The sequence below is a fragment of the Saccopteryx bilineata genome, chromosome X, assembly GCF_036850765.1.
Source record: "Saccopteryx bilineata isolate mSacBil1 chromosome X, mSacBil1_pri_phased_curated, whole genome shotgun sequence".
Taxonomy (NCBI): Eukaryota; Metazoa; Chordata; class Mammalia; order Chiroptera; family Emballonuridae; genus Saccopteryx; species Saccopteryx bilineata.
The window spans coordinates 58,484,234-58,628,412 of NC_089502.1; the positions used below are offsets into that span (position 1 = coordinate 58,484,234).

Genomic DNA, 144,179 nt, shown 5'->3' on the forward strand with positions numbered 1-144,179 from the left:
TTTTTATATTGTAGTCAGTTGGGCTAGGGAGATTGATAGCAATGAGATTAAGTTTATACTTTTATATTCACAGGCACACACACATGCACACATGCATGCGAAGCACTGGAAAATAAGTAGTTCTAATCCTTATTCAATGTAGACTTTTTCTCTCTTTTAAAGCCTCTAGAAGAATTTACTTTTAGTGCCAGGAAACTAGGGTACAGAAACTTTAAGTAACTTACTAAGCTGAAAAGAAGCAAGACTGCATTTGAACTCTAGGCTACATGAATCTGAAGATGACGTTTAGCCACTACACCATGCTGCTTCTTCACCCAAGCACACCACCTTTTTTGATATGCCATACAAAATACTACACAATAGCGAAGATCTGGAAACAGCCCAAGTGTCCGTCAGAGGACGAGTGGATTAAAAAGCTTTGGTACATATATACTATGGAATACTACTCAGCCATAAGAAATGATGGCATCAGATCATTTACAATAACATGGATGGACCTTGATAACATTATACGGAGTGAAATAAGTAAATCAGAAAAAAAACTAAGAACTATATGAATCCATACATAGAAGGGGCATAAAAATGAGACTCAGAGACATGAACAAGAATGTGATGGCAACAGGGGTGGGGGGTGGGGGGACGGGGGAGGGGGCGAAGAAGGAGAGAGGGGTTGGGAGAGGGGAAGGGCACAAAGAAAACCAGATAGAGGCCCTGGCCGGTTGGCTCAGTGGTAGAGTGTCGGCCTAGCGTGCGGAGGACCCGGGTTCGATTCCCGGCCAGGGCACACAGGAGAAGCGCCCATTTGCTTCTCCACCCCTCCACCGCGCTTTCCTCTCTGTCTCTCTCTTCCCCTTCCGCAGCCAAGGCTCCATTGGAGCAAAGATGGCCCGGGCGCTGGGGATGGCTCTGTGGCCTCTGCCTCAGGCGCTAGAGTGGCTCTGGTCGCAATATGGCGATGCCCAGGATGGGCAGAGCATCGCCCCCTGGTGGGCAGAGCGTCGCCCCCTGGTGGGCGTGCCGGGTGGATCCCGGTTGGGTGCATGCGGGAGTCTGTCTGACTGTCTCTCCCTGTTTCCAGCTTCAGAAAAATGAAAAAAAAAAAAAAAAAGAAAACCAGATAGAAGGTGACAGAAGACAATTTAACTTTGGGGGAGGGGTATACAGCACAATCAAATGTCAAAATAATCTAGAGATGTTTTCTCTCAACATATGTACCCTGATTTATCAATGTCACTGCATTAAATTTAATAAATAAATTTAAAAAAATACTATGGTAACAGCAGCCTGAAGCACCAACATAAACTTAATAGGCCTTCTAAATACATTAGACTGGCAATATCTCAGAAATCAAGCAGCTAACTTAGGTGGCCTTTCAGAGGTTCTCACAGAAAAAATATGTAACTCCTTTAGTATTGGACAAGGTATCAAAGATTGACATAATTGTATTAGTAATTTGAAAGTAAGTAATAACAAATAGTGAGGATGGGGAGGTCACAGTTTTCTTATTCTGTAAGCTGGGTTGTGGATAATATATTTAAATTCTTATTTGGAGACTACTATATTACAGTAGTTAAGGACATGGAATGTAAAGTCCAATGGTTGCTTTATGTGCAAAATGAGGTACATAAAGTTACCTATCCTCTGGTGTTGTTAAGAGGATGGACTAAAAAAAAATATGTCCAACCCTTAACATAAAGACTGGGAGAGAGTAAACACTGAACAAGTGTCAGCTACTACTATTGTGGTTGTTTTCCAGCTTTGAAAGGTTGTAGAATGCAATCATTAAAAGCAGTCTTAGGAACCATACAACCTGGGTATAAACCTGGCTCTGCTACTTCATGCCTGTAAGATTTTGAATAGGTTATTTCTCTGTGTCTCAGCTTCCTCATGTATAAAATGGGCCTAAAGATAGAATCAACCTTATAAATGTGTCATGAAATTAGAGTATAATTTCTATGATGACATATTTTCTCATCTGTTTTGTTCAACCACGTAACCTCAGCATGACTGTACTTGGGCACAATAAATGTTCAATACAAATATGCTGAATGGTTTTACATAAAAGTCTTAGAACAGATCCTGTACAGATATATGAAGGTTAGCTTCTATTCACATCTGCACCATTGGAGACTACTACAGTGCTTAGCACAGGTTAGGCTCTTAAGAAATATTAGTAAAGTAAATGAATGAATGTTGTTTCTTTAGTCTTGGCCAGCCTCCATCATGGACAACAGTGATGTTGTTGAAGTTTGACCTTTTATGCCCATTACTTCCCTCACCTGTATCATATATGTACCATGCAAATACCTTTGGTAAGTATAAAAAGTTTCTAAGAATCAAATAAATAGAATGTCAGAGATGTAAGACATCTCATCAACCCATAATACAAGACCTCTATTTTGCTAATTTATTCTATATTCATTCAATATTATTTTATTGGATATCTACCACAGTTGATCCTGTGATTAGTAATGTATCTTACAATGGTAATCAAAATAGTTATGATGCTGCCTGCCTTTATGGAACTTTAAATCTTATAGTGTAGTCATTTTCCTTATCTATGGTTTCTTTCCATCATCTGTAAAATTAAGGATTTGAATGACCACTAAATTGTCTTTTAGCAGAGAAATAAAATATAACATACTGGTTAAAATCATGAGTTTTCAGATAAGGTAGTTTGTATTTGAACCTCATTTCTGATACTTGTTGGCCATTTGAACCGAAATCAAATAAAGTTTCTCCAAATCAAATAAAGGTTCTCAGCTGCAAAATGGGAATAATGATAATGCAAGGTGTGGCAAAATTAGGTTTATAATTGTTCATACAGAAAATAATGCAATCATTAATAAATAATAAAAATAATAAACTCTGTGTTTCACATACAACTGTAAATCTACTTTTGCCCCACACTGTAGTAACTATCTGGTTATCATGTTAGGTGGACTAAATGAGAATATATTTATACATTTATTTTAGTTTGATGGTACTTAGCACATACTAAATGCTCAACAAATGGTAGCTAATATTATTCAAGATGTCATTATATGTTGTGCAATCTGTAAGGTCTCACATGGGAAGTTGCTCCCCATAAAGCCTACTGTGTTGCTGGATGTTAAATAGGGCCAATCTGCATATCAGACCTATTTTTTCCTGAAATTTCCTTGGATTTCATCTCTTTTTGACTGGACCTGAGTTGTCAAATAAAAGACCTCTGATCCTGCTAAGCTTTCTTATCTGTGTCTCATTGTTAGGCAACATCTGTATATTGTGTCAGATTGTGATAAAAGCTAAGGAGTCAAGAATAATTGAGCGGAGAAAGGGGATAGTAAGTATCCAATGGGGCTACTGAAACTTTACTTAGGATATTCAGGGAAGGTCTAACTAAGAAGTGCCACCACCACTAAGTGGCAATCCAAGATAATGTGTTAAATTCCTTGCGGTTTTAAAATGTACAATTCTTTTTCTTATGCTGTCCTAGAAAGAAAGCATTTTTGTTTTCATTGCCTTCTGATTAAAGTTGGAATTTTTTTTAGAAGCTGCTATTTTGATCACAGTACTCTGGTTTATCAAAGCCAGGTGCAGCTTCCTGACAAAGTGTTGGGAGGGATTTAAAACAACTTCATGGAATCCAAGGTGGCAGCAGAGTAGGTGAATGTTACACTCACTTCCTCCCAGGACAAGATTAGAATTACAACAAAATTTAAAAAATAATAATCCTGAATAACCAATTTAATACTAAATAAAGAGAAGTCCTACAACCAAGGATTCACAGCAGAAGCCACATCGATTATGGTAGAAAGGATGGAGATATAAAAAGTGTTGTCCCAACTCTCATGAACAGCAGTTAAGGTTCCAGAGGGATTTCTCAGCTGCTTAGGGTTCCCCCTGAGAAGGGTGAGGTCTAAACCCCAATCTGGGTTCTCCAGTCCAGCACCAGAGCCAGGAATAATAGGTGCCTATATACATTTGACTGTGAAAAGCAGCAAGTTTTCTATCTGCCAAAAAGAGAAAGGAGGCATCCTCTTAAAAGGCCAATGCAGAAAATCTCATTCACAGCCACTTACTCTGGGCTCTGTTACAGAGAGGGGTGAGCGGAAGAGAGTTGTGTGAGGACAGTCAAAGGTTTTCAGCTCTAGGAAGAGACATGTGGGGGACAGCCAACAAGATCTCTGTGTTGAGTCATTGTCCAACACTGCGTTCACCATCAATCTTGGTTGGAGTACCCCACTCCATGTGGCATCAGCATAGGGAAAAGCAATTACCCTACCCTTAGAACTCTCTCTTATTTTATTTTGTGTTGATTAGGTCTTACAAAGGAGTCAGTAGCTTTAGACAGGAAGTAGAAGTCTAGACAGGCTCAAAGGAGTGAAAGTGACTCAATTATTCAGCTTTGAGGCAGGGATCATTTTCGCTACTTTCCCCTTAATCTGAATGATCTTCTGCCTCATGAAAGATTCAAAAGAACTACATTCATGGCTGCCATCAGAGCCAAATTCCAGGCTCCATATATCCCATCCAACTGAACCTAAAAGGCTCTTCCTTGATGAGGTGTGGGAAAAATCTGGGACAAACTGAGACTTGAGGCTCCAAGGTAGGGGCCACATACACCAACTTTCTCAAAGCTGAACCAGCACCTCCTGCTCAAGGGAGATCCACCACCTCCACATTTTATCAGACCTAGAGATCAAATTAATTGTTGTACAAATGTTCTAGGAACAGGCCCTGGCCGGTTGGTTCAGTGGTAGAGCATCGGCCTGGTGTGCAGGGGTCCTGGGTTTGATTCCCAGCCAGGGCACACAGGAGAAGCACCCATCTGCTTCTCCACCCCTCCCCATCTCCTTCCTTTCTGTCTCTCTCTTCCCTTCTCGCAGCCAAGGCTCCATTGGAGCAAAGTTGGCCTGCGTGCTGGGGATGGCTCTATGGCCTCTGCCTCAGGTGCTAGAATGGCTCTGGTTGCAACAGAGCGATGCCCCAGATGGGCAGAGCATCACCACCTGGTGGGCGTGTTGGGTGGATCCCGGTCGGGTGCATGCGGGAGTCTGTCTGACTGCCTTCCCGTTTCCAAATTCAGAAAAAAAAAAAACCACAAAAAAACGAATGCTCTAGGAACAAAGTAAGAACATCAACCAAGAGAAAGCAAGCATAAAAATACATAGAAATCATAATAAAGAATAAATAAAAAACAAAGGCAAAAATATACAACATCAAAAATACACTGGAAAGAATGAAAGTAAGTTGAATAAAGCAGAGAATCAAACCAGTAATATGAAAGACAAGGTAGGAAAAAACACTCAATCAGAGCAGCAGAAAGAAAAAATAATTAAAAGAAAGGATATTTTAAGAGACTTTTGGGATTACACGAAGTAGAACAACATCCATATCACAGAGGTACCAGAAGGAAGAGGGAGAGAAAGGGATACAGAAACTATTTGAAGAAACAATAACCAAAAATTTTCCTATCCAGGTGAAGAAAAAGGACACAAAGTCCAGGAAGCATAGAGAGTCCTACATAAGATAAAACCAAAGAGGTTCATATTAAGACACATCATAATTAAAATGGCAAAGATTAAAGACAAAGAAATAATCTTAAAAGCAGCAAGAGAAAAGTGGTTAGTTACCTACAGAAGAGCTCTAATAAGACTTCCAGCTGATTTCTCAACAGAAACATTTTGGACCAGAAGGGATTGGCATAAAATATTAAAAGTGATGAAAGGAAGGAACTACAACCAAAACTACTTTACCTAGCAAGGCTATTATCTTTAAATTTGAAAGAGAAACAAAGAACTTCCCAGACAAGAAAAGGCTAATGGAGTTTATTACCACCACGCAAATATTACAAGATATGTAAATGGCCTGTCTTAAGAAGAAGATATCCCCCCAAAAAAACCCAGAGTAACTTAGATAAAACATATAATGGCAATATAATGCACCTATCAATAATGACTTTTAATGTAAATGGCTAAAATGATCCAATCAAAAGACATAGGGTAACTGAATAGATAAGAAAGCAAGACATATATATATATGTCTTGTGTACAAGACACTCACCTCAGAATGAAAGATACACACAGACTAAAACTAAAAAGATAGAAAAATATTCCAGCCCTGGCCAGTTGGCTCAGTGGTAGAGCTTTGGCCTGGAGTGTGGAAGTTCTGGGTTCAATTCTCAGCCAAGGCACACTGGAGAAGTGCCCATCTGCTTCTCCACCCTTCTCCCTCTCTTTTCTCTCTCTATCTCTCACTTCCCCTCCCACAGCCAAGGTTCCATTAGAGCAAAGTTGGCCCAGGTGTTGAGGATAGCTCCATGGCCTCAGCCTCAGACACTAGAATGGCCCCGGTTGCTATGGAGCAATGCCCCAGAGGTACTGAGCATTGCCCCCTGTTGGGCATGCCGGGTGGATTCCAGTCAGGCACATGTGGGAGTTTGTCTGTCTGCTCTGCCTCTTCCTAGCTTCTCACTTTGGAAAAATACAAAAATTAAAAAGAAAAGAAAAATATTCCAAACAAATGGAAAAAAACCTCTAACAACTGAGGTAGTAATACTTGTATCTGCCAAAATAAACTTTAAAATATAGGCTATTTTAAGAAACAAAGAAGAGTACTACATGATAATAAAAGGAGCAATCCAACAACAGGAGATAACTTTTATAAATATTTAAGCATGCAATGTGAGAGCACTTCAACATGTAAAACAATCTTGATAAACATAAAGGGAGAGATCAACAGCAATATAGTCATGGGGGATTTTAACATCTTATTTAGTGGATAAAGAAGTTGTGGTCCCTTTACAAAATAGAATACTTCTCAGCCATAAAAAGAGGAAACTCTTACCTTTCACAGCAGCATAAATGGACCTGGAGAGCATTATGCTAAGTAATATAAGCTAGTCAGAAAAAGACAAGTACTATATTATTTCACTCATATGTAGAATCTAATGAACAAAATGAACTAAAAGGCAAAATAGAAATAGACTCACAGATAGAGAGCAGAGTGATGGCTGTGATGGGGGTGCTGGATAATTAAGGTGGAGGGATTTAACAAAAAATAGGACAAAAAGAAAAAGGAAAAAACTCACAGACACCAACAACAGTGTGGTGATTGCCAACAAGGGGGAAGTTAAGGAGGGTATAAGGGAAATAAACAGTGATGGAAAAAAAATTGACTTGGGTGTTGAACACACAATATGGTATATACAGATGTGTTATAGAATTGAGCACCTGAAACCTGTCTAACTATGTTAATCAGTCATTCAATTAAATTCAATTAAAATTTAAATAAAGATAAACATCTTCAGCTGTTTTTGGAGACCTCGGATGTATTTGTCCAGGCTAAATATTTGACCTGCCACCTGAAAATAAGTGAAAAATTACTATATGCTCAACTCAAGCTCCACCCACATTCAGCTTTTTTCTTAATTTTTATTTAGATATTAAATTTAATGGATGACATTGATCAATAAGAGTACATAGGTTTCAGGTGAACATTTCTATAGCATTTGTACTGTTGATTATGTTGTATACCCATCGCCCAAACTCAAATCACTTTCCGTCACTGGTGTATTTGTCTCTTTTTACTCCCCTCTTCCAGCCCCCTCTCCCTGTTAACCAATGCAGTTTCTGAAGCTCCACCAAGGCCTCCACACCACTAACTCCCCGACCAGTCTATGTCAAATAAGTTTGAGCCTCCCGGATATAATAACCATATGGCACAGTTCTTTGTGTTAAACTAATTAATTTTTAAGTAAAATTATACCACTGTTTATCAGTTTGATCCCCTATTGGCAACAATTACTGACCAAATGAGTGGAAATATTTGTAAGCATTCCCCCTTCTTATTCACCCCAACTCCATAATCTCTGAAAGGCTTTGATACACACACACACACACACACACACACACACACACACCTTTTTGTCTCCAATGCAATCAAGGTTCAGGGATAAGAGTAGTGAAGATGGTGCAAAGTTAAGCTTGACATTTATTCTATGAGAAAATACTACAGTAAAACTGTAAAGATCTTTCCTCTTCCAAGAAACATAGAGCTTGAACTTTAAAAAGTCAATGCATTACAAAAGAAGAGGAAGAGGTGGAGGAGGAGGAAGAAGAAGAAAAAGGTGAAGAAGGAGGAGGAGGAGGAGAGGAAGAGGAAGAAGAAAAGGGAAGGAAGGAAAGAAGGAAAGAAGGAAAGAAGGAGGGAAGGAAAGAAGGAAGGAAGAAAGGAAGGAAGGAAGGAAGGAAGGAAAGAAGGAAGGAAGAAAGGAAGGAAGGAAAGAAGGAAGAGAGAGAGAGAGAGAGAAAAAACAAAAAACAAGTGAAGAACAATGTATTGGCAAATAGATTACTTTTTCCATGGATTTCAGTGCTGAAATATAACAGTGAATTAGCGTTTCATCAAAAGGAAAGAGGAAAAACCACAAGTCAAATAAACAAACTAAACTGAAAACTTTTGAGAGAAAGAAGTTAACCATACTACACTAACCCCATAACCTCTGAAGTGCTGGGTTCCACCAGCAGCTCAGGGTTTTCTACTTGTCCTTGGTAAGTTGTTCCTCTGCCATCTCCTGTTTTTCAGTCTACAAAACCTAGAAATGCTTCCTATTTCTAGACCAGACTATACTCTGAGTCATCTGATTGCAGGGATATCAAAATTTTAGAACTCCAAAAGACAGAGTCTAACCCAGGGTTCCCATTCCCTTTTATTCTCAATGAAATACAAAGCCCAATGGTACTGACAATTATTAAAGCTATCTGATGGGAACAGTTTATGACACTATTCTCAACTACTATGTATCTGACAATTTTTCATAATAAATTTGAAAACCTCAAAGCCAAAACAATTTCAAGATACAATTTACTCTACTTCCAGTCTTCTACCAACAGGGTGGAATTTTAAGTTGCCTATTTCATCCTGAGCTCCAGAAGTGGCATCACACACTTGATGATTGGAGAACAGACAAGAGAGGGGATTTTCCCTATTGTCCATCCATGCAGGGAGTACTGTTCAAAGAAAAAAATGGATGGAACTATTCTGACCCATTAATTACTTTTCCCAGAGTCAATCAAAATTTTCTTTTGTCTCATTTAGCTTAGAGAAGAACAAGTATCTTCCTAATCCATACATATAAGAATGAACAAGTTCATTATTACAAAATGCTTCAAATAATGTTACCTCACAAGAAAATAGACACTGAAAAAGGCATGATTATCATCCAGTCTATGTAATCAGAAACATCTGATACTAAAAACTAATTTTAAACATGTTATAATTACCTGCGTTTTCTCTCCCACATGGCCCTATCTTTGTTTCTCATAATTATCTCTCCTCCCTATTCTGTCTTACCTACCAGGACCTCATACATACCCAGCCTTTCACAATTGTTCTCACCACTCTTCAGGCTTAATTTTCTATTGATATCACTATGCCCTTTTTTGGCTGCAAAGAAGCAGTGAAAATAAATTCAGATTGAATTGCTTCTGACCTTCTCTATGGCCATCACCCTGGTTCAAACTACCATCTTTTCTAGCCTGAATTATTGCAGTATGCTCCTAATTGGTCTCCTTGCCTCTGCCTTTGATCCTCTACGTTCCATTGGTCAGACTGATACTGTTCAATGCTGAGTTAGAATATTGCTCTGCTCAAAAGCTAGACATGTTTCCTTTCTCTGGATCAGATATCTATGTGCCTAGTATTTCAGTTTCTTTAGGAATTACGGTGGTGACCACATAATACAATATACAGATGATGAATTATAGAATTGTGCACCTGAAACCTCTATAATTTTAGTGACCAAAGTCACCTTAATAATACATTAAACTTTTTAAAAGTAAAGTAAAAAACATATCTCCTCTGTGAGGCCTTCCCTGGCTGCCTTAACTAAAATTTTAGTACCACCTTAGACATTTACTATCCCCTTTCCCTTCTTGTTTTCTTTTTCTTAGCATTTATCACAATCTGACATAATAGTTATTGTACTCATTTATCTTATTTATTGTTTATCTTCCCCAGAGAATGTAAATTTCATGAGGACAAAAATTTTGTTTATTTTGTTCACTACTATATTCCAAGCACCTAGTAGACTATCTATATGGTAGTAAGTGCTCAATTAATATTTATTGAATCAACCAATTAAGAATTACAATAGGTGTGTGTGTGTGTGTGTGTGTGTGTGTGTGTGTGTGTTAGTGGGACTATAGATTGAGGGATAGGGATAGAAAATAGTATTATATGAGCATTTCCCTTTAACCAGGCTATTATAAATTCTCCTATATTCCAGATCTTTTCTCTCATTCTTGCCCTTTTATTTCTAATCATATAATAAAATCTAACTTTTCTTTGTAGTACCACCACCACTGTCCTAATTTATTTCCTCACAATTTGTGCCTAGCAAGTGTTTTCCACTTATTTTATCCAATGTCCACCCCCCTATCAATCCATACTTCAAAAATTCTGGTACTCAGCAAGCACTCAGAAGTGATGCTTTCCCAGACCACTCAAAGCTTGTGTCATGTTAATAGGCCCAAACTATAGAGATAGTTATGGTATATGAGTCTCCAAGTAGAAGGAGGGTGAACACAGATTTCTTGTAAAGTTTGGAGGTATATTAATGCTTGAAGATCGAAGAAAAAAAGAGTCACACAGAAGAAGATAATAGTTGTCCTGACATGATGGTAACACTAGAATGATAAGAGTTGGAAAAAAAACCAAACCTAGCTATAAGATTCCATCTTCAGCATTCTCCCTCAAAATTTGTAATGTGCATAGGTGACATAATCTGAAAATTCGACCTAGTGTACAAGAAACAAGGATATCTCTTTCTTCCTCAGAGTTGCAATCTTTGAAAAGATTTATTTTGTGAATTCGGATAAAGATTGATTTTCTTAAATTGTTATTTACTTGACATATATTCATGTACTTATTTACATTCATACATGTGAGCATTATATATAGAGAGAGAAAGAAAAAAGAGATAGAGCTTGTTTTGTGATTCATTGATATTTTTTTCTTTCTTTAGTGATTGTGAAAATTATGTTCTAGCTCATTGCTTGCTAATCAAGGTTAGATAAATACTTCATTTGTACTTCCAGGGGAAGAAATACAAAAAAATATATAAAATAAAATAAAAAGAAGTATGGCATATAAAGGGGAAGTTCATATGGAGCCACTCAAGATTTGGGCCGGTGAGTAAGGCATTGTGTGATACTGAAATGTTTATAGTTAGAGCATTTATTATTTGAGGTGGGGTGGGGGTGCTCTGCATCTGAAAACTGAGGGACTTTTGTCTGGGGGATGCACAAGTCCTGGAAATTGTAAACAAAAGTATTTGTGTAGACTGCTACAATGGTAAAGTTTAGTAGTGGCAACAGAGACCTTATGACCCTCAAAGCCTAAAATATTTGCCATCTATCCCTTTACAGATAGATTTTTGCTAACCATTGGCAGAGTCAAATAGAAAATCTCCAAGTGCATTGCAGGTAACAAGGATAAGTACTCTCTGTGAAATGTTTGTTTCAGTTATGTGTGTGAGATATTGAGTAGTAATGCAGAATGCATTTCTTACTATAGGGAGCAATCTGAAAAAAAACCTGGAAAACCTTCTTGTAGTCTATGTTACAGAGTTTGGACTTCATCTTAGGAGAAACAATTGACAAGTTTTAAGTAGAGTCATGATTTATCCAGCATTGCATTTTAGCAAGATCATTCTGGCTGGTGGTGTGGAGAATGTGATAAAGAGAGGCAGGATGAATGGGAGAAGGCAAAGTAAGAGACTAGTTCAGTCATCCAGACAAGAGATGTTTTGTCCTGGACCACTGTGGTGACAGTGGGAATGAGGAAAGATTATCAGACATTTTTGGGAAAGCATTTATGTGTTAATTTGGGAACATAAAATTTCTTTATCTTGGTCTCTGACACTCTATATATATTGCTAAAAGGAAAAAACAAATAAATTCTAAAATAGTATTTTCAAAGCATCTCAGTGCTTAGCATTGCATATACCTCAATTCTGACATCCAAAACCTTGAGAACTATACCCCAGACTGAGAAAGTCCTGGGCCACCAAGGCAAATTGGCCAAAAACATTTTGACAACAGGACTTTAAAAATGAATTGGTCTTTAATTTTTTTATATTGAGGTTTCCTTTGCAGCAGCTGGTATATTCATTACCAAAGACTTTATGCATGTAATTGAGGTCATTTCTTTCCCCCTTCCCAATTTTCTTTGTCTGACTTCACTTCTTAATTTACCTCCATGTCAGGGTCCTTGCCAACTGAGAAGGACCAGAGAAAGGGCCTTTGGGAGCTTATCAACACCTCTTCAACTCCACCTGAGCTATGAGGCAGGCATGAAAACCAATTCCTAGGCCTCTGATGATAAAGTGCTCACAACTGATTCAGCCATTTTCCCATCTTATTTTTATTATTATTATTCCTTGAGATCTTTCAGTGCAACAGCTTGGAGTTTCAATTTCATTTTTATATATGCCTCCCCTCCCCACTACCACTGCCACCCTTTTATCCGTCAACCTCCCTCACCCTCAACCAACTTTCTGGATCTGAATAAGTCACCAAGGCCTGTTATGAACATATATTGGGATCGACTCCAGCTGGACTGATCTGTGTTACACGTGAATACATCCATGGCAGATTGCTTGCAATCCAGAGGGACACATGAATATAGGGTTACCAGACCTTCATTTCAAGGACTGTTGACTAGCTAAAGTGAACAGACCCTAAAAGGAGTCATAGACCTGTCATGCATGACTAATGAAACTTGAAAGGCAGGAATTGGGTATAGAAGAAGTGGGAAGATGCTTATGAGAGTGATCAAAAGCCCCCTGGCCTAAAAATCCTATTGTCATAATCACTTCTTTGGGCCATGACATTGGGTTCTCAAAATTCTCAGTTAAAATGTTAATATGTTTCCAGTTGGAGAAACTTCTTAAGACATTAGCATTCACTTTTAATATGCTAGTCAGGAAGAACTTATCAGGTTGATTAACTCTCCCTTAAGAGTAGCTGAAAAGAGTAATAATTTCTAATTGGATAACATAATTTTACATCCTAGCTCTGCTATGTAGTAACAGTGTGACCTTGGGCAAGTCTTCTAAGCTCTGTAAGCCTCTGTTTGTATATAAAATGAAGATATCATCTACCACACAAGGTTACTGTGAGAGTGAAGTGGGATGATGTTTGTAAAGTGTCTGACATATAGTTGGTGTTCAATAACAGTTTGGCTCCCCCTAAACTATAACAGAGAAAAAAACTTAGAGGAAATGGGATACAGCTAAATGTTATAGATAATTTAGAGTGCAAAGGGAAGTAGGGGAGACACAAGAGAAGGGAGAGCTCTGTTTGTGGAGTTAGAGTCATATAAGAGAACCTAGATAGCTAAGGGAAATTGAGAATTTGGGCACATGGGGAAAATCAAGAGACTAAAACATGAAAAGAAGGAAAGGTGGGAAGTGTTGGGACCATTAGCACAGATTTCTTCTCACCTCCAAGCAGAAATAGCAGGGATTCCCAACAGGAGTCTGTGGACTCCTTGCAGTGTACTGATCATTGAGAGGGTGTGGTGGGGCTAAATGCAGTGAGTGAGGAATTTCATATAACTGAGAGAATCTTGTGCCACTTCCCATTGGACCTCTTTCTTGACATCAAAAGCCAGCTGTAGTGCGTGAATGGATTTATCAGACAAATGAAAGTAGGCTATTTGCCAACATGCAGGAAGATTAAAACCTAAAACTCTCAGAGAACAATTTTCTGCTTCTATCCTGGAGAATTTTGTTTGGGTTGGGGGGAGAAGGGTCCCATCCCCTTACAAATGACCTTCTTATCTGTCTCTCTAGAGCTTATCTGTACCCCTAAACCAGAATAATAAAAACAATTTAGTCCCTGAAGCTACTGTCACCTCTTATCAGAAACTGCCCTCTCAGTTATCAATTACCACACACAGCAAATCAGTGATACACATAAGGTAAGTCACAAGCAGATTGTTACCAAAATGAGGTATTGAATCATTTTAGTAATTTGGTGTTTTGTTTTATAAATTTGAATGGATTTGAGTTAATACTCCTTTTTTTAGAGAGAGAAAGAGAGAGAGAGAGAGAGAGACAAGAAGGGAGAGAGATGAGAAGCATCAACTTATAGTTGCATCACTTCAGCTGTCAGCTGTTTATTGATTGCTTCTCATATGTGCCTTGACTGGGGGGCTCAAGCCGAGCTTGGGCTTCTTGCCCAAGCCAGTCACTTTGGGATCAAGCAAATGATTTTGGGCTCAAGCCAGTGACCTTGGGATCATGTTGATGATCACACACTCACGTCCGCAACCCAGTGTTCAAGCTAGCAAGCCTGCACTCAAGCTGGCAACCTCAAAGTCTTGAACCTGGAATTCCAGGTCGATGCTCTATCAACTGCACCACTAGTAGTCAGGCGAGGTTATTCTAATGTGATTATTCTTGCACTTTAGGCAGAGTTACAATACTTGCCCATGACCTTGGATATACCTATGTTGCATATATGAATGCCTCTAATCATGTGAGAATTGATTTTCTCTTTCCTGTCCCTTGAAGGATTCCATTTTAAGGAAGACTTGCCCTTCTCTTTGAGTACCAAAAATTCTTGTTTTTGCACTTTGGTGTGAGCTAACCAGAAGCACTTATAATGGCCAATGACATAATGGCCTTCAAACCAGTGATAGACCAGCCTCCTTGCTATACATTTTTATGAAAAATTTTGACTTTGTGTGAACATCTGCACATACATCAGTGTATGTGACTTCATATATCCTAGCATGTTTGTGTTTACATTCTGTTATAACACCTGCTAAACTACAGTACTAAAGAGCTGTCTGTTGTGGCTTTAGGGATAATTCTGGGAATAGGATGCAATCTCAGTTTAATACAGGTGGGTAGAAATAACGAGAAATGGAGTCCAGGGAAATAGTGGATTTCCTTGAGACCCTTTAATTTTCCAGAGAGAATAGGTTATGCTGAAGCAATTTAGCCTTAACCACTAAAAGCCCTATTTGGAAATGTTTTGTCATGCCCCTTTCTTCATCCTCCCAACCCCCCCCCCACACACACACACACACTCTGATTTTTTTTTCTGAAAGAATGAATTTTTTTTTCTGCAAGAATGAATATTTACAGCCTGAGTGCTAAGTCCAAGAGAATAACAGTTTGAATAAAGAAATCTTGTCAAGGCTTTCACTGCAGCCTTGTTATGTGCAAAGTGAGAGCCTCTCCTGTTAGTTGCTCCGCTTTCAAACCTGAAGGCATCAAAGGGGCAGCCAGGTCATCTTTGTCTTAAACTCTCTTTTCCCCTGCTGTCGGCCTCTACTATTTCTCACATTTTTAAAAATTAATTCTTTAGAAAAGTCCCACTGTGAAGTTGGTCCAAAATGGTTTATTTTAAAGAATGGTTTTAGCGCTCTTGTTTAAAGTACTACCCAGGAAAGGCTTTACCATCCTGAATATGGATGGGTCTTCCTCTGCAGATAAAGGTATTGACAGAGATGGGAACAAGTAAGGTACTCACAAAAGGACTGAAGCCTTGCTGAAGGAGAGTCTCCTCTTAGTTGGAGAGTTGGCAATTGTTTATAATGGAAAAAGAAAGGGTAATATTATGGGCCTGAACACCAGTGACCCCACCAAGTGCTGATTACCTCCTATGCCTAATAGTTACCCCCACCCCAAAGCCAAGCAACATTCTCCAAGACAAAGTTCACCAAACACTGAATAATTTTTCCACAATAACCTTTATTAATAAATGCATTAAATTTTTGAAGCAGAGAAAACACATTTAAGGGGGAAATAGAGAACCACCAGATAGAAGAAACAATATGGCAGGTAACACCATTTAGAAGATAACTGTAATAATTTAATAAAGCTGTTTCATCATATTCATAAAATAGACAGAGTGGCAATTGTCTTTTTTATTTCCTTTTTACAATGATTCAATCACTGTGAAAATGTACAGAGCATACAGATCAGCATATACAACAATTCCATCTTCATATAATCAGAAAAAGAGACTGCTTAATGAGACATACTGTACTCGCATCCCTCTAAACTACCACCCTGGTTTGACAGGTAAACAGTAATAGCGTCATCAGGCTCATTCCCCTCGCTAGAGGAGAGAAGGCATAAACCTTTTGCAACAATACCTTAGCATTCCAATAGCACACGGAGGTATTTGTTGCTGAATCTCTAGCTTGAACTAGTCTGGCTCCTGGTCATTAAAGTGTATCCTCGCCTTCTTCAGCTGAACGCTGGCCAATGCTAGTAAAAATCTACTTAACCAGTGCTGTAATGGTGTTAGCTGGTTTGTTTGCTAAGATTGACAGCAACTTTCAGTTAGTAGCAAGGTTATCTTTAATTGCCAACACAGCTAGAATGACAGTCAGCATCATCAATTTCCCTAATGACCTACAGTGCTTTCCAATCAAGATCAGGTTCCGTGGGTTGTTCTTCACCAAGAGCGCCTCACAATATATATTTCAGACAAGGTGGTTGACTTTCTTTTCTTGACAAAAGCAATATGAATTCTATTTGAAATTAATTCATTTTTTCACAACAAGTGACCAACAGGCCAATTCCAGCCTCACAAGAAAACAAAGAGAGCTGCAACAACTTCATTAAGACAATGTGTTTTGTTCTAGAATATTTCATTATCAATATAAAGCCACTCATTCCCTCCCCCTCCCCACACACATATCCCCTTTGAATATTACTTTGTTACATATTTAAACTAAAGAACAACATCTCAATACACTTCAGTGTCAGCAGATACAATTTGACTCATGAAATGACACCCTTAAATGTAATTTTACCGAGAAGGCAAACACTAGGACTGTATACAATGGACTTCTTAAGCTAATTTATGCCACTTTTTCAAAGTCAGTTAGGGTTTTATTACCCTGGGTAAAGAGCCAAGCGGACCAGACTTGTCAGGATGCTTTGGGGAATATTCAACATCAACAAGATCCCTATAAAGGAATTGGAATTCCAGTCAGAACTTCTGTTATGTACAATAAGAACTATTTTTCCATCTTGGATACCCAGTCCAGCTTTTCCCTATACCTCTGCCTCTCCTAAAACTGCCCTTTGTCCTCATTGCTTCAAATGGACCACTTTTATTTTGCTAATTAATATGATAGAGCTATATAAAAAGCTCAACTGAATTCCCTTCATACAATAAGTTGTATCCTGAAGTAACACTACTGGGATGATACTCTGGGTGGATTTAGTTTTCAGTGATCTAAGTTGTATTCCTTTAACCTTATTTTATAAGTGATCAGTGGGTTGCCATGTCAATAAATTAGTTTAAGTATGCACCTTAGGTGCAATTAGCTCTATTAGGCAGGTTTACTTTGGAAAAGTGATATTCAAAGTGTGACCCCTGGATTAGCTGCATCAGCATCATCTGGGAATTTTTAAATAAGCAAAGACTCAAGTCCCACCCAGTTTTACCAAATCAGAAACTCTAAGTGTGAAGCCACCAATCTGTGCTTTAACAACCCCTCAACCTTTAGTGGAGATCTGATCCATATGAATGACTAGATTCCCCCACACACAGAGTCTCTGCTTCAGTTGGTCTGGGTTAGAACTGAGAATGATCATTCTTAAAAGTTCCCAAGTGATGCTGTTGCTACTGAACTGGGGACTGTACTTTGGAAACCACTGTCCTTCAGGAACTGGAGTATCCCTTGGACCATTACCTATTTGGGCAATAAACTGGGCCATAATTTACTCTACTGGCTTTAAGAGGATCAAAGGGATAGTAAGTTTTATTCTGGACAGATTCAAAGGTTAGTTAGTCAGTATAGAAAATAAAGAGATTCCTCTTCCTAGTCCTTGTATATAGTATATTCCCATATTTGGGGGAAAACAATCAATCAATGCAAACTAAACCCTTAATATCACATAAAGTGTACCTGTCCAGGGACACGCCCAAAGCAGTTGTTAGTAAAACAAGTCATGCTTCAACACTAACTCTTCCCCAAAAGGGACATGGGAATAAATGGAATGGAACTCCCTAGGATTTAGGAAATAATATCACTCCCTCATATTTAATTGTGTAACATATTTAGAGAGGGAAAAGGAAGGATATTTGGTCTTTTGGCCTTTGTGGTTTCTCATCAGACATGTTGGAAAGAAGGGATGAAAAATATGAGCCAAAGGGAAACTTAGGATCCTTGCACAGCCTGCCTATAAAACCAGCTTACAGAGCCCTCCTAGGATGCACTTGTGCTTCTGGGAGGATGTATACATCAGACGATTGTGGGGGGAAATATATTTTGTTAATAAGGCGAATTATCTGAACATAATAAAGGGTATGGAAGTCAAAATTCTCTGACGGCTCACTGAAAAAAAAAGGTATTTTAATAGGAAAAGAAAATAGTCTCTTGCTAGATACTGAATCCTGGGGGGGAAGGGGAGGTTGGATATAAAAAAAAAAAAGCAAAATCAATGCCACTGCTAATCTAACCATTTTAAACTTGGCTGGTAAGAGGCATGGTAGCCAGTGGCCTCTGTGGCTCAACAGCCACCTAACATTTAATATTCCCATTTTCCACATCTATTCAGCTCCTTTATTCCCACTGAGCATAGTAAGAAATACACCTGTACCAAAACAGTCAAGTTTGACTTGAAAGTGACCTTGGGGTTATAGCTAACAACATAATATCAGGATGGATCCGGTGAGGAAAAGTGTTTATTCTACAGGCAGTTATCATTATTCAAAGTGAAAAGGGGTTAATATTTAGTGTGTTAATCAAATAGTCATTTGCAAACAGAAATACATATCTAATTTAGAATCCATTACTAAAATATAATGGATCAAAAGGGTAAAAAGTAGTGTATCAGAGAGAATAAAATTATCCAAGATGAAGATGCTATGGTCATTGATTTCTAATTACTTTAATTTCAGAGGGTAATCTGCAGCCACACCAATATTTTGCATGAGGTAGTATTCATCACTGAATAAGAAATAAGGATAAATTTGTAGCTTCATTATAGGTTCTTTTTTCAGAAATATTCTCCCGTACCTAACCCCACTCCCACTGCCTTACCCTCCCCTCCCTCAAAACCCTCCCCGCATAAAAGAAAATATTCATAGTAATGTATACAGCCAGAAACTCAGGCAAAAATAACTAAAACTTTTTAAAGAGTTGATTTATCTACCTAAACTTAAGAAAATAAATTCTCTTTTACATTCTAGTGCTCTAACCTCTAAGCCTTTTTTTTCTGGTTACTCTTGAATTTCAGAAAATGAAACAAATGAGAACGGAACCATAAAGCTTGTTTCTCTAGAAACAACTCTCTTAAGACCAAGGCAGAGCAAAGAAAACATTTGTTTATTTTTAAATAACAAACTCTTAAGCTGCAAGAATACTATGTTGGCTAGTGAATATTAATAGGCAGTTAATAAATGGGGAGAGTTGGAGGAATATTAAACAAAATATGCATAACAAAGTTATTAATTAAAGGTGTATTCCTAGCCTACAGCAAAGAGTTAGCTAAATCTAAAGAAGTTTTTATTTTAATAGTTTGCTGTTCACATTTTTAATTTTAAAAAAGTTTTAGTCATAAAAAGATGAGTTCAAGTGTCCAAGTGTCTCCATATAGAAGGCACAGTAATTGGGTTAGTGATGCTGTTACCTGTTACCTGTCTTTTCTAAGTACATTTTATTTTTACCGGTTACACTATCCCAAATTGTAATCCTACAATACAGAGCAGCATGGACTTTTCAATTTCAGCCCATGACATGCTTTGTAGTGTAATTCTAATTGTGAGTGGGAAACACTGAATCGGGAAATGTGTGTTTAAAAAAATGCTAATTTAGATCTCAAAATAGATTCAGTCTTTTTGAGTTTTAGATGACTGGAGACAGGGTATTTCTAAGCCTGGACAATGATAACTTCAGGAGCAACTTTCTTGTTCAGGGCCTGAAAATTAGAAAAATTGATCTCATAAAACTTTCAGCATAGCATTTCTGACAACTGCAAATCAGAGAGCAGAATATCCAAAAATGACTTTCTGCAATGATCTATCACAGATCTGGGCAGAAGACTGAAAGGCAGGCAAAATACTCGGCAAGGTGTGAGCAATCACTCAATGAATGTCTTCCAAGAGTGAATATCTACCAAATACTCATCTATATGTGTGGAATTGCTCATTCACTTGCCATCTCAGTTGTTAGCGCTTTGTTTATGTCTATAGTTTTATTTTTAAGAGAAAAAAACACCAACCTCTAAAAGTCTTTTGCCATCACCACACACAGCAATTAGCAATATCAAATACAACAATAGCACAGCTATCAAAAGGGTTCTTAAAGCAGGGGTGTTCACAGCAAAATAGCGGCATTGGAAATTACTCAAGCTTCAGAAACAACCTTTTGGAGGCTCAATTTCACATCACTGAATCAATGAATAGCACACAATAAATGACCATTAACTTGCCTACACTACAAAAGAGTGGCAAGCTTATTAAAAGTTTCAGAGTTTGTTTTGTTTTGTTTGCTTTTATTTTTTTTGCTATTTTTTTGGGGTTTTTTTTTTTTTTTTGCTTTTTTAAATGTAATTTTCCACAATGGCAATTTATATTATAGTTTTGACATAGAAAAATATATAAATTCAAACACTTATACATAATACTTCTCACAACTGAATTTGTCTCTGTTTCTCCAACATCAAGGCCCCATGAACAACTCAAGCCAAAGCTAATTTGCTCCAACTGAATACTCTCGCTGCCTGATGAAGTGAGAGAGATTGTCACAAAATGAGTTATTTATAAACAATACTTTTAGAGAAAGCTCTGAAATACAGCCACTCAAGAACCAACCATTGGTGAGCAATTAAAATGATCAGCCCTAGGTTGACTCAGTGGCTAGAGATTTGCCCGGCGTGTGGACATCCGGGGTTTGATTTCCGATCAGGGCACACAAGAGAAGCAGCCAGCTACTTCTTTTCCTTCTGTCTCTCCACTGTCTTTCCCTCTTCCCCTCCCTCAGCCAGTGGCTCGATTGGTTCAAGCATCAGTCTGGGTGCTGAGGATGGCTCAGTTGATTCCCACATGGGCCCCAGATGTGGGTTGCCCGCTGGATCCCAGGGGGGTGCATGTGGGAGTGTGTCTCACTATCTCCCTTCCTCTCACTTAAAATAAAATAAAATAAAATAATTTTAAAATTCAATTAATAAAAATAAAGATAAAAATCACCCTGGCTGGCTCAGTCCATAGAGCATCAGCCTGGCATGCAGACGTCTGGGGTTGATCCCTGGTCAGGCACACAGGAGAAGCGACCATCTTCTTCTCTTTCTCTTCTCCTTCTCTCTCTCTTCTCCTCCCACAGACAGTGGCTCAATTGGTTTGAGCGTTGGCCCCGGAAGCTGAGGATAGATCAGTTGATTCCTGCATGGGCCCTAGATGGGGGTTGCTGGGTGGATCCCAGTCAGGCTCATGTGGGAGTCTGTCTCACTATCTCCTCTCCTCTTACTTAAAAAATAAAATAAAATAAAATAAAATAAAATAAAATAAAATAAAATAAAAAGATCAGCTTCTGCTTCTTTGCTAACCAGCCTCTTTTCTCTCTCCTCCGAGACTGGTTTAGAGAATGATATCCTGCAGACGCCTCACGCCAGATTCTCTATCACGACCCTCCCTCAGAATGGGGTTGACCTCATACATGATTCTCTCACTGTCAGCTCCTCGAGGCTCAGCTTCGGAGGGACGAGAAGGGCCACTGGTACTGCTGACATACTCCAGATTGCGGGCCGGTGGCATCAGGATAGTGGTGTAAGGCAGGGAAGGCCTGGTAGGCAGAGGGCTCTGGAGGTGCAGAGGGGAAGTGACGGGGCTAATAGCCTCACAGCCATTGCCTGCCTCCCGGATACTGCCATTCACGTTGGGGTCGCAGACGATCACATCAGCAATGCTCATGCCTCTCAGGGTGGGCCTCTCCTCAATTGGGTCGCTGACATCTTTTCCAAAGGTTGCGAAGGTGCGCTTGGCGGGGCGGCCGTGGTCATAAACCTCAACCTCAGCGGTTTCCATGGACATAGCGATGATATCCCTCACATTTTCGGGGGACCTGGAGCGGTTAGGCAGGGTGTTCCGGGGCATCCAGCACCTGTCAGAGTGGCCAAGAATGCGGCATTCATCCAAGCAGTGAAATCCGTCATCTGTTTGGAGAAAGTAGAATGTCAATTTCATCAGCTTTTCCCAGGAATCATTGATACACCCTAGTGTTCTGTTTCTTAGGTATCCACAGGCCCTTCTGGGAAATGGCACTTATTTCAGAAGAAATAGAATTTTAAAAGGCTGTACACCTTTCCCTGTACACCATGCTTTTTTATTATTTTTGTTGCTGTTTTCATTGCTGAAAAAACTAAAAACCTAAAGGGAAACATCTGTCAGAGGGGAGGGGGGTGAATGCTGGGTGAAAAAGGTGAATGGATTAAGAAAAATAAATCTTATAGACACAGACATCAGTATGGTGATTACCAGAGGAAAAGGGGGTTGGAGAGAGGTACAAGAAGATAAAGGGGAGATAAATGGTGATGAAAGAAGACTTAATTTGGGGTGGTGAACACACAAGACAATATATAGATGATGTATTATGGAATTGAACAACTGAAACCTATATAATGTTATTAACCAATGTCACTAATAAATGCAATAATTTTTTTAATATGCTATGATGAAAAAAATACTATATTGTTTAAAGGTTTATTCTGAGTGTCAAGGTACTGAGAGTCAGCATTTTAATCAACAACTCTTGCTAAAAATCAACTGTACTTAAGACTAGTTCTGGCAGAAGAAGTGGAAGCAGGAAGTCCATCAGTATATCTGAGAAATCTTGGCCATATTTTTGAGCAACAGCACTGCCAAACACATTTCTACCCTACTTGTGAATGATATACAGTACTTAATTTTAATTTGGTAGCATGCTGTCTTTGAAAGCCCAATTGCATCACTTCTTTTTGATCACCAGTCCCACCAGCCAATCTCCTCACTAAGCCATCTGCATAACTTAATTTCCTATCAAAATGAACATACTGAACTGTCTTCCTTCCATTTTGCCCTTAAGCTTCATTGGCCCTTTGCACACATCATTCACATATACCCACGTAGCCATCTCTCCTTATCTTCTTTATCTGCAGTTCATTAAGGTAATATTTCTTTAAAAAAATTGTCCATGATTACCTTAGCCCTTTTATAGCCAATCTCAGTAGATAGAGTTCATAATTATTGGTGATACATATGTTTCTCTTTTCATATCGGTTTCATTTAGGGTAAAGGCTTTAGTTTGGCTCTCAAAGAGGCTTTCTACATGGGCTTCACCAAAGCATGGAGCCCGGGTTAACTTCTGCTTGTCAGTTGATAGAACAGTTCATCTCAAGCTTCTGTTTATACCCCTACTTTACACATCCATTTATATTTATGTTGCATTCTTGCATGAGGCTGACCTAATGAAAATGTTTGTCATGTTGCACAATGCATCAAAATATAAGCAGCTTACCACTTATGGAAAACTATGGGGCAGGATTGGAGGAGGTAAGGAGGCAAGGAGAGATTACAAAGACAAAAAGTACATACTTTCACCCCCAAAATATTAGAAAAATATGCTGTGGCTGCTTTTTTGCAGGGGGAGAAGTCTACAATTCAGAGTCTTGCCTGATATCAGTCTATATATAACACACCTTCCTTATAGTCTTGATTTTCTTTTGTTGTTATTGTTTCTTGATTGATTTTAGTAAGTAAATGACATATCAAAGAGGCACTGCTCGGCTTCATTCATCAAGTGATATTTTAGTAAAGGGGCACATAAGAGGATATACTCTTCATAATTTTGAGAAAAGACATTGGAATCAGCTAATCCAGGCAGAGTTCAGATTTTAAGACAACTCTGGGAATGACTTGTGGCCTAGTTTAAACTACTGAAAAGCCATCCAAAGGTAGGATTTCTTCCTGGAACCTGGACACAATTTGCCAACTTATATTTAAGATGGCCACTTTAAGCTTCATTTCAGTGCTAAAAAATGAAACACTCAGAATTTTGCAGCTGGAACCAAATAACAAATAAGCATTGTCACCAAAAAGATAAGCGCCTTCCATATAGATAACACAATGCTTCTGAAAACTTGAGCACAGTTCCACACCAAAGTTGCATGGTACCCTTTGCAAAATAAAGTGTTTCTCAGCCTCTTCCCTGAAAACTTATAGTACTGTTATCTATCTGATAGCCTGTTATCCTCCAAAATGCCTATGTTCCTGAGAGGTATAAAGTATAAAAGTAAGGGAAACATTTGTGTAGACATAGATGAGTGGTAGAGTCTATGGCTGATTTATGCACAATCAGTTTCATCCAAATCTAGTACTTTCTCCAGCAGGCCCCAAGATTCCTCCAGTAGGACAGAATTCACAACTTTAGAATTTTCCAAAAATATATTTCTTCCTCTCTATCTTTTATGAGGCCGATCTCATAACTTTCCAAATAATAGCTCTAAAGAATTAGTGTGATTGTTCATTTGGGAATAGAGAATAAAGAGGTACAAGTGAAGGAACAGTTCAATAATTAACTTAACTTCTGTTTCTACAAATCTGAGCAAGTGTCCCCTGCAAGTCAGTAAAAAAAAAAAAAAAAAAAAAAAGACTGTGGTACCCCTGTCCTTTTTGTCCCTAATTTAGAATACAAAGATATAGAGGGCTTTAGTCTTTGAGCCCTGGAATCACAGACATGTGACCAGCTATGAAGAGAAAATCCTAGCTAACATTCAGACTCATTTACTGGCCACTTCCTCATACTTCTAAAGCAGAGCAATGGTAAACTACATTCTAAATGAATCATCTCAATGGGCTCTCATTTCTTTTAAGTTTTTAGTATCAAATGGCTGTCTTCAAATGGGAGATACAGGATTTTTTTAAACACAATTCAGTAGGAAAATGCCATTCATGAGTCACCCCATATTGCAAGTACAGTGCCCCTTCCTTATAGTAATTTGTTTCAAATAAACAGTGGGAGGAGACCTGGAACTCCTGCACACAGAGTGAGAGCAGAGACCCCAAGGACAGAAAACTCAAAGATCTTATGAATCTGGGAAGATCAGAGCACGGAATTCAGTCTTCTCAAAAGCTTCTCTGCAAGACAGTTCTTGCTTGCAGCTTACCCACTGCCTAAGTGAATAAATCACTCTTTAGGAAGAGGAAAAAGTAAACTCACTCAATCTTCCAGGAATGCAATCAGTCTAAGACTATTCACCAATCTCACTAAGCCTACTTCAGCCCTATATGAACTAGAATAATATGAAATTTTCTTGGATTAATTACATGAACTTATTATGTGCACAGCTGTTACCTCATGCAAGTGAAGACTTGAATCTAAGAGAGTCTTTTGCTCATAGTGTCTCACCCCTGGCTGAGATCTGACATCTTTATTTTCTTAAAACTTTACCAAGAGCAGTGATTTGTTGCTTATAATTTTTGGTATCAAATAACACTCAGTGACATTCATGTGAATACAGTTAATATAAAAGGTAACCAAGTTTAACTTGGTAACAGTATAAACCAGAGTTTATAGCCATATCAATATGAAAGAAAACATGATGAATATAGAAGAATATCTTCCCAGCCTAAGGTAACTTACCTTCATAAATGCACTGAAAATGAATTACTCTTTAAAAATAAAAACTTCAATTTAGTAAGAAAATTAAGTTTGTATTAAAAGTGAGTAAATCACAATACAAAGTTTCTTAAGGAGAACAATGAAGACAGACCATATGTTATAAAAGCAAAGGGACTACTTCAGGCATTGCAAAAGCTGGTAGAAATTGTGTGCCTGCCATTATTTAGTATTGTGGCTAGGGATGTAGCTTTAGCTTCAGAGGATAAATGAAAAGACTGATGGACCCCAACCCTTTCTTAGACCATTCAATTAGCATCAGTTAGCAAGTGCCACCCTATATTTGGCCTCTGTGATACCAAGTGATACATTGGCCTCTCCCCTCATTCACAGTCTATGCACCTAAAATTCACTTACAACCAGTGCAACATTAAAATGGATTTAAAAGACACTACTTTCAGAATTCAGAGTAATTGTATTATTGTCAATGGAACCTTCAGTGTTTACCTGATCAAAGAGACAAAGTTAAAACATATTGAAGTATAAGTGCTTGAGAATTTAATATTTATGATAGACGATATTGGGGCATCATGTATAGTCATATGATCTAAGTTGCAATTTGGGCAATAGTTCCTGGAGTTTTCATTTTTGTATTTGGTTCAATTCAATTCAATCCATAAAGAGATTTCAGGATGCATATAAGTATAAATCATTTATGCTGATGCATGAGGAGCAAGGAAATTAAGCAGAAGGCTGCCTGGAAAATAAGAAATAAGAGGTGCTGACAGCGAGTGAGATAAACAGAAACTGACTAGACTGGCATCTTTGTATTTTGTCATCTATGGTGGAGAAAACTCCCTGACAAATGCGGGACTTCATCTAGGCGCTCAGAAACCATTTGACAAGCATCTTTACAATAAAATATGAGGTGTCACAGAAGGCTATTGAACTATTCCCCAAAAGGAGGACTACTGCAATATAGCAAATCAGAAAAGTGGGACCATTTTTAAGTTTCATTCTAAGATACCCACAGAATTAAGTCTCTAAGCCTATATCTGTTGGACACCTATGGTATCTATTCATTTCTGTGAAGAGTTTAAACCAGTTGTTGGACTTGGTTTAGATTAAAAATAGACTCTTTCACACATTCTACAGGTAGTTATGCTGCAGGGAATACAGATCCTTTAGGTGATATTTACAAAGAGCGCTTAACCTAAAGTCATCATCAATTTGGTTTCACTCTTTTCTGGAAAATAAAGAAATTTTGAACTCATCAATAACAAGAAAAAGACACTCTTTTGCTGATCATGAGTTTCTGAGTGTTGGACAGAATATATAGTAAAGATGGAACAAATAAGGCTGGTGCAGAAAGCAAGGGAGATAGGCATGCTAACCAGGAGAAAAAATATTTCCTTTTTTTAATGAAAATTTAATGTTGGAGGGAAGAAAAAGGCGGCCAGCAGCTGGTGTTCCTCTTAAGAGGAACTGACACTTCCCTCAGTCAAGTCCCAGGACATCCAGTTTTGTAGAACAAGCAATGCTATATATGAGTCATTTCAAAATGTTGCAACTGCAACTTCTAAATTCTTTTAAAATTCTTGACGGCTACAATGTTCATGGTCCTGGGTGGGAAAGCTAAGAAACATTGGTAATTCCCCATTGGCTAGTTCACATTAAAAAAATAAAAGTCTCAGTAAACCAATCACTGTTTCTTTAAGTGATTCAAAAAAGTAGTATGTGCATGTCATCAACTAGGTAGAAATCACTAGAAATAACCACTGGAAGCAAACAGGAGTGTCAGAAGGATTACTGTTTATTAACTACCTAAATTGGACTATTTGTTACTAACAAAAGCCTCATAGAAAAGTCTTACATTATCTTGATATTTCAGTGTAACTCTAGCAACCATCTGGAATACTGCAATTGCAATGACACTGCTTCTGGGTACAGCAAACAGCACAATAATTTTAAAAATTCATTTCAAATATCTTCCTGGAAGCTAATAAATTTTACAGCAGTTTCAATCCTTCCTCATTGCAACAAAGAAAAGCTTAGTTCCAGACAAATTAAAAGTAAATTGATTGCCTTAGGGGAATCTGTTCAAATAGTACTTTTCCATGTTAGAAATCTTTTTTCCTAAAATAAGAAAGAGAGGGAAAGAGGGAGAGAGAAAGAGAGAATATGAATCTTGGATGGCTGAAATGGATGACAGAGATAAAGAATGTGAAAAGAATAGAAGTCAGTGTGTGAAAAAGACAAGCTAGAGCAACATACGGTGAGTGAGAGACAACCAAAACCATTAAATACTTGTTTGCAAAACCAGGTAGAAATCAAGTTAAAATAAAATGTAATTGTGTCACTGGGGTGCAGGCCTAACATTTGTGCTGGAATTTATGAATAATAACTATGAATAATGAATATCAAAACTGAAGGGATCAAATACTACCTTCTATGTTTACTTGTCATTATCCACCTCTCATGGACAATGCTGTTTCTCTTTATTTATTTGTTTGTTTGTTTTCTCTTTTCCTTAGAGTTATTTAGTATTATTCTTTTTCCAGTGGTCTATGTAATCATATGAGGAGAAAGAAAGTTTATTTTTTTCAGGGTGCTGCCTCAAAAGCAATTAGACAAATTCAGAAGCAAGGCTAATTAATCTATTCATTGAGAGAGAACTGGTAATTTGAAGGCACCCTATGCTTGTCCCACTGCTCTTATTAGAAAGAAAAATGCCTTTACACCTTTAGCTCATGGTCATTCTAGTATGATGCCTCCCTGGCCTTTAGCTTGTCCAACTGTTCTTTGAAAGAAAGAATGGCTGTTCCATCTGAAGCAAAATGAAATTCTTGGAATCTCTCTGGGCCACAGCTGTGAGGGCTTTTTCTGAGTTTGTTCAAACTCTGAATATAAGAGTAGCAGAAGGCTTTTTGGTTGAGATGACCTGAGTTAAAACACTCTGACATATCTCTAGGAAAATCTACATAAGAGGATGTATAGTAAGCCTGGATTATGGCCACACATTACGAAAATCATAGATATGCCCTGGCCGGTTGGCTCAGTGGTAGAGCGTCGGCCTGATGTGCGGAAGTCCCGAGTTTGATTCCCAGCCAGGGCACACAGGAGAAGCGCCCATCTGCTTCTCCACCCCTTCCCCTCTCCTTCCTCTCTGTCTCTCTCTTCCCCTCCCGCAGCCAAGGCTCCATTGGAGCAAAGTTGGCCCGGGCGCTGAGGATGGCTCTGTGGTCTCTGCCTCAGGCACTAGAATGGCTCTGGTTGCAATAGAGCGATGCCCCAGATGGGCAGAACATCGCCCCTTGGTGGGCATGCTGGGTGAATCCTGGTCAGGCACATGCGGGAGTCTGTCTGACTGCCTCCCCGTTTCCAACTTCAGAAAAAAATTAAAATTAAAATAAAAAAAAATCATAGACATACACATGCACACACACTCACCACCACCAACAATAGCCCTCATCATCCTGAATACTCATTTCCATTTACAAGGGAAAACAATGGAGTATTATATACCCATTCTATCTCAATAAAGCTGGAAAAATCAGTGGAACATAGCAAAATATTATTTTTTAAAAAGCAGTCTGGAAAATTTAAATGTTCTGTCTATTTAGTACAGATCATGTATCTTTGCATCCTTGGAATAATCAGTTTTTCCAAAAGATTGCATCTCCTGAACTTCAATTTTATTGCATTTGCTCCTCGTTGTTTAAAATGTCAATCTTTCATGGCTAAGTGTGTGAAACATGGAGCTAATGAAGCAATGCCATGCTGTGTCTGGAGAAGTCCTGAGGAGTCAAGTTCTATGTTCAGAAAACAAGACAGCACTAGGAGTAGATGATTTGAAGTTTTATCCAACTCTGCAAGCTTTTTACTCTCTGAAATTTCTATTTTGCAATTATGGAGGGGGAGGATACAGACTTGTTTAATATATGATATTGGACTCTACCATAAAAGTATTCTAAGAGTAAATTGAAATTATTAAAGAAAAAGCCTTCTTTGGCCCTAGAGTTTTCTTATCCCCTTAATTCCACTTTGCAAGTTTTTTTATTTGCTTCTATCAGTTAGTGAATAGCAAATAATCTAGCTTCTTATTAAAACTGCAGATAAAATAATCACCTTTGGTAAAATGTAAACGGTGGCTAGCTGAAGAGCTAAGGATCATCTGCTCATATAGTAAGATATGCCAAACTACTCATTCTATCCTAATGATCCTGAATTGGGGGCAGGAGATAGAAAAAAATTGGAAAGGAGAAAAGAGTGGAGCAGATAAAGAATGATATTTGGTATTCAAAAAGTTCTCTGCTGTTATTAATCACATACACACACACACTCACCCCCCCTCTCTCTCTCACACACACACATACACACACACACACACACACACACACCAGAATTAAAATGCTGATGTAGCTTCCTGGATAACATACTTATAAAACATTATCAAAAAAGGACATTGAGAAATGATTTTATTCTCTCGGGGAATCTCTGACCCCCTCCCCACGCTTTCTCCCAGAGTTTATGCAAACTGAAAGTTTGTATGTTTAGCACCCTGTTACTCATTCCAATATGAGAGATAAGCAGTATTTCAACAAAGAAACCACTCATGAGTAATGATTTTACAGAGATAAGAGTGGGAAAACAAACTGTTTGAAATGAGTCTAATTCCTTGTGTGACAGCTAATAAAAAGAAACATCTGAACACAGTGCTTGAGAAGCAGTTTTGTACTGTTCAACAGACTGAAAATAATAGCCATTTTTCTGGTCTGCATTATCATTAATAACAACCTTCCTCCTGGTCATCTGCATTTATAGAGGAAATAAAGATTGATACAGTAATTCACCTTTCTTCTGCACCACCCAACTATACACAGAGTGTCCAGGTAATTTTTTCTTAGTACAAGCCAATTTTTATTATAAAAGTAAAATTAATCAGAGTACCTAAATGTTTCAGAAATTATTTGGGAACTGTAAGGCAGCCAAAGAATTTCCAAAGTAGTTCTCAGGAAAGTAGTTTGGAGAGTAAAATGATATGTTCATATCTTTCCTTTGTTTAAAGAAGCCCTTGTACTCTACTAGGAGGAAATCTTTTCTATCTTCTATTTACCTTCTCTTAAGCACCCTCAAGACTGTCCAGGGCAGGGAGATAGTAGATTGATTATTCATTAGATATAATAACCTACTAACTGCAGCTCATCAGCTCTGACAATGCATTAAGATGGAATTGCCTTTACAAAATTTCAACCTATTTACAAGCGTTGTATGAAGAAAAGTTTCTCTGGAGTTCATGGGTCTTTTATTCCTACCTATAAATAATGAGTGCCGCCATGAATTACTTCTCATTCCTCTTTTCTCATCTCATCTCCCCCTCTCTATTCCATAGTATTTTAATTCATCTCTGCCATCCCCAATATATCCTCTTGTTTTATTATTCTGTTCATACTTCATCTCTCCCCCTTCAGCTTCATAACCTTTCCTCATCACATCAAATATTTCTGCCTAGAAACTCAGACCTCCGGGGAAGATACAAGGAGGCAATCAGAAACAAGAGCAGTGGCCAAGAAAATTCACTAATAAGGAAAAGACCTACTCTCTGAGACACTTTTTCCTTCCCACCAAGGAAACATCAGAATAAGCCTGATGGTTCTGTGGGAGCCCCTCCAAATATTAGAAACAGCTGTGTCTGGAATTTCCTTAACAGGGTGTTACCAGTACCACTTACAAGAAACACTTGAGGCAAGGAATATTAACTGTACAACTACAAACATCATCTGGACACCCTATAAAATAGCCCATATTTCTCTATTAGTAATGGTTAACATTAATTGTGAAATAAATTTTTAAAACTTAAAATTCCCTCAAATTCCAAAAGAATTGACATGAATTTGATGCCTGCCAAAAAAGTCAACAGGCTATTTAATAAATTACTCAACTATTTGCTCATTGGAAACTCAGTCTAATGTAACACTGGTCTTTTCATGTCCTTCACATTAATATCATTGGGCTATCTGCCAGAGCAAAGAGAAATAACCTTCATGTTGGTGAATTAGAATCTCTAGTGTCAGATACAGTCAGCCTGACTAATGGGAACTACAGCTTGCCAAAATCTACAGCCTCCCTGTCTGTTCCACCCATCAAATATGCTTAGAAGTCCCATGGCACAAGCCCAGCAGTGTACAGATACCAATCAACTGTCAACAGCTTAAGTGTAAGCAATTGTAGATGAAGTACAATCCAAATGTGTTTCCATTTTAGTTGCAGGAACTCCATTGCTATTATGGCACCCATAATGCTCAGAACTAATGATTCAGATAAGCATCCAAGAACAAAGTGTAATGGGATGGTCCTTACATGCTACAATTACAGCATTCAGCATAGCACTAATAGCCCTGTCTCAAATTCCAGGGGCACCACATGAACGGTTTTGACAGGATTGCCTTTCTCCTCAGTTAAATATGATCAAAGATGTAGTGATTCCCATAGGCCTTGCTGCTAATCTGGAGTACTGTTTCTGCCTCTCCAGACTCCCGCAGGTAGTGTACAAAGGAATACATGTGTATACATAATAGGTTAGAAATCTCTATTTCCCTGACATCCCAATATTGCATCAAATGGTATTTTTTTTAATTTCTTTACCCTTTATATTCTTCAGCACTTCCAATATGATTTAAACTCACTTCTCTATGAAACTAGTTTTACATCTCAAACCTATACAATAATATTCTGTTTCAGAGACACTGCTTTCAAGTGAGCTGTTCAGGAAAATAATTTTTCAATAGTTGTGTCAGGAGTGAATATAATTTACTGGGTCATCCTGAAACACAACAGCATCTCAATGCATTTTAAAATTAATGCTTTATTTTCTTCCTGGATTAGGACCTTATCCTGACATTCGCGTCCAATGGAAGGCCAACTGCCTTGGTGTGAGCAATCACTGATACTCCTCCAAGTACAACCTGAAGAATCCAAGGTATAGAAACCTGCTATCCTAAGAAGTCCATACCTTGGAGCTCAGGGATATGCATGGCCATGTACCAATTTAGAGAGACGGAACAATTACTAGGTCCCAGGCTCTACAGAACTGAACAGAGTCAAGTTTATACAAATTATGGGTAGGAAGTGGGGTGGAGAAATTATATAATCCATAGTATTTGTATTTGTTATGGAGAAACCACTTTTCCTTCCACAACAATACTGCTCATATATTAAAAGTTCTCAATATTATTGAGCTAATCATTAAACAAATCTCAAGGACAAAGCTGAATCCAAACATCAGGGGAAAAAAAATCAGTTCTTTCAAATAATATTTATCTACCCTTGCTTCCAGTAAGCATAGAAAAACTCTAAATATAAATACAGCTACAATTTTAAGAGATATTTTTACTGTCATATTAAATATTTGTGTCTTCTTTATTTTGTCCAATGTCCTCCATTTCTTTGTTTCTTAGCACCATAACTGGAGCAAGCTTGATTACACGGCTTTAGATTTCCCTAACCCTTGCCTAGTTCTCAACCCCTACTGATAAGAAGCTGTACAATAGAATAATTAACACCAGCTGTCCCATCTTCACTTCTGACTCTAGGAGCTGAGTAAGCCAACCTTGCAGGGTGTGGAGTGGAGTGGGTAGAAATATGTCTGGCTCCAGCCCAGCTATGGTGGGCCTCTCCCAAATTGCAGCCCTCCTGCAATAGAGAATACCTACATTCTTCAATCATGTTTACACGGCTAGAACTGTACAGGCCCTGAAAATCATGCAAGGCACATAAGGGGCTATGATTGCTTCCTGTTTCATTCTGGATTTAATCTTGTTTATCTAAAGAAGAATAAATGGATGTATTAAATTCCCTATGTAGAGCTATCAGCTACTGGGAGAGAGAAAAATCTCCCCTTCCTGAGCGAAGTGTTTATTACCATGATTGCAGCAGCCCACAGGTGTGAAGCTTTTTGTCTGCTACTAAGTATGCAGAAGCCAATAAAAGCTCAGTTCAGGAGAAACAGTAATAACAGGAAGCACAACCATCCATATCAGAAAACAATTCATTGTATGATTATGTTGAAAAAACAAGTTATGGTGAAAATACTGGCACTACCTCATTTAAATGGAGTTTGTAGCTATTCTGGCCCTGAGAGTATGGATGAGTCTGCTATCCCCTCCCTCAACCACTGCCCTAGGTTTGTATATTTCTGCTCACCAATACCAAGGAGAGTCATCCCGCAGAAATACCTGCTCCAGAAATAGAGAAAAGTTAAAATATAAGCTTGGCCCTAGGCATTTGGCAACCATTCCTGGACCTAAAGCCAGAGGGACTGGTGAAGAACATTCTTAATGCTGATAATTATGAAGGGGAAGAAAAGCAATGGCAAAACTTTGGGCTGCAGCACAATGTTTGCTTGTAACAGATCAAAAACGGAAACTGTCTCAAGAAGAATGAGGAATACATAAGTCGGATCTACTGGAACAACTCAAGAGTTGATCTATTTCTTGCCAAAAAAAAGAAGCCTACTATCCTGAATTACATCTGAAGTCAGTTCCTCTCAGTGAAGTATTTGTTTGAAAAGGGAATCATCTTTTTCTCAGAGGCTCTGGACTGTGGACTCTAGAGTAGGACAGCCTGATTCAAGTCCCAGTTGTACCACTTAACAGCTCTATCCTATGAAAGTTAATATTATCCTCACCTGACCAGGCGGTGGCGCAGTGGATAGAGCATCAGACTGGGATGCGGAGGACCCAGTTTTGAGACCCTGAGGTCACCAGCTTGAGTGCAGGCTCATCTGGTTTGAGCAAAGCTCACCAGCTTAGACCCAAGGTCGCTGGCTCAAGCAAAGGGTTACTCGGTCTGTGTAGCCTCACGGTCAAGGCACATATGAGAAAGTAATCAATGAACAACTAAGATGTTGCAACGAAAATAAAAATGATTGATGCTTCTCATCTCTCTCCGTTCCTGTCTGTCTATCCCTATCCATCCCTCTCTCTGACTCACTTTCTGTCTCTGTAAAAATAAATAAATAAATAAATAAAGTTATCCTCTGTGCCTTTTTTTTCCCTATCTGCAAGATAGAAAAAATTACACTGACTTCATTGAGCTGTTCAGACAATTAAAAGTGGAAATATACATAAAGCAATATAATCAGTGCCTGACACAAAGAAAGAACTCAATTCATGTTAGGTGTCATTTATCCACCAGAAAGCTCTAACTCTGGAATAAATGGAGCCCTAACTGTCCTTATCCTTAAACCATGTAGCCAACTACTGGTGGAGTATGTAGGAAGGGCTGCTGGGAAGACCCGTGTTAAAGATTATCACCCTCATCAGGTTGTCTTGGTGACCCAAATGCCACTAGTAGTTATTCCTGTATATTATCATCACATTAAGATTTCAAATGGTATTTGGAAAAAAAAGATCAGTAAGTTTAACAGGTCCCTTGGAATAATTAGGACCCTAAGGAAATGAAACAGAACAAATAAGTTATATCTGCGAAGTAGAAAGCAAACAAAGAAAGCCTGGGAATGCAGGGTCCTGACTAGAAGTAATAATAGTGAAGGAAAGTAGAAAAACCCAAGGAGATTACTGGATGCCTGTGCTCCCAAATGGATGAGAAGGTGCAGGCAAATATATATAGTGACAAAAAAGACACAATTTTGCCAAGAATTTTCCCTTGGATACCTTCTGAGAATGTGAGCAATATTCTTTTCCTCTGTGTTTTCTTTCCTCCCAGCCATAGAGCTACTTCTGATTCTGCTACAGATCTCATCACTTAAAACACACACACACACACACACACACACACACAGAATGCATTCAGATTTTTAAAAACAATAGACCTCAAAAAAAAAAAAACAAAAACAATAGACCTCAGAAAGGGAATAGTGACAAGATGCCTAATATGTTAAATATGAGGAATTAAATTGAATGAGGCTCTTGGAGTGGAGAAACAAAAACAGGCTGCACCACACACATTTGGAATGACAGTACTAATCCAACAATACAGAAAGTTTTGGAGTTGAAGAGGAGTGAAGAAGCTGATATCTTCTTCTGAGCTGTGATAGCAAAGTATGATGTGTGCAAACCCCAACAATTAACAGTGGAAGTGAGTTACCATAAAGTTTAAGGCCAGAAAGGTAGATAAAGTCAAAACACCTAAGGAAAAACAGCAATCACTTTCTGAAATGCTGGTACATAAAAGTAAAACAAAAAGACCAACTGTTAAGAGAGCTTCTTTGGAATTGAAATGGACAATCTATGAAGTGGACAAATGAAGACCATTTAATTCAGGGACAAAGTACATTTAGTATCTTCTAATCTTCTATTTCTCCATCAAAATACAACAGGGACATAGGGCTAGGTTCCCCTCATAGATGAATCAGTGTCTCAAAGGCTGGACAATTGAATTACTGGAGATAATGAGGCAAATAAAGCTCTGAAACCTTGCTAAATCCCCCATTTCATATAAATTAATCCCACAAAAGATTGAAAGGCACCAAAGGCAATGGGAAACAACTCTGGCCATGGGATTAGGGAGTTCCATTACCAGGAGATGGGCCACAAATCCTGAACTAATGACCAGCTAGGAAATCCAAGGAAAGAGCTAAACATTCCATTTTGGGGAAAGCAGAGGCAGCTGCAAAAGCACCAAAGAGGGAGCAGTTGTGTTCTTCACTTAGGGGAAAGAGGTAATTGAGTTGAAAATTACAAACTATTTAGAAATGGATGATTCAATAAGGGAGAAGGATTAGGAGAACATGAAATAGGTGTAAAAGGAAAGGAGAACTGTTTTCTTGAAAAATACACACACTTTAAAGCAGAGTTAAAATAAATACATTCAAATAGAAGTCAAAGAGAAGGAACTCAGAATGTTTAACACAACATAGCTTCACCAATGTTTCACCCTAATTTCCCTTGCCATGATAGAAGGATTTTTATAACCCAAAGATCCCTAAGAGTCAAATTTCCCATCCTGCCTTGCTCTTTAGGAATACAGAGGAAAATCCAGCCAAAATGCCATTCACTCTCCAATAATCTTTTCCTAGTCAATGAACAATGAATAGTCATAAATTACTAGCAATAATGAGCCCTATAAATCATTCCTGTCCAAATGCTTTATTTATTTCCTCCAAAGAGAGGAAGTAAGTTCCTTGAGATCACAAATGGGGTTAGTAACATCAGAATTTGAATCCAGATTCCTGAATCAGGGCTTTCCCTTCTATACACCAAACCCCCAATAAAAACAAACAAAAAACAGGAAACACCTCAAAAACTATTGAGAGGAGTGACCACAGGTGTTTTAACAAAACGGAAAATGCTTTTTTAGATCATCTTTGAGAAATAGCCGTTACCAAAATGCCCATACAATACCAAATTGAAAAAGCCAATCTAAACAAACTGGGCCTCAGTTGCCTTGCAGTCCAATAAGCCAAACAGAATTGAGCCATCTGATAGAATTTCTGACATTTATCTTAATGAAAACATCCAATCCAAAATAGCCCAGATCAGAGGAAATTATGAGAGAAACAGAAGCTCAAGACTTGATTCAACAGGCATTTTTTAGAAGAAAAAGTTTTAAACCACAATATAAGCAAGAAACCAGCAAGGTTAGAGGAAAAGAAACTTCAAGAAGACTCAGTTGTGATTCAATTGAAGCGTTTTGGCCATCGGACTTGCCAGTGACATAGATAAGACAGCAAGAAAACTCAAATAGTAAAAAATGAAAAACAAAGTGCAAGGCTGATATCTACACAGATGCCAATGCTGTAGACAATCCTGAATACTATCAATCATGCCCCCTGGACTAGTTAGGCACACCAATTATTTCATTCATTCTCACAGCAATACTTCTGACTCCCTGTTCTTACTGGTTTCACTGATAGTTCTACAGCAGTTTCTCTAAGCAAAATCTCTTCTCAACTGAAGGAGGCATTCCTTTTGTAACAGGAATTAAAACTTCCTATCAGTCTCATAGCCTCTGAGATTTCAAAAGGAAAACCAGAACGTCTTGAAGTCACGTCACAAATTCAGAAAATGCAAACTCTTCTCTCATCTTTGCTATGTCATAGAATAAATCATTTTACTTCCATTATCTATAAAATTAGGTGGATACAAACTTCCCAGGGGATTAAACATTGGTGGTTATCATCTTTTATGTGGTCATGTTAAGAGCAACATTTGTTCACTGAGGGTCTTATCCATTCATAGTAGTATATTATGAGCTGTGTGAAATGAAAGATAAAATATTAAAAAAGGCAATTGTAACAAATGAAAAGAAGCCATTCATAAAGAAAACAAGATAGAAGGTGACAGAGGACAATCTAACTTTGGGTGGTGGGTATGCAACATAATTGAACGACAAGATAACCTGGACTTGTTATCTTTGAATATATGTATCCTGATTTATTGACATCACCCCATTAAAAAAATAAAATTATTAATTAAAAAAAAAGAAAAGAAGCCATTAAAATCTTCCATAAGGGAACACCAAACTCTACAACCAAAGCAATTCTTATTAATTGTCATTTAAAAATATCTGTACTTATTTTTTTGTAAAAGTACAATAATGAAAGAGAAATTGTCCCTAGAAGGAAAGAGGATAGAACCAACCTCAGCTTAAAATGAGGAGGGTCAGAAGAAGAGCTAAATAAGAAACATCAAGAAGAAAAGTGTGTGAAGAGAGGAGGAGAGGGAGAAGAAGAGGAATGGAAAATCTGTAGTCAAGTTAGCAGTTTACAACTGACTGTAGAAGAAGGGACATGAGATTTGCCTTAGAGTGTTAGATTTTAAGACTAGATCAACTGTGAGAGGTGTGACGTATTAGCCAGGGAGAGGAGATTTCTTAAACTTTAAGTAAAATGGAAATAGTTACCAACTAAGAATAGCCACCTTGGTTAGAAAAGCCCAAGTGTCCGTCAGAGGACGAGTGGATTAAAAAGCTTTGGTACATATATACTATGGAATACTACTCAGCCATAAGAAATGATGACATCGGATCATTTACAATAACATGGATGAACCTTGATAACATTATATGGAGTGAAATAAGTAAATTAGAAAAAAACTAAGAACTATATGAACCCATGCATAGATGGGACATAAAAATGAGACTCAGAGACATGGAAAAGAATGTGATGGTAACAGGGAGTGGGGTGGAGGGGTAGGGAGGGGGCGAGGAAGGAGAGGGAGGGAGTGAGGGGAGGGGAGGGGCACAAAGAAAACCAGATAGAAGTTGACGGAGGACAATTTGACTTGATTGAGGGGTATGCAGCATAATCAAAGGTCAAAATAATCTGGAGATGTTTTCTCAGAACATATGTGCCCTGATTTATCAATGTCGCTGCATTAAAATTAATAAAAATAAGATTTTTTTTAAAAAAAGGAATGAACAATCCTAAATTCATTATTCCCATAGACTTATTTGGCCCCTAATACTAGGGCAAAAAGGCATTCTTTTGGTAAAACTTCACTGGCCATTAGTTTTTAAAAGTATATTTTCTTTCCTGAAATAGACAAGTGACCTACTACTTCAGTTTGATTTTCACCCAATGTTTCATGGCATTGCCACTGAGCAGCTTCCAAGAAAGGAATGCCAAAGGAAGGAAATTAAGATGAAAAAGCATTTACCCTCAAAGCAAATACACCATACCATCTGTTAACTTGAGTATGGCATTCATTACAGATCCACTGGCAAATGGTTGTGTGCTCAGGAATCTGAAAAGAGTATGACTGGAACCCAAAATGCAGAATAAAAGAGTTTAGAAGTTGAAGGATTGTAACAATTATCAACTCCCTCATTTTAATTTAAAAATGGGCAGAAGCAAATTAACATGATATAAACCATGTACACAGGTGTTAAAGAGGTGCCAAATAAAGGAAAGAACAGAGTAAACTGTTAGTCAAGAGAGGCTTCTTTATAGAATTTAAATTTTGCCAAAGATTTTAAGTGAGAAACAGGTATGGAGAAGTGAAGAAGACAGAAAGTAAACCAAGAAGAATGACTTCATTGGATTTATCTTACCATTATCCCTCTTGAGTGTCTACTTTAGAGTAAGCATTATCTAAGTGTTTTATATGCATTACCTCATTTAATCTTACAACCACCCTCTAAGGTCCTCCATTCTACAGATGAAAAATCCAAAGACTGAACAGGACAGGTAACCTGCACACAGCTATTAATTTGTGGAATATGATGAAGGAGGAACCAGTGTGGTGTAATACCTGAAATCACCTCGAGAATATGCTGAGAGTTTAAAGTCCCTGACTCTCAGGTCATTTTTGTCTCTGCTAAACCAGACTGTGCTAAGAATAAAGCACTAAGGACAGCAAGTCAAGGAGGACACGGGGGGGGGGGGTGGAGTAGCTATATGATTCACAATTATATTATACCAAAAAAAAGGTATTATACACATATATATATCATTTTGGTCGTTTAAGCAACATTATTACAACATTGTTCATCAACCCATCTATAAATATATGAGTTGAGATTTTGAGAAGTTAAAGACTTATCCAAGACTTTATAATGAATAAATAATACAGTGAAAACTATAATTCAGTTTCCCCAAGGCAATATAGCATGAAGTTCTTTGGGTATTATAATTATCTTTTACTATTTTGCATATAGTACATAGATTAGGATTTTTTTAGGAAGTCAAAAATTATGTACTTCCAGTTACACTAATCATGAAATGGTTATGTAAAAAAAATTAATTTTTTTTCCAAAATTTGCATCTTTCAAAAAACACAATGCTTGTCCCTATGTTGTAAATTCTTTTTGCATTTCCCTAATTCCACATAGTTCCCTCTGTGTGTATACAATCTCCCACCCTAGATCCCTTCCCTCTTGTCATGTCTTCTTTGTGCCCTCCCTCCCACCCTCTCTCCCTCTCTCTCCATCTCCATTTGTTGACAAGTACAAACATGTCATAAGGTCCTTTACAAGCCAAAGTATTTTATGCCACAAAACCACAGCCTTCTCACTAAATTCAACACACTATACCCAGTGAAGATGAGACAGCTGACTTATATTAATATAAGACAAACAGCTCTAAGCAAGACCAGGATAAAAAAAAAAAAGAAATTTCATTTATCAACTATGGATTTGAGTGGCTCTCTCTTGACATTTATATAAAGAGGATTTTATAAAAGGCTTCGGTTGAGTTTTTTCTATCATTAACAAATTCATTTCTTCCACTACAAAAAGAGACAGAAATCCAAAGGAACATAAATTCACATCATTACTCAGATAACACTGTCCCCATGGACCTGCTGTAAGCTTATTAATATGACAAAGAGATAAGACTTTGCAGGTGGAAGTTGAGCATTTTTCAGCCCATAGGCAAAAAAAAAATAAAATAAAGGAAGAAAAAAAGAATAGAAATGATCTTTTGCAGGGTGAATTTTTTAGAGGAAAACTAGAAATAAAAAAATATCTCCTCATTTATTTTTTAATAAAAGTCTGGCATGAAGTAGAAACAAAAAGGAGAATCAGAATGTTATCTGCTATCCATTAGCCATTTAAGAGCAGTGAAGGGACAGCAGGAAAGATGGATAGGGACCTTGGAGATTGGGGTGGTGCACATTGTTACATAGGGAAAGCAAAGCAGCATCAATGCCACCAAAAAAGAAGTCCAGCTTTGCTTGTCTTACGACAGCTTCTCAAATATATGTGCATTTCATAATGTAGATTATATGGATATCTCTTCCAAGAACCTTTAGTGGATATCCCATAATCACTCAAACCAGAGTCTAGGCTAATTCTGAAAAATGATTTGATAGTGAAAGCAGCTTTTCAACATCCAGACATTTCACAGTGAGTAAGTCAAATAATTATCCAATATTCTTCTGTACATTGATAGCTCTGGGAAAACTCATGAGATTTGTTGTTCTCCCCCCGCCCCGAGACTTTAGTATTTAATATTCTGGAAACCCCACCACCACCACCACCAAATTCCAAACTTAGAAACAGTCTAATAGAAGCCACTCGCAACTTAGTGTGAATTTGAATAAATACATTCCCTCTTCTCAAGGGCTGCTTGAAATCTGAACTATAATTGTAAAATGAAATGCCTGACCATCTGTTAAAGGGATAATAGACATCAGCATGCAGAAAAGAGGCTTTGAACAGTGGGGTGGTAGCCCCAAAATCATGCAAAGTCAGTATTTCACTGACTGAATCTCTGCAATAATGGCACTTTTTTGAGCACTTACTTTGTGCCAGGTAGTACACCAAGTACTTTACTTGGATCATCGCACAACTACCTTGATAATTTCTATTTTTACTCCCTTCTGGCTGGTAGGAATATTAAGGGTTCAATAAAATAACTAATATGACTTAGGTCAATAGCTATTGAGTGGCAAAGATTAGCATGGTACTTAGATTTGTCTTATTCCAAAAGTTGTCTTCTTGGTCACTATAATGCTATGTTTCCCTTTGGATTTACAGGCTGACTAGTGACGTCAGTCTTCAGGAGAATGTAGTAGGGTAAAAACATTGTCCCTGAATTGATGGGATACTGCCTGTCTAAAAGACTAATAAATATTCTGAGGTTGACTTATGAGGATCAGATAAATAGTACATAGTAAAGGAATACTGAATTATGCCACTCATACTCGGGCCAATCCCTGTTTCAACCATAGATATTTGCATCTTATTTCAATTCTCTCTTAACTCCTCATTCTAACTTTCTCAATCAGCTAAGATTCTGACTTCGAGTATCACTTTAAATAGCTGTCACTCTACTGTTAACTTTTTGGAATTCTATGCTTGTCTCCCTCTCAAGTTTGCTGCAAGGAATAAATGATATATTAAATGCACTCCTTATCATAATAATTTCAGGAACTTTTCATGATTTTGAACATTCTATATTGATGACAGTAGAAATTTAAGACATCAAAGGGGCTCTCAGAAATGTTGCAAGTAGAATATTGGGTTCTGTGCCTACATTTCTGGTATAGGTGTTTTAATCTCTAAAGGATCTTAGATGATTAATATTAGGTTTCTGGATTCTGACCTTGGTTTTCTAAATCAAATTTAAAAATGTCTAACTTTGCAACAAAGCTCACTTATTTAATAAATAGCCAATCCCTCATCTAAAGATTATGTCCCCTAGGAGCATATACACCATTTATTTTAGATAATTTTTATTTAGGACAAATAAGAAAAAAATGAGACACTTAAAGGTGCTATAGATGGATAAACAAAAGCACAGGATGAGACATGTCTTGAGCGCTTATCTCACAATAAATACTCTTTGCTCAATGAAACACTTACTTTTGGGTGTGAAAACTATCAAAGAGGGAATGAGATAGAAAACTACAGCACCAAGGAATGTTACTCCACCATCTTCATCAAGTAAATATGATAGTTTGAATATTGGGTGGGCCCATTCGATAACCTATCATTTTGAGCTAAACAGCTCTTAAACATAGAAGACTTCCCCTAATCCTCATTACTAGACTCATCATCCTGAAAAAAAAAATGAAAGAAAAACACACCTCTAAACCCCTCAGGCAATCAAGAGGAATTTAATCCAAAGCAGAAGGCAGACAGGCAGTCTGGCGGACAAGGCTTCAGCCTGGGAATGAGTACCTTCAGACCATCAACATATAATGTTGGCAGAAACATGTGCTGCCCACTTCAGTACCACTGGAATCTGGAGAATATTGTAAAGTATACCAACTATAGAAGCAGGTATTTTAATTGCCAGAATGTTACAGATTAATTACACAAACCTGACTTAAATATCAAGTCACTCATTTTCCTTCACAAGGGGAAACTCCACACTAACCGAAGCTTTAAAGTGGATTGTGTTCCTTTGAACATTGTATTTTAAACCAAAGATCCAAAGCAGATACTTTTATGGGTCTCTAATTAGCATCTCAAAGGAAACACCAAAAGGTTAATAAGAGATGGTTAGTTTATAATGGTGGTTTCCTGGTGCCAGCTCCAGCAGTTCAGTCTGTTTGTAGACTCATTAGCTACATAGATTGATTAGAAGCTGAATTCAGGAGGGCTCTGTTGCGGTGTTAGCAGGCTAGTGTGATTGGATACAGCTACCCTACAGTTAACTAGGGACCAACATTAAGGTAATGTTTTCTGTAGTCAAAGAAGGAAAGTTTTCTTTGCCTGCACCTTCAGTAGACATCAATTATAAATCTAAAAGTGTTTGGGAAGCTCCGAGAGGTATAATGAAACCATCTAAGTTGACAGTCAATACAAATTAAGTTCTGGCTCCAGGTCTTTAAAATACACTTTGTGAATAAACACTGTATTTCTCAATTCTCATTTTGCCACTAATCAAAATCATCCAGTGTACAAAAATACAGACTTGGTAGGGTATAGATAACTTACAAATAATCACTAGACTTCTAAATTATATGGACAGTTTGATGGGCAGTGTGTCAAGCAAAAGAATTTGCGATTGGGGCTTCACTCTGGACTTTGCAATTGTTTGTGTTCTGACATTAATACTCTTTAAACACTTTGGTGCATCAGTTTTTCTTCCAGAAAATAAAATGAAACAGATATATGAAGCATGTCTCTGGAATAAAATAATTTCTTCAATTAAAAGGACTAAAATTTTTAGCTAGTGATAATAATTCTGCAAGTTTCAAATAGTTACTGTTTGCATATGAATGATGGTTCAGCTTCTGTAGCTGACTTGCTTTGGTTTATCAACAATGTGACTCTTACAAGCTGGAAACACTCTTTTTCAGTAAGCTTGTTTTAAAATTAAAATAAAATCAAAACCATTATTTTGGTTCATCTCCCAGATTAGAGCAACTGACAGTCTCATTAATGATTAAAAACAGCAGGTGGTGATGCCTTGGAACAGTTTGACCAGTCTAAATGTCTTGGAACATATAACATTCCTCTCCTCCCTCTTTTGCAAGTATTGAAAGGAAAATATTCTATTGTTCATGTAGGTTGGAAATTCCATACTGGATAAAAGAGGAGAGAAGACAACAAGTGGTCAAACATCTATTTTTATCTAAACTAAGGATAGAAATGAGAGACAATATGAGCTTAGAGGTGAGAAAAACTATAAAGAGTATCTCTGGGACTGGATTGGGGTTTGTAAGCTCATGGATGGGAAGCTTCTTAGCTATAATTAACTAAGGTTACCAAGTTTCTACAGATGGTTACAGCAGTGTTTATTTATAGATATCAATTTAAAAGGGAAGAAACAAGGTAAGTTATGCTTATGTTAAAGCAGGTCACCGTCCTGCATGATTGAGAGTCTAGGTACTAGACCATGAACTAGAAAGAACTAAAGCTTAATTTAACTAACTGGATATTTTAAGATTCTAATTTTCATCAAATTGAAAATCTTCTTAAGATTTAAACCAAGACAGGAAACTAAAAAGTTTCATTTGCCATTAAAGTAGATATTACTAAGGTTAAAAAGAACTCTCTTGCCTGACCTGTGGTGGCGCAGTGGATAAAGCATCAACCTGGAAACACTGAGGTTGCTGGTTCGAAACCCTGGGCTTGCCTGGTCAAGGCGCATATGGGAGTTGATGCTTCCTGCTCCTCCCCCCTTCTCTCTCTCTCTCTCTCTCTCCTCTCTATAATGAATAAATAAAATCTAAAAAAAATTATTTAATAAAAAAAAGAACTCTCTGTAAAATGGTGTCACCTATTGCTTCAGATTGAACAGCTTGCAAGTTTGTTGTCTATACTACTATAAAATATAATGAAATAGAAGTACTATTTCCGATTACCAGGAGCCATCAAAAGGCAAAGGGGTTCTCATGAGGCCACCTTAATGAGACAAAACTTTAAATGAATTCAGCCATTAAGAGTTCATTTTCTGATAAATGCCTTTGGTCCCTTCTGTATTCAGTTCCTTTCAAATTACCTCTGCTACATACCATCTCACGTAAATATTCCTAACTACACAGTTGATCTTTGACTCACATAATTTGGAGTGAAGTCCAATGTCCATCATTAAACCTAAAATCCCATAACACCCTTCTGATTCTGTCACCTGTACACAAATATCGAGCTGCAAAAGATTTGCTCTAAAACAACTCTAGAGATTATTATCTCATTGAAAATATTTTTAGTTCAATCCAGGGAGGACTTCTTTGTATTCTGCATAATGGCAAAATAATTAGCTTATAGGGCTTCATTCTGCCTAGTTGCAAAAGAATATGTTTTATCTATCTACCATGGCCTGTGCATAAGCCCCTAAAAAGCAGCTTTTCTGATGGTTCAAGCCTTCTCCAATCTGGTGCTTGGTGATTTTTCAATGGCTGCAGTTTTATTGTGGATAAGCCTTATAGGAAGAGAAATTGAAGACTTCCATGTCAAAAGCCATAGTTCCAAAGTGGATGTCAAATTAGCTTTCCTTGGCTGGAGGTAAAGATACTGACCAAAAAGTATCTGGGCAAAAACCTGACCCTGGATGACTAAAAGCATTTATGGTAAGAGAGGAAAGCCATCTCACAAGTATTTTACCTAAACAATAAAGAAATAATGCAAGATTGTTCAGTTCTTAAAATTGCTCTTTAAATTATGACTGGACTCAATTCTTCATATTTATTTTATAATAAAGGGGTTAAAGAGAAACTGAGCAGAAAAAATATACTTCATAAATATTTGAGTGGCAAGTTTCCCATCCTGATAGAGTTTATTTATGGCTCTTAACGTCTTATGATTAGGTCAGAAATAATGTTAAAAAGATTGAAAGACTCAAAGTATAAAATGATTTCAATAGTTCAATGAATTTTTTGAGAATGCAAAACAACCTAGTCAGTGTCTTGCCAATAAAATGTAAATAATGCTTTGGAAGAAGTCCAATTATCTGGTTCAGTTGAAATAAACAAAATAATCCACCTGTCACCTTTCTTCCCACCTGCCCAGACATTGCTAAGACTGAGAATGAATAAAGGTCCTAGACAGCAGCAGAAAGGGGAGACTGGGCACTAAGTACCACTGAGTATCTCTAAACAAACAAGGTAACTGTGCATGTCATAGATTAAAGGTACCACTTTATGGTGACATTAAGTAAAAGTGAGCAGGAAGTTCAACTTCAAAGCAGACAGATTTAAAAAGAAACCATTTACCATTGTTCAAATTAGAACAAATCAAGGAAGAATCTTTCCTGATACTCTTAATAAAAATAAAGTCTTGATTCTAACAGTCTTCTTTCTTTTGCTTTATTGGCACAATATTAATTAGGTTTTTAATAGTCTCAAGCTCTATTCTTATAATGACATCTAAAATCAAAATTATTCATCTCATCGAGTTGAACATAATCACCTCAGTAAACCTCAGATAAGCAAAACCAAAAAGATGCTAACATTCACAGTCAAAAACAGCAGTAGCTGACACATTTAATTCCTAGAGCCAGACACATAGTGGGCATTTAAAAATAATGTTGGCCCTGGCCGGTTGGCTCAGCAGTAGAGTGTCGGCCTGGCGTGCGGGAGACCCGGGTTCAATTCCCGGCCAGGGCACATAGGAGAAGCGCCCATTTGCTTCTCCACCCCACCCCCTCCTTCCTCTCTGTCTCTCTCTTCCCCTCCCGCAGCCAAGGCTCCATTGGAGCAAAGATGGCCCGGGCGCTGGGGATGGCTCCTTGGCCTCTGCCCCAGGCACTAGAGTGGCTCTGGTCGGTAGGGCGGGCACATGCAGGAGTCTGTCTGACTGTCTCTCCCCATTTCCAGCTTCAGAAAAATACAAAAAAATAAAAAATAAAAATAATGTTGAACAAGAGAAAGATAGATATTTGAATATTGATTATTCCTGTCTGGTATTAGAATACTGTATACATGATGCAAGATTAAAAAAAGCTGAAAGTCACTCATATAGATATATAGATATATAAATATACACATACATACATTCCTGTCTTCAAATAATTAAACATTTCACTTGGTATATTTGCAAGAGGCTGAGGACATTTCAAAAGATTCTATATGAGGAAAACCAGGGGAAAAATAACCGCATGAATTGCAAAACAGTATAACTAGCCTCAAAGATGCTAATTCAGGTCCAGGGGGATCTAATCAACCTCCTTGTTGAAGTAAAGATAAAACCGTTTTGACAGCAAATGCTAATCTGATAAAATGAAATTTTCAATTACTCTAAGAACATCCGGTCCATGCTACCATTTCTGGAAAGCAGCAGCATACTGCTTTGCAATGTCACAAAATCTTCTCCATTGAGAACTCCCTATTTTGCCAAGAGACTAATTGAAATGAGTGTTTGGAAATTTAGTAAGGTGAGAGATGAGTCGGGAAATAAGTAAAAGGATAAAGAAGGGATGTTCAGTCACTGAATTATAATTTCATTAAAAGACTATAGGAAATGAAATTACACATTATTGGTATGGTGTTAAAAGTGTAAGTATCTTAATACACCTGTGGTTGAAACTAGAATATGCATAGTATGCAGCCTACAGAACATTTTCATGGCTAATTTGTAACAGCAGTTGCTTTAGGCACAGATCAAGTTCTTTAAATCTGTTTTACACAACAAACATGTTAAATGATATTCAGGTGGTGAAACTAGCAAATAAACAAGTTAGTAAAGTGCAGTAGAACCTACACTTCCAGAAATAAAGTAATCATTATATTGCATTTGGGTGTATTTGGATGTCAAAAGCAGATACATGTTATTGCAAAATTCTGTATATTGCTCCCATTTGGTATCAATTAGCATGATAAGGACACCAATTCAGTGTTGTAGTGAACTTCAAGTCAGGTGCATTATAACCCTGATAGGAAGAGATTCGAGCCCAGTGATACCCCCACTTGTGCAACAAACCCAGGACTGCCCTACTTGTCAGTTACTCTTGTTAGAGATTGCAGAAATTATCGTCCCTGTCTGAAGGTAGTCATTTTAACAAATCACTTGAATTTAGGGAAGGAAGGCATTGGTTAAAATACTTGAATGTGATTCCCAAACTCAGCATCAAATCACCTCAGAAACTAAACCAGGTGATAAAATCTGCTGAGTGACAACATTACTTGTTTTCAAGGCACTCTGAAAACTGCAAAGAAATAGCATTCCAAAAAGTGTCATATACCAGCAGAAAGTATAGGATAAAGAATTTCCCATCACCCTCTTTTCTGGGAACAAGAACTATGGTAATAAGGACAAGCTGAAATGTATTAATTCAAAGGAACTACAAATGATAAATGAATTTGTAATGTAATCACCTGGCAACCAGGAATCCCAGTTCAACCAGTTCATCAACCCACTGACCTGGTTTTAGGCATGTAGAGAATAATACCAGGATTTATAATAATCCAGAAAGCATGGATTCCTGACCCAGGTCATGGATGTGTTTGGTGGAAGCAATCAAAATGCAATCCAAAATCAAGTGGCTAAACCCCTAACTCTTGCCCTTTTAGTGCAAAAGCCTTCCACCCATTCTCATTGCTTGGTTGAATATGGAGATTCTGGGTTCCCAACCCTAGAAATGTGTTCCCAAAGAAGAGTGCTGAAAATTAAAGAATTTAAGCTTTTGTTTTAAGAGTCACAAAGCACCCTTGACATTCACGCAGAACATTCTTTTACTATAGTAAAGTTGTAAGAACAAAGCCCATAAAATCTTTTGGCAGTGTGAAGAATCACTGGGCCCAGATGTCTCAGAAAGCTAGAGCAGACAGAGTTTGTACCTTTTCCTCAAACACTAGGAACACAATATTAGCTCATTGAACAACCTGTTCCTGCTCAAGGAAAAAATCAACAGATGCAGAAAATTATCTTTATTTTGAAAATCCTAAGATTCTCTATCAATCATGTGTCCGCATATGTGCAAAGAAGGATGCTGTGCTAATATCTAACTTAGAAACATCACAGAGAGAGCTACAGACATGCAATCCTAGGTGAGCCAAACTCCCCAAAACAAAGATGTAACGTACACTCTATTGGGTATATGAGGCCCAACTTTGGAGTGGTTCTGACAGAGCCAGAAGAAATAACATCAGGATCAAAGTTAGTCTGACAAAGTCGTTGCAACCTTTGCTCTTCTTCAGAGACATCTACTCATATCTTAAGAGTAGCTCACCGCTGAAACTCCCAGAATTTCAGGGCATTTGGGTTTGAGATGCCCATCACAGAATCAATGAACCAAAAAGACTTGGAACTATTTTTTCTTCCCTAGGAAAAGTCTAGAGGAGATTTAATTTTTCCTCCTTAACTTTCTAAACGGGTAGTCCTCAGAAACTACAATAGCGTATTGCCCTAGATTGAATCTAACTAAAACTATTCTAGTTTGAATTGTTACAAGATCAGGCATGCATGGTAAATTAATTCAGTGATTGCCTTTCAACCACTGTGCCTTATGATAAAAAAAATTATTATGTGAATCCAGGTTTGAGATAGTAAAATGCTAAAAAATGTCAATTGTTGAAATTGTTGCTGTTATTTGAGGTAGCAATAATCAACTCAAGAAAATTGGTGACACAGGTAGCTAGCCAGGGTTGACCTGAGATACAACAATTAAGTATCATTATGGAAAGCTCAGAAGTACTGAGCAATAAGGAAGAACCTCAGATATAGGCAAGACCTAAATTTCCTTTGTGCCTGAACTTTAATGATTCAATCAAATTAAAAAGAACAAATCCAGGGGTTGATTCAAAGTTTAGCCACTGTTGGAATAATGCAAACATTGAAGATACATATATAAAAGTAGAATATTAAGAAAAAAATGTGAAAGTGTTGCCAAAATGAAACAGAAAAAAATGCATGTGTATGGATAATCATTATCTTTTATGTGGAAGTCTTGAGATAATGTCACACATTTACTTTAGAATACTCTCATTATTATACAATCTACACATTATATATACATCCCATTGGTAAGGAACACTCCCTCAGGAAAAATTAACTGCAGTCCACTGATATTGTTTTCCTAGACAAATGTGACAAGAAATTAAAGCAGATGTTCTAGCCAGGCATAAAGTGAGAATCAATTATGACTATTTCCTTCCCTAGAGTCATTTTATTTTAGAGAGCATCTAACTAAAACCCTTTCTGATATAAATGAAATAGCATTTCTTTGAGACACAAGACCAGTAAATGATACATATCAGTCTGTGTCCTGTGGCACACTGCTAATTCGCTGAGAATTAAATTGTCTCTTTTTCAGTTATGTGATTTTTTTTTAACTTTAGTCTTAGTAAGGTTGCCCAGAAAGTATATTATCTCTGCTGATATCACCACTCACTGATTAGGGAAGGCAGCAGTGCACAATCAGTAGTGACCTGTCTATATTATAGACCTTGACACTTGGATCTACTGGGGAGGAATGGATTAGACAATTTAATAAAATCTACAATGACTAATATTTTTTTTCCATAGAAAATATTTTGTTTTGTGGATTGTGCATTTTTTTCCCTTTGGATTCATTTACAAGACCAGAACAAAAGCATTTAATGATGTTTACAGTGAAATGAAACAACTGAAAATCAGCACATAATCACCATATTTTGTTTTCTCATCTTTAAGTCTTTTAGCAGAGGGGCTTCCAGCTGAGTTTGCGTCTAGCTTCTCTCAAGACATAGCCAAGCGTTCTGAAGCTTCACTGAACCTAAACACCAAGCTGATTCATAGCTCTTAATTGAAAAAGACAGGCTGTTCGCCTAGCATGTTTGCAGCAGTAAAACATTGAAAATGACATTTGTGCCCAAGTCCATCTGAACATTCTGCCTTAGCTGAATTCTGCTAATGCTTCCCCCTCCCCTGCTCTGGTTTATGCCTAAAAGAGTCTTAAATACCTCCTCTTGCTAAAGCATGTGTGGCTAAGTTCACAAAAATAGACTCTTCTTCATAACATGAGAATGCTACTCCTGATATGTACTTTGAAGTGTTTTTCACATATACCAGATGTTATACTGAGTCAACTATGCCCTGTTATTTCCTATAACCAATGGCATGGATTTGTGTGGTAATCAAAGAGATCTGGCAAAGCAGTGCCATAAACATAATAGGAAGTCTAGCACTTTCCCTCCTCAGTAAAATGTATGGAATCTGCGGTCAGAGAACGGAGTCTCTCTCTAGACAAAGCCCAATTTGGAAATAAAATCCACTCCTTTAGTCTCATTAGTGCTGGGTTTTATGCAACTTGATTGTTCAGTTAAATTCATGTACTAAATCAAAAGGGACATTTCTCGTGAGAAAGCATCTGCTCATTTCCAATTTGCTCAATGCCGTTATTAATTAGAGAATTTATTATTTTATATATCTGGTCAGCTTTTAAAATGTCTGAATATTATACCATCCCAGAAGACCCATCCAGTAAAGATAAAGAAGGATCTGGTCATGTATCAGGACATCTGAAAACCCTGTAGTAGCTGCTGGGTCATGAGCACAGTGTACACTTCAACAGCACACTCAGTATAGTAAAGTGGTAGAGTACTCCTACAAGCATTTTGGTTTCTTTGGAATCTATGCTTGCAGTTTCCACAAGCAACCCTTACCATGGTCAGGCATCTGAGAACCCATGGAGATCACACTGGTGTTCAGCACATCGTCGATAGCAGTTTCACAATACAGGCCCCGCTGGATGTCATGCTCGCTGTCAGCCTGGTCGCTCCCCTCATGTCCACTATCTCTTTGGCTGTTGGCCTCTATGTCCTTGAAGGTGGAATTGCTGGGTTAAAGAAAGAATGATAATTTAAAACTGCAATAGGCATGATTTTTTAAATCTTTCAGAGCCAGGATGATGTTAGCTCTTGGGTAAAGCCAAAAGTAAATGGATTGCCCAACAGGGTAAGAGGGAGAGAAATTTTGGGTTAAAGACAATGGAACTTTAAATTAGCAGGGAGGTTCCCACTCATGGATGCTGATGCAGCTAATACTTCCATTCACTTATCTTCAATGCATTACTACAGAAAAGGCGGAAGAAGCTGCAAATCTGAAACAACCACCTGCAAACAATATAATTACTTTAGTTGTTTTCCTATTAAAAAGTCAAAGTAAAATAATAATAGCCAATGTTTACTGAGGGATTACCATGCATCAGACACTGTTCTAAGCACTTGACATGAATTAACTTTTTTTTTTAACAAGAGAGAGAGAAACAGACAGACAGACAGGGACAGACAGACAGAAAGAGAAAGAGATGAGAAGGATCGATTCTTCGTTGCAGCATCTTAGTTGTTCACTGATTGCTTCTCATATGTGCCTTGATTGGGGGTTCCAGCTGAGCCAGTGACCCCTTTCTCAAGCCAGCGACGTTGGGCTCAAGCCAGCAACCATGGGGTCATGTCTATGATCCCACACTCAAGCCAGCGACCCTGTGCTCAAGCTGGTGAGCCCGCGCTCAAGCTGGCAACCTTGGGATTTCAAATCTGGGTCCTCAGCATACTAGGCCGACGTTCTATCCACTGTGCCACCGCCTGGTCAGGCTGAATTAACTTTTTTAATCACCACAACTCTATAAGAGAAAATATGTTAATAGATATTCCCATTTACAGGTGAAAAAACAAAAGCACATGGAAGTTAAATAACTTGTGCAAAGTCACATATCCTATAGAAATTTAGCAGATCTATAATCAAACCCGGGTAGTCTAGCTCCAGAGCCTGAACCCTTAACGACTATGTATACTGCCTCTCCAAAAATGTCTACTAATCAACTGAAAAAAATGGAAGTGGCACTACTTGAGGTAACGTAATTAAAATGGAAAGGATTATCAGAATTGGAGAACTTAGGTCAGTTTTAATGGAGAAAGAAAGAGGGACAGATTCAAAGAAAAAGAAGAGAGGCAGGAACTGAGAAGAGGAGAGCTTTGGTGCATGGAAGGTAAGAGAACAAGTTGAACTAGAAAGTGGGCTCCAATAAAACTATGGGTGTAATTATTCTAAAAGCTAGGAAACCTTCAGTTCAAGAGTTTGTGGGTAAATTTTTCTTGCATTTGTTCAATCAATCTACCATACAATGCACTAAGTATACTCTTCAAAAACCTCACACCATTTCTCATGAACTAAACAACAATACATAATGTATTTCCATAGAGGCCCCACCTATTTCTAATACCGTGTGTCCTGACAGAATCTGCAGCTGTGCTACACCATGGACCATAAATTATGCATCTAAAACACCTAGGGAATGGGGAATCCATTCCCTAGTCAGTGAGAAGGCAGCAAAGGCAAATTCAAGAAAAGGTGCTGTTGTCTTATCAAGGGAGGATGGCATGCATGTGAACTAGGACAAGTCCCAACAGACCTACAGTACCTCTGAAAGAGAAGCCTTGTGGAGATGACACTGCAGACTCTCTTGATCTGCTCAACCTCGAACATCCATAAGCCTGGCTCTTTGAGGTTTTGATAAAAACACTCAATACATATGATGAAGAGGTATACCATGAATACAATCGATATATTGTCATTCTCCACACTTGGTTAAAAGAAATCACAGAAAAATTTTAATATATGATCAACCTAGATATAGAGTGCCTGCTGCCCTGAATATGAAAAGATCTAAAGGGTAGTAACTGGAAAGTCATAATTATAAGAAAAATGAAGAGCAAGCGAGTGAAATGTTGTCCTGTTTGCTAATTATTTTCAGAAAGGATAACTGATCATTAATTGTATTAAAAATAAATTCACTCAAAATGGCAACTTGCTCAGTTCCTCCCAACTATGCCATGCAGCTATTCAGTTCTAGGGGCAACAGGATGCAATTCTAGCCAAAAACCAATCATTCTATAACTCTTTAATGGTTAAGAAGACCAATTTGAGATACATGTTTTAAATGTGGCCATCATTTCTAGCTTTATGGCACAGATTTGGGAGCTTCTTATAAATATGTACTTATCCCACTGCTTGAACAGATTCAAAGTTTGTTGTTGTTTTCAAGAAAAAAAATTATCCTGTCCACATGCACCCCCATACCATGGGAGAAAGGAAATTACTTGTCTGGGTGATATTACTAGCTTCTCCGCTTTTATAAGAAATACTAATTTTTTGACCTGCATCAATGGTATCTGAAGCATATGAAAGTTTCTTTAAACCACAACACAGAATTGTTACTTTAAGCCAGAGATTTCAACCCTGAATTGACTGCATTTCAGCAGCTGCCAACACTTGCTTAAGATATATGATGGTGAGGGATAGATAGTCTAAGGACAATGCAATTAACCATCCTGTAGAATAAAGTTTCACAGCCTCAGCACTATTGACATTTTTGCAGCATCACTGGCCTCTACCCACTATGTGCCCCTCCCAGAAGCTGCAAACAAAAATGTCTCTAGATGGTGCCAAATGACCCCCAGGGGAGAACAACTGTTCCTGTGACCTGTTAGATTTCCAGACTAGTGAAAAGAGCACTGAACTTGGAGTCATTAAAAGCCATAGTCTATAACTTCATCTGTGGGAACCTGGGCCTGATATCTAATGTCTTGAAGCCTCAATTTCCTTGTCTATAAATGCATTTGCTAAAATCTCTTTCACAAGGCTATTTTGAGGACTTGATGAAATACTGTTCATGAAAGTTACTTAATACAATCATTACTCCATATGGCAATGTTTTCATTGAGCTACAATGTAATATTATGCCCATAGTCGTTTTATAGGATTGATATAGAAAAATGTATTTGAAGGATGTTTCTATATCTTCCATAAACTATAGTCAAATTTTGTCCACTATGTTCATTTTTTTCTAAAATTCTGAAACAGGAAAAATATTCTTCTGTCAAGTGTATACCCTTTCTTTATTGAAAAGTGAAACTATATGCTCTGTTACACTTATCATTTTTTCTTGACTTCCCCAAAAATTCAAGGTAAATTCAATGTTTATTTGCAGTGAGTTGGATGACAGGGATGTAGCTCCTCCTAATTGGTTTTGGATCTGCCTTTGTAAAATTTGATTATTCTTGTTTATATTCATCTGAATATTATAAACCACCTCAGGGCTTTGGAGTTATAGATAGAGACAGAGAAATAATAAAATAGTAAGGAGTTGACCACTAGGAACTCAGGGACTGGTAGTGTGAGCATAACAAGTCATGCCTCTCGAAAGGAAAAACAAAAGGGTATATTCCTCTCCTCCAAACCTTGGAATAACTAACTCTTTAAAGAATCAGTCTGCCCATCTGACAAAGTAAGTACCACTTATTCTGATCTTGTAAGGACACTTAGTAGCTTAATGAATGGATTTATGTAAGGCAGTTTAAGGTCCAGTTAACAAGATGCTGCAAATTGTAAAATAGCCTGGCAAATAGCTACTCACCCAAAACAAATAATAATTTATGCCAGACATTAAAAAATGCTGATTTCATTTGCTTTAGTACTTGTGTACCCTTTGGGAAATGAAAGACTTGTGAACAAACTTTTGTGGGACAATAAATTAGGGGTATCTGTTTGTAATGGTATTGTAAATGTGAATGTTTCTATTACTTACTGCTCTGGTTGGTCAAAAGAGGGACAGATTTGTTTGAAAACACCCAAAACAAGATTCTGCACATAATAGTTACTCAGAAAATGTTTGATGAATAAACAATGCAATTCCTTAAAATATTAAAAAGTATTGCCAAAAGGCAGAACAATCTGAAAGGAAACAGGTCACATCTTTCTGGTAGGTGACATCACATACCCAGGGAATGCCATATGAGAGTAAAAATTAGAAGGGAATGAAAGTGAAAGAGAAAAAAATAAAGTAGTGTAACTATATTTAAAAAGCATTGGGAGGCCCTGGCCGGTTGGCTCAGCGGTAGAGCGTCAGCCTGGCGTGTGGGGGACCCGGGTTCGATTCCCCGCCAGGGCACATAGGAGAAGCGCCCATTTGCTTCTCCACCCCCACCCCCTCCTTCCTCTTTGTCTTTCTCTTCCCCTCCCGCAGCCAAGGCTCCATTGGAGCAAAGATGGCCCGGGCGCTGGGGATGGCTCCTTGGCCTCTGCCCCAGAGTGGCTCTGATTGTGGCAGAGTGACCCCCCCCCCGGAGGGGCAGAGCATCGCCCCCTGGTGGGCAGAGCGTAGCCCCTGGTGGGCGTGCCTGGTGGATCCCGGTGGGGCGCATGCAGGAGTCTGACTGTCTCTCCCCGTTTCCAGCTTCAGAAAAATACAAAAAAAAAAAAAAAAGCATTGGGAGCATCCCAGAGTGGTTCCTGGACCAACTGTACTTTGAGAGCCTGTGAATACTGGAGATCCTCTAAGAAAAGAGCTAGAAACTTTACATTTAACAAGCCTCCCAAGAGATTCTAATGCACATTAAAGATCAGAAATTGCTGGCTTGAAGGAAAGTTTAGTACTAGTTTTCAATGAAAAATGCTGAGGTTTTCTTCCATTTCTTCATGTGTTCATTCAATAAGCATGTACCAGCATTTTTTTATAGACAAGGCACTATACCAGGTGCTGCAAACCCCCAAGACAATTTGGGTAGAAAAGGAAATCACTATGCATGGTTTAGAAGCCAGTGCTCATTTTTCTTTCCACACTGCTTCAGTACATTGTGCATTTTCTGTGTTACTTTCTTTGAACTACAGCCTCATGCTCTGCTTGATATTGCTCCAAAAACACTGCAGGAGTGGATATCAGACAGCAGCACCGAAAGCAGGCATGGAGAAAGGAAGTGGTGCAGCAAGGGCAAAGTACCACTGTTGGCTTTCCTTGCTCTGAGAAGATAGCAAGGAAACAAACATAGCAGGAAGGAAGTCCATCCAGAAAGAAAAAAATCCTAAACTGTTTTGGCTTCTTAATCTGAGATTCTAATATAAGCCTTGGGTACATCTGCAGTTTGCAACTAACATTCTTGGGGGGAAAAATAAAGAAATATAGCGCTAGATTCCTCTGTGCATATCATTATGTGCAACGTGCCATATATCGTCTTTTTTCTTTTCTGGATTCACTCTTAACCCTACTCAACCTTGATTTGTTCTAGAAGCAATCCTTGCCCTCTGGATTTCTGTTGTTTTAACTGAGGTATATGTGGGAGAGAAAAATAAGCCTGCATGTAAGCAGTCTGACCAAACTAGTTAACAACTGCTGGAGAATGCCAACCAAAACCCCAAGAAGAATCCTTGGATGAGTAGAAAGTGAATAGAGGAAGAGAAAATGGATAGGAAAGGAGTTTTCAAAATTGACCTGAAATTGGATTAGCACTCAAAGAAACAGGGACTTGACTGTAAAATTAAAACTGATAATCAGATTCACAATTTCTAGGCCAGGTGCTTTGTCAAGGCATGTAAATGGATCCTCATCAATGTCACCCTGTGAAATTTAATTTTCTAAATTAAAAAATTTTTTTGAATAATACTGGAGCTAAAATCTTTCAACTTCAATTTTGGTTTTATGATGCTGTTATTTCTTTTAAAATAATAAAATAATTAACTCATTCTTTTTAAAATGGGTACTCAAGAAACTACATAGGGCAAGACCCCTTTCAAACTTTGCTGTGAGCTATTTAAACGTGGTTTGCAGAGTTTTATCATCTGGTGATAGCACTCTCTTTTAACAATTCCACACATTTTTTATTTAAAATTTTTAGTCACCAGAAAAGCATAGCACACAAGATTTCTGTATATTTGCAGGTATTGTGGTATTGTGCTTTGTCTAAACTCAGTTGATCCTATCAGTTCCAAGGCCTTTGTGGTTTTTCGAAGCCATCAAATTCCAGAAACAGAATTTGGCAAAAATGCATGTATTCTTGAGCTTTCAGATATTTCCTCTTAATCAACTTGGTCTGCAATAAAAAAACTACTATCTTTTATTTCAGACAACATCAGGAGACATTTCCACTGGAAGCCCAGTAAGTCTAGCTTGTGTCTTTTATGTGTATGTATATGTAAACAAAAATATATAAAGTAATCAATCAAAATTAGATGTTCCTAGTGAGTCCCAAAGCTGCTGTGGAAATATTTGTGTCCCTAAAGCAAAATGTTTAATCATAAGTTTTCATCTCGTCAGCCTGCCTTGTATGTACTTTGGATATTCAGAGCTGACTTAAGATGGTGAGGGTCCCCAGGAGTCTTAGCTCTCTACTATGATATGAAAATCAGGCTTATGCTAGCAGTTTAACCTGGTCATAGAATTCCCAGGCACCCAGAGCTAGCCTAAGGGACCTGTGAGAATAAGGCAAGGCTGTGTCTTTACCAGAAGTTTAAAAAGAAAGAGCATTACTTTACATCCTTGTAACTATTCTGTAACTACAAAATTGTACTCGATCACATAGTCCTCACTGGAAATATCAGTGGGATCACTTTGTAAAGTATATGATTGTTTAGTCCCTACGCTGTCCACCTAAAACTAGTACAAAATAATATTGAATATAAACTTTAATTGAAAATAAATAAAGAAAACCCAGGGTGAAGAAAAGAACCTTTGAAATAACAGTTGTGAAGCAGAAAACAAAGCAAATTTCTGCTGCAAAATTTATCAGTGTACAAAAAGAAGGTGTTATTTTTTTTCCTCTAAAACAAATTAGCCAGATAATTTTGAATTCCTCTTTTTATGTTGTTGTTTTTTATTCTGTGGGCCAAGAATAAATTCCTCCTACCCTCTCAAAATAAAAAAAAGAAAAAACAAGAAAAAAAAACATCCAAGGTATCAAGCTGTGCTAGGATAGTAATCTTGAGATACTAGTTTTCAGATATTAATGATTATCACTTAAGGTAACAAGTGATTTCAAACCAATAAGGTAAACCTAGCATGTTTTCAGGGGGTACTACAGCACTGATAAACAAACTAGGTATGAAGTAAAATTGTTTGTACAACAAGCTGGTTTATTTCTCAAATTCTACTCCTCTGGTGATATAAATTTATGGGGTTAGAACCAGCGAAATAACAGAATTTTCAGGTTTTCTCTACTGCAGTTCTAACATACCCTGCTTGTGCCTGTATTTCATTTCTATGATTTTAAAAGCACTTTCAGAGTTCACTTTTATCTTCAGAGTAAACCACTGGACCATCAAAAAGGATATTTGCATGGTCTGTACTGGTTTTTCTACACAAGTTCTTGCTTTGCTTAGTTCTCCCTCCTTATAGGTTTTCCTGAACCCCTTGTTTTGCTCCCATTGGGCACCTTGGTGCCCACTACACCAGATGGAATCTTCCTTGGTAGTAATTATCTCTGTATTCACTTATGTGTGGCTTCTGAATAACTGAGTTTTGACTAACAATCACACAAATCTCAACTTTGCTTCATTTAAAACACTTCCAAATATTTTAAAAGCATTGAATCAGACAAAGCTCTTTTCTTTCCCTTTCTTATCTACAAAGTGTTTTAAAGATAATGAATTAGTTTATTTGTCATCAAAATATCTTCAAAATAATTTCAAAATTGTCAAAATAACTAACAATAATCTTGAAATTAACTAAAGTTCCACAAGAGAAAATGTTTAATACTTCTTTATTTAAAGTGAAGACCAACGAGAATTTTGACATGATTTTCAAAATATCTGTTCTCTAATATTATAAGGTTTCTAAATCATCACATCAAACTGTATTTTAATATGATGCCAATTTTATCTTTTAATTTGTGTTAAGTATGCATTTAAATGTAAAGAAATATGATAAAATGCCAAAAGTGATTATTTTGGGGTAGTAGAATTGCCAGTGATTTTTACAATTTTCCATTTATTTGAGTGGGGAGAGGTGGGGAAAGAAAGAGAAAGAGAGAAAGAAAGAGAGAAAGAGAAAGAGAGAGAGAGAGAGAAAGAGAGAGAGAGAGAGATTGAAAATCAGCTCTTCCTTCCACTTAGTTGTCCCATTTAGTTGTGTGCTCACTGATCACTTCTCCTACGTGCCCTGACCGAAACTGAACCATGACCCACCACCTGCCCAGGGTGCCAGTGATTTTTATTTAGCTTTTCATGCTTTTCTGAACTTTTTAAATACCCTCCCATAAGCAGATGGGTATTCATTTTAAAATCGGAAAAAGGCACCCTTAAAAAACTTAATCTCTTTTGCTTTTTATATTAAATCAAACTTAGTTGTAAAAACAAGCAATCAAACCAACATACCTTCTCATTAAATAGGCTCGTCTGCTCATATAGCTGGATTCAAAAGAAAAGCTTTCAATCTGCAATGCAGAAAAAAAAAAGATTAAAAAGTTATACGAATGATTCATGGAAAGAGCCAAACTGTCTAATATAAGGGAAATCTCTCTGTTGGGCAGGAAGCAATGAATGAATCAAAACTAAGGCATAGTTGGGCAACAGCCTGAGGGATGCCTGCTATCTCTCTAGGGCTCTGGGATTCTATGGTGCATTTCTCACTTGCAGACCAAGATGAACTTGACACAAGTATCCCCTAGAATAGGCCTGGCTACTGACCCTGCAACCTCTTCGGGGAATATATAAATAACATGGCCTATTATGGGTCTGTGTTACTTACATCAAGTGTTCTTGCTCACACTGATTTACGGTGAGTGTTCAAACCCAATTCCTGTGCCTTGAAAGAATACATTTCTTTTACACTTCAGATGAAACAAAGAATGATACTCAGACCACCAGAAAGAAGGAAATAATCTTTTTAAATTTTTTTATTGATTTTTAGAGAGAGGAGAGAGGGAAGGGGGAGAGAAGTGGGAAGCATCAACTTGTAGTAGTTGCTTCACGTATGCGCCTTGGCCTAGCAAGCCCAGGGTTTCAAACTGGCAACTTTGGGATTCCAGGTTGACACTTTATCCGCTATGCTACCACAGGCCAGGCAGAAATAATCGTTTTAAATGAATATTTTGTATATCTTAAGCCAGTAGTTCTCACCCCCAAATGCACATTAGAATCAGCTAGGAAATTTGGGAGGAGGTGTCTTTGTTGTTAAAATGCTGTTGCTAAGGTCCCATCCCAACAGATCCTGAAGTAATAGGCCTAGAGATATTTTTTTAAAAGCTTTCCAAGTAATTCCAATGAACATTTAGAGTGGAGAACTGCCCTCAGCAAAGGACTAGCTACAGGCCTTTTAGCCTGATGTGCTGTGTTTTCAAAGGCAAGCCCAGCTGTTTAGAAAATGGCACCTCTTCTGTCATATTATCTGCCAAAGTTATCTCAATATAGAATACAGAACCACAGCACAGATACACTTTTTAAGAAATAATAAAAGACCTTTTCTTTTTTGCATGAATGTATTGGCTCTTGTTTAGCCCTATTTAATCAAAACTTGCTTCACATTATTCCAATCCCCTCTAAGTATTCTAAAAAACATGCAACATTTGGAAAAAATTTTTTCTCTAAATATTACATTAATTTGACTAGGAAATGCCCCCCCACATACAATTAGATAGCCAAGTTAACATAGGAACACAGCAAGAAGACAAGAACAATATTTGTTTCTGAAAAATGTAATTTTTACATTAAAAATGGGTCTAGAACAAACTTTTATTTTAAGTCTCAGTGGTAATGAGTCACTTTCTCATCATTTAATATCTCTCTCCCAAATCCTCTGTCTAATTAGAAGACTAGGAATTCACTGAAAGCAGACTTCTCACTTGGCTTAGGTTTAACAAAATCTTGACTTTCTGAAAACTTAAAGAATAAATACTTCTCGACACTTGCATTTTTTAGATAGCTTAAGGCATTCCCCCATAAGGACTAAAATTATTAAAATCCTAAGCATTCTGCCTTGTGTATAAAGCGTACCTCATAGTTGTTTACTGGTTACTTAGGGGCACCTTTCTGAACATCAATCATTATACCATGCAGGTTTTGCCCTTATATTTACTCACTCAAAGTGCTATGTTTTTTTTAAAAAATAAAAATTTGCCTTTAATTTTTAACCTATATTCACTACCAACTTACTATTTAACACTCAGTATTGTTACTTCTCAGAGTTATTACTAAATCAAAAAGTTTCTCATCCATTTCAAGTTTGATACTTCTATCCTACTGTGTTCTTCAAAGCTATATAGTAATATTTATTAGAATGGTCTAGGAAATAAGAATTAAGTTCTCAATAGAGAGCTGAGATATTGTTGTTTCAAGAGGGAAATTACATGCTCTCTAATATAAAGATTTTTGTATAATATTTTGTGTTTTGCTGTTTCTTTGTTTGTTTGTTTTTTCCACCTTGAAAGTCTTTTTTGCTTATTTTCTATTTCTATTTCAGCTCTCTTCTGGATATATGATGTTTCTAATTAAATATTTTAGTGGGTGGTATGTTATAATGTCTCTCTGTTAATAAGTTTAGTGCATCAAAATTGAAATAATTTCACTTTGTCAGCCCCCCTAGTTATCAGAATGCCCTACTTTAATTGTCATTTTGCATTACTTTTAAAGTTCACTGAATTGTGCCCTAGTCTCTTGGAAGAGTGACTGTTACTCTCCCAGAACCACATTCATCACCAGGAGAGACTTCAACCCTGAAGGAGAAAGAAACCCAGTAAGTGCAGATATCCAGGATTAGAATATTTGCCCAGTAGCACAAATAGTTAGCTAAAAAGGTTTGCAGACACTGAGATTAAAACACTGATTCCTCAAGACTTTAAGTTTTTATTTGAAAATGAACAGCTATTTTAAATTACACTTTAAGTTCCATCGAACTGAAAAGCATTATAACTGCAATCTGTTAATTGTTTTAATTTTTAACTCTTAGTCATTTTAACAATATAAACAAGAAAGCTGGAATCCCAAATCAAATGCATAGCAGAGTGATTTCAAATTGTTGGTCCTTTACTTAACTACTGACATCTAATAATAATAATTGTTCTTATTATTTTAATCAATGATGAAAAGAACCATAACCTTTTCTAAAAGTGAATGCTGTTTTAGGTGTTCAAATGGCATCTCCTCACAAAGAAGTTTTTAAAAAATGAATTAAAAAATGGCTTTTTTCTTGCGTCTTATCCCCAGCATATAAAAATTAAAATGTAAATTCTATATAAAAATAAAGCCAACATGCCTCTAGCTAGAATGTATATTCAAAGACTCATGCATCCAAACAATAACAGCTGAAGCAGGAATTAGTGAAGATGAAATAAAAGGCATCATCTCCAGAGCTGTCATCACTCCATAGCTCATATTTGCCTGAACTTGAAACCAAGCCAAGTAAGCTCCCACTGAACATGCTTACACACACCCCAGCCCTAAGTCACACATACACACACACAAACAAACATTTGATTACAGTAAGCGATGTGCTGCAGTGGAGTGACCTGGATTCCCTCCCTCTGTTTGTCACCGACTTAATGATAGCCTTGAATAAGTCACTTTATCCTTCAAGGCCTTAATTTATCCATCTATTAGATGAAGAGATAAACTCAAATGGTGTCAATGCTTCCTCCAAGCTCCAAAAATTCTAGGATTCTAAAACAAAATGGCTTTTATTAATTCATTTATCCATTCAATAAACATAACCCAAGCACTGAAGAAAGCACTGAATGAAAAAAAGACATAGACTGTACCCACAAGGAAGTCACAAACTAATGAACCTCCTATCAGAAGTGGTTAAAATGTCAGGCATTCAGAAGAACATGAAATATAAACTGATACATACACAGACACGTACATACACACACAGATTGGCATATACTTACCTGAAGATACATGCATATACTTGTATACCAGCTACTACAATGCAACTTGGAGAATTATATTGTTATTTTATAGAGCTAAATAGCACCCTAATAACTGGATGAGAGTAGATGACTCACATCAGAGGATTTGGCCTTTATATTTGTTACACATATAAACCCACATCACAAATACAGGGAACCTCCCTCTCCTATCAAATGAGTTATAAAATTCTTGAAGTTCTTAAAAATAGCTTATGTATATGGTCCTCCGGCTCCATTCCCACAGTCTTCATCACCTTACCACTGTTTCTTCATCTGTATTTACCCTTGCTCTAACCCATTCTGTAACATGATATGTGGATAACCTTTCTCGCCCACTATTTTCATCACAGCATTTCTCTTTTCATGAATTCAAATAACCTTTACCATAGGCCATTGTTGCATTTAACATTAAAGTCTAAATCAAATCTTTAGTTGAATGGTTATCCAATACAAGTCTTCTACTTTCCCCATTTCTAGTTTCCCTCATTTCCAATATAGCTACATCATTGACCATTCCAAATTGCTTAGCTTTTTCTCAGCACTTTGTGTACAGGCTGTGCAACATAAGTATGTTTACGTATTTTCTCAGGTTCTATGATAACTTTCTGTGTAGTATAACAGGTCATTCTCTAACTAGATTGAAAGCTCTCTTGCCATAATGCTGGACACTTAGCCGGTATTCATGTTATCAATGAATGACCAGAAAAGAGGTAGAAGTTAATAATGAGGCTAACTATCACACAATTAAAGCAAATAACCAATTCTGTTAAGCTAAAGTGGTCCTGTTTCTTCAGAAAGCGTCCTTCTGCATATTGTATTCTGTAATTACAATTCGTTGTCTGTACTTACTCCCAACTATTACCTTATAGATACACAGTAGTCTGGATATAACTACCAGGAATAAAAGAACATAGTTAGGTATTTTCTACCCATCTAAATCTATCAGTTCTGCCATATCTCCAAGAATGACAGTAGTGACACAAGAAATTTCCAAACCAGAGTAGGTAAAATTTCTGTAAGACAATAGGCTTTGCCAGATTTAGAGACCTCTGATGCAAAGATTACCAGTGTGGCAGCTACTTTTCTACATGTAGAAAACAATTCTAGGATTCCAGAGGTTTTCTAACAGGGCTATCACTGGGAAACACAGGCCATGTGGTTAATATCCAAGAAGCCAAATTTAAAGGGTTTCACTCTTTGGTGACTTTATCATCACTCTTAAATTTCTATGACACCATTTATGTAATCAGACTACCTGGAGGTGACAAAGGCTGCCTAGGAAAAGTGCTTTTCTGCCCTCATTTTTGATTGGGTCAAGTCAGGCCTTTAGAAGAGCAACCCAGTTGCAAATTTTACTACAAAGACTTCCTTGACAAACCTGTCAGCTTTCAGGAATCCATGCAATTCAGAGATAAGGAGCTGCTAAAAGGCCAGGCTAAGTACCATGCCATTAAATAGATAAGTAATATCTTCTGAATAAGGATCTGAGGTGCTTTTCTATGTCCCTTGTGGGGCATAGTGCACTCTAAAATAGTCTGCTTATAAAACAAAAAAAACCTCTCAAAACAGAAACAAACTTACAGATACAAAGAATAAATTGATGGTCACCAGATATGAAGGGGTTGTGGAACTGGATAAAAATGGTGAAGGGATTTAGGAGTATAAATTTCCAGTTATAAAAATATTCATGGAGATGTTAAGCAGAGCATTGGGAATATAGTCAATAACATTGTAGTAACTATATATGCTGTCAGACAAGTAGTGGACCTGTTGGGAGGATCACTTCACAAAGTATATAAATGTATAATCACTATGTTGTACATCTGAAACTAAAATAATATTGTATATCAACTAAATTTTTTAATTAAAGAAAAAAGTAAAACATAACCTAGATTCTGTTTGAAAAAAGAAATTATAATATATGTCAGAAAAATATTCAACTAAAATTTTTATTTGTACTTTTACTTGAATTTTATTGGGGTGGCACTGATTAGCATAATTATACAGGTTTCAGGTACCCAATTCCACAACACATGTGTTCACCTTTTCAATTGTGCTTTTTGTGTCCTCTTTAAGAAATTTGCCACTACCCAAAATTAGTAAAGATAGTCTCCTAAAAAATTCATAGTTTTTCTTTTAAATTAGATCTATAATCCATCACAACTTTTTTATTGATGGAATGAAGTAATAATTGAGCTTTTTAAAATTCCATGTAGATATCCAGTTGTCACAGGAAAACTTATTTTCAAAATACCTACCTTTCCCCCAGTTAAATTGCCTTGGCATCTTTGCCTCTCATATTTCATTGTGAAACACTAAAAAGGCAGGCATAAAGTTCCCTGTGCATTGCTATGGCTTTTGGACCAATGGTTTTGCTGTATAGTGATTGAGTATTAAGTCAGGCTTTCAATTGGTGGTTGTGTTAAGTGTCAATGTCATAGGTCTTAATTTGGGGGTCTTCTAGTGTCTCCAAAGGAAAACCCAACATCCTCTTGCTTAATAGTATAAGCCTTGTTTCAGGCATTCTAAGAGCTAGGTGAGGAAAAGAATGAACTCATTCAAGTTCCTAATTACTGATAGGAAGAATGAGACAAAAAAGGGACTATGAGTTCTCTTTTCACTGCAATCTTTCTCTTTCTTTATGCCTGATGAGTCAGATCCACTTTGATTTAACTAAATAAACAAATAAATTTTTCATGTTCCTTTGGGTTGGAGGAAAGAGCAACCACGAGATGGGAAGGATTGCTCTAACTTTTCTTTGACAGAATTCTAACCTATCCTCCTGTTTTTAGTCTAATTATTTACATCTGATTCTTCAGCCTTTCCAAGGATCTTAAGGACCACCAAATTGGCTTATTTTTGGTATTTCCCTTCGTACTTATGCAATTTTCACTCTCCAAAGTTCTTGCTTTTCTACTGTGTTCAGATATTATGCAGTTGTGTTACACAAGTCTCTTAATTTAATTGAAGACAAGTTTCTATTTAATAAAAAGCTCTCAGAAATAAGTTAATTCCTATTTTATGTACAAATACAAAATCAAGAAGATCTCTCAATGTGGATAAAAGTAGCTTAAGAGCAAATAAAATTATGAATCCAATCACGTGAGTCACACTATTTCAACCTACATATATGAAACTCAACCTGAGAAGTAAATAGCTATCAATGATACTTGCCAGTGAAACAAACCCTGGAGTCCAATAACCATTTTCAAATAACACATCAAAGCTATTTTTTCAGGTACAGAGTGTCTTTTATACCCAAGTATCAAAGTACTTTACAAGCAGGTGCTAACTGTTATTCCTCTTTTAAACAGCCACGAAAATAAACACAGAAGTTAAGTGCTATAGCTATATTAAATACTGACTAAGATAGAACATGCCACAAAAATAAGGACAACAAGAAAAATCCCTAGGAGCACGTCTTGGTATTAACCACTACAGAGATGGAAAGCAAATACAAGATGGTAATAACAGGGAAGTGATTAGCCTGCTTTATACCTATTTTTCTTAGAATGGCTTTCTTGGCTACTTTCAGTGACTAGGTCAGGAGAGTATAATCTAGCAGGAAGGGCAAAGATAAACTTGGTTCACATTGACTGAAGATGGTTCTTCAGACCTAGCTGGAGGGCCTCATTGCATAGCTCAAAGGATCAAGAAATGAACCACTTTCTTCCCTAGAACCTTGCTGACCATTTCAATTGTCCTTTAAAGACATTGGACAGTATTTTTACAGTGTGACCTAAGATGACTAGTGATGACTTAAGGGGTATCTCCTATTTCAGAAGCTACAATTTTGTACAACTGGTACAACTGACAATAAGAAACCAATAGAAGACCTTCCACAAGCAATGGCACAGGAAATCACAGTATGGGCTCTTCCGAATCCAGCCAATCTGTGAACCCTTATGGCTCGGAGAAGGCCCAGAACTCCCAGAATCTGAGCAGGTCCATTCTTTTCCACTAAATTACACAGTGTTTCCATAAAGTCATGGAGCACTTTTGACCAGTCACTGGAAAGCAACAAAAGACGATAGAAATGTGAAATCTGCACCAAATAAAAGGAAAACCCTCCCTAGGAGTCTTAGGTTCTTATTTTGACTCTGCCAATTCTTGGCAATATTAATTATTTCTTCAGATCATGATAGAGGCTTCAGTTGCTCTACTGCTAAATGTAGTCATTTTAAAGGTTCTTGAAATCATTAGTGCAATCTGACAATTCTATGCTGTCCACTGCAGGGTTTGAAAAATTCTTTTGGGGGCTCATGACTATCACAGAATCATAACCCTATAGAACATTAAAACACAAGACCTTAGAGTATATCTAATATCTCTCTCTCTCTCTCTCTCTCTCTCTCTCTCTCTCTCTCTCTCTCTCTTTCTCTCATACACTCACATACACACACATACTATTCTGAAGACAACAAAACAGGCTCAGGGAAGCTCACAACTTCCAAAGCAGCACAGCTGGTTATTAGAAACCCAAGCATGGGTTTAGAACTCAGCTTGTCTTACACCCAGTCCAGGGTTAATCCCTCTTCTTTCACCCAGTTCCTTCCTGTTACGTCTCCTAAGAAGTTTCAGAAACATAAAACAATATGCTCTCAGTTTCATCAACTAAATTTGTCATGGGAGAAAAAAATGAAATTAAGTGCAAATTATGTTTGTAAATCATTTCTTATTAATATCCTATTATTAAGAAAAGTATCTGTATGAAGAGAATGTATGATCCATCCAAGGAAACAGACTGCCTTTAGCTTAGTGATTGGGAGAAAGTTCAATGATAAAGCTCTGTGAAATACAGCTTCATTCTAGCAAATGACTTGCTTTGTTGCCACTTAAATTGCTCATCTATAATTGCTAGAAATAAACTGCAATCAAAATACAGTATGTATCTGCTATTAGTTTTGCCCACTGGGGATTGTTTGTTCATAGTGAAATTATCCAAAAGGTAAATTTGTTCATTTTTACTGCCTAAGTAGGAACTGGCATTGGATCGCTGAGGGGGGCTAGAATCATGGCAAGTATTGTTTCCTGATGAGGGAGCTTTTCTCTTCCCTAAATAAGAGTGAGAAACTAATTCTAAGCTCCTGCCTCTGTGACAACAACTAAATAGGAAAGGAGGAATCTACTCTGATCACTTCTTCAGAGCATTATTCCCAGGCTTACTGGTTTCAATGTGTTGGAGTCATACCTTTGTAGTTCAGGCATCACTAATTCATATTTGGTGATCATTCACATAGAGCTAGGCTGCTGTATCTATTTTTAGATGCTTTTCCGGGAAAATTATGGTGTAAACAAGATTACTAAGGAAGTGTTTAAAACTATTTAAGGGAATAAATTGTTTTTAAGCAGTTTAGAAGCAATTTGCAAACAATAAATAAGTTAATTGCACATCATTTTTATTTATTCATTAAAGCAGGTCCAAGGACTTCTCCTTGGCAAAACTTCTTGGCAAGGGCTTTGTTAGTCTACTTCTTATCACTTTATGAACTTGAATGTAATAAAATGTCATTTTTTTATATCTGTACTTCTGACTAGCCCCAAGTTAGTCTCAGTTAATCAGATTTGGTTGGATTCTATAGAGAATGAATGAAATGACAAATCCATCAGCCCTAGGTCAAAAGACAGTGAAGTCACAGGAAATCCTGAACGATGTTTAAGACCTTTCTTTGCACAAACAGTAAGCAACCAGTAGTGAAAATGATAAATAGGAGCAATGAGAGAAGGTAGAAGGCAAAGAAAAAGAGATCATCCCAAGCCATCTTCACAATGGAAAAGGTTTGCCTCATATTCCCTGGCTGTCCTTAACTGCCTGTTGAAGAACAAATGGCAGCTGGTAGAGCTCAAAGCCAAAAATAGTTCAATTCACTTTAACAAATACTGTTAAGACTGTGTTCCAGATCCCATGGTAGTTAGTAGGGATATGGAGATGAATCAGATTTCACCCTGCCCTCAAGGAGCTTACATTTCTAGTGTTGGGGATGAGGTGAGCGAAGAGACAATTGTAATGTGGCTTTGTGCTATGACAACGGTATGTATAGGACAGAGCAACCAAGAAACTCCCAAGCCCAGGTAGTAACACTTGCTAGGAGAACTGACTTCAGACACATGGGCTCTAAGAGGGGATGGAACTAGGGAAAACATTTTTTTGGAGGGAAGAGTTTGCTTCTCTCCTGCTCTAATTCTTGGTTCTGCAAGTTACATATGAGTGTCAGGGGAGAGACAGAACATAAGCCATGCTTAAAAAAATTCAGCAACTTCTCTACAGCCATAAATCCAGCTGGATTTGGGTTGGCTCTTCCATAAAGTTTAAAAAACAAGTTATATTCAATATAAGTGATAGAAAAATCAGTGTCCTAAGGGGTAGTTAATTAAACCATAGAGACTTATTTTTAAATGAATAAAGGTTTTCTCCAGTGGTCAAATGTTCATGACTTTCAAACTGTTTCTGCAACCTTTGTTTGTATAAAGATGAGTCCTGAGACAAGTTGACCCTGGCTTGAATAGCTTCTTAAAACTTTCTCTAGTCCACTTGTCTGAGGTTCCAAAGGAAGTGAACTCTTCACTGCAGCAGCGTGTAGTGGAGACCTTCACTTTCCTCAGAATGTCAAACTCACTTGCTCTTAGCCTTATCAAAAGGGATTACCATAAAACTTACACACTTGGTAAGGAGAAGAGCAAATGCTTTCCTTAATCCTTTTATGGAGTCTAAGGATGCAGATTTTATGCTTGTTTCCTTCTTCTTTGATCCAACTGACACTGTGTCTTTTCTCCAAAAGAAGCTGAAAGTTACTGGGGTCACTCTCCTGCTTTCAGGTGTTGCAGGAGCCCTTGTTCCTCCCTATCAATGTGTGCCATCCCTGGAGGTCTGATCCCAAGCAGTGAGGGAAGATCACAGGAAGAAACAAGGGAAATCTTGGCTTGTTCAGAAACACTGTCTCTGATATGAGAACAATGGTTCTGAAGCTTCCCTCCTAAATAGCAGGACACAGATGACTCTGAAGCCAGACTTTTCTGTCTACTACAGGCCTTAAGCCAACAATGTACACGTTGTGTTTCTGTGCAAACAAAATTTTTTTTTATCTCTTCCCTCAGAAAGTTTTCTCCCTTGTGCTTTAATAAATAAATGAATAAGGCATTAGAAAATGGAGAATTAATAAAAGTATGAATGACCTCCTCTAATACGTTGTAAAAATAATGAGGATCCTATGGAAGTCAACCATTCCATAAAATTTGCCTTTTGAAAATTTATATTCTGAAGTTAATATTTTTTGGTAATACAGCATTACTGTTTGTTTGTTTGTTTGTTTTTAGAAATACTTTTTAGAAAAAGAGTCTAAAACACCAGAAAATCTCAAGATGTCCCACTGTATATTGATCCCAATATTCCCAAGAAGAAGGTAAGCAACATCTAAGGTTCTTTCACGATATTAACTCCTTCTGAACCTCATTAGTAGCATACCACTGCAGAGCTGCATAGGATGTCAAGAGGATGGAAGACAGCATACTAGCTATTAGTCGATTTTCTCTAAGACCCAATCTCTGGTCATAGTGATCACCTGGTCTTTAATGATGAGAAGGTTAAATATGGAGAACTCAACAAGGGAAAGGGAAATTCCCCTGATCATCTAGGATACATCAGGTTTTGATTTTAAACCTAGGAACTGACTCTCCATGCTGAGTATGTAAAAGCTATTGTCACAGCCTGAAAATATTAAATGAAAAATTCCAGAATTAAACAATCCAAAATTTATATTGCACACTGTTCTAAGCAGTATGATGAAATCTTGTGCTGTGCGCTCCGACAATCTGAGACACAGATTGTCTATTTTTCCAGTGGGTCCATGCTTTATCCACTCTGCACCCATTAGTTGCTTAGTAGTTGCATACATTATGAAGTTGATTATTAAATGAGAGACAATATTAACATAACTTTTGTTATAGTATGTTGTCATAATTTCTCTATTTTATTATTAGTTGTTGTTAATCTCTTACTGTGCCTAATTTATAAATTAAACTTTATCATAATATGGATGTATAGGAAAAAACATAATAAGTTTTGGTAATATACACAGTTTCAGGCATCCACTGGGGGTCTTAAAATCTATCCTCCATAGATAAGGGGAAACTACTGTCTATACAGGGTGGGACAAAATATAGGTTTTCAGTTTTTCATATGGAAAATAATACAATAATTAGTTAATATATGAAAAACATTAATCCCAGGAACTGACATAGATTTGGTGTCCAATTAATGTCTTCAGGTCCCTTCCTTTCTTGGATCCATCCTTTCTCCTTGTCTTATGGAAGAAATGAGGAAATCAATTTGTTTCTCAAAACCATTATGAAAAGTCTCAAATTCTTTTTTGTAACAGTATCTTCTGAAAGAATGACATCATTGTGGAAAACAAGTTTCATTTTAACCTCTCCTTTTATTTATTATTTGCACTATATAAGGAAAACAATTTAATATGTTGAGATGCACAGAGAAAAAACTTGGATTTTTTACCTTTTACTTTATTAAAGAGGAGAAAAAGAAAGCTCTTCAGAGCTAGCTTCTTTTCCTTTCTTTGGAAAACAACCAAAATTTATAAAGAAATTCTAAAACCCAACACCAGAAAGCTAAACAATCCAATTTAAAAATGGGCAAAGGAATTGAATAGACACTTCTCCAAAGAAGATATACAGATGGTCAATAGGCATATGAAAAAAATGTTCAAAATCACTAATCATCAGAGAAATGTAAATTAAAACCTCAATGAGATACCAGCTCACACCTGTCAAAGTGGCTCTCATTAACAAATCAACAGACAATATGTTCTGGCAAGGGTGTGGAGAAAAGGGAACCCTCTTGCAATGCTGGTGGGAAAGCAGACTTGTGCAGCCACTATAAAAAACAGTATGGAGTTTCCTCAAAAAATTAAAAATGGAACTGCTTTTGGACCCAGCTATCACACGTTTAGTAATATACCCTAAGAATACCAAATCACTGGTTCAAAAGAAGATATGCACTTCTATGTTTATTGCAGCATTGTTTACAATAGCTAAGGTCTGGAAACAGCCCAAGTGTCCACCAGTGGACGAGTGGATTAAAAAGCTGTGGCACATATATACAATGGAATACTATGCAGCTGTGAAAAAGAAGGAAATCTCTCTAAAGGGAAGGGAGAAGCGAGTTAGGGGGAGGGGGGAAAGGAGGTGTAATGGGGGACACGAGATGGGTGTTATAATGACTGGAATACTTGAATCCATGCTAACACAATAAATTAAAATTATTAAAAAATTTAAAAAAAGAATAAAAAAGAGCAAACCGCCAGCAGGCATTAAATTAAAAAAAACTTTTAAATTTAAGTTAAAGCTTCACCAGGTGGTGGCACAGTGGATACAGCATCGGACTGGGATGCCAAGGACCCAGGTTCGAGACCTCAAGGTCACCAGCTTGAGCGCGGGCTCATCTGGTTTGAACAAGGCTCACTAGTTTGGACCCAAGGTCGCTGGCTCGAGCAAGGGGTTACTTGGTCTGCTGAAGGCCCACGGTCAAGGCACATATGAGAAAGCAATCAACGAACAACTAAAGTGTCACAATGTGCAACAAAAAACTAATGATTGATGCTTGTCATATCTCCATTACTGTCTGTCTGTCCCTGTCTATCCCTCTCTCTGTCTCTGTAAAAAAATAAAATAAGTTAAAAATGTAAATTTAAAGTTTCATTGTTTTTTTTTTAAAGGCCTCTGACAGAATCAAAGCCTGGTAAACCTCAGAAGGGCAGAAATCCAGGCAAGAAAAACTCACAATTTCCATGTGAGGGGAAAATAAGAGAAAAAAAACTGATACAATGAACAAACAGGCTAGAGAGCAAAGCAAGAAAGTTCTAGATGAGCAAAAAACAAAGCCGGGTTCTGCCCAATGCGGCAGCCAGAGGGAGGGTCCCTGGCGTGCTCTCACAGGTGACTGAAAGGAAAGCAGCAGCCTCAGGGAAGTGACTATTTAGCATCTCTTTTTAAATACTTTTCTTTTCAGTGTGGCTTATGCTGGCTGACTCTGTTCCTTCCAAAAGTAGAAGAAGATCCCGTAAAAATAAGGGTTTCTCTAGGAGAGTCATCTTTGGAGGCTGGATAACTTTTACTGATTTAAATAGTAGCTTTCTTAGAAGAGACATGTAAATTTAAAAAAATTTACTACTCCACTTTTAATAAATCTGAGCTAATACTTTGGTAAAAGTGAGCCAAATAACAGTTATTAATTACCCTAATTAACCCAATTCAAAAGACATATTTATATAGATGTCATGACAACAGCTTTGACTACCTTGCCAAGAATAACTTAGCTGTCCATTCAAATAAATCCCTGATAATTACCAGTCTAGTTTACTGGGCTTTTGTGATAATAATAATTAGTGCTTCTGTGCAAAAGGTCGTACTAAACAATTTATGAATGATGCATTTTGCATGGCAATTACGTGAATCGTGGGCAATGTGCTGAATGTTCACCATTACGATAATAACCTCAAGGGGTGGCAAGATTTGACGTAGTGACTGACTTTATGACCTTTACAGCAAAAATGACCACCAAGGGAAAAGGTGAAACTGCACTACAGAATAAGACATGCCCAAGCAATAGTAGGATCCATTGTTACCAACTGTTTCTCTGAAGCCATAATCTATAAATCGCGGTCTCAAGTCTTAGATTCAAAAGAGAAGAAAATATGAAATAGTCAAACTATGGAAGTACATATACCCTGGTAGGAGAGTTTCAGTGGGTAGGAAGATGCTTCATTACACATAGTAGGACCTCACTAAAGGTTTGGAGACAGTATTAGAGGATAATAAAGTCTGCATCTAAGTATGTATGTTAAGCTCTATAGAAAAAGGACACAATTCAGAAAAAAAAGAAAAGAAAAAGCTCCCTGACAACTACTGATGACCTTGGTCAAGTGAACAGGTAGGACATTTCAGTTGAAAGATCAATGTTTTATTCTAATGAAACAGTGTTATACTCCACATATTTGAATAGTAACACATCTTTGAAAAATGAGTTCTGAAGGTTACTGTCACTTTCCCATACTAGTAATATCTCTTTTTGCTACACAATTAGAATAAGAAATACAGATATCCTACTCTGCTTTTAGACACACTATATACATTTCACCAGTTAGAAAACATTAAATAAATTGCAAAAACATTGTTGCTGTCACCTCTTTCTACTTTGTCTTACTTTTATTCCCTCCTTTCCAAAGATTTTTTTTTAATGGCATAATATTTGGGTATCTAAGAAAATGATTAAATCGAAGTTTGGTTTTTAATTACATTCCTATATCAAATAATCTTACTCTTATTAGCTGGTTCTTTTTCTAAACTACATTTCTTTTAAGATCACTGTATGTCTCTCAAGATTCAGACTACCTTATAAGTACTGCTCACATCAAATTAAAAATTTGGCATTAATAAAAGGCTCTGGTTGAGTTGGCAGAAAGAGATGCAAAAGACATCCCTTTGTTGCCAATAAACTTGGATTTTTTTTTTTCTGAAGCTGGAAACGGGGAGAGACAGTCAGACAAACTCCCGCATGCGCCTGACCGGGATCCACCTGGCACGCCCACCAGGGGCGACGCTCTGCCCACCAGGGGGCGATGCTCTGCCCCTCCGGGACGTGGCTCTGCCACGACCAGAGCCACTCTAGTGCCTGGGGCAGAGGCCAAGGAGCCATCCCCAGCACCCTGGCCATCTCTGCTCCAATGGAGCCTTGGCTGTGGGAGGGGAAGAGAGAGACAGAGAGGAAGGAGGGGGGGGTGGAGAAGCTAATGGGCGCTTCTCCTATGTGCCCTGGCCGGGAATCGAACCAGGGTCCCCTGCACGCCAGGCCGACGCTCTACCGCTGAGCCAACCGGCCAGGGCGGATTTTTTTTTATTGACAGAAAATGTAGTGAAGCTTTGTTTATGGTAAGCAATTACTGACATATTGCAACAAGATGCCTGGAACAGTGCCTGGTATGTGGTAAGTGTTGAAAGAATGAGAAGCCATATGAAAAAGGAATTAGGCAGTATTTACACTAATGTGAGAGACTAGATTGCAATTCTGCCACCACATTGAAAATCTTGAACATTAAGATCACAACTGGTAATGTCCCTCCTTCTTTTCTATTGCTTGTAAGATACTATGACTCTCATACCACTTTGTATTATTTTTAGTTCCTCATTTCCAAAAATGAGTAAACTGTGCAATATTTTGGTGTCAAAAGAAAAAGCATACCAATTGACCCTAGTCTGTATGTAATGTCAAAACATGTTATACAGCAGTTCACATATGAATTTTTATTACCCTATTATACCAGATAGGTATCTGTTAAAATCACATGATTTCTAATATCATGCTAAGCACATATAAAAACAAGACTGAGCATGTTAAGACACCTCAGAGATTTATCACAATTCTCTAATACCTGCAATGGTTCCTGGTAAATTGTCCACTTTTCCCACATTGTGCTTCATAGTTTTTTTTTATTATTATTATTATCATTATAAAACAGAAAAACGGCAATAATGTCATTATAAGTCACAGGTTACCTTCAAAGGTGCTTTAAATATGCCATGTAATAAATTGTTACTAAGAAACTCATAAAACTAATTCTTATACTTCATGCACATAGTTTGCTTCATGTACTGCCCTGACTTGTCCTTACCCCAGCAGACTGTATACTCCTTAAAGGCAAGAATGATTCTCCAATCACTCTGGCAAACCCTGTAGTACGTAGCACAGACTGAAGCACAGGTGCTCAATACCATGCATCTGAATTGAACTGAACCTGTGAAGAGATATGACTGCCTGAGGCACTGAAGTGTGCAGTCAGAGCATGTGGAGAGCTGTGCATTAGAGTATGTGCAAGAGTAGTGAATCTGCAAGTGTGTAATTAACAACTTAGTGAGTAATGATGAGAAAGAGAATCTGATACTAGGCAGCTCCAAACACAACTTAACAATCAGCAAGCCATATCAGGGAATCTAATACTTATACATTATGGAGAGGAAAATCCTGCTAGGCAGTGAGGTGTAAGGGAATCTAATCTGCTATGAATGGAAGGTAACATCATAGGTTTTTGATGTGATTGACAATCCAATGTACTAAAGTAGAAGAAAACTCAACATGGAATAGTAGGGAAGTGGGAATAAGAATTAGTGATTAACCAGATTGGTCACTGGAAGTTTCACTTGTTCTAAAGACACGTACACATACACACATGCACACACACACACACACAAAGCAAACAAACACAAAACAAACTGGATAAGTATTCAGCCCAGGACAACAGGTTTATTAAGAAAGAACAGGAATGACTGACTAAACACACACTTTTTAAAAGGAGAAAAGGGAACCCTCCTGCACTGCTGGTGGGAATGCAGACTGGTACAGCCACTGTGGAAAACAGTATGGAGATACCTCAAGAAATTAAAAATCGAACTGCCTTTTGACCCAGCTATACCACTGTTAGGAATATACCCCAAGAACACCATAGCACTGTTTGAAAAGAAGAAAGGCACCCCCATGTTTATGGCAGCATTGTTCACAATAGCAAAGATTTGGAAACAGCCCAAGTGTCCATCAGAGGATGAGTGGATTAAAAAGCTTTGGTATATATATACTATGGAATACTACTCAGCCATAAGAAATGATGACATAGGATCTTTTACAACAACATGGATGGGCCTTGATAACATTATTCTGAGTGAAAGAAGTAAATCAGAAAAAACTAAGAACTATATGTTTCCACACATAGGTGGGACATAAAGATGAGACTCAGAGACATGAACAACAGTGTTGGGGTTACAGGGTGGGGGGAGGAGAGGGAGGGGGTTGGGGGAGGGGAGGGGCACAAAGATCATGGCTTTTCAGCATTGGCCATATTCCCCCCTTAATCTATAGACAGACAGCAAATATTTACGTATGGTGTTCCCACTATAAAGACTGCTGTCTTAGGGACAAATGCTGACAAACTATTTCAGCAGTTCCTCCTTCTTCAAAGACTTATATGTAAACATAGAGCTCCATGTTTCATAGGACATACTCAAGCTCACTCCATGCTTCCTGGTGCTTTAGCACAAGGGAATGCCCCCCCCCTTTTTTTTTTTGTATTTTTTTTTGTATTTTTTCTTTTATTTATTTATTTTTTGTATATTTCTGAGGATGGGGATGGGGAGGCAAGCAGACAGACTCCTGCATGCGCCTGACTGGGATCCACCTGGCATGCCTACCGGGGGGAATGCTCTGCCCATCTGGGATGTTGCTCTGTTACAACCGGAGTCATTCTAGCAACTAGGGCGGAGGCCATGGGGCCATCCTTAGTGCCCAGGGTGGATTTGCTCCGGTGGAGCCTTGGCTGTGGGCGGGAGGAGAGGGACCGGGAGGGGGGAGAGGGGGAGGGGTGGAGAGGTAGATGGGCGCTTCTCCTGTGTGCTCTGGCCGGGAATCGAACCCGGGAATCCTGCACACCAGGCCAATGACTCCGACGGGTCTACCATATCATGCTTTTTACTTAAAAAAAAAATTTACATTTCTTTTGAAAGCTGATGAACAGGAGACACCAAATCTACCTTCTTTATTAGATCTAGCTAATAACACTGTTCTGTCTTTTTTCCAAATAGCTCCAGATATATGGAAAAGATTTATATAGGCGGATGGGGATCCTCAAACCCCTCAGCGAGATCTTCTGAGAATGGCTTTTAAGATACCTAGAGGCAGAAAAAGCCCAATAGAGATCAGGGGGAACTACCAGCTTTTAGGATACACCCTTAAAGGCTCCAGCACTCCAAAGGGGTCTCATAGGATGCCATCTGGGTCCTGCTTCAATAGTGGAAAGGAAGGTCATTGAGCTAAAGCCTGCCAGGCTTACACACCTCTGCTGTGAGGAAACAGGGACACTGGAAGGTGGGCTTCCCCCTCGCTCCTCTAAGGGAGGGTTCAGTCTCTTCCAGGCATGCTCCAGCCACCTATGACCTAACCTTGCCCAGAATGCTGGGGTTTGCCACTGAAGGCTGAAGGTGCCCAGGGCCGTCGACCCCATCTACGACACTGTGGACGAGCCTAGGGTATTTCTTCCAAGAAGCAGGTAAACTGATCTCATTTGCACAAGGGCCACTTAACTATGTTTTGCCTGAATAGTCAGGTTCTTTATTCTTCTCTCAAAGATCTCTGTTGTGGGTGTTGATAGTCCTATTTTCTGCTGCTTTGCTTAATATATAGTGTTTCCTTTATTCCTCCTACCTCAATGCCCCACTCATATTTCAGGCTGGGACCTACTCTTAATTTAGAGCTCTCTTTCCTCCTTTTGCCAACTTGTATTATGAATTTACCTTTGCCACCCAGCTTAGTGTATCCCAAGGTTCTCTTTACCAGGCCACAGTCACAGAACTCCAGGGAAAAGCAACCTGGTCTCAACTCTCCAGGCAGAGGAGAACAGAAGCTCCATATCCACGCATGCTGCAAATGGCTTTTTCCAGTCTACCTGAATCATTACCAGCTAGAAGCAGCGGTCATTGGGACTTGGACATGAGCTGCAAAGTATAGAATGGTGACAACAATTCCAGTGCCATACGTACTTTTCCTGTGGGGAACTTTCCTGGACTCCTGCTCCCTGTGACAGCTCCTAACAGACTGAACTGTGGTTGGGTTGCATTTTTCAGGGATTTGGCATGGTGAGGGGGCCAACTTGAACTTGGGGAACATGTTAAGGACACTACTCATTTATGGATTCTTGCTGTATTGGCCAAGAGTTTGCTTAAAGGCTTTTAATCACTGTAAAAAAAATAGAGGACTAGATGAAGAAGATGGGGCACATATACACCATGGTATATTATTCAGCTAGGAGAAATGGTGACATTGGATCACTTATAGCGGAATGGTGGAGTCTTGGTAGCATTGTGCGGAGTGAAATAAGCGAATCAGAAAAAAACAGGAACTGCAGGATTCCATACATTAGTGGGACATAAAAGCGAGACTGAGAGGCATGAACAGGAGTGTGGTGGCTATGGGGGGTGGGGGGAGGGAAGGAGGGAGAGGGGGAGGGGAGGGGGAGGGGTACAGAGAGAACTGGATGGAGGGTGGCAGAGGACGATCTCTCTTTGGGTGATGGGTATGCAACATAACTAAATGACAAGATAACCTGGAAATGTTTTCTTTGAATGTATGTACCCTGATTTATTGATGTCACCCCATTAAAATAAAAATTTATTTATATATATATATAAAAAAATAAAAAAATAAAATAAAATAAAAAAAAAGTTATCATTTATAACTCACAAACCAAGGAGTAACCTGGGCCTGACTCCCAATGTACTCCCATTGTACAGAAGCCATTCAAGAGAGAGCAAGCTCACAGTGCCACTCACTCTCTATCTGAAATAGTTGCTGTGTAAAATGTCCTTTCTGTCTAGAGTATTAGTGTTTTACTGGCATGGAGAGTAAGAATGCCTTTTCAGGGTTCTCAAGCTACCATGTAATCTGCCCACGTGGTTCTTCAAGACAAGGAGGATATCACAGAGCCCCAAAGGGAAAAGCTAAAAAAAGTATTTTATTGAGAAATAATTCCACTTTTAAAGTAAACCTTTCTTCCATACAACTCTTTTCCAAACCTGCTGACAGTAAAGAAATTTACATGAAAAAAATGGCCTTTAGGAACAATCACTATTATTTATGAATAGCTATAACTGTGCCTGATACTCAGCCTTGGCTGGTTTGTTCAGTGGTAGAGGTTGTCCTGGCATGTGAGAATTCCTGGGTTTGATTCCTGGTCAGAGCACACAGGAAAAGTGATCAATTGCTTCTCCACCCTTCCCTTTCTTCTCTATATCTTCCTCCCTTCCCCTCCTGCAGCCATAACTCAAATGGTTAGCCCAGGCGCTGAGGATGGCTCGATGGCCTCAGGCACTAAAATAACTCATTTGCCAAGCAACAGAGTAATGCCCCAGATGGGCAGAGCATCGCTGCATAGAGGGCTTGCCTGGTGGATCCCCATTGGGTTGCATGAGGGAGTCTATCTCTGCCTCCCTGCCTCCCATTTAATAAAATTTTAAAAATAGTAATAACTCTGCCTGATGATCTACAATGGGCAGAATATGCTAAACTAAACCTTGCTTAATCCTTGTATATAGTTATTTGCATAAGACTAATTGGTTATAAAGTGTACTGCACTTGTATCAATGTACTAGCCAGTATAACTACCACCCGTCAAGCAATTCTTTAAGGCACCAGAATAGTTTGAACAAACCAGAACAAAAGTCAGGTTAAGATATTAGAAGATTGGCACAGAGGGCAGATAAATGTATGTGGGCTTTTGTCAAAAGACTGTGTACTAAGCTGCACACCTCTTCACTCTCTGTCACTAGTCAAGGATGTCCTTTATGATTATGTCATTGACATAACGAGTATCCACTTTTGACAGCACTGGCATGTCATGACATTTTTGGAGGAGCTTGACCTAGCTGTCCTCTGCTTCTTACACATCACACACAGAACTGTCATGAACATATGTGGAACATTGTCTATGGCTAGTGATATTGGAGGGAGACAGGCCACAGCTGGATTTTCTGACCTTGGACAGAGTGAACAAAGCACACAGTTAAGAAGAGACTATTCTCTCTGGACTTCAACAAGGAGCAAATTCAATGAAGTCAGATTGGGAAAGAAGATTAATCTCCCCCTGGCCACATCATCCTCATTATTAAGATATGTCAGAAAGTGGGCCAGCTGCTATGAAGACAACAGCCCAGGGAAAGCAAAGAACAGAAGCCCAGACTGTCTCCTTTGCTATTGGCAAAATGAGTATTTTCCAAATGAGTGACGCAAGGTACCAGCAACTCTGAGATCTGTCACACACACACACACACACACACACACACACACACACACACACACACACATCATTTCCTCTCATATCTCAGGAATACAATCTTTTCTTTTTTTTAATCTAGACAGTAACTTTTGCTCATCTTTACAAAATGGGCAGGGAATGTGTGCCCTTGATGGAAATATTACAAAGAGAAAAGGTTAAGTTGCGTCTATGAAGAATGTAAATAAAGATAAAGAGATAAAGACAATGAAATTACTGTGGCCAGAAAAGTAAAGGTTGAATTTTAGTGCATTTTTGCGCCCTCTGCTGACTATTAGTCAAAACTTCACAGGAGAAAAAAAAGAATGGGAAGAGAGAGAAAAGAAGCAGTGGAGATTGGAAACAGGCAAAAGTCTTTTTATCTCTGAGGCCTTCTGTCTGTTCATTCGGAGAGAAGATGAAGAGGAGCAATTCTTTGTCTTCTCTATCAAGACCAGCCGAGAAAATACAAAATTGTAAATACTGCCTTGATACTACTTATTCCATGATGTGAATATGACTAGCGAAGCCTGGCATGCGTCGCAAGCATCACCTTATAAAGTTCATCTGCACACCACCCACTAATGTGTATGGGCACAACATGGACAAAAAAAGCCATTAAGCAGAAACTGGGAGAATGAACTTGAGCTACAAACCATTCATCAAAAGCAGTCTGCTTCTTTCTTTACTTTGAAATCGATTCTATTCATGGCTACTTTTCTGAAGTTGAATTACTTTTTACAGAATTCACAGGTGCACTACCACCACCACCCTTCTGCCTCAGTCCCATTTCACTCTTTTTTTTTCCAAAGTGAGAAGTGGAGAGTGGCTGACCTACAGATTCCTGCATGTGCCCAACCAGGATCCACCTGGCATGCCCACTAGGGGGTGATGCTTTGCCCATCTAGGGTGTTGCTCTGTTGCAACAGGAGCCATTCTAGCGCCCGAGGTGGAGGCCATGGAGCCATCCTCAGCACCCAGGCCAACTTAGCTACAATGGAGCCCTGGCTGCTGGTGGAGAAGAGAGAGATAGAGAGAAAGGACAAGGAGAAGGATGGAGAAGCAGATGGGTGCCTCTCTTGTGTGCCCTGACCAGGAATCAAACCTGGGACTTCCACACGCCGGGCCCACCTCTACTGCTGAGTCAACTGGCCAGGGCCCTTTCCACTCTTTTAAGCAACATCTATCTGTGAGATTCAAGACCTCAGCACTCCTGAGATGTGAACAAAGATTTAATTCCAAAGCCACACCTCAACAGCCACAGAATGCAATGTTTTCCTACTCATCTACTTGCTCTGAGTCCACTGGCACTCTGACTCCAGTTCCACCAAGCTTTTTACTACCTCAGGCTCTTCACACATGCTATTCTTCCTCACCTTTCAACAGTCTCCCCTCCCAAAATATTCTTGCTTCACTAACTCCTGTTGCCCCTTCAAGTGTCAAATAAAATATAACTCCCTTAATTCTCTAGAGTGGGCCAAGTTTCCCCATTTTTCTCTTTCATGCTAATATGGTCTTTTCTTTTACAGCATTATAATTTTATAGTGGGGTTTTGTCTCCCCACTTCATGAAGGCAGAGACTGTGTCAGTTTCATTCATCTTTGTTTAACCAGTATCTAGAGCAATACAAAGAAGACACTGAAAAAATATATAATAGAAAGAATGAATATATCCATATCAAAACAAGCTAAACTATTCAACAATAAGAGTTACTAATATTGAAGTCATCCTTAAGAAAGCATGTTAGATCTCTTCCCCCCAAAGTCTCTGTTTTTTTTGTTGTTGTTGTTCTTATTCCTCCCAAAACAAAAATATACTGTGTTTTGAAGTACTGGAGGAAATCTTATGCTACAGTTTACTTTCCACCTCAAAATTTTTAATTCTGTTTTCAAATTCCAAATTAAAACCCTGTTCCTTGCTACAATTTACCACTGAAAGTGTTTATGCTATGTTTGTTTAATTTTGTAAACCAAGGAATCGATAAAACATTATATTGATAATATAATTTCATTGTATCCTGCAAATGGGCAATCAGCTAATACTAAACTAACTAATATTGAACTCTATGTATTGTCATTTGATCTAATAGTCATATATGTTATTTACAAAGTTCATTATTCAGCAATAAAAATGTCCAGAATTATTTGATGCATTTTTTTTACCTTTCTGGGTCCAAACAATCTATTTTGCACACTTTCAAATATTTACCAAACTGTACTCTGTGTGTGATATACGAGGTCCAGTGCCAAAGATAACTGTTATTATTGATATTTTAAGCCCCTCTTCTTACTAATAAATGAGTAAACATGACCTATTACCTAGTCTGCAAAGGTTTAACATTGATAAGAAAAAGCCAGGTCTTAACTTAGTGGAATTTCACATATATAATTTAATCTTGAAAATGAAGAACAAAGGCCCTGGCCAGTTGGCTCAGTGGTAGAGTGTTGGCCTGGCATGCAGGAGTCCTGGGTTTGATTCCCGGCCAGAGCACACAGGAGAAGAGCCCATCTGCTTCTCCACCCCTCCCCCTCTCCTTCCTCTCTGTCTCTCTTTTCCCCTCCCTCAGCCAAGGCTCCATTGGAGCAAAGTTGGCCCAGGCGCTGAGGATGGCTCTGTGGCCTCTGCCTCAGGCTCTAGAATGGCTCTGGTTGCAACTGAGCGATGCCCCAGATGGGCAGAGCATCGCCCCCTGGTGGCCATGCCGGGTGGATCCCGGTCGGGCTCATGCGGGAGTCTGTCTGACTGCCTCCCCATTTCCAGCTTCAGAAAAATCCAAAAAAAAGAAAAAAAGAAAAAAAATGAAGAACAAAGTAGGAGTAACCGTTGCACAACCTGATATCAAGTTATATTACAAGGCCATTTTAATCAAAACAGCCTGGTACTGGAATATGAACAAGCATACAGATCAATGGAATAGAACAGAGAATCTAAAAAGAAACCAACACTTTTGTGGTCAATTAATATTTGACAAAGGAAGCAAGAGTATACAATGGACTAAAGACTGTCTCTTTAATAAATAGCGTTGGGGAAATTAGACAGTTGCATGCAAAACAATGAAACTAGATGACCAACTTACACCATACACAAGAATAAACTCAAAATGGATAAAATACTTAAATGTAAGTCTTGAAACCATAAAAATTCCAGAAGAAAGCATACGTAGTAAAATCTCAAGCATCTTTTATAGCAGTATTTTTGCTGATATATCTCCTCAGGCAAAGTGAAACAAAGTAAAAATAAATAAATAAAACTACATTAAACTCGAAAGGTTTTGTACAGAAAAAGAATCCATTAACAAAATAAAAAGACAACTTACTGAATGGGACAATATAGTATATTTACCAATTATACATCTGATAAGGGGTTACTTTCTAAAATATATAAAGAAATTATATAAGTCAACACCAGAAAGACAAACAGTCCAATCTATAAAAATGGGCAAAGGACTCAAATAGACATTTCTCCAAAGAGGACATGCAGATGGTCAATAGGCATAGGAAAAAATGTTCAATACCACTAAATATGAGAGAAACGCAAATTAAGACCACAATGAGATATCACCTCACACTTGCCAGAATTGCTATTATTAACAAATCAACAAACAACAAGTGCTGGCCAAGATTATAGAGAAAAGGGAACCCTCGTCCACTGTTGGTGGGAATGCAGACTCATGCAATCACTGTGGAAAACAGTATAAAGTTTCCTCAAAAAATAAAATGGATCTGCCTTTTGACCCTGCTATTTTACTTCTAAGACTATATCCTAAGAATCCCAAAACATTAATTCAAAAAAAGATATAAATCTCCATGTTCACTGAAGCATTATTCAGAATACTCAAGGTCTAGAAACAGCCCAAGTGTCAATCAGTGGATGAGTAGATAAAAAGCTGTGGTACATTTACACAATGGAATATTATGCAGCTGTAAAAGGAATGAAATCTCACCATTTGCAACAACATGGATGGACCTGGAGATTATTATGCTAAATGAAATAAGCAGGCAGAGAAATACAAATATCAAATGATCTCACTTATATGTGGAATCTAATGAACAAAGCGAACTGAGGAACAGAATAGAGGCAGAGGCAGGGTCACAGGGAGCAGAGGGACAGCTGTCAGAGGGAAGGGGGATGAGGGGATGGGATCAGAGAAGGTAAAAGGATTCATGAAAAACATACATACAAAACACATATATTCTAACAACAGAGTAGCAATGCCAAAAGGAAGGGGGGGTGGAGGTTGGGGTGGAGGGCAAAGGGGGAGAAATAGGAGATAAAAGAGACTTTTCGTGGGACAAGGTGAGGCATGATACAGTGTGTATATGCTGTTATATCGGGTTGTACACTTAAAGCCATATCAACACAATAAATTTAAAAAGTAAATTAATAATAAAGAGATGGGCTAATGCAATCCACCAACAGAGATATTTTAAGTCTTCATATGGCATACGTCTACCATCACAAAAGATAGCATAATCTGACAAACTGAAACCCCAGGAAGACCAGTGTGCAATTTGCATCCAAATTTCTTACAGTTACTGAAAATTGATGTTTCTCCCTCTGCTGCTTAGTGATAGGAAAATTAAATTTCATTTGGGGTTAATGCTTCTTTGATTTGATATGGAGGGACTTGTGCTCACCTTGGTTCTTTACTTGCACCAAGAGAAACTACATTCCCATGGAACATTTTAGGTAGGTTGTCAAGGTTACAGGGCACAATGTATATGATTCACTTCTCTCTAGTACATTGTTATCAATCACTAAATTACTTTCATCTTGAACAAGAAAGCAAGAACAAAGGAGGAAATCTGTTTCGTGTGGGGAACAACTTCTATAATTTCTTTGAAAGAAATGTCCACCTGAAGTGAATTATTAGATAAGCTTTGTATTTTGCACATTTCACAATGCTTAGGATGATGTAACATGGGCAATTACACACAAGCAACTAGAAACTTGTTGTCCAAAATAGCTACAGCACAGCTGAGGTTTACTCTGGGTTTGTAATTTATAGCAAAGCAACAACCTTCTCTACGTACCAAAGCCACTACTAACTCAAAGAAAACCCTGAGCTGTATTCGGATATCATTTTAATTGAACATGCATGGATTAAAACTCTATAAGCAAGAGGGAGGATTGGCTTGTACTTAAATAAACATAAAGAGATTGATCCTCAAATGCTGACTCTAAGGGGGACAATATCTAGTCATTTGAAAAAGCAAACTGTTATATCACGGCTATATGCAATCTGATTGAAAATAGTGGTAACCAGCTATTTATTATTTTGTTAGTGACTTAGAGTGAGATCATATTTGCCAGGTTTCACACATTTCATTCATGTTAAATACTGTAATAGAGAATCAAGCTGTTGTTCTCTCTTCACTACCCATCAACCTCCTGTCATTTTTATAAAATCCCTCAAAGTATAAATTGTTTCCCAAGTAGCCAAAGTGGAATTGAAGACCCTGCCCCAGTCCACTACATTCCATCCCAAAATTGAGAAAAGTGTATAATCCTAGATAAGAGACACCAGGAACTGGTTTCCTGGGTAGAAAAAAGGCATGTCTGGGGCAAAGCACAGTCCTGAGAATGTAAATTCAAATGTTCCTCACCATGAACTGGCTATTAAAATTCATTTGTAAGTCAGCTGCATGAAAGAAAAAAGAAAAAGCAGTGGCCCTGAAACAGAGCCCAGGTCTGCAGAAGCAGCAGATCACAAGAGAAGAAAGGCTTGGGGCAGTATTTATTAAAGTGCAGGTCACAACCTCAAGCCAGTGGTCCATGAAATTGCCATCTCTAGAACCTCCTAGCTGATGGAGATGCCCAACACAGATTCAAGCAAGAGAAAGGTTAAAAAAAAAAAGCCAGATTACGGCCTAAATTGATACCCACTGACTCTGGAAAGAAAATACAAAAGGATAACATCAGAGAAGGGCATTTTGCTCTTCCACCAGGACATCTAACTAACTCTGATTCACGTAAGATTTGATCCAACTTCACAGTTGAACTAGAGATGCATATGATAGTAAAGAACAATGAAAAACCTTTAAGAAAGCAGTAATGAAAAGAATGACTATTGTCATGTAAAGGGGTCTTCATGTAACTAAAAACATAGAAAAAAAAGGCTGCTGGGTGGAATTTAATTGTAATAATTAAATATAGACAAAGGAAAGTTTTCCTTAATTTCAAAATTAGACTGTGTTGCCCTTTGCAAAAAAAAAAAAAATCTGACTCCCTCCTTCCAAATTGAGAAGTACAGATTTAGATATCTTCTTAGGCATAAAGAGATGATAACAATAATAGCTACTTAATAGTTATTAAAAATTTACTATGTTCTAGGTGCTTGAATACTCATCCTGAATCTTCACAAGAATTTGAGATAAGTAGTATTAGTCTCATTTTCAAATGAGGAAGCTGAGGCAGAGGAAGGAGCTTCCCTAAGGTCACTCAGACATGTAAGTCTAAGACTTGCCTATCTTCTCCCAAATACAAAAGTGAAAGCCATGTCTGAGAAAACAAGGCTAAATACAAAATATAGTTGCAAGTGTCAAGAGTTTTCTTACATACTGTACCATCTTTATCCAGTTAGAAAATATAATGAAAAAAGAGACCACTCAGAATAACAACAAAACTATAAACTACCTAGAAATAAGGTTAACAAAAAATGTCAGGAGAATTATATAAATTTACTGATGAGATTAGAATGAAACATAATAAATGCAAAGACGTCATGTTCCTAGATAAAAGACTAAACATTATACACATGTCCATTCTTTCTAAATGTATTTTCTTGACAAATTTCCCATCAAAATTCCAACATAATAATTTTTAAACTTCAAATGATTTCAAAGTTTATCTGAAAGAATACAAAAAATAAATAAATAAAACTTTCTGGAAATGAAAATCACTAAGAAAAAACTAACCTTACCATCTATTAAAACCTACTAAAAGGCCCTGGCCGTTTGGCTCAGCAGTAGAGCATCAGCCTGGCATGTAGAAGTCCTGGGTTCAATTCCCAGTTAAGGCACACAGGAGAAGCGCCCATCCACTCCTCCACCCTTCCCCCTTTCCTTTCTCTTTATCTCTCTCTTCTCCTCCTGCAGCCAAGGCTCCATTAGAGTAAAGTTTGCCCGGGTGCTGAGGATGGCTCCATGGCCTCTGCCTCAGGTGTTAGAATGGCTTCGGTCGCATCAGAGCAATGGCCCAGATGGGCAGAGCATCGCCCCTTAGTGGGCATGCCGGGTGGATCATGGTCGAGCGCATGTAGGAGTCTTTCTGTCTGCCTCCCCACTTCTCACTTCAGAAAAATACAAAAAAAAAAAAAACCTACCATAAAGTGCCAATGATTAAATCAGCATGGCATTGACACAAGAGTAGAAAAACAGATCAGTGCAAAAACAGTCACTCAGAAAAGTTCTTACTCTACATTAAAAAAATCTAAAATATTTTGAAGAGACACCAGAAAATAATGGGGACGAATGAGAAATAAACAATAAATGGTACAAAGTCAATCAATTAACCATCTAGAAAAATAATTTTTGCATTGTCACGTCCATATGACAAAATAAATTCTTAATAAATTAAAAATGAATAAAAATTAATTCATAAGGATACTGGAAAAAGTGATATATATTGATATATATGCATATACATATATACATATTATATATACTATACATAGAAAATCACAAGTTGGGAGAAAGCTTCATATCTTAAAAGGAACAAAAAATATCACATTAAAAAACTGATAATTTTTATACAATAGTTCCAAAAAAACTATAAATAAAAAATTAAGGATAAACAGAATCAAAAGTCATAAAACAGAGTGAAAAAAAGTCTTTGCAATAAATGAAATAGTAGAAATACATGTTTTGAAAGAAATAAAAATTTAAACTAAAACTAAATACCCATTTTCATTTATAGAACTAATAATTCTCTTTTCAACCCCTGTGCCCTGTCCTTTCATTTGCCATTTGCTAAATAGGTACCCATTCTATTATTTCTTGTTTATCCTTTCACAGAATTTCATGCCAATATAAATCAATAAAATATATACTCTTTTTTCTTCTTTTTTACACAAATGATAGTTCACGTGTATATTTTTCTGAATCTTCTTTTTGTTTAGTTAACAATATATTTTTTCATTTTTAAAAAAAATTATTCATTTTAGAGAGAAGAGAGAGAGAGGGGAGAGGAGCAGGAAGCATCAACTCCCATATATGCCTTGACCAGGCAAAGCCAGGGTTTCGAATCAGTGACCTCAGTGTTTCGGGTTAATGTTTTATTCACTGCACCACCACAGGTCAAGCAACAGTATATTTAGAGATCTTTTATATCAATATATAAGACATTCATTTTTAAAAACATTGCTGGAAATTGTTTTCATTTTTGTTGTATTAAATAATACAATAACCTTGCATTTACATTATTTCTCACATGATCAAGCATATCTATAGTATTTTTTAGGAGTTGTTGATGTACATTATTTATTTTTTTAATTTTTATTCATTATTTATAGTGTTAACATGGATTCAAGTGTCCCACTCAATATAACACCCTCACCCTCTACCCCCGTGTCCCCCATCACACTCCATGGGACTTGTGCCAATTTATATAACCAACAACAAGTCTGACTGTTTCTCTACAGCTTCAACAGATTGGTAATGATATTTAAAATTATAATTATGCATTGTAAGTACAATGAAATAGGTTCTTAACACTGTTGGTGGGACTGTTTATTGGTACTTTTCTGGGGAAATATATATTAGATGACTTTTAATATTAGTTAATATATTTTAATATATAAATTTTCAGCTAAAACAATTTTACTTCTAGGGGAATTTATTATAAAGGAAAAATCAGAGATCACAAGGAGATTTATGCACAAGGATATCCATCATAGTGTTATTTATAATAAGACAAAAAATCAAATAACTTAAAAGTTCAGCATTAGAGATTGAATAAAACAAATTCTATCTATGGAACAGAATACTACCCTACCACTAAAAAAATCTTGATTATAAATGTATTCTAATGATATAGAAAAATCTCTTATGATATAATATAAAGACAAGAAAAGAAACAGAATGATCTCAACTAAAATGATCCCAATTTTAAAACAGTATAAATGTAAAGGTTCATTAATTCAATAACTTTTATTGAACACTTATTTTGTTCCATGCACTGAACAGAAGTTAATGGTAGTTGTTCCTGAGTGGTGGAATTGTGGATGATTTTCCCACATCTTCAAATATTTCTGTACTTTTCCATCTTTTTCACAATATAAATGAATTGATTTTATAATGAGTAATCACTAAAATAAATAAATAAATAAATAAATAAATAAATAAATAAATAAATAAAAGACATCGGGTCTCAGTCTACTTTTCCACCAGACAGGATCAGGTTTCTTAATAATTCTCAAGTTAAAGAGAGTACAATACTCAGGACATTAACAGACGTACTTTCAAAGATACCAACTCATTTAGATTACCATTTCTTGCAGGAGGGTTTTGTATATCTCTATCTCCTTAGTTGGCTCAATTTCCCTCATAAGGGCACTGGTAAACAAGAACATCTCAGCCACAATACCTAATCAATTCTGTCCATGGGTCCTAGGCAATAGCAGCCAAGGAGAGTGGGAGGTGGGGAGAACTTCAAGTCTTTAGGTCTATCCAATGTCAATAAGCAAGTTCAGGATCAACTTCACTCACATCCTACACAATGTATGTGCCAAAACCCCATTAACTGGAAACTGCCAATAGGCTCAGAATTGAATAAACAGAATTCTTTACTATTAATCTTGTCACCACGTTATGGAGTTTTATACTCACCTTAGTGGTGATATGAATTTACATAGTATTACATTTTATTTTTCTCAGAACACTCTGCTTTGTCATGTTACTTTCTTTTAAATCATGCCTTAAAATCAATTAAATATTTTAATTTCTTGGAAATTGTTTTTCTTACCCAAATAATCTCATCTTTAAACCATACAAAGGAAACATGTCAATCTTTTCTCTTTTTTTAATGAGTGTAGGAAAGAAACAGAGACACACTACTGCATGTGCCCCAACTGACCAGGATCCACTGGGCAACCCTTGTCTGGGGCCAATGTTCTGCCTATCTGGGACCACTCACAACTGAGCTAATTTTAGTGCCTAAGGAGGAGGTTCCATGAAGCCATCCTCAGAGCCCTGGGGCCAATGTGCTCTAATCAATTAAGCCATAGCTGCAGTACGAGAAGAGAGAAAGAGAGGAAGGGGAGGTGGGGAGAAGCAGGTGGTCACCTCTCCTGTGTGTCCTGACTAGGAATCAAACCCAGGTCGTCCATATGCCAAGTCAATTCTCTACTGCTAAGCCAACAGGACCAAATGTGAATCTTAAGTTGCTTCATAATCAAGTTTCAAGCATTTTCAATATTTCTTTATATGAGGACTTTTACATTAAACAACTGAGATTAAAAGAGGGGGCTGTAGGGAAAGCAGTGGAGTTTCCCTTGATTTCCCTTAATTTTTAGTCCTTTCTTTTTCTCCTCATACACAAAAGAAGCAACAGATATTTTATTTCTATCAAATGCTCCATGTTATAACATATAATTTGAATTAAAATGTGTCTAGTAAACATGACTGCACACACAAGTACAGTCCTACTGAAGGCCACAGTTTCCATTTATCCAAAGGACAGACTACAAAATTAGGACACAGATGTTCTGTAGCACGCAAACACTTCACCTACAATCAGAGTGACATCGTACAGATGACATTCTCATCTATTAGCTATGGGGTGGGGGGAAAGTATCTGTTTCTTTGTTTGCTTTTTAATAAGAATTTTATTAACAATATCTAAATAGTTCTGATATCTACACAGAACCACTGCAGTATTTAGTATGTGTGAAGTTTAATTCTATCCATTATACTCCTTTTAGCAGTGTATAATTATCACACTCTTATCAATGCTTAGTATATTTTTAACACTTTACTAATTTGATAAATAAGAAAATAATATTTTGCACATCAAATTGTTGTCTGTGGTTCCCTTGAGGTAATGGATTAGTGAGGAGAGAGTTGTGTAGACTTTAACTTCTATTTTATACACTCCTGTATTATTTTAATTTTTAATAAGAGTACATAGTGTTTGTAATTGAAAGTTAATAATATCATTCCATTGATATTATTTGGTTACTAACATTGGAATATTTTCATATATACTGGTCATTTGTAAAGCTTATTTATGAACTACCTATATACTTGTGGTCTTTGCATTATTTCTATATTGTAGCATTTGTCTTATTTATTGAATTTTAAGAACTCTTTCTATATTAAGCGTGTTGCTTAAATGTCTCCTTATTCAAGATGTCTTCTCTGTCCTTTCTAGAAAACTCTCATTCCTTACATAACAGGTATCCTTTATCCTTTTTATTTTTCTCCATATCCATAACATATTATATATTTATTTGCTTGGTTTTTGTCTGTGCCCATAAAAGTATAAATCCAATGGGTATAGGGACTTCATTTTGTTCACTATTGTATCCCCAGAACTTTATATACTGACTAGCACATAATAATAGAGGCCTATAATTATTTATAGAATTAATAAATATAGATTCTTTGTCTACTGTGATTTATCTTTCACTTAGTTTGTGATATTTTTGGACATACAGGCTTTTTAAAATTTAATATATTTAAAGCTCTGGTATTTTTCTTTGTATTCATTTCTGTTTCTTCTATGCTTCTGAAGTTTTTTCAGTTTAAAGATTAGATGAATATTTATGTTTTCTATTAATAATTTTGTTATTTGACTTTTCATCTTAAAGTTTTAACTCATAATCCATATTAAATTTATTTTCTCATACAATGGAAATTTTTTTAAAAAACATACTTTTTTCCAGTTGTTAATCAATTACATGGCACCACTTAGTGAATAATACTTACTTTACCCATTGATTTTGCTTTTTAAAAGTACAATTAATTTATCTTGTCTTCTCAGTGACAATATAAATCATGAGTGTAGGTACTGCTTATATATATACTTTCTCTATATCCTTCAGACCTGAGTACAAGATTGGTCAGTAAAGAACTCTTTACAAATATTTGGAGAATAGGTGAATGGGTGGATAGTTTCAAGCCAGCATACATATGTGTGTGTTTGTTTTAAAGAATCTAACAACTAAACAATATGTCAATTCACTAAAGTCTGGAGGCAAATCATCATAGAGGGCCAGGCTTTACCTAGAATACCCTTCAAGAGTATGGAACCATAACCACTTTAGAAACTCATCAATTATAAAACATAATCAGTAACACCCAACACCATAGGAAAGGAATTACATAGAATTATCCTTACCTTAAGGAACCCCTGAAAAATACTTTATGGGGCTTAAAAGTAAAACAGAGCTTTCCAAGGACTTCCCAACTGACACCCCTCCCCCTGAAATAACATTTATTTCCTGAAAAAAATAGATTGCTTTGTTACAGACAGTGCCCCAAATCCTACTAAATGCAATCCATCAGCTTCCAATATGCATTGAGTTTAATAACTTTGGAATCAAATCTACTTTAAAAGAAAATCTACCTCATTTTTGGCTCTCTTGTAAAACCCAAGTGTCCCATATATATTGATTCTGTAAGGCTCACTTAGCCTTCTATGGCTTGAAATAAATAACACAAAAAATGTTTTTATTCATTTCTGCCTCTTTGCTGATTATCTATAGCAGTGGTAGTCAACCTGGTCCCTACCACCCACTAGTACGTGTTCCAGCTTTCATGGTGGGCAGTAGCGGAGCAACCAAAGTATAAATAAAAAGATAGATTTAACTATAGTAAGTTGTTTTATAAAGATTTATTCTGCCAAACTTAGAGAAAATTCGACATAAAGTACTTGGTAAGTAATTATTATTTTATGCTTTAACTTGCTGTAACTTCATTTTATAAATTTTATTTATAAAGTAAAGTTACTTCCCTAATTTATAAATCACCATTACTGTGGAACCGGTGGGCAGTTAGACAATTTTACTACTAACAGATACAAAAGTGGGCAGTAGGTATAAAAAGGTTGACTACCCCTGATCTATAGCAAACAGCAAAATGAGCAAGGCTGTGGTGAATTGCTTCTTATGGTAACTAACATCACAAAGAGAATGACAATCAGTTAAATATATTGCTAAGCACAAAGAGTAACTAAAATATTTATCTCTGTTGTAAGGTATTAAAGGGGAAATCTTTCAAAGTGGAAGCTTCAAGAAATTGCATTACAAGTTGTATAATTTGATTAGACTGACCTTAGGATAGAATAAAAATCTGCTTATTTCCATAATGTTGGCCTTCAACAGTATCAAACATTAGATAATTTATCATGATATGCAAAACAGTTCTCAAGAATACCTAACTTAAAAAGGAGATCTCAGTGACTTCCAGCTCTGTGAATTTTGAGGTAGTGTGATAATCAAAATAATTTATATTTAAGTGAATTTGTGTTGTTCTGAAAGGCCTAGTCTTCAAGACAAGGGGAATGTATTTCCCACTTATCACTAGAACAAGTACAGACCAACTGAGGTAAGGTTAGTATACTCATTGCTGCCTTTATAACAAAACTCACATTGGATATGGAAACTTATTTGAATGGGGAGGCTACTGAAATTTAATGTACAAACTCACAACTCACCTTAGACACAAAATGTATCACCCTTATTTAAGAGTTAAAGGACTAACTGTAGCTCAATAAATTCAATAAAAAAGTTCAAGGATTATACCTATTGTATCACCTACCTTAGCTGAGTCCCTTACCCTTAATACCACCTACAAAGAAGCCATTGTCTTTACATGGACTCAAACTTTAATGCTGTATGAAGCCCCTCATACCAATGCTGCAAAATTCACAGAATTACACTCAGAATTGCAAGAGAACTTGAAGATGTTCTGACTCATCTCCTCACATAAACGATACAGGTTTCATGCAATTTGGCATAATTATTAAGATTATTTTCAGAATCCTTGATGTCTTAAAGTCTTATTTCCTTAGTAATAATAGTTTTCAATAAACTAAAACTCCTCTTTTATGAGGTTTCTAATTCTATCTTTTTTTTTTTGCTAGTGCCCTCCTCCCCAATCTCAGAATTACAGCTTTCTAGATTGTTATTTTTAGGAGCATAGTGACTCGTGGTCACTCACACATTAGAGATAACAATCCTTGTGGAATCCGTTGGGCTCAAAGAGCAAAGAGAGCACTGTATTTCAAGCATCACGCATATATTTTATCCCGTGCCACTAAATATGATACCATTCACAGCCACAAACCTTTGCAGTTCCGGGTTTTCTCCACCTTCCATGATCTTTTCTTGAAGCTTCAGATGATCAGGTATGCAAAGACCAAGACCCCTGATGTCATTCTAACAATGTCCAGTGCCATAGTATTTATGGCTTACCTGATACATAAGATTTTGCTCTATGAGGCCACTACACAATGTATAGTTTGTGCAAAAGCAATTTAGTTTACTTTCCATTTCAAGCATTGCCTTATTATATTTCTTATTGCAACAAGCACGCACCTTTTTTTTCATTTCTAAAGAATTACCAGTAGAGGAAAAATTAGAAAGAGTGACCTAGAGGTGTAAGAATACACATTCCATTAGCAAGCTCACAAGCCACACAGAAAATTGGTGTTTTATATGTACTATTTAAGATTTGTGTTTAAAAAGCCATAAGTATCATAAATTGTTTGGCTATTAAAATTCTGGCAAAACCCCACTATGAAAAAGCCATTATTTAATACTAATGCCATCGTGTTCTCTCCCCTATGCTCTTAGAAACAAATATTGCCATTAGCACACTCAACTCGAAAGTCCATACTTGGAGAAATGGAAATGAACAAACTAAAGAAATGACCAAGATCATAGTCAATGCCAGTTTTCTTAGTGTGGCATGCCTCAGTGCTCACTAGGGCCTCTGTAACTGGAAGCACAGAGGGGGATATCAGTCTTCCACCAAGTTGTTCACTATTACCTGGAGCCAGGTGGCTCTGCTCATCCCTGCATTTCCAGAGCCCTGTCTCCACAGGCACATCAAGTTTCAGACATGAATACTAAATTACAGACATCTTTAGTTGTGTAAAAAAAAAAAAGTTGCTTAAAGATTAAGTTCATCATTCTAATATAGTGTGATCTAGTCTCCCTGCTCATACATTTTACTTAGAAAATATATGGTTTTACAGCAAAGTACCTCTATATATAGAGGCACCCAAACTGTATTTTCTCAAGCCAAGTGAATTAAAGGGGAAGAGAAAGGCTTAAAACAGAGTAGTGCCAAAAAGAGATAAAAGAGAAACTGAGCCTCAGAAAAAAATATGTCCAAGAAATGAAATTTCCTATAAGGTTTTCTTAAGCTGGGTTGTATGCACAACAATAATTATTTGGCTGCTTACTTCTCAGAGCTCTCAATTAAAAATAGTCACCATGAGATCTGTCGCTATGCTTTACTAATTTGGGATGCCCTAACCTCACATTTGGGGCATCACACCTTCCTGTGACTAGGTTTATAAGCATTTACTCAGGAAAGCAACCTGAGTGTCGAAGGTGTAGAGGAAGGTTCTGAAGACCCAAGCTCATAGACACCATGTAGAATCAGGCCAGCCCCAAAAGGCTCCTTCACTACAGAGGCAGAGTAAGTAGGTAAGAAAGGCAGATAATGTTCTCTCTCTCTCTCTCTCTCTCTCTCTCTCTCTCTTTATCTATCTCTATCTCTCTTTCACACAAACATACACACACACACACACACACACACACACACACACTCACTCACCTAAAGGGAGAGTCTGCCCTTTAGATTGACCTTATCTTCCTGTCAGCTTACACACAGAATTTATTTTATCCAGAAGAGCCAACTACACAGCCTGAGAAGAGGTGCCTTTTATGCACTGGAAATCAGATTTAGGAGCAAAAATAATCCAGGAAGCAGAGACTGCCAAGGCTAGTGCTAGTGGCAGTGAGTGAGAGCAGTTTGCCACAGAACAGTGGCCAGATGGGGCCCTGTGGGAAATGCTAAAAACTGGTCACCCTGGCACTCAGAGACTTAATGTAGTATCTGAAGACTATGCATATCAAGGCAGTGCTTAAGCATCTGACATGAAGAAGCCCTGGTGCTAGTCCACAAAGAACACAGCTCAAGGAGAATGCAGGCCTCACACCAAGCTTCCTGCCTGCTTCAATTTCAAGTGGTCTGCACAAAGCTCAAGATAGCTGACCTTAACACCTGTATGTCTGTCGATTTGTTTAAATCTCACTCTATTTTTTCTTTCTGAAAAGGAATTTTCTCCTTCCCCAAAAGTTGAATTTCCAAAGTTTTCTCAAGGTCTACTTAATTCATGAATCCCTTATTGACTTGGAGAGCTTTTAGAACTTGGGGCAGCAATGTAAGAGCCATCTCTTTCAGGAGAAAGCTAAACTGGCTAACACAAAAGACATCGAAACATTTCTGAGATGATTCTGTCCTTCTAGCTACAGACAGACATACAAAGTGTGGAGAGAGGGGAATAAGATGGGAGGAGGGAGTCTGTAACCTTCTATTTAATTTTTAAAATCAGGAGCAAATATGAAGTGTTATAAATTTGGGAGACACACATCTGTTTTCTCTGGACTCCATATATTTTAAATATTACATAATTATTTGTTTTGTTTTTTTAATTAAATGAAACTCAATAAGGAAAACTAAACAGTGAGAATTCAAAGGAATAATGAATTAGCCCACCTTCCAAACGTTTAGTAAGTCTTGCAAAATGAGGAATCTCACTTTAAACAAATAAGATATGTAAAAATCCAGACTTATATACAAAGGAAATTGGTAAAGAGTTGGTTATCCCCATTACACAAAGGCCCTTCCTTTTGTGAAAGAATTCACCACAATGTTTCTATAAATAAGGAGTGCCACCGGTGTGGTTAACATGGAGTCTAATTTATAAAACAAGCATTCTCTTGCTGCACAACTTTTCAGGCACACACTACTATTCGAAGTTATATCCACAAGTCCTCTTGTGAAAACTAGTCAGATTTTCTGTTATATGACAGACAACACTTTGAAGCTTCAGCAGAGGAACTTCTGTCAAGCAAAATGGAGTTCCATTGTGTGCCTGGATGAGTAATTTGCCTTCTCTGTAACTTTATTTTGTTATTATGTGGTGGAAATACTGTCCCCTAAACACCTTTTTCAGGAGTCCTAGGGAGCTGTGTGGTGCTAAGCAATATTTTTAAGCAAAATGCTGAGTGATGGCAAATGAGATTTCTTTATAGGAGCCCAAGTTCCTGGGCTTGGCAGAGTGGTTCTTCACATAGTTCCAGTACTTTGTCATTATTCCCCAGGGGGACACAGGGAAGCACTAACAGCCTGGATACACCACTGAAAGTGGAGTGACCCTCACCATGCAGTCCACACAAAAGCCACTTGTAACTACACAACAGCCAAAGAGGAAATGTAACTTGAAGAACATTTCCCTCTACAAACAACTGATCCTCTGGGACTTTCACTTCAAGCTTCTCAATTGTTCCAAGTAAATGAAGCTCACATTAAAAGCCAGTCAGTCACACATCAAGAAATCAAGCTCCTCTCAGTAGGGGAATATGGCCGCTTTATAGCCAGCCTCCGACCTCTCACACACAGGCCTGTTGTACAAATGATTTCGTTTACCCACATCTGAGACACTTGATTCTGCCAAGCTTGGCCTTTCCTAAGCCCTAGAAGCTGAAATACACATACAGAGGGGTCAACATCTGAAACTCCAAGAAAATGCCTCAGATCCACTGCAGTGCCGTAATTGAAGGACTCCAACTTTGCCAAGAGGTGATTTCATCCTTTTTCAGTCCTCTAATTCTTAACAAGTGATACCCCAAGCCCCTAGCTTCAGTCTCTAGAAACACTATACTGAAGTCACAGCAAAGACTAGGGCAAGATTAGAGAGGCAGAGGTCTGCAGCTCCTCCCACCCTATAAGTATGACTTACAATCAGAGAAAAACCAGGAAGAGCCCCAGGGACCAAAAACAAGTGGACCTCTGATGGGAGGAATTTCAAAGTCTCAGCGCACTCTATGAAAAATGTTCTCCCTCCAATCCCCTAGGGAGAGAAATCTCAGGATCATTAGCAAGCTTCTGGCTGAGCTAAACTTTAGGGAAGGTGTATGGGGAGAGAACAATCTCTAAGGTAACCAGTTAATTGCCAATAAGGAATGGTAATAATAAATTAACAAATACTAATGTAAACTAACTGAGTTCTATGTCAGTTGCATGGAGATGACAGAGGCACAGTTAGTTTATTATGAAACTTATTTTGCAAGCAGATCCCCGCTGGGAAACACACTACCTGAGCTAGATGTGAAACCAGCCAGTGAGGTATAATTTAGGCGATAGGTGGCCCTAGAATGTGTCTTAGTAGAAATAAAGCCATCAATTTTTTATTAAATTTATTGGTGTAACATTGGTTAATTTCATTATATAAACTTCATATGTACAACTTTATAATACGACATCTTTATATAGCATTGCGTGCTCTTCACCCAAAGTGCAAAAGAAAACTGGACTAAGCAGGCTGGAAAATATATGGTTTACACTGTTTTCCATGGCTTCTTTCTGCAGCCTGAGGATAACTTTTGACCCTTAGCGATACTACTTAGATGATTCCAAGACCCTGTCATAACAAGAAAAGTAAAATAAATAACGCTTACTGAAGGGTTTGTTGGTCTGTTTAAATTGGAAGTGGTGTTTTGTGTTATTTTTCTTGCTATCCAAGCCAGCCTCAACATATCTATTAATTTTCCAGTGATTTTTGAATTTGACATGTGACAGGTTTGTGGCTGCATTTTTAGTTTCTTAGCCTTTACTTTCACTCAAATGACTGCAAATTCCTAACTTTAAAACTGTTTTAGGGAACAAAGCATGCTGAGATTTTTTTTTTCTTATTATTTTCTTCAAAGCCTAACTGGTGTTTTAGTTTCATTCTTTGCACTAAGATAACATGCATTGAGACTTTCTGTAGAATAATTGGAAGCATTTAATTTGATCTGCCACATACATCTTTGTTCTGCAAACTCTCTCACTCTTCCTACACTGCTATTAGTAAAATTGTTTGGTGAGTGACCACAGCAGAGTATGTATACACCCTTAAGAAGTCTCATATCAAAGATGCTACAGTTTGCTAGTAAAAGGTAAAAAAAAAAAGAAAGAGAAAACTCAAGATTGAATTTGAAACCAAAATCTAAATCCCTATACACCTATGATTACTATTTCTTGGACAGAAGAAGCTCTTGTCCACTACCACTCTCTTAAAGCTGTCAACTTAGGAAAGTTTAACATTAGAAAACTAAATTTAAACATGCCACACCAAAGGCACTGGGTGTTTGGGCCATTTCACCCCTTCTGAAGGCAGGAAAAAGGTCCCACCCAGTCTCCATTACCAGGAAAATGAGTGTTATTTTCTTCCTCTAGCAATGACCACAGCTTTGGTGACAAAAAGGGAAATGCAGGAATGCTGATATACAAAGAAGTTACATTTTCCAGTATCCAGAGGTGCCCAGAAAGCATACTTCTGTTTCATAAAATGGGGATAAAAATCATTTGACATTCCAAGGAGTCTCTAAAAATTTGAATGTTTTTAAAAAAATCTTAGCAAACTAACAAACTTACTTCTTTCTCCATTCTGTTTTTTTTTAACCTCCTTTTCCCTCTCTTCACCTCAAAGACCAACCCTCTCTCTCACACATATTCACTTATACATATGCTAAGTCTTTGGACTAAATAAACCAGGATGACAAGGAATGAATATTCACCTTTCAATTTAAAATATTTAAGAGATACCTGATATCACTAATTCTACAAAACTCTTCTGTAAATAGCAAGGGCATTCTCCAAATTCCTTCCTCAAATTTGCAAGAAAAAGCAAAAACTCTATGTAACTGATGTCCTGACCAACATCAAAGGAATGATAAATACTGATATACAATCCAGGCAAAATAATCTCTGCAGTACTAAAGGCTGACCTTCAGTTATCCAGGCTAATGCTCCATTCCCTTTATTTTACTTACTTAACCTCATTTAAAGTCACACTGTTGATTTCTAGATCCAACAATGTTCAGCTGTGTCTAGGTTTGCACACTAATGCAAAAGATATCCCCAAATCAACAGCAAGTTTTGTGAGCTCAACAGTTAATCCACATATATGTGATGGCAGGGCTACCACGGAAGGAGGAAAAGGATAATATCAAAGGGCCTACAAAGCAAAAACTTTTGTATTGCTTGCAGGAAAATCATGTGGGTGATCTTAGCTCCCCATTTGGACTATGAACCTTCTGATGTCAGAAGCTACATTTTACATTTATTTGGGATCCCCATGGTACCTACCATACAATTAAGCACACAGTATATACTCAAATAATGCTTACCAATTTGATCTAATCCCCTGGCAATAACCTTCAAAGTGTGGTGGAGTTCTGTGATGGAAGCAGTTCTGACTCCCCTATAATGCCATTGCGAGTAAGCTTTGGAACTGATTCTGCAGCTAATGAAGGGAATGGGGTTTGTCACAAGGTAGACCAACAGAGGAACGTAATATGTGGTTACCTTTGGTCCCAATGTGGAGAGTAAGAATGTAACATATGCTTAAGAAAGCAATATTATCTTGAATTGAAATGACCTGTTACTTCTCTGTCTCCCTGTAAGGTACTTGGGGTCAAGGATAAAGTGTTTTATTTTTGTATCTTTGGCAAGTACTAAAGTGCCTGGTATACTCTAAGTGTGCAATAAATGCTACTAGGTTGAATTAATAGACAAATTAAGAATGGTTTAATTAAATAATATGAAGAAAAAATAAGTGACATAAGGTCTAATACAAAGATTTCCATAGAATCATACAGTTATCACATTGTAGTACTTATCACTCTGCACTATAATTGTTTAATTAATGTTGATTTCTTGAATTAATTCATTAACTAATGAAAAATGTAAAGAAAAGGTAGGAAATACATCAATATATACTATACCAGGAAAGGCAAATATCCCATCGTAACTGATATGAGCATTTATCACTCCATACAAATTACTTATTTATCGGCTTGTCTCCCCCATTAGAATGCACACTCCTTGAGATAAGAGACCAACTTTTTAATTTCTTTAACACCAAACACCAGAGCATTACCTTACAAAGAGTAGACACTCAACAAATATTAGCTGAATGTATGAATCAATCATTCCTGCTCTTCTATAGAGTTCACTGTACTTTAAATATCCTACCTAATCCATGTTAAGGGGCTGCTAGCATGGAAAGAAAAAGACAGATAGGTGTCCTTTGTGCAGGAATTTGTGACAGATGCTGGTTAAATTTCCTGATTCATGCATGGCTGTGAGGGGGTCTCTTCCCCTTATAAATGGGTTTGTCCATTGAATTATCCAGGACTGTGTATTAGAAATACACACTCTTGGCCCAGTGGATAGAGCATTGGCCCAGCATGCAGACGTCCTGGGTTTGATCCACAGTCAGGACACAACATGAGAAGAGATTATTTGCTTTTTTTCTTATCCTTCTACGCCTTCTCTTTCTCTTTCCCTCTCTCAGTGGCTGAATTGGTTCAAGGGTCAGCTGGGGAGCTGAGGAGAGTTCATTTGATTTGAGCATCGGCCCCAGATGGGGGTTGCCAGGAGGAACCTGGTTGGGGTGCATGAAGGAGTCTGTCTATTTCACCTCCTCTCACTTAAAAAAAAAAGAAATGTACACTTAACATCACTGTGTCTAGTGCACACTGTCTTGGCCTGACTAGCCCTAGATACTAGATCTGTGTGTTTTTGTTTAAAAAAAAAATGGGAGGGGAGAGCATCTGGCTTTGAAGTTAAGGGATAGGATCAAAATTCAGATTTTCACTGGCTTTTCTAAATAATTGAAGCAATACTTTGTTTAAATCTGCCATATAATTTTAGAAAGAACACCAAAATCTTAGGCAAACCATGCAGACATAGTTATATGTCTCCTGTCCCCTCCAAGATTTCATAGACACCTAGGCTCATGTTTCTCTAGTGCCTTAAATTGATTCCATAAGTAATCACCAAACCTTCAGGATTCAATCATTTTGTCCATCTCCATAAGCAACATCAATCAGTTAGCACCTGAACACACAACCTTTTACTTTCATTGTTTAAATATCCAATATGATTACTATAACCACACCACTTTGTAGCTCTTACCTATATAGAACCAGCCTAAATTTCTCTATGGTTATAAGTGCCTAGGGAGTCACACTTAGGTGTACAGGCCATTACAACAGTGATTCTGCAATTATTGTCCTATTCAGACCCTTTGCATTGTGCAATGTCATATTATTCCTTGTATCAATCCTGCATGGTAGATGTGCCCATATTGTTGATGAGGAAAGAAAGACTCAGAGAGATTCCATAGCAAGAGGTATTACCCAGATTCAAAATCATGGTCTATTTAATTCCACTACATAGCACTATTTCTTCCTCTGCATTGCTGAATTCTTGGGGGTCTGCAAGTAGTCCTTCAAAAAGTCTGTAGTCTAGTCCTTAGTACTAGTCATTGACACTCATAATTGTAACTAAGCCTCCTTAAACATAATATTAGATTTTTCAATAAATTCTCATTTATAGATTTATAGATTAAAAGTATTAGGTGTTTTTCTTGCTGGCAGAATATCGTCATTTTCTTACTGAAACCACTGCTTTTCAGTTCCATTAATTCTGAGGAGAATTATTTTTTTAAGAACTAGGAGAAACAATCAATGCAAGGGATCCTAAAGCCTTTGCCTTTCAAAATTGATACAATTACTATGAGGCCATTTTATATGCATCATAGCTCAGGTATGTCAGGCTGAATTATTTCTGAGGCAGGAAAGTGACACTGAAAGAGCACTTGCCAAAAAGTTATAGAGCCCTGTGATCTAGTCCTCTCTCTTTCTTAATGTCCTGCTCTGTGAGTCTGAACAAGTTCTGTAGCATCTCTGGGTCTCCATTTCATCATCTACTGAAGGTCAGTGTACCAAGATACCTGATTGCAAGAATCAAAGGAGACAATGGTTGTAAAGGTGCTTCAAAAAATCAAAAGTACTCTCCAAGTAGGCAATATTCCTTTCATTAGTGGCCTGGAACGGGGCATATGCCTCCCAGTGCATCAAGTTTTCAACCAAAGAGAGACTTAAGCAATTCATGAAAATATAAAATCATCTTAAGAACTGTTATTTATAGCCTTTCACCAAGCCATCCACCCTCTATCAATCACATTTTCAGACTACAACCCTGAGATATTTAAATAGACAGCAAACACTGAGCCATATAGAGTTTTTTTAATGTTTTGTTTTTAAAACATTCATTCTCAATAAAGGCAAACAGAACTAATTCAAATGCACAGTTAATTTTTGAAATTTTCATAATTTTAAGTTCATTTGTCAAACATCACCGTAAAAACTACCAAGAAATGGCAAAATTGTTTCAAACAATTAGCCTTCATTTAACCAGCACACCCATATTTTCAGCAAAGCATGCATATAACCAAAGAAAAAGTCAAAGGGGGATTTAGGAGGTTGAATCACTCTCATATTGGGAAATTGGCCCTTGAGCATTCTAGGCTTCATTCATTTTCAACATTACTTGCTGACTCTTTCGCTGCCACTTTAACTGGAATAAGGGTACCACTGGCTTTCAAGCATGCCGCATCGCAACAGGTGGAGCCGATTTTTACTATGCGAGAATATCATACAGGGACTTCAAAGGCTCATCCCCTTTGAGCTCTCACTCCCAAAGTCCACCCCTACAGAGGCCGAATATGTTGGGTTACCTATTGCCTCAAGAAGCACTGATAGCAAACCTGGGTTATGGAAATAGTCTCAGGCAGAGAAGCTCTCTCTATCTTGTCAGGGAATGTTCCACTGTAGGGGATTATGGGGATGAGCTTTTGGGTGGACCTCATAGAGGCCCTTAATTGCACTCACCTCTGGCAGAGGCACACCATTGATGATCAGGTCTGGCTGCTGGGGACCCTGGCTGTCAAAAGAGTGATGAAAGATATGGTTGGCACTGATATTGCAGGTACTCTCGTTTTCCACATTCATGAAAGTGCTCTCAGAGCTGCGGCAGCCCATGGGCAGCGTCTGCTGGTGGTGGTCGAAATAGTTGAGGGACGTGGTCAGGGAGGAGCAACTGACAACATTCATCTTGTCTGCCTCCTCCACATCTCGGGGTACCAGGCGGATGTCATTCTTACTGATTTTTTTCTTCTTGCTTGATTTCCTTTGATGCCCATAGGAGTACTCAGCGATTCTACGTGACAGAAAAGGCAGCATGTATCGCTAACGCCCTCCCAAACCATGCATTGACTAATAAACTTTTAGCACCCAGAAGTTGTACCCAGTCTTTACTCCAACTTCTTATAGGGGTGCACTATATCACCTAATTGCTCCTTGTGGAAAACAAGCTGAGGGCCATAAACTTTTCATATTAAACATAGTAACCACCCACTCCATCCCTCAAAAAAAAAGTTTTTGTATTTAGTTAGGATTTGGAATCTCTCCGTGTGAGTGGTCATTTTGCAAAGTTAGAGGGATGGGGGAAGTTGAGTCTATGGGAGGTAAATCATAAAAATGCTCAAATCTAGAGGTTCCTTGGAACCCAAAGGAACTTCTGGGTGAAAAAAAGGAAGCAAATTGTAATTAAACTGAAGAGGAGGTAGAAGGATATGAAAAATAACCTTCTTTTTAGTTCCTCCAGGCATTTGCCATGTGACCAACACCCTCAATCAGGTTTCTCTCTGATAGACCTGATGAGTTTTGAACTGGGGTAGGAGACCCGATCCTGTCCTTGGACACATCCTCAGCCCCTTCCTCCACACCCTCCACTCCTCTGCTTTAGCCCTGCTCCCTTCCACTCTCCACCCCACCAGCCTCTCCTAGAATCTAATGGAGAACCCATTTGAATGAGGGGAAATGCCTCTTTACCTCTTTCCCCTTAGGCACATTTTCTCCTCAGCCTTTTTGTCGTGCTCCTCGCTAATGGGAGAAATCGAGATGCAATGCTGACACTTGCTGTTTTGTCCTTTTATAAAACAGCTCGGGAGACAAGTGATGGTTAAACAATTACTGCAAAGGAATTTAAAGGTTAGTGCATTCGGCATCCTTCTCCATTCAGGTGTACCTACAAGCAGCTGTGCTGCAACTGGAACGTAAAGAGCTCAATTTAATTAACATTGACACAGATCCCTGCAAAGTGCACCAAAGATACCAAACATTAAGAGACTTGTCAAAAGAAATGCATTAAAATGTAGCCAGATTATCAAAGTCATTTATTATCTTGCACACAATAATTCAGCCTATTGTTGGGAAATTCAACTTCTGGGCAATAATCAGCAAAACAATAGCATTAATAAATAATACAAGTTCATATTTACAATAAAAAGACTGTGCCTATATTCTCACTCCATAAAATTAACTGTCTAATTGCAAAAAGGGAGCCCAATTCAAGTAGCAATTGCAGATCATCTCGCAAGTCTCCTAAATGAGTACATTTGTGGAAGGAACTATGCAGATGTTGAGAACAAGAAACTTCTGCCTAGTGCATGAAAGGACAAGCTCTTCAACTTTAGGTTTCTGAAAAGTTTGAGCAGACAAGGAGATTACATATCTCCAGAGGAAAATCCTGGTTCTTTCCCCGTGATCTTCCAAGGGCTGAGCAGTTGTAGTCCCCTCATCCTCTGGCTCTGTGTTGAGGCTGACTTGCAGTAATGCCAAGCTGATGTTACTGGGGTTTGGAGCAGATAAAATACCAAACTCCCTTGGACCTGGGTTGATTTTCATTTTTAATCTGTTTAAGGAAGCAATGGGAGTTCTAATCATTTTGTTTATCTATGATGGGTAAATTTGGCAATGCCTCATCTAATTATTCAGCTGAGGCATTCATTGGGCAGCCTTGTCTGTATTGACCAATTATTTAATTAAACTATACTTCATTAATCCCAAAAAATCAGAGGGAACAGAGTTCTTTACAAAATTCACAAGTGAGTGAAGTTGGAGGGCATGTAGACTTTATTTTTAATTCAAATGCTCTCCTCCCTGTTTAATGATCTTCCCAGTAAGCTCTAGGAAAGAAGTCTCACTCTTAGTTATATGTCACCGAGAGGTGGAAAAGCCTTCAATATCTGTATGTCAAGCTGATTTCTTTTTTATCCAGGAAAGGGTCTCATGAATTTACTTTATGCTCAGGAAATGACTTAAAAAGAACTTTCTCTATAATTACTTCCATATAAATGAAATTTTATAAGCCCTGAATTTTTCTCCTATAAAAATCACCATTGGCAGTTGCAGATTTCAAAGGTAAGAGCAATATTAATTTCCATGTCGCCCATCTGAAACGATTTAGAGCTGAAGGAAAGAAAAGTCACAGCCATTTCAGTAGTAACAGGATTAAAGTATTTATGAGGCATTGCAGCTGCTCTTTTGTGGCACCTGATTGATATTCATGTGTGGTTAGCATTTGTCTACTAACTTGTGTAACACAGAGAATAGTAAAAGGGAAACAATTATTGCGTGGCTGTTACATATTCAGGGGGCTCTGATTTACAGAAGTGTGTATTTCAGATGGTGTAAAATAAAAATCAGAGCTACAGAAACATATTTTGACTGATTAACATGCAAGCACAGATGGCACAAAAGACACAGTGGATGTGTAGGTGTGTTGAATGCACACACACACACCTTGGTTGGAAATAGCAGCATCATTCATTTTCAGCAAACTAAAGAAACAATTTTTTTCAATCATTTTGATGAGACACTGCTGGAAAAAAATTTTTATGAACTCAAGAAATACTTATATTTGTTCTGTCCAATTGTAAGGAAGGTCTTCAGCAAGACACTCTAATATGCTTATCAGAAAATTTTTTAAAAAGCAGTATGTGATATTTCAGTTTCTACATTTCTACTCCTTTCTCCCTCTCCCTCTCCCTCTCTCACACACAAACATATCCTGCTCACACTTCAAAGGAAACTGTAACACAATAGTCCACAGTGACATCCACTGGTAGGAAGCAGTCTCACATTAGAGGATAGCACCATCAACTCCAGAAGTTTGCTGTTTTTACAGAAACATTTGGATGCACAGTCTTGCCCTCATTGGGATGTTTGGTCTCTATCCCAACAATCAACCAGATATTTGAAAACATATAGATGACTGGTAGAATTTAATTTTCCATAGATGTTTGGGGACTGGATAAAAAACAAGCCCAAGAAACACTAAAAAACACTAATCACCTGCTTCACCATTTATTCCTGTTCTCACTTCTCCCCAACCAAATTCTCTGTTTCTTACCTTATACTTCCACTCATAGGCTTTCTTCACACTTAATCTCTACAACTTGACAGGGCAGCTGCCAGCACTCCCTCTCTCCTTTCAATACCTGTCTCCAAAACACTGTGTCCCAGAAATTAAGTTGAAGCATTTGGTGGTAAATCTCTTTCTCCCTCCCTCCCCCCTTCCCTTCCTCCCTTCCTCCCTCCCGCCTGCAACAACAGCACAGAGACAATTATGCAAATTTTAAAATGATAATTGCTTCTCTGCTTATCATCGTTATATGACAGAATCCACTGGACAGTAAATGATGATCTTCCAGCAACTTGTCTGATCAAAAGAATTGATCAACTGGACTGCCACAAACTTTCCCCTCCAAAATGAAGCGCTGTAGATACAGTGCATGCATTTAAGTAGGAAACAAAACGCTGGGATATTCACACAGCGACACAGATACGACCTTACTCATCCAAGACAAGAGGAATGAAAGAAAAGTTGGCTCTACCTGCAGTTGTAGGTCCGGAGTCGTTTGTTGTCTAGCTTGCACTTGATCGCCACGGCAATCATAGTGATAAGGAGGAGGCCGGCAATGGAGCCCAGGGCAGAAATGAAAATCAGGGGCAAGCTCAGAGAGCCTTTAGTTTCTTGCGGTTTGAGAGGGGGAGTCAAGTAAATTAAGAGAAGTGCAGAGGCAGAGAGAGGTATCTTGCCGTGGTCGCGGGCCCTTATAGTAAGTTCAAAGGAAGCCTTGGATTTCTCGTCGAAGGTGCTAGTGGTTTTGACTTCGCCGCTGTCCGGGTCTATTTCAAAGAAGCCGCGATCTCCCTCTGTCAGGTCGTAGGTGATCCGGCCATTCTCGCCCTCGTCGTAGTCTTCTGCTTTGACAGTGGTCACTATATAGCCTATGCCGGCATTGCGAGGGATGAAAATCTCGGCAGTGCCATTGAGCAGTGGCGGGGACAAGATGATTGGGGTATTGTCATTAACATCTAGGACGATAACCCGAATTGTGACATTGCTCTCCAGCGGGGGCTTTCCAGCGTCCTTGGCCTGCACTAGGAAATCGAATGTCTTAGCATGCTCATAGTTGAAGGATCGCAGCGCATAGATGTCTCCAGAGTTGGGGTTGATGGAGACGTAGGTGGAGATAGGCATGTCTTGCACCTCCGACGGCACTAGCTGGTAGGAGACACTGCCATTGGCACCCAGGTCGGGGTCTCTGGCAGCCACAGAGAGAAGATAGGCCCCAGGGGTGTTGTTCTCCTGCAGAATGACCTGGTAAAAAGGCTTGGTGAACTTTGGGGGATTGTCGTTATGGTCGGTGATCTGCACAGTAAAGGACATGGTACTATTCAGCTCGGGATCACCGCTGTCCCTCGCATAGATGGTGAGGTTGTACTCGTCTACCTGCTCGCGGTCCAGCTCTCCTTCCACCTGGATAACAGAGAAGCTGTCATACACTCGCAGGCTAAAGGGCACGTCGCCCACCAAAGTACTCTTCACGTGACCATTTTCACCGGAATCCTCATCAGTCACCCTCAACAGTGCAATTACATAGGTGGAGGGGGTAGCCTCGTTCACCTGAACTAGCTCGCTGTTGGCCGACAGCAGGGTGATGACCGGGGCATTGTCGTTGAGGTCCAGAACGTTGACGATGACCTTGCAGTGTGCCGGGATTGAGTTGGGTCCCAGATCCCTGGCTTGCACGTCCAGTTCGTACAAGTGGCCCTTTTCGTAGTCTAGGTTCCCGATAACCGTGATGAGGCCACTATGAGGGTCAATGTGAAAGAGTTCACGCGTGCGATCATTGCCGTAGCCATAGAAGGAGTAGACCACCACGCCACTGTTGCCCTCGTCTGGGTCGCTGGCGTTGAGGTGGATGACAGGTGTGTTTGGAGGGGAGTTCTCTGGCACGCTCACCTCATAGATAGACTTGCTAAACACCGGGTTGTTGTCATTGGAGTCAGTCACCTTGATGTGGAGGGCAACAGTGCCCATGCGTGGCGGGTCGCCGCCATCCAGAGCAAGGATTCGAAAGCTGTAATGCGACTGGGTCTCACGGTCCAGGTCCTTGTCCACCACGAGCTCAGCAAAGCGAGAGCCGTCGCCGCGCGTCTTGATATCCAGGCTGAACACGTCATTAGGTGTGAGCTCATAGGACTGCACGCCGAAAATGCCCGCGTCCGAGTCGTAGGCGCTGTCCAGAGGGATACGTGTGCCCGGGCTGGCCGCCTCTGAAATCTCCACGTCGATCCGTGCCACGGGGAAGGTGGGTCCGTTGTCGTTCAGGTCCGTGATCTCCACTTTAACCAAACAGATCTCCATTGAGTTAGACATAATCTCGAGTGAAATGATGCATTTGAGGTTGTGGCGGCACAGCTGGTCGCGGTCGATCTTCTGTTTGGTGACCAGAAGACCCGAGCTAGGGTTGAATTCCACCAGGTGCGGAGCTGAGTTGGACACCACGCGGTAGGTAGAGGAGTGCTGGCCGTCCTTCCCGAAGCCCGCCGCCCGGGCGTCCTTGGTCACGTTGGCAATCACCGTCCCGGATCGCTGCTCCTCTTGTAGAGTGTATTTCAAACTAACGAGGGCGTTCGCTTCCTTGAACAGTATGGAGAACACCAGCAGAATCGGCAGCAGGAAAGGCTCCCTACCTTTGCGGAGCTTTGCATAGCCTCGCCTCGCCACATTTCTGCGAAGCCGAAGCCTACGGCGCCTCAGCATCCGGTTGACTCGGGCTGCCTGTTGCACGCGCCCCGGGGCCCTGGAGGGCTTGGGACGTGTCCCACCCAGGATGAGCCGGCGGCGCGCGGAGGATAGCCGCGCCAGCACTACTGCTGAGGTTTCAGCAGACTTAGCTCGGATTTGTAGGAATCTCCGGCGCTCCGAGAAGCTGAGGGAGGACCGCACAGTCCCGAGCCACATCTTTCCAACCCAGCTACTGAGCTTTCCCCCTTTAGAGTTAGCGGGAAGAGACTGACCGCAGCCGCGCAGGGCTGCGGGTCTGACGGCGTCTGAGCTGCTGAGTCGACGCGTGGCTGAGTCTGTACTGCACTTGAGGAGAAAGCGCAGAAGGCAGTGTGGGTGCAACTCAGGCACTGCCCCTCAAGCCGCAGCGCACTGGCACTAAAGGCTCAGCGATGTATAAGCACCTGGCATGCGCAAGGACCTCCCCTCAGCGTTACTGGCTCACTGCGGAGAGGGACCCGCCTGGAATGCCTCCCCCGGGTTACAGGGGGGACACACTGGCCTTTTTAAAGCTGGCTAGAAAGAAAAGGGTATCTCAGTTGGGAGACTGAGTTGCTGTCTAGAGCCTCAGGCGGCCGGGTATCTGTCAGAGCCGTATGGCAGTCCCAGGGCCGGCAGAGGAAGGGGGAAGAGAGAGGCAGCCCAGAGGAGACCACGCTCCTTCTCACCGAGGTTGGCTCTGGAAGGGCTTGGGGGACGTGTCTGTCCAGGATCAGAGGTCGGGGCAGACTCCCCACCAAAGAGCAGTTAAACTACGGGCGTTTCGTCTCAGAAATCAAAGTTACTAATGCAGCCTGAGCTTTCACGTCAAGTTGTGAAAACCTGGCGTCGGTAATTTGCCCAAGAAAAATTCAAGTCCTGGTCCTTCCAATGGCCCGAGGGGATGGGGTATGGGGAGGAGGAGAGGGGAAGCGACAACAGTACCGGCCAGGAGAGGCGGGGCCGCCGTTGCTGGTACCCGTGGCTTCTCCTCTTCCCTGGGTCTGCGCTGGGGTGTCACTCCAAGGGCCGCCGCCGCAGCCACAGGAAGCCCTCCTAGCTCAGTCGTGGGTCGCTGTGGTCCGTCTCAGCAGCCCGCAGGGTCGACGGTTCTGTCGCCTTCAAAGTTTACTTGCGGGAGCGTCTTGATTCCACCTTCCCAAAGAGGCGCTGGCCGCGCTGCGCTGGGCTCCCGCCCTCTCGGGCGCTCTGGCGCTCGGAAGGTCTGTCACGCTCTCTCGGTCTGTCTCAGTTGGTGTGTGAATGTGTGAAGAGAAGGAAAGAGTGAGTGTGTGATATACAGATTATGAGTGTGGAGTATGAGGACGCCGCGGTGGGAGGGGTCCGATCTCCTCTGAATCCGCTCAGTCGGAATGCCGCGGGGAGCACTGCGCCAAGGGCCGGGACTGGGCTAGGGACGCAGGTGCTAGTGCCCCCCCGGGCAAGCCGGGCTGGGTGGGCAGGAGATTTACTGCCGTCTGAGTCCGCTCGTCTGTCTCCTACACGCGCCCGCCACTGCCGCTGCTACTGCTGCTGCTGCTGCCGCTCCGGATGCCGCAAACTACTGACGATAGAGTCTAGAGAGAGCAGGAGGGAGCCGGAGCTGCCGTGAAGGGCTATGCCAGGCTCGGACCAATCAGCGCGCAACCCAGCTCGCTCCGGTTGGGGCGGGGTCAAGGAGCCCTGGGGGCGGGGCGGGGCGGGGCCAGCCGGAAACTTACTCACTGGCGGGACCGAGTGTACCTCCGCCCCGCAGAGTCCAGGCGGGACTCAGTGGAAACCTGGCGGGCAGGCCAAGCACGGACAAGAGGGGAGAGTGAAGCGGGGCGTGTTAGCGTTGCTGCTGAACCTTCCCGGGAACTGCGCGGCTCCCGTGTATGCAGCGATTGCGGGAAACGCGAGGAGGATTTAATTTTCTCAGCGCGTCTATCTCCCTCACAAATCTTCATATGTTGAAGATCATATTCATATTCTCTCTCCCCCTTCTCCCTCTCGCCCTCTCCTTCTCTTCCCCTTCCCAGCAGTCTTCCTCCCTCCTTCTTTGTCTCATTGCCCTGTTTCTCTGCCTTCCTCTCCTTTCTTTCGCAGTAGTGAAAGACAAAAAAAAAAGGGAGAAAGAGGGGAAGCTCCCTCGTGGTAGTCACTCATCCGGCTGTTGGCCGGTGTGTCTTCACTTCAACTGACAATCACGGCAGCCAACGTCCCCGACCGTCAACCCCATCCCTCCTCCCTGGGAAATTGTAGCATTTCCCGGTGCCAGCAGGACCCGTGGCCCGGTTTGGTTCGCTCTTGTCTGTCGCTCGTTAATCACATCGGATCGGTGGCCCAGGAACTGAGCCTTGAAGAGTACCTGACACATTTCGCTGTCTCACCCCGCGGGTTGGAAAATTTAGCTCCCTATTAATAAAGCCGCACATTTGAGAAAGACGGGTGCAGCGGACACCGCCACGCCACGCCACGCCAGTAGAGCCCGAGCCTGGCGGGAGCTGCGGGGCTGGAGCGCAATACGTGTGGGTCGCCAGCAGCTGGACTTGGCGCGGGCGTGCGAGGCTCCCGAGCTCTCCCGCGGGGCGCCTGTCCCGGGGGCTGCCAGCCCCACTCGGGCGGTGTTGGTGGCAGCGAACGCAGGGTTTGCCACTGCTGGGAAGCGGAAGGCAGGCGTGGCTGGGCTGACTTCAAACTCTGCTTGCCTTCCGGACTGAAGGCGCCCTGGGAACAGAGGCGCCCGGTTCTGAGGCTCTTAATTAAGGTCACCGGTGGGAAAAATTAAAAAACAAAAAAACAAAACACCCATTTGAACAAGTTGTTTGTTTTTAAATCATAAATTGGGGATGGAAGGGACCGGCTTCTGAATTCACAGTTCTTAGAAGGGTGGACCGGCTTCTGAATTCACAGTTCTTAGAAGGGTAAACCAACCTTTCTGAGTAAATCTTCTCATGTATTTGGGAGTCTTCCGTGAGCAAACTCATAATTAGCCCAGCGACATTGTCTCGAGCCTGGGGGCTTAAAATGACTCACTTTGCCCTTTAAAAAAAATAAAAAGGAAAAGGAAAAAAGCATTTAGACACATGATAGGTTTTTTCAAAACTGCCATCTTCTTGCAGAGAGCACCCCAGCTGCTTTAAAAAAATTAATCAGTTCAAGAGGAGCTAGTTTAGCAGCCTCTACCTTGACGAGGGAAGCGACAGCTTCTGGCCACAGAGAAAGATTTTCAGGGGTGAGGTTGAGACACCCTTGAAGGTGCATCCCAGACCTGAGGCGGGAGGGAGCGGGTTGGGGGGAGCGCAAGAAACCTTATCCTCTTTCCTCGTGGAGGTCGTTTCATTCTTTTCTATTAAGATACCATTCAGCCCAGAACATCACGGAGAAAATCGAAGCATGTCAATGAATATAATTTAATTTTGGTCATTTAGAGATGCGGCTGGACAGCAGAGTTGTGTTTGGAGGAAGCCCTGTGGCCCGTCCGGTTTTCTGCCGTCTCTGTTGAGAAAATGGGCAAAGTAGTGAAGGAGAGGGACAACATGGCAGGCAGCGCGGGAGCACGTCGCGGGCTCCGCAAAGGGAAGGGCTCCATTTGATGTATCACAGTTATTTACCTTTGATGTCAGCGAGGGGGAATGAAGTGCATTTTGGTCTAATTAAAAAGACCTAAAAAGGCATTTGAAATGCGTTTGCTATCTGATCACGGGATGTGAGTTCGGCATTTGACAGCTTTCTAAAATATTGTTTGGGCTATTTAAACAGAACAATTAGCAGCATGGTAAAATGTTTGCATGCTATCCTTAGAGGCTTTTAGCTGTAAACTTTAAGGCGATCTGTTCCCCTTTAAGTTAAAAAAGGATGATGATGCTTCCTTGTGGCGAAGGCTGTCAGGAACCCGCTGATCAATAAAAGTAAACTGGCGCCTCCACGGCTTGATTGAGCGGGAGCAAAGAGTCTGAGAAGTAGTCTCGGCCATTAACAATCCCCCAGGTAACGAGAAATGGAAGAATTACTCAGGTAAAATGATTAACATTGCCGTGGCATCTGAAAAGATGCACACAAGATAAGACTGCGGACCTCTTACCTGGGGAGTGATAATAGAATGTCTATATTCCGCTGTTTCTTTTAAAGATAAATAGGAGAATTCAATTCATGTACAATGTCATTACCTTTGTAATTGCAGTCACATTGTAAAGACATGTAAAGCATTTGCAAAGACACACGTTCTCTTCGCTAAAGAGATGGTAACGGTTTCCCAGTTTCTTGCTTGCTGTTCACATTCGCGGCGCCCCTTCTTTCCACGCAGATCCTAAGTGCTTGCAGCTATACCATACCGCTTTTACGGAAGCTTCTGCTTCCCTTCTCCACCATCACCCCACTCTCAAAGTGATAGAGTGATAGGCACACCTCCTCTCTAAAATACAGCTTTTCTGTCCCCCCCCCCCAGTTTATTTCTACAGATATTCCTACTACTACTGTTCGCTCTCAGAATTTTTTTTTATTCCTAATAGGCACACTTGATCATTATATTTCACAAATGCTATTGGGTAAATAAGTAACCGAAAACACCTTCATGATAAAAAATTTGTTAATTAACTAAATAAAACCTTTCTGCGTGTAGATAATAAAACGAAAAAAGTTTCATTTTAGCTTCCTTTTACCTCAATTTTGAAAGGAGCCCCACCTCCTCAGCTTCTTTAGAGACACAAGAGAGACATCTAGTGACCATTCTTAGTATTTTTTATCCAACACTTGCTGAGAAACACTAGACTCTACAGTGCTGTGAGGTCAGAACCAAGTCTCTGGGCCAAAGTAGATCTTTGAGTCACTAAGTCCAGAATCAAAATTGGTAAGCAGGTTTTCTTGTCTTTAAATTTTCAGCCATGTCACAGAAATAACACTGAGTGGCAATGGAAGATCAAAATGAGGATCAGGATAGGGTAAATAGCTTTGTTCAAAAAGTTAAAACTGATGGTGGTAAGCAAATACCAGAATATGAGGACTGTAGCACTTAAGTTTAAGGGGGTTTCTTGAGATGTGTTCTATAAAATGTTTGCTTCAAGCTCTGATGAGATTAGACTTCAAATAACTTCATTCTCTCTCCCCAACTTCCACAGTTAACCCTTTCTTGACAATCCATCCATTTGTCTTTGATACAGAAAAGTGGATCATGTTATAGCTTGACTTTTGTTGTATTACATTGGCATTCCATTATATGCAAACAATTTGACCAGCTGCCTGATGAGATTCTCTTAGAGAAGTTTTAAAAAATAACCAAAGTCAAACTTTTCTAGCCTGCATGTCTGACTTCCCTATTCAGGTTACAATTCCTAAATAAAGAAAATAAGAGAATGGAAACAGAAGAAACAGCACAAACCTGAAGTGTCATTATTAAAGCCATCATCTTATTTAATCTTTACAATATCCCTGGAAGGTAAAGAGACTTTGCAGATGTGGAAGTAGAGCTGCAGAGAAGTTTAATGATTTGCCAAGATGACCTCATTACATAAAACTCAACCATTTCCCTTGTGAAATCAACAAGTGCTGGCTGTGTGCCCACCATTGTATTAGGGACCAAAAATCTTTTTTTTTTTTAAAAAAATGGTCCTTTCTCTTATGAAGTTTTAAATTCAGATGATTAATTTAATAGCAGTATATAATTTTGTGTACTATAGATTTTGCTAGAGAAGGAACCAACCAGGATGATAAGAGTGGTAGATCATGCTGATAACTTCTTCTTTTTTCTTTTTTTACAGAGACAGAGAGAGTCAGAGAGAGGGATAGACAGGGACAGACAGACAGGAACGGAGAGAGATGAGAAGCATCAATCATCAGTTTTTCGTTCCGACGCCTTCGTTGTTCATTGATTGCCTTCTCATATGTGCCTTGACCGCGGGCCTTCAGCAGACCGAGTAACCCCTTGCTCGAGTCAGCGACCTTGGGTCCAAGCGGGTGAGCTTTTTGCCCAAGCCAGATGAGCCCGCGCTCGAGCTGATGACCTCGAAGTCTTGAACCTGGGTCCTTCTGCATCCCACTCTACGCTCTATCCACTGCGCCACCACCTGGTCAGGCTGATAACTTCTTGAAATTCTGTTTCTTTCTACACAAAATGATTGCCCGATTTCTAATTAGTCCTCCTCCTCACACACACATGCACACACACAGACATCACTAGAAAAGGCATTAAAAGCAACAGTTAAGCATGCAGACCTGCCGGGCAAGGGTGGGTGCAGTTTTTACTAGTCTATATGCTGTTTCTGACATTTCTGAACTACTAGGAAGACTAAGGAAAGGAGCCAAGAAAGGTCTTTGAGGTCCCTTGTACTTTCTCCTTTCTCTTTCTTCCGACCCTCTCCCTTCCCATTCCCATACTGTGACTGAAGATAACAGTGACAACCAGGGAGCTGAAGCAGAAAAACAAAGGGTAGGAAAAGTGTTCTTTAAGTGATAAAATTATTCTCCATGGCCCTGATGCTTGTTTTTCCAAGAAACACAAGAGAAGTATAGGATAGTGGTGAAAAAGAAACAAAAAGTGATTAATCACCCAACACCTTCCCATTTTGACAAGGCCAGCATCCTTAAACAAATCATGCCCAAGCTCCCTCCAGGCTTATCTCCTCTCTTTAGGAATGACACTTCCTACAAGGTCAGATTCCATACTGCCATAAAACTCATAACTGTCCTTATGCAAATGCACATTGTGGGGACCATTTAATTAGCAAAGGCTAAATCAGCACATACATTTCAATAAGTGACACTCTTCTTTAACACCTTCTGTACTAACCTGCATTGACTACCTGTGATGTCTGACAACACCACTTGGGCTCAGGATGTTATAGCTTCAACTTTTCACATGAGTTTCTCTCTAAGTGAATCCCAAAACCATTTTCCTAGGTGCAGACTCATACCAACTATTATTGTTCCCCACCATCACTACTTCAGAAAACAGAAAGCTCTCTCTTCAAAGACACTCTGATCAGATCATGCCCAACCATCCTGCTGCCACCTTTCTGCCTCTCTCCTAAAAAGCAATGTAAGAGTGACATTTCATTCTCCCTAGAGAAAATGCCTTCCTGACAACTTGGAGAAAATAATACTAACACCAAATAAAAGACCTCAAAAACCAATTTGTATATGAAGTAAATGCTAAAAAAAGAGGATCTCAATTAAACATTTAAAGATCAAGGGTGTCCTCTTTTAGGCCAAGAAATTTCTTTGCATTGCTACTCCCAAACTCTTGTGCTAAAATCTAGTAAATGGATCTTAGAGACCCTTATACTATGTGTAAATTTCTCAGATTAGAGCTCCAAACTGGGGTTTGGTTTTTATTCCCAGCCTAGATTTCTCACACAATCCCTTCCGCTCTTTCTAAAGTAGTTCAAGTGGATCAGGAAAAGAAGTAGAAATATCACTGGGAGGAATGGGTGTGGGTATTAAAAAAATTCTAAGTAAAATATCAGCCCTACAGGATGAGTCTTAAAGATCAGGTTTCTAAATTAAAAAACAAAAACAAACAAACAAACAAAAACACCTTTCTGGTTGTCTTATTTTATAGGAGGTTGAGTTCTTTTTGGAAATGTCCACAGGACTGGAAAAAACAAGCTAGATATTTCAATACTTCAAGATATATGATTATGGAACTGGGGTAAGTGTGTGTACTCCATGTTATTGAACTCTTTTTTCATTAAGTTCAATTAGATAATAATAGCCAAAGAACTGGTGAGAAGAGAAACACAAAAGTCAACCTGATGAGCCAACTCTGTGGGTTTTCTTCTCTACGTATCTTGGGCAAAAGATAATCTCAGTTAAGGACTTTGTGTATTATATGTTCTTTAGTTTTAGATGACCAGGCTGGGCTTAAGTTCTTTCTTGGTTCCTCTAAAGCTTCTCATAGAACTCAGGAGAAGCTTTTTATGGGTAAGCTGCCTGGGAGTTCCAGCTGCTTCACTGACTGATTTTTCACTGAACTAAGAAACTTATTAATTGGTCAATGTCAACTTATGAAGAAAAGAAAGAAAATTGATAAACATGAAGAACTGTTAGTTTGACAGGTGCAGTTACAGTACTTGGGCTAGCAATGTAAACACGAAAAGCATGCCACATATGGCACCCACAGCATAATATTTGTTCAAGTTGAGAAGACCTGAGGCAATGGCAAGTAAACTTAAAAAAGAGGTTCCAGAAAGAGGCAGAGAGAGCACTAGCAAGAGGACAGATAGGAGTGACAGAAAAATCATTTTAGCCGCAGAAAATTTATGTACCTTTTTTGATTGAAAAGAAAACAATGCCAGCTGAGAAAGCATGCCAATTTGGAGTCTGAGAGTTAGGATATTGGCTCATTGCCTATGAGTCAATACCATATATATATATATATATATATATATATATATATATATATATACACACATATATATATATATGATAGGCTGATTAGATATTACACACTGATTTTAATCTTAAATATATTTTCTACTAATTTAATTAAGCCTACTCTTGCTTTCTTGCAATGTCACCAAGAATCAGAAGGGCTTTCCAATCTGTCCCACCACATCCTCTATGGACGTAAGAAATCAGGCCTGACTTTTCTCACTTCTCATCTTCAGGCTTCATTTTGTAAATATATATATATATATATATATATATATATATATATATATATATATTTACAAAAGCTGGAAGCTGGGTAGGGTAAAAAAAAATAGAGTGGTCTGTATCATAGGAGACACCAGATGGGCTAAGCTTGGCTATTTTTTTTTTCAGCAAAGATCACAGAATGCAGTGACATCAGTAGCAGGCAATATCCACTTAGGGATAGCAGCCTAGGCAGCAGTGATCAAATTAAGTCTTCCTCCTAATGATGGGTTGGTGAGAAAACTAACAATCTTAGAGGAGAATGGGCCCAGTTAGAGGCACTTGCAGCTCTATGTGCTCTCAGCCCTGGGAAACAGTTGAACTTGAGAAAGCCTCGCTGTCTGGCTGTGCAGTTTCATTTGGGGGAACAGACAATCAGTTCTGGAAGGCTGACGGAAAAGAGTGAACAGGATGATAGCTCAAAATGGGATCCATCAATGATTTCTCTGCAGCCCCAGCCAAACAATCAAAAGCAAATAGTCAGCTTCTAAAATCAATGCTTTGTGAGATGATGAGACAGCCAGTGGAGTTCATATGGGGGTAGGACACAAAGGAGGTTGGGGAGGGGAATAGAAAATTTCCCTTTTTTAAGCCACCCACCAAAGTAAGCAGCTGCATTTTCTTGAAATAGAAGATTTGGTTCCTAGCAAAATCAAAACTACAGTCTCCTAGCAGAGCAAAACAAAGGAGCAGGGGACTAGACACTTTCGAAAACAGGAAGGCGTTTTGGCAACAATCACATGACGGTTGGTAAGCCATTGTGCTCTGGGGATCCATCTACTGAGCTCCAGAACATCCTTCTCCAGCTCTCAGACTGCACGCCCAGGGTCAAGAGCAGGGTCATTACGAAAGAAATGGTAAAGTGAAAAAAGACAGACTCAGCCTGAAGATGAGAAGTGAGAAAAGTCAGGCCTGATTTCTTACGTTCATAGAGGATATGGTGGGACAGATAGGAAAGCCCTTCTGATTCTTGGTGACATCGCAAGAAAGCAAGAGTAGGCTTAATTAAATTAGTAGAAAATATATTTAAGATTAAAATCAGTGTGTAATATCTAATCAGCCTAAAATTTGCTGCTGAGAGAGACCATTGATAGAAGCATAATAGCCGCATCATTAAAGACCTGAATATTTTTATAGCTATTAATAATTTTGTTAGGCATTCAACGTAAGTGAACACTACTAAGGTAATCAAACTGCATGCTCCATAACAGAGATCAGGGTTATCTGGTGGAGGGGGAGGGAATATATATAGTCTGTCTTCAATGTCAATGTATATGATAACATCTTGCACAGACTCCTCTTCCTAATATAAAGAGAATAAACTATTAGGTCAATGTGTGTGTGTGTGTGTGTGTGTGTGTGTGTGTGTGTGTGTGTGTGTAAACAGCGCAGCATACTTAATCTTATGGTCTGTTAAACCAGTGGTCCCCAACCTTTTTTGGGCCACGGACCGGTTTAATGTCAGAAAATATTTTCACAGACCGGCCTTTAGGGTGGGACGGATAAATGTATCACGTGACCGAGACAAGCGTCAAGAGTGAGTCTTAGACGGATGTAACAGAGGGAATCTGGTCATTAATTAAAAATAAAACATCATTCAGACTTAAATATAAATAAAATGGAAATAATGTAAGTTATTTATTCTTTCTCTGCAGACCGATACCAGATGGCCCACAGACCGATACCGCTCCGCCGCCCGGGGGTTGGAGACCACTGTGTTAAACCACCAGATTAAAACCACAGTGCAGGTAATCACCTATAAGAGTCAGAAGAGAATCCATAACACTTAATTTCTCATCTTTTCTTGTACATTAAGAAGATTCACTCATAGGACTTTCTTCTTATATAACTTAGGGCTCTGGATATTACTTAGTGGGCCATTAATTTGTTCCAATATAGCATTGGATTTTTCTAGCCAGGGAGAGTAAAATAGAGATGCTTAATTTAGTTCTTTTCTCTAAGAAATAAATAGCTGTCACACATTCTGAACAGCAGGGTTCACAAACAGCTTTAGAACATGGACATCAATGAAACCTGTGTCTCTCTCAAGAAAAAGAGATCTCTTTGAATATATGTATCCTGAATTATTGATGTCACCCCATTAAAATAAAAATTTATTTATTAAAAAATGGTGATGTGAAGGTAGATGAGAACGTCAACAAAAACATGAAATAAAAAGGACAGTAAAAAAAGGTCACATTAAAGAAAAATTATGCTAGTTTTTACAAATTAGCAAAATTAGCAAAATAGAATTATACAATTTTACTCCAACACATCAACTTCAAAACCAGCTCCCCGTCTTTATGGTAAAATGATAAACTCCTTACAGCTTTTAGTCACAAAATTTTTTTTCCATTGCTTGCAATCTTTGCAAAAGACCCATTAGAAATTTCATCTCTTGAAGAGATTTCAGTCTCAAATTTCAGCTTCCCAGTGTGAGTTTTTCAAAATGTATGTTTGTGATATCAGAAAATACAATTTTTCTGAATAAAGCTCTGATTATAGAAAAAAAAAGAAAAAGAGATCTACATAGAGTTTAATGAAAGATTTTCTACCATATGCAGTCCCTGGTCATCAGAAAGCCTTTGAAGATCCTCACAGGTTTCCAGTTCAGTCCAGTTTGATCTCCTGTGAACATTATAATTATCCCAAAGCAGTTTTATAAATGTAAATTAATCTATAAATGCAAAAATAATTACATCCAACCTAAGCAACTAATGTTTTTTTTTTCTGGAAGTTCCCATAGATTAGTCTAAAATAGATGGTAGACATAACAGGATAATTCAACCTCTAAAGCAGATTGACTTCTAAGGATAATGGTTATGATGATTATTTGTTCCCTGTTCCTTCTAGTTCCATCTTAGTAACTAATATTTGCACATGAAAAGACTTTTATGCTTTGACACATCTTTATGTAATATATGTCTCTTGTCAACTGCAATTAATCATGAACCTAATTTCGGGGTTTTTTTTTGTCCCCATTTAAACTACCCCTATCAGGAAACATTACTTAGAAGATTCAAGTACCTATAACACTGGGGAACAAAATTTTTGTTGCACCCACAAAAACACTTGCTCTTACTTAACTTGAGTGTGTTGATCTCAAATCTGACATCAGTTTTTCTCTGTAAGCTACAGTTTTTTTGCAATTCAAGATTTTAGATTTTCATCTTATTGTAAAATTTTCAACATTTAGTTTAACATAATGAAGTAGAATGTCTTCTTGGGCATCATCTTTGTGAAAATATAATAATTTATATAATGCAGTAAATACACTAATACACTAAAAGATATGATTGCATAAGAATTTGTCTACAATTTCAAAATAGAACATATTAAAACACTTATTTTAATCATAAAATTTGAGCAAAACTTATTTAAATTCTATTCAGGCAAAAATTTGCATTTGTGTACTTGTTGAGGACAATCTCATTTGATGCTCCACCAGTAGTCTGCTCATCACTAACAGCTCTAAGATTTTCGGGAAACTTATCAAGATGACTGTTCAGGAAGTGAATCTTAACACTCATGTTACATCTAATGTTACAGAAAGCCAACAGCATCCTTTAAACCAGAAGTTCACAGTTTTCTGCTTTTTTTGTTGCCAAGGAAGTTCTTTGTAACTGCCACAAAAGACTGCCATACTGCTTTCTCCTCCTTATTCATCTTCTTGGCAAATTCTTTCTCACGTATGAGGGTTCAAATCTGAGGTCCATAGAATACACCTGCTTTTATCTTCTCAAAAGACAAGGCAAAAAAAAGCAGAAATAATATGTTGAAAGCATTCACTTTCTCTATTCAAAGCCTGAACAAACTGCATCATTAAGCCAAGTTTGATGTGAAGTGGGGGAAAAATTATCCTGTCTTGATTAACTACAGGTTCATTCACAATATTTTAATTCCTACTTCCAGAGCTTCACGTTTCAGCCATTCCTTCTGTGTCCAGTGTTTCTCCCGAGCTCGGCTATCCCACAAACACAGAAAGCAAGAATACTTTGTGAGGGCCTGGCTGGTTGGCTCAGTGGTAGAACAGCGGCCTGGCGTGCAGGAGTCCCAGGTTTGATTCCCGGCCAAGGCACACAGGAGAGGCACCCATCTGCTTCTCCACCCCTCCCCCTCTCCTTCCTCTCTGTCTCTCTCTTCCTCTCCCACAGCCAAGGCTCCATTAGAGCAAAGTTTGCCCGGGCGCTGAGGATGGCTCTGTGGCCTCTGCCTCAGGTGCTAGAATGACTCTGGTTGCAACACAGCGACACCCCAGATGAGCAGAGCGTCACCCCCTGGTGGGCATGCCGGGTGGATCCCCGTCCGGCACATGAGGGAGTCTGACTGCTTCCCCGTTTCCAACTTCAGAAAAATACAGAAAAAAAAAGAATACTTTGTGAAACCTCTCTGTTGTCCTAGCAGGAAATTTACCATTTTAAGATACACACAAATGATCCAGTTATGCTCCTCATACTTCAGAAAGTCGAGGACAATTTTTATGTCATTATAATCTTCTCGCAGATGAGTTGAATAACCAATTGGAACCTCTGAAAATAGGCAATATATGCACATGTCACAAATGATGAAATATTGTGCCTTTGACATTGTGTGTAATAGCCACATATATAACAGAAGGTGTCAGGACTATCTTACATTTACACCTACTTGAAGAAGCCATGATTCAATCTTAAAACAAAATAAGAGGGTGCTTTTATCAGATAATAATTTTTTACATTTAAAAACAACTACAATTATGTAAAAGTGATGTTTGCAAAACATTAATTGCCTTGTGGTTATGTTCAATCCAAGAGTTGTTGCCCTTTAACTCCAATTTAAAAACCAATGCATGCCATTAACTGTAACAAAAAGAAATTAAAATTGCATAAAAACTAGAGCATGCACCAAAAACAGATTTCAGATTTGGAATCAGTAATGCAGAAATATATAGAAACAGTTCTAAAACCTCATGCAATATAAATAAATAAAAAATTGTTCCCCAGTGTAATTGATGCTTATGACTGAGAATACACAACAGTTTAAGATGTGGATTCTGTTCTCCAAGAGCTTAGAACATAGTTGTGGATATTATAAAAGGAGATATATAAATACAAGGAACTATTTATAATGTGTCAGAGCAGAAGTGCTCAGCACTGATATAACTTAAACCCAAAGAATTGACTGATGACCCTAGAAGCTATGAGAAAATATTTTAGGAAGGGAAAGGATGTTTGTAAAGGCACATAAGCTGCAATAAGTTCATTGTGTTAGGAAAATAATGAAGAGTACAGTATTGCTAAAGTATTTATTCTACAAACACCACTGAAGTGATCAGGTATAGCTATTAATGGCACAAGCTCTAGTGCAAAACAGATCTGGGTTCAAATCCTATTTTTACCGTTTTCCTAGTTGAGTGATCTTGCACACATCAATATGGTATCTATTTCATAAATTTAGGAGATTGCATGAGATGATACTTGTAGATGATATCTATAAATCACTTTATGTTTTACATGCCTAGAACAAAGTAAGTAACTTAATACTTTATAGCTGTTATATTTACTGACCACCACAATATGCCAGATACAATTCAAGGTGCCAGGCTACAGCTAAAGAAAAGAAAGATCTCACAACAGCATTGTACAGCTGGGTAATGGTAGTTAAAGTTGGAAAGGTAGATAGGGCCTTGACTGCTAGAATGAACAATCAGAGCCAACATTGGAGACCAGTGGTGTTATCAAAGGCTTTTGAATAAGGTAATAACTAAATATAATTTTTATGATTAATGGTTTACTTGTAAATAATAAATCAGATTGGTTTTCTTTACTTTCCTCTATATAATTTGCCTACATTTTATGTTAATTCAGTAATTTTTATACAAGTCAAATTCCAGTACAACACATACCAAGGCAGTATAACTAGAGTAAGCTCAGGAGTTAGGGCTGTTGAGAATGAGTAGCAACACTGAGACCAATTCAGAGAAAGCTGGCATCAGCAATGGCAGCTGGATGTCCAAGGCATTGTGTTCAAGGAATTCATGAAGTTTCAAAATATTTCAGAAAATAATAAGGCAGGATATACAAGGCAGAAGATTCAAGATAGTAAGCACAAATGAAATCTTGTGCTGGTTCCACGAGATCTAGCTTTTTGTGACAGAGTGGTAAGATCTATGACTTGGAGGCTACAAAGACACCCAAGGTACATCTCTAACACATTTTGTGCTAGAGTAAGGTAACTACAGTTTGCACAATACATTTGTTGTTTAATGTGTTTGCACCTTCATAATTTTTGTACCCTAAACTAAACCTTCAATAACTATGCCTCAGTTATGGCTTGGATGATAGAGACTTAGATTCTGGGCCTGGACCTAGAGGTGGGTCCCATTACTAAGCCTAGTTGTGAGTAGCTAAAGAAGACAAAGGCAATAGTAAAAACAAACGGATGGCAGAAAATACTGTTTAGAATGTGTTGCCCTGAACTTTTGTTTGTAGCGATGTTCCTTGAAATAAAAATTCTATTAATTGAGATCTGGGAGTCTTTTTAGTTATAAGGAGATTTTATGGTAAATAAGAGTTTGGAGAAAATAAACAATGTTTAGATTGTTTAAGAAAATGTTCTTAAATTATCAATCATTCACTTGGCAAGTATTTATTGAACTTTTACTGAGGAAAGAAGAAGGGACAAGACAAACACAAACATGGTTTTTGTCCACATAAAACTTTCAGAACAGTAGGGAAAAAACTGAATAGGTCTAAGGTAAACTTAGACCTATAAATTTTCAAGTTATAATAAGTGATATGAAAGCAACAAACATGGACTGAAATGATAATGATGATGATGATAGCCAGACACTGTTCTACATGCTTTATGCACTGTCATTAATCCTCATGACAACCCTCTGAGGTATATATTATTATTTACTATTTTACTGGGAAACTGAGATGGAGAGTAGCTAAGTAACTTGACTTGGGCAGAGACAGGTAATGGATCTGCCTGGCTCTAGAGCAGGGGTCCCCAAACTACAACCTGTGGGCCGCATGCAGCCCCCTGAGGCCATTTATCCAGCCCCCGCCGCACTTCCGGAAGGGGCACCTATTTCATTGGTGGTCAGTGAGAGGAGCACATTGACCATCTCATTAGCCAAAAGCAGTCTCATAGTTCCCATTGAAATACTGATCAATTTGTTGATTTAAATTTACTTGTTCTTTATTTTAAATATTGTATTTGTTCCCTTTTTTTTTTACTTTAAAATAAGATATGTGCAATGTGCATAGGGATTTGTTCATTTTTTTTATAGTCTGGCCCTCCAACAGTCTGAGGGACAGTGAACTGGCCCCCTGTGTAAAAAGTTTGGGGATCCCTGCTCTAGAGCATGTTTTGTTAACTACTGTACCAAAGAGGAGACTGGAGAAACCAATTGTAGAGCAGATGGTCAGGAAAAGCCTGTCTGAGAAAGTAACATTTCATATGAATCTAATGACCATCTAAGGCAGTCTAGATTGATAATAATTCACTAATTGTCAAGAGATGGTTTGTCAAGCAAACTTGATTTTCTTCAAGATATTTATTAGTGATTAGACCAGGAAAGTTTCAGCAAAAGCAGTAAGAGATTTGCCTAAAGGTAAAAAAAAAAAAAAAAGATAAGAAAAAGGCTACGAGGTTAATATAAAACCTACTAGTAGAAATTAAAATTATTAATTCTGGGAATCCTGACAGTATACCTGTAGAAACATGTATTACTATGGTTTGTATACTCTTGGGGAATGAAAGGGACTGGAACACTGTATGTACTCCCAGTTTTCATCTCTGTCACATTTCGTAACAGCACCAGAAGAATAGTATGTTCCAGGTCTATGACATCTCTCTTTAGGCCTTGCCTTAGCATAATAAAAATTAAGTGTGTCTAAGAACATCCAGATGACAAATTCTGACAACCATCTTCTTCCATGTGAACATAAAACAAGTCTGACTTTGAGAATGAATCTAGAAAATCATAGCATTCTTGGTGTTATCCACATGATTGCCATAGACCTGACATGTGAGCCAGCTCTTAAAGTTCAGAGGACCATTCCTTTCTGTGAGAATTATCTACAGTGCACGAGGTTTCACTTATCCATAGAAAAGTAACCTCCATTCTCTCCTTGGCCACAAAAAAATGTTACAGATCACACACTTAAGTTCTTTTCTATCTTCTGCCAAGACTCATAACTAAAGTCTGCCATGAGAATTGACAATGTTGGCACCCAAACATCAGTATAGGTGAAACCAAGGAGAGGAGCAGCAAGACTCTCAGAATATGTTAATAATAGAAAGATAGAGGAGCCAGCCAGCTTTACCATACATTCCAGGTCTTATAAAGCACTGATTATGGGCTCCTGGTGTAGTGAACAGGAAGATCCTCAATCTCTCTTGATAACTGTATGTCTTCAGGCAAGAAGTTAACAAAAAGTGTTGGGCCACAAGATTAATCATGCCCTAGCACTGGTCAGACCTAGATTACTAATGCACTCTTTTATTAATTAAGATGGATAGTTTTGGCTAGTAAAGAGTATAAGAAGTCTGTTTAAAGATTTGATTGTCAGCCTTGTAAATTTTACTCAGTACTCCAGATATCAAAGCCCATTCCATAACCAAGTATCTCCCCAGGAACCAGGAAGCTTTCAGAGAAAAGGATTCTCAGGCAAGAGAGTAAATTCAACATTCTGTCTTGGGTGACTGGCTACTAGGAGTGAGGATCATTGTTGCTGAAATCTCCTCCAACTTTAAATGGTGGCATCACAGCTCTGGCTCTGGAAGCTGAGGCCAACCTTTTCATGCTAAGCCTTTGAGCAACTCAGCAGTAACAAATAACTAGGTCAAAAGGGAAATGGAATGTCCCAGCAGTGATTAAGTCAGACTAAAGTAGATGTAGGGCTATAATTGAGGTTCCTTCAAGCTTGTCCCTACTCTCATCCAAACACAGCTTCTCCAAGGCCCTTAAATTCAATGGCAGGAATACCTGTACTAAGTAAACCCAACAATGATTTCATGTCTCCTAGAAAAGCCAGAGATTTTTTTTTGCTTTTCTTTTAGACTTCCGTTGCAATAAATGGTGCTCCCAGAAGAAATAGAAATCTGGGAAAGGGGAGACATGGAAGAAAGAGAAGGAACAGTTCTCTTTATCCTTGACTGGGCTCCATTCTTCCACCCTTAGTTCTCAAGTTAAAAAAAATAATGTACGGTCTTCCAAAAGACCTACTCAAAGTGGTAAGGTGAAGTCGAACCCACAGAAGAGCTAAAATGCCATTTTTTTTTCTTCTTCACTACCAAAAATCCTCATCTCACAAAAGATATGCTATTCCATCCTTGGCATGACAGTTCATGCCAAGGATGGATGTTATTTTCTTGGAAATTGACCTGTTCCCTAGTTTAAAAAAAGAAAGGTGTACAGAAATACCACAATCAAAATTGACATAAGGAAGTAATCAGGACTAAACCTAATTCCTTGAGTATCGCAGAAAAATAATAATGATCTCTTTATAATCTTATATTTCTTAAGAATTTTATTGTTATAAAACACTTTCACATACATGGTTGCATGTAACACTCCCAGCAATACTGTGAGATAATATAAAGAATATTATTTTACAGATGAGGAAACCGAAGTGATGGGATTCAGCCAGTTTGCACCAGTTCGACAGAACTGATACCTAACTTTTTGTTGAGTTCGGCAAACCAGTTGTTAAAATGGCACTTGTAATAAAGGTTCTCTCTAAGGTGGGTGCCTGGGCAACCACCCAACCCAATGTGGAAATCACAAATTTGCATTTCTTAGTCTTTTTTAACGTTCATCTGTGCAACAGTGTAATCTAAGCACCTGTAGCAATGTTCATCTGTACATGGATGAAACAAATTGCGAGTGAGGATGTTAATCAAGAAGCAGTATGAAAATATCTTAACAGTTGTATTGTTTTTTGCCAGGTATTAGTTAATTAATTTTTATTAATATTTTAACACTCATACCATAATCTAGTTTTGTGTACCTCCTTTATTGTTCTTATTTGAGTATTAAATGGATAAATAATAAACTACCTTTTGGTATATCTTTTTTATACTTAAAGCAGTCATTTAGGGCAGAGAACCAGTTGTTAAATTATCTGAATCCCATTACTGAGCTAAACTAATTAAGAAACTTGTCCAAGGTCATTTAGCTAGGCAGTAAATGAAAGCCAAGACTCAAACCCAGTCTGTCTGACTTCAAATTGAGCTCTCTTTCTACTATAAATATGGTTTACAATCTTCTTCATGTATATATTTCTTTGCAATTTTGATCAAAATTGTCAAACTCCCACAAAAGGGTTATTGTTTTAGTAATAACTGATTTCATAAAATGAATTATGACAAGAAGTCAGTCTTAAATCAGTAATAATTTTAAATGGATTTATCTAAAACAAAACTAACATGTTTTAAAATATTAATTTAATACATTATTTTTTAGTCTAGAAAATACTTGGAGTGTCGAAAATATAGGGTGTCGCAAAAATAGGTTTACAGTTGTGAGTAGGCAAAACACAAGAGTTTCTTCTTGTATTATTACTTCTTAATTATATTATTTTGCACATGAACAACTGTCAATCTACTTTTGCCCCACCTACACAGTAGTTAAGAATCACTTCACTAAACCAAAAAGGCAAGAGAACTTGATTCTTACTTTGACCATTAAACAATATAATATGGTGATTGAATCAAATTTTCTGGGGTCACAGTGGTATCTACACTATGTACCAATACTTGATTCTGATACTTACTAGCAGTAAAGTACTACCTTGAGAAAATTACTTAATCTTTCTGTGTATGTTTACTCTCCTTTAAAATGGGATAATAATAATACCTACCTCATACAATTGTGGAAATTAAATGAGATTATGCACGTAAAACACTAAGCACAATGCCTGACACATGAAAAGTACTAAAAAATGTTGAATTCTGCCTGACCAGGCAGTGGCACAGAGAACAGAGTGTTGATTAGGATGCAGAGGAACCAAGTTCGAAACCCCGAGGTCATCAGCTTGAGCATGGGCTCAACAGCTTGAGCCCAAGGTCACTGGCTTGATCAAGAGGTCACTTCCTCTTCTGTAGCCTCCCGGGTCAAGGCACATATGAGAAAGCAGTCAATGAGCAACTAAGCTGCCACAATAAAGAATTGATGCTTCTCATTTCTCTCCCTTCCTGTCTGTCTGTCCCTATTTGTCCCTCTCTCTGTCTCTTTGTCTCTATCACACACATAAAATGTTGAATATTATCTTGTATTAACCAAATGTATTATCTTTATCATATTACTAAAATTATATTTGATTATTTATCTATAAAAAGGAAATAACAGTAGCTTATTTGTCCTGAAGCAGGACAAATATTTTTTGGTTCCTTACCATATATTTTGAGGTTCCTTCCAACTCTAAGATATATGTGGTTCTGAGACCATCACCAGATTTGCTCTCTAACAGGACTGATGTTAACTTAAATGAGATGTTGCAAAGAAATCTAGAAGCAGAAAGCAGAGAAACCTGTGAAAAAATTAAAAATTCAATTCAATAACCAAAGCAATCTTTAGGTCATACTTAAAGTGGTATGACCTCACCTTAACTTAATTACACCTGCAAAGACCCTATTTCTAAACAAGGTAACATTCACAGGCTACAGGTAGACATGAATTTGAGGGAAAGGGCACTATTTAACCTCTGCTTCTAGGAATGTCAATCTACCCTCACCTCAGTTTTCTCATCAGTAAATTGGTCATCAATAAATTGGTGAGAAAAGTGGGCTCAATGTATTTTCATGATTATAACAATTCTAACCTATTTGCTCTCCAAGCACAGTGTACTTATATGAGCCTGAGATAGCAGAAAAACTCACAGTATAAATTTAGAAGTGTGAAGATCTGCGGTCTATTATACAAGCAGATCAACTGAAAACATTAACGGACCACAAAGTGCCAACTCTCACTGTGCTAATTCTATGGCAAACACTATACCAGTGCAGACCAGGTCAATTATGCATTTTGAACAAGTAACACCTTGCACAGTGGATACTTAATAAATGTTTATCATCATTATTATCATAATTGTATCATAGGTTACCAGCCGAGATAGAGAGTGCTCATTACAGTTCTGTTTTGAGATAGTCTCAGTGGGGGAATCAGTGAGAAGAAATATGTTCTCCACATGACTTGGATTGCCCAATATAACATGTTGTGCTTCTGGACAGCATCTATGGGAATTTTATTCTACTATTCTCTTAAAATTTAAATCTGTCACCTACTTCTTCATGATTAAAACACCCTAAAGTACAAAATACCATAAATCTCAAAGATAATGATTTCCCTAGATTATTTTTACTGAGGATAATGAGAAAAAATGGAGAATGGACACAGAGGTAGGCATTCAGATGTGTTGGAAAAACAATCACTACACTAGAGTTCAGAGAACCCAAATCCCATATATGAGCCTACCTACTATTCATTATCTATGTAACCTGAGTGAATTAGTTTCCTAGAGCTACCATAAAAATCATGATGTACTGTGGGATTAAAACAACAGAAATTGCCTGACCAGGTGGTGGTGCAGTGGATAGAGCGTCAGACTACGATGCCGAGGACCCAGGTTCGAGACCCCGGGGTCACCAGCTTGAGCGCAGTCTCATCTGGTTTGAGCAAAAGCTTACCAGCTTGGACCCAAGGTCGCTGGCTTGAGCAAGGGGTTACTCAGTCTGCTGAAGGCCCACGGTCAAGGCACATATGAGAAAGCAATCAATGAACAACTAAGGTGTCGCAATGCGCAAGAAAAACTAATGATTGATACTTCTCATCTCTCTGTCCCTGTCTATCCCTCTCTCTGACTCTCTCTCTGTCTGTGTAAAAAAAAAAAAAAAAAACAAAACAGAAATTTGTGCTCCCACAGTTTAGGAGGCTAGAAGCCTGAAATCAGAATGTCAACAGAGCCATGCTTCCTCTGAAGTCTCTAGGGAAGAATCTGTTCCATGCTTCTCTTCTATCTCCTGATGGCTGCTCGTAATCCTTCAAGTTCTTTTTTTTTTTTTTTTCTCTGAAGTTGAAAACAGGGAGGCAGTCAGAAAGACTCCCGCATGCGCCCGACCAGGATCCACCCAGCATGTCCACCAGGGGGCGATGCTCTGCCCATCTGGGGCGTTGCTCTGTCGCAACCAGAGCCATTCTAGCGCCTGAGGCAGAGGCCATGGAGCCATCCTCAGTGCCCAGGCCAACTCTTTGCTCCAATGGAGCCTTGGCTGCTGGAAGGGAAGAGAGAGACAGAGAGGAAGGAAAGGGGTGGGGTATAGAAGCAGATGGGCGCTTCTCCTGTGTGCCCTGGCCAGGAATCAAACCCAGGACTCCTGCACATGAGGCCGACACTCTACCACTGAGCCAACCGGCCAGGGCCTCTTTCAAGTTCTTTGGCATGTAGCTGCATCACTCCAATTTCTGCCTCTGCTATCATATGGTCTTCTTTCCTATGGTCCTTATGTGTCTAGTGTCTCCAAACCTCTCTCTCCTTATAAGGACACTGGCCATTGGATTTAGAACTCAACTTAACTCAGTATGACTTCATCTCAACTTAATTTATCTGAAAATACCATAGTGTTAATAAGGCTACAGTCACAGGTTCCAAGTAAATGTTAATTTGGAGGGAAGTACTATTCAACCCACTACTTGTGAATGTCACTTAATCTGCCCATGCCTCAGTTTCCATGTCACTAAATTAGTGATCATTTCTCTAGCCATGTTTACTGCACAGTTATAAGATATTCCTTTTGGAGAAACAGTATGTACCTGTGGAATTATGCATCCACATTGAGATTCCAGGAAGAGTTATAGGAAGATGGAAAACAAGTTTGTTTCCCTCTTTCAAAATATAAGTCAAATTTACCAATACTATTTGTGGTTGACTGTTTGCTGCAGGAGGGACAGTTATAAGGAAGCAAAACATTATATGCTGTATAACTACAGTCTGGTTTTCTATGATCCAATCCAATGCATTATTTAATATAAATAATGAATGCACTAGAGGTAATCACTTTTGAAAAATACAACATGCAGTCTTTTAAATAGAAATAACCCTACTGAGCCACAATTAGTGAAACGAAAACTTTGAAGTGTTTTTTCTAGAATAAGAATTCATCCAAACACTCCCCCTTGGTCCCCATAGCATAAATAAAAACCCAAGGCCAAGGTAAGAAGATAAATTCCTGGCTACTTCAAGTAGCTCTTTGTGTATTCAAGACTCACTTAACAATTAAATACACAGTATAGTGAACCCTTTTCAATTTCTCTGAATCCTACATAGGTGGAAGTACACAGATAAATTTATCATTATTTAGTGCTAATCAACAACAATGAGCTTTACGGTTAAATTGAATAAATAGAATGTTATTTGTTTTTCTTTTTTTATTTTTATTTATTTATTAGTTTTACTAGGGTGACATCAATAAATCAGGGTACATATGTTCAAAGAAAACATGTCCAGGTTATCTTGTCGACCAATTATGTTGCATACCCATCACTCAAAGTTCGATTTTCTTCCATCACCTTCTATCTAGTTTTCTTTGTGCCCCTCCTCCTCCTCCTTCCCTTCTCCCTCACCCCCCCATAACCACCACACTCTTGACAATGTCTCTTAGTCTCGATTTTATGTCCCACCTACGTATGGAATAATGCAGTTCTTGTTTTTTTCTGATTTACTTATTTCACTCCGTATAATGTTATCAAGATACCACCATTTTGTTGTAAATGATCCGATGTCATCATTTCATATGGCTGAGTAGTATTCCATAGTGTATATGTGCCACATCTTCTTTATCTAGTCATCTACTGAAGGGTTTTTTGGTTGTTTCCATGTCTTGGCCACTGTGAACAATGCTGCAATGAACATGGGGCTGCATGTGTCTTTAAGTATCAATGTTTCTGAGTATTTGGGGTATATACCCAGTAGAGGGATTGCTGGGTCATAAGATAGTTCTATTTTCAGTTTTTTGAGAAACCACCATACTTTCTTCCATAACGGTTGTACTATTTTACATTCCCATCAACAGTGAATGAGGGTTCCTTTTTCTCCACAGCCTCTCCAACGTTTGTTATTACCTGTCTTGTTAATAATAGCTAATCTAACAGGTGTGAGGTGGTATCTCATTGCAGTTTTGATTTGCATTTCTCTAATAACTAATGAAGATGAGCATCTTTTCATATATCTGTTGGCCATTTGTATTTCTTCCTGGGAGAAGTGTCTGTTCATGTCCTCTTCCCATTTTTTTATTGGATTATTTGTTTGTTTATTGTTGAGTTTTATGAGTTCTTTGTATATTTTGGATGTTAGGCCCTTATCTGAGCTGTTGTTTGAAAATATCATTTCCCATTTAGTTGACTGTCTGTTTATTTTGTTGTCAGTTTCTCTTGCTGAGCAAAAACTTCTTAGTCTGATGTAGTCCCGTTCATTTATTTTTGCCTTCACTTTCCTTGCCTTTGGAGTCAAATTAATAAAATGCTCTTTAAAACCAAGGTCCATGAATTTAGTACCTATGTCTTCTTCTATATATGTACTTTATTGTTTCAGGTCTTATATTTAGGTCATTCTTTTGCATGTAGCTTTCCAGTTTCCTCAGCACCATTTGTTGAAGAGGCTTTCTTTTCTCCATTGTGTGTTGTTGGCCCCTTTATCAAAAATTATTTTAGGGGATGTGGTCAGAGCAGGGCACCTGAAGCATGGCTCTTCTGTTTACAACACATCCAACAGGAACTTGGGTTTACTACTCACAGGTGGCCGAACACTGTGACCTTCCTGTGAAATGATGCCCTATACATGGAAAAAGGGAAAAAAATTATTTGACCATATATATGTGGTTTTATTTCTGGATTTTCTATTCTGTTCCATTGGTCTGAGTGTCTATTTTCTGCCAATACCATGCTGTTTTGAATGTCGTGGCCCTATAATATAGTTTGAAGTCAGGATTTAATGCCCCCAGTTTCATTCTTTTTCTTTAAGATTGCTTTGGATATTCGGGGTTTTTTATAGTTCCATATAAATCTGATGATTTTTTGTTCCATTTCTTTAAAAAATGTAATGGGAATTTTGATGGGAATTGCATTAAATTTGTATATTGCTTTGGGTAATATGGCCATTTTAATTATATTTATTCTTCCTATCCAAGAACAAGGAATATTCTTCCATCTAACTGTATCTTTTTCAATTTCCCTTAACAATGCTTTGTAGTTTTAATTATACAGGTCCTTTACATTCTTTGTTATGTTTATTCCTAGGTATTTTATTTTTTTGTTGTTGTTGCAATCGAGAAGGGGATTATTTTTTTGAGTTCATTCTCAAATGTTTCATTGTTGGCATATAGAAAGGCTATGGACTTTTGTATGTTAATTTTGTATCCTGCAACCTTACTACATTGGCTTATTGTTTCTAGTAGTCTTTTTGTAGACTCTTTGGGGTTTTCGATGTATAGGATCATATCATCTGCAAAAAGTGATACCTTTACTTCTTCTTTTCCGATATGGATGCCTTTTATTTCTTTGTCTTGTCTGATTGCTCTGGCTAAAACCTCTAGCACCACATTAAATAAGAGTGGAGAGAGTGGACAACCCTGTCTTGTTCCTGATTTAAGGGGGAAAGTCTTCAGTTTTGTGCCATTTAATATGATCTTAGCTGATGGTTTATCATATATGGCCTTTATCATGTTGAGATATTTTCTTTCTATACCTATTTTGTTGAGAGTCTTAAATATAAAATTTTGTTGTATTTTATCAAATGCCTTTTGTGCATCTATTGATAAGATCATGTGGTTTTTGTTCTTTGTTTTGTTGGTATGTTGAACCATCCTTGAGATTCTGGGATAAATCCCACTTGATTGTGATGTATTATTTTTTTAATTTGTTGTTGTATTCAATTTGCTAGTGTTTTATTTAGTATTTTAGCATCTGTATTCATTAGAGATATTGGTCTGTAGTTTTTGTGTGTGTGTGTGTGTGTGTTGTTCTTGCCCGGTTTCAGTATGAGGGTTATGTTGGTCTCATAAAATGTGTTTGGAAGTATTGTTTCTTCGATTTTTTGGAAGACTTTGAGTAGAATAGGAACCAAGTCTTCTTTGAATGTTTGATAGAATTCACTAGTATAACCGTCTGGGCCTGGACTTTTATTTTTGGGGAGGTTTTTAATAGGTTTTTCTATTTCGTCCCTACTAATTTATCTGTTTAGGCTTTCTGCTTCTTCTTGATTCAGTCTAGGAAGGTTGTATTATTCTAGGAATTTATACATTTCTTCTAGATTGTTCAATTTAGTGGCATAAAGTTTTTCATAGTATTCTACAATAATTCTTTGTTTGTATCTATGATATCCGTGGTGATTTTTCCCCTTTCATTTTGTATTTTGTTTATATGAGTCCTTTCTCTTTTTTCCTTGGTAAGTCTTGCCAAGGGTTTGTCAATTTTGTTGATCTTTTCAAAGAACCAGCTCCTTTTTCTATTAATTTTTTCTATAGCTTTTTGTTCTTTATTTCATTTATTTCTGCTCTTATTTTTATTATCTCCTTTCTTCAGCTGGTTTTGGGTTGTCTTTGTTCTTCTTTTTCCAGTTCTTAAGATGTGAAGTTAAGTGGTTCACTTGGGCTCTCTCTTGTTTGTTCATAAAGGCCTGAAGTGATATGAACTTCCCTGTTATCACTGCTTTTGCTGCATCCCATAGATTCTGATATGTTGTATTGTCATTTTCATTTGTCTGTATATATCTTTTTATCTCTGTGCTTATTTCTTCTTTGACCCATTCATTTTTTAGAAGTATGTTGTTTAGTTTCCACATTTTTATGGGGGGGTTTTCCTATTTTTTGCAGTTGAATTCTAGTTTCAAGGTTTTACTATCAGAAAATATGCTTGGTACAACTTCGATTTTTCTGAATTCGCTGATGTTACTTTTGTGGCCCAACATATGGTCAATTCTTGAGAATGATCCATGTACACTGGAGAAAAATGTATACTCAGTCACTTTGGGATGAAATGTCCTGTAGATGTCTATCATATCCAGGTGCTCTAGTGTTTTGTTTAAGGCCAATATATCTTTATTGATTCTCTGTTTAGATGACCAATCTAAAGCCATCAGCAGTGTATTGAGGTCTCCAAGTATGATTGTATTTTTGTCAGTTTTTGTTTTAAGGTCAATAAGTAGCTGCCTTATATATTTTGGTGCTCCTTGGTTTGGTGCATATATATTAAGAATTGTTATGTCTTCTTGATTCAGCGTCCTCTTAATCATTATGAAAAGACCATTTTTGTCTCTGAGTACTATTGCTGTCTTATAGTCAGCATTATCAGATATGAGTATTGCTACCTCTGCTTTTTTTTGGATGTTATTTGCTTGGAGTATTGTTTTCCAGCCTTTCACTTTGAATTTGTTTTTATCCTTGTTGCTTAGATGAGTTTCCTGTAGGCAGCATACAGTTGGATTTTCTTTTTTGATCCATTCTGCTACTCTGTGCCTTTTTATTGGTGAGTTTAATCTGTTTACATTTAGTGTAATTATTGATACTTGTGGGTTCCCTATTGCCGTTTTATACATTGCTTTCTGTAAGTTTTGTGTCTTATTTGATTTTTTTCTTTTGTTTTTCTATCCTTTGTTTTTGTTTGGTTGTATTCCATACTTCTTTCCTCTGTTGCTATCTTTTTTAAATAACATGCTTCTGTGTTGGTTTTTTTCAAGGGTGGTTATCATTAAGTAATGAAAAGGGTTCCTACCCTGTTCAGTCTAATGCATTATCTTGTGAGTACTTCTGTACTCCATTGTCCTTTGCTACTGTTAATTTCTGCCCTCTCCTCCTTTTTTTTTTTTTTTTGTTGTTGTCACAGTTTAAATTTGGTTTTATTGTGTTCTTGGTGGAGCTTTTACTTGTGGTTTTATTTTGTTTTGTTCTTTGTATCTGGTTGGAAAACCCCCTTTAGTAATTCCTGGAGTGGAAGTTTTCTGATGATAAATTCCCTCATCTTTTCTGTATCGGTGAATGTTTTTATTTCTCCTTCATATTTGAAGGATAGCTTTGATGGGTATAGTATTCATGGCTGAAAGTTCTTCTCTTTCAGGACTTTAAATATTTGGATCCACTCTCTTCTAGCTTGTAGAGTTTCTGTTGAGAAATCCGATGATAATCTAATGGGCCTTCCTTTATATGTTGTATTCTTATTTTCCCTGGCTGCCTTGAGTTTTTCTTTGTCGTTAGGTTGTGCCAATTTCATTATGATGTGCCTTGGAGTAGGTGTGTTGGGGTTAAGAAAACTCGAAGTTCTGTTTGCTTCTTAAATTTGAGGCTTTAGTTTTTTTCCACAGGCTTGGGAAGTTCTCATCTATTATTTGTTTAAATATGTTCTCCATTCCATTTTCTCTCTCTTTTCCCTCTGATATACCTATTATTCTTATGTTATTCTTTTTGATGGAGTCAGACAATTCCTGTAGGGCTTTCTCATTTTTTAAAATTTTTGAGTCTCTTTCTTCTTCTCTCTGTTGTGCCTCAAGTTGCTTGTCTTCCATTTCAATAATCCTCCTTTCTATCTGGCTTGTTCTATTAGCTAAGCTTGTTACCTCATTTTTCAGCTCATGAATTGAGTTTTTCATCTCTGTTTGATTTGTTTTTATAGTTTCAATTTCCTTGGTAATATATACTTTGTGTTTGTTGAGTTGTTTTCTGAGCTCCCTAAATTGCCTTTCTGTGTTTTCTTGTATATCTCTGAGTATTTTTAGGATTTCTATTTTAAATTCTCTGTCATTTAGCTCCAAGGTTTCCAATATATTAAATTTTTTCTCCATATATTTTTCCTCATCTATCTGTGCTACCTCTCGGTCTTTTGTATCCATGATATTTGATTTCCTTTTCCTTAATGACATCTGAGGGTGGTTTTGTTGATAGTACTAATGAGAATTAATAAAGAATAAAAAGTTAAAAAAATAAAAAATATATTTTTTTCTTTTTTTTTCACTCCTCTCCTCTCCCCTCCTTCTTGAGAAAATGTTGTAGTGAACTGTGAATTATATTGTGCTAAATAAAACAAAAACTACCTATAATGGAGTGCCTGTATTGGGGAGAAATGATAAAGGGGCAAAAAAGTGGGTATGGACCCACAAAATGCAGAAAAGGAAAAAATTTAGGTTAAGAATAAAATGATTTGCTTTTAGGTGATGGTTAACTAAGGGATATAATGAGAGGAATAAAAAGAAAATAGGAAAAATGGGAAAAAAATTAAAAAATTACTATGTATTTAGTGAAGCAAAAACTAGATAAAATGGAGAGCCAGGGTTGGGAGCACTGCTAGTGAGTTAAAAAAATGAAGTAAAAAACTCCCAAAGCACCACAGAGAAAATTTTAGGTCCCAAATAAAATAATTTGTTCATGATTGAGGATTGAATGAGAGGAAAAGTAAAGGAGAAAAGAAGAAACTAATATAGAGGGAGAAAAAAATAAAGAGAAAAACACAACAAGAAGAAAAAAGAACAAAAGGAGAGAGAGAGAGTTAAGGGTTTTGGAGTGCAACCCTCATAGAGAAAAAGAAAGAGGAAAGGAAAGATAATGAGAGATGTAACACTTATGGGTAGTATAGTTCATGGAGAGGAGACAGTAAGACCGGCAGAGAATTTAAGGACCAAATTGAAAAAGGAAGAAAATAATCAAGACAAGAAGATAAGAGAAACAAACGAACAAATATAATAAAATGGGATAGGTTATAAAGTCTGTGGATTATTCTTGATTTTGAGAGTTTATCTTCTTGCTCTTTCTTTTCTCTTTCTCTTCCTGGTCAGTGACTCTGTACCCTGGGTTCTGCCCCTGTGGCATGTTTAAGTAGAGGTTTGCAGTTGATAAGTCACTATGGCGATGTCATACATTGGGCTTCAGTCTCATTGGCAGTCGAGGCTCATTAGCATTTGCAGGATCTGACTATGAGAGAGTCTGTTTTCCCGGAGCCTCTCTCCTAGTCTTTCCTTCCTGAATTAGCAGCCTGATGATCCAGGTATGGGTTTGCTGCTGCCTCTGCCTGGAGAGTAAGAGGCTCAAAGAGCTGGCAAATCCCCACTCTATTCCGACTCAGTGCAGGGCTCTGGGTAAGGCTCAATCAGTCAGAGCCACTAGCATAATCAGGCGGGGCTGGGAGCCAGTTGTTTTCAAGGTGCCTTACTATGCACTTCTAGGCAAGTCCCGAATGCCTCTGCACTTTGTGGGACCCCTTTCCTCAGGCTTTTGGCACTTTGTAACCTGTTTTGGCTGGGTAGAAGATGCTCTATTCACTGCTTGCAAAGCAGGAGGACTTACAAGCTGCCAAATCCTTCTTTTTAACATATAGCCCTGAGTATGCAAGCTCTGCCAATCAGAGGTTGCCCCCACCCCTATGTGCATAGCATAACAAGAGGTACTAAAAAAATATCTCCCCTCTTGTCTTAGATCGCTGACCTGAGAGAGATCTTGTCAGTTAGGGTTGCATAGGTCATTTGAGAGGCAAGCAGACTGTGGGTTAAGCTAACCCTTCATGGGTCTGTTAACTTGTATGGCTGGGTGAGGCACCTCACCCGCCTGGAGAAGTTCAAGCATAGGGAATCTCACTTTCATGTGCCGCTCTTCAAGGTGCAGGGTCAGTGACACTTAGACTCCGGTCACAGCCCATGCAAAGGCCTCTGACTCTGCCCCTCTGTCTGGGAACATGGGCGCCCACTCCCAGGGGAACCTATCGCCCACTATCCGTGCTTGCTGACCAGGATATCGGCTGGCTGCCTCTCGCTCTGGGTGATGCGCCCTGCACACCGGGAGAAGTTCCAGCATTGGGAATTTCACTCCCGCACATTCCCCGCATTCCGCTTTTTCAGTGAGCAGGGGCGACCCCAAGACTCCGGATTCGGCCCATACAAAGGCCTCTGACTCTGCCCCTCTGTCCAGTAATATGGGCGCCCACTCCCAGGGGAATCTCTCACCCACTATTCGCGCTTGCCGACCAGGATATCAGGCCCGCCGCCTCTCACTCTGGGTGCGGTGCCCCACCTGCACAGAACAGTTCGAGCATAGGGAATTTCGGTCCCACTTACTCTTCACACGCCACTTTTCAGGGCACAGGGGAGACCCTGAGACTCCAGTTTTGGCCCACACAAAGGCCTCTGACTCTGCCCCTCTGTCCCATAACACGGAAGCCCACTCCTGGGACTCTAGGAGGAATCTTTCACACACTATCTGCTTGCACTGACCAGGAGATCGGGTTGGATGGCTGTCCCACTTGTTTTTCTTTGTCTGGATTTGGCATGAGCATTAGCTTGTGTTGACTAGGTTGTCACAAGCACAGTTTTTCCTTGGCTTGGAGGTCCATGCTACAGCCTGGTTTGGACGTTTGTGCCATAGCCTGGTACTATTCACACTCTATGACCACCTCAGTTCCTATACTCTCAGTTCCCAGTGAAAGCAGCCCTTATTTAGGTTAGTGAGGAAGGCAAAGTGTTTCTTCCTCTGTCTGATTTCCTTTGGGGTTGATTATATGTTTAGTCAATTTTTCACTCGATCATACCTTTGAGTTTAATGTGGAACTGCTGGAGGCTCCAAGGATAGATTTTTCTGTCTCTGGTTGAAGATCTTGTTGAATTTTGGGGGAGATTTATCGGTATTGCTCCTTATGGCACCATTTCTCTGACGTCACCCTAGAATGTTATTTGTTATAGCTTTCTTCTGCTGGAGGCATTTATATCTCTTTACTTGGTTTAGTGAAGTTGGTTGTTGGTGTTCCATGTGCTTATATGGGAAAAGGTGTACCTCTCATCAATAATTTTGCCTTCACTAAAATATTTTTTAGTCTTACCAGGTGGTGCCACAGTGGATAAAGTCTCAATGTGGAACATTGAAGCCCCAGGTTGTAAACCCCAAGATCATTGGCTTAAGCATAGGCTCATCTGGCTTGAGCACAGCACTTGAGCACCAGCTTGAGTGCAGGTTCACCAGTTTAAGGGTGGGATCACAGACATGACCTCATTGTCACTGGGTTGAGCTTGAAGGTTGCTGGCTTGAAGTCCAAGGTCGCTGGCTTGAGCAATGGGTCACTGGATCAGCTGGAGCCCCCCCGCAGTCAAGGTACATGAGAAAGCAGTCAATGAACAACTAAGGTGCTGCAACTATGAGTTGATGCTTCTCATCTCTCTCCCTTCCTGTCTATCTCTGTCTCTCTTGCTTGCTCACTCACTAAAAATAAAAAATAAATTTAAAAAATATATTTTTTAAAGCAATGCAGAGAACAAACCACGGAATACCCCTTTGAGCTAATCCTTGAATAGTTTCCCTTGGGCCATCTATGTACTTAAGGATAGATTGTTCTGCCACATTACAGGACTGAGAAAATCCATCTCTTTTTCAGCCCAACCCACCTACTCTTCAGTTACAGCTTCACTTCAAGAAAAGGAAGAATTGTTTCATATGAAAATTAGGCAGCCAAGTAAAAATTCTGATAGGTGTTTCTTTAAACAACAGCTGGGTGTCAAGCCATACCATCAAGGGAAGATATGAATTTGAAGATTTGGGAGGTGCCAGAATGTTTCTCTACTTTGACAAACCAGATTGATTTTTCTAATCAAACATTAAAAGAAAAC

General features: G+C 38.4%; 1 protein-coding gene and 2 non-coding genes across 4 annotated transcripts; 1 reads left to right on the forward strand and 2 right to left on the reverse strand.

Annotated features, from left to right (window-relative positions):
• Window positions 1–21,595: 21,595 nt before the first annotated feature.
• PCDH19 (protocadherin 19) lies at window positions 21,596–112,141 on the reverse strand. 2 transcript variants are annotated; one of them, XM_066249275.1, is made up of 5 exons: window positions 109,730–112,141; window positions 105,882–106,209; window positions 60,532–60,590; window positions 52,053–52,225; window positions 21,596–22,177 (listed from the first exon to the last, which is right to left on the reverse strand). In XM_066249275.1, the coding sequence occupies exons 1-5, from the start codon at window positions 111,946–111,948 to the stop codon at window positions 21,603–21,605; spliced, it is 3,354 nt and encodes a 1,117-aa protein (XP_066105372.1). In that variant the 5' UTR covers window positions 111,949–112,141; the 3' UTR covers window positions 21,596–21,602. The 2 variants fall into 2 exon arrangements, with proteins under 2 accessions (XP_066105372.1, XP_066105369.1); XM_066249272.1 differs by lacking the exons at window positions 60,532–60,590; window positions 105,882–106,209.
• A 21,758-nt stretch (window positions 112,142–133,899) lies between these two features.
• TRNAM-CAU (transfer RNA methionine (anticodon CAU)) lies at window positions 133,900–133,975 on the reverse strand. Its single transcript has one exon. It is a non-coding gene; the product is annotated as a tRNA-Met (tRNA).
• A 2,286-nt stretch (window positions 133,976–136,261) lies between these two features.
• On the forward strand, window positions 136,262–136,390 carry LOC136318054 (small nucleolar RNA SNORA11). The gene has a single exon (XR_010728020.1). It is a non-coding gene; the product is annotated as a small nucleolar RNA SNORA11 (small nucleolar RNA).
• Window positions 136,391–144,179: the final 7,789 nt, after the last annotated feature.

What these genes read in the sequence shown, in the direction of transcription:
- PCDH19 (XM_066249275.1), bottom strand. Translation starts at nt 111,948, where the DNA reads ATGCTGAGGCGCCGTAGGCTTCGGCTTCGCAGAAATGTGGCGAGGCGA. An exon ending in ATGGTGTGCCTCTGCCAGAG is followed by an intron (nt 60,591 to 105,881) that starts GTGAGTGCAATT and finishes TCTGCATTGCAG; the next exon opens with ATTGAAAGCTTTTCTTTTGA. An exon ending in CGAGCCTATTTAATGAGAAG is followed by an intron (nt 52,226 to 60,531) that starts GTATGTTGGTTT and finishes TCTTTAACCCAG; the next exon opens with CAATTCCACCTTCAAGGACA.